Source organism: Bombina bombina, chromosome 4 (assembly GCF_027579735.1).
Source record: "Bombina bombina isolate aBomBom1 chromosome 4, aBomBom1.pri, whole genome shotgun sequence".
NCBI classification, from domain to species: domain Eukaryota; kingdom Metazoa; phylum Chordata; class Amphibia; order Anura; family Bombinatoridae; genus Bombina; species Bombina bombina.
Window position 1 is genome coordinate 121,961,038 of NC_069502.1, and position 144,179 is coordinate 122,105,216.

General features: G+C 37.7%; 1 protein-coding gene across 1 annotated transcript; it reads right to left on the reverse strand.

Moving 5' to 3' along the window:
• Window positions 1-22,106: 22,106 nt before the first annotated feature.
• Window positions 22,107-84,522, reverse strand: SPATS1 (spermatogenesis associated serine rich 1). The gene is made up of 7 exons (XM_053711155.1): window positions 84,435-84,522; window positions 82,418-82,559; window positions 80,727-80,851; window positions 54,880-55,044; window positions 33,746-33,863; window positions 26,568-26,630; window positions 22,107-22,325 (listed from the first exon to the last, which is right to left on the reverse strand). The coding sequence occupies exons 1-7, from the start codon at window positions 84,520-84,522 to the stop codon at window positions 22,184-22,186; spliced, it is 843 nt and encodes a 280-aa protein (XP_053567130.1). The 3' UTR covers window positions 22,107-22,183.
• Between the last annotated feature and the right edge of the window lie 59,657 nt (window positions 84,523-144,179).

A 144,179-nucleotide genomic window follows, 5' to 3' on the forward strand; every position in this document is an offset into this window, starting at 1 on the left:
AAAAGTCGCGGCTGAAAAGTGAGCGTTAGACCCTTTAATCACTGACTCCAAATACCAGCGGGCGGCCAAAACCAGCGTTAGGAGCCTCTAACGCTGGTTTTGACGGCTACCGCCGAACTCCAAATCTAGGCCATAGTTTGAAAGAAAAGTAAAACAGAAAAAAAAATGGAAGGCCACTTCTGGATTTATATTTACCTAACTATTGCATAGATTACGAGTTTTGCGTTATGAGTGGCTCGGTGCTAACTTGCAAGTTATTTCCACCTCTCACCTCCCTATAGCGCTGCTAATACAGGTTTTCATAAACCCGGCATTAGCAGGCAATATTGCAGCATTGAGCAAAACATAAACCCTGAGTCTAAACACCCCTAATCTGCTGCCCCTGACATCGCCACCACCTACATTACACTTATTAACCCCTAATCTGCCGTCCCCAATGTCGCCACCACCTACCTACACTTATTAACCCCTAATATGCCACCCCTAACATCGCCGCTACCTACATTACACTTATTAACCCCCGCCACTATACTAAAGTTATTAAACCCTAACCCTAAGTCTAACCTTAACCCTAACACCCACTAACTTGAACATAATTAAAATAAATCTAAATAAAAATTACAATTAATACCTAAATAATTCCTATTTAAAACTAAATACTTACCTATAAAATAAACCCTAAGCTAGCTACAATATAAATAATAGTTACATTGTATCTATCTTAGGTTTTATTTTTATTTCACAGGTAAGTTTGTATTTATTTTAACTAGGTAGACTAGTTAAATCGGAATTCAAGGGACGCCATCTTGGATGCCGTCTGGATGAAGACTTCTGACTGCCTAGAGGACGACTTCTTGCCGCTTGGATGAAGATTTCTCCCGGCTTTGTTGAGGATGGATGTCTGGTCTTCAAAAACTGTAAGTGGATCTTCGGGGATTAGTGTTTGGTTTTTTTCAGGGTTTATTGGGTGGGTTTTATTTTTAGCTTAGGGTTTGGGCTGAAAAAGAGCTAAATGCCCTTTTAAGGGCAATGCCCATCCAAATGCCCTTTTCAGGGCAATGGGGAGCTTAGGTTTTTAGAGGATTTTATTTGGGGGGTTTGGTTGTGTGGGTGATGGGTTTTACTGTTCGGGGGGTTGTTTGTATTTTTTTTACAGATAAAAGAGCTGATTTTGCCCCGCAAAAGGCCCTTTTAAGGGCTATTGGCAGTTTAGTTTAGGCTAGGGTTTTTTTATTTGGGGGGGGGCTTTTTTATTTTGATAGGGCTATTAGATTAGGTGTAATTAGTTTAAATATTTGATGATTTCTTTTTTATTTTGTGTAATTTAGTGTTTATTTTTTTTATAATTTAGTGAATTGTATTTAATTAATGTAATTTATTTAATTTTAGTGTAAGGTTAGGTTTTAGTGTAACTCAGGTTAGGTTTTATTTTACAGGTAACTTTGTATTTATTTTAAATAGGTAGTTAGTAATTAGTTAATAACTATTTACTAACTAGTCTACCTAGTTAAAATAAATACAAATTTACCTGTGAAATAAAAATAAAACCTATCGCCTAGATTTAGAGTTCTGCGTTAGCCGTCCAAACCAGCGTTAGGGGGTCCTAACGCTGGTTTTGGCCGCCCGCTGGTATTTAGAGTCAGTCAGGAAAGGGTCTAACGCTCACTTTCCAGCCGCGACTTTTCCATACCGCAGATCCCCTTACGTCAATTGCGTATCCTATCTTTTCAATGGGATCTTTCTAATGCTGCTATTTAGAGTCTTGGCTGAAGTGAGCGTTAGAACGCTAATGACAAGACTACAGCCGCAGAAAAAAGTCAGGAGTTAAGAGCTTTATGGGCTAACGCCGGTTCATAAAGCTCTTAACTACTGTGCTCTAAAGTACACTAACACCCATAAACTACCTATGTACCCCTAAACCGAGGTCCCCCACATTGCCGCCGCTCAAATAAAAAAATGTAACCCCTAATCTGCTGACCGCACACCGCCGCAACCTACATTATCCCTATGTACCCCTAATCTGCTGCCCCTAACACCGCCGACCCCTATATTATATTTATTAACCCCTAATCTGCCCCCTCAATGCCCCTCACCTACACTTATTAACCCCTAATCTGCCGACCGGACCTCGCCGCCACTATAATAAATGTATTAACCCCTAAACCGCCGCACTCCCGCCTCAAAAACCCTATAATAAATAGTATTAACCCCTAATCTGCCCTCCCTAACATCGCCGACACCTAACTTCAAGTATTAACCCCTATTCTGCCTACCGGACCTCGCTGCTACTATAATAAATGTATTAACCCCTAAAGCTAAGTCTAACCCTAACACCCCCCTACGTTAAATATAATTTTTATCTAACAAAATAAATTAACTCTTATTAAATAAATTAATCCTATTTAAAGCTAAATACTTACCTGTAAAATAAACCCTAAAATAGCTACAATATAACTAATAATTATATTGTAGCTATTTTAGGATTTATATTTATTTTACAGGCAACTTTGTATTTATTTTAACTAGGTACTAGTTAATAACTATTTAATAGCTACCTAGTTAAAATAATTACAAAATTACCTGTAAAATAAATCCTAACCTAAGTTACAATTAAACCTAACACTACACTATCAATAAATTAATTAAATAAACTACCTACAATTATCTACAATTAAATCAACTAAACTAAATAAAAAAACAAACAGTAAATTACAAAAACAAACACTAAATTACAAAAAATAACGCTGCTTTTTCACTCATAACGCAAAACTCGTAATCTAGCCGTAGCCGTGCAACTAAATAGACTGGTAGCAGGTAATTTTAAACCACAACTGGAGTATACATTATTCCTAATGAAACAAAAATAAATTAAGAGTTCATCAAGTGGTTTGACATTATGGATGTTAAAGTGAATGTAAAGTTACCTCCATCTCGATCTAGAATATCAATATTTGTTTAAAAACAATATGACTTTCATTCATCATTTTATATAATGTTTATCATAAATCAAGTTATCGCCATTATAAATCTATTCCTAAACCTACACAAATTCAAAACCATATTACTGTTTTTTCCCCTAATGATCATGTGGTTCTCTAATCCAATTGAAATTATGGCCGTTAGGCGGTCATCAATCCACGTCATCCGCCTCCTTGCTCAACTGCGCATTCGCTATTCGAATTTTCTTCAGATCGTGCATTTGAGAGGCTTGTAGAGCGGGTAGGACCGCTGAAGACATCACTACTTGAAGAAGATGGAAGTAGGGCGTAGGAGAAGTCGGGAGCCGAACGGTAGGGAACTTGAGATAAAGATTATTTGTAAAAATACACCCTGTTCCAAATTATTATGCAATTCTATTTCAGTGTCACAAAGATTAAATATTTTTTTTTCAGTTTAACTCATGGATGGCATTGTGTCTCAGGGCTCTTTTGATCACTGAAAACAATCTTGGACACCTGTGATAATTAGATTGCCAGGTGAGCCCAATTAAAGGAAAAACTACTAAAGGAGGGTGTTCCACATTATTAAGCAGAGCACCATTTTCAAGCAATATGGGGAAGAAAAAGGATCTCTCTGCTGCCGAAAAGAGTAAAATAGTTTAATGCCTTGGACGAGGTATGAAAACATTAGATATTTCATGAAAACTTAAGCATGATCATCGCACTATTAAGAGAATTGTGGCTGATTCAGAGTACAGACGGGTTCGTGCAGATAAAGACACATTGAGGAAGATTTCTGCCAGATCCATGCATCGGATCAAGAGAGCAGCTGCTAAAATACCATTACATAGCAGCAAACAGATATTTGAAGCTGCTGGTGCCTCTGGAGCCCCACAGACATCAAGGTGTAGAGTCCTCCAGAGTCTTGCAACTGTGCATAAACCTTCCATTCGGCCACCACTAACCAATGCTCACAAGCAGAAATGACTGCATTGGGCAGAAAAATACATGAAGACTAATTTTCAAACAGTCCTGTTCACTGATGAGTGCCATGCAACCCTGGATGGTCCAGATGGATGGAGTAGTGGATCGTTGGTGGGCGGCCACCCTGTTCCAACAAGGCTGCGACGTCAGCAAGGAGGTGGTGGAGTCATGTTTTGTGCCGGAATCATGGGAAGAGAGCTGGTCAGCCCCTTTAGGGTCCCCGAAGGTGTAAAGATGACTGACCACTTCCTTCCCTGGTACAGAAGGAAGAACTATGCTTTCCGTAATAAAATCATTTTCATGCATGACAATGCACCATCTCATGCTGCAAAGAATACCTCTGAATCAATGGCTGCTATGGGGATAAAAGGAGAGAAAGTCATGGTGTGGACTCCATCCTCCCCTGACCTCAATCCTATTGAGAAACTTTGGAGCATCCTCAAGCAAAAGACCTATGAGGGTGGGAGGCAGTTTACATCCAAACAGCAGCTCTGGGAGGCTATTCTGACATCTTGCAAACAAATTCAAACAGAAACTGTCCAAAAACTCACAAGTTCAATGGATACAAGACTTGTGAAGCTCCTATCAAATAAGGGTTCCTATGTTAAAATGTAACGTGATCTGTTAAAATGTTTAAAAAGTTAAAATGTTGTTCAAAGTTTGATTGAAATAGCTTTTGATTTCAGTAAATATGCTGCAAACACAACAAATGTCAATTTTCAGTTCTTTACAACCTATAAAGTGTTTTGAAACTTACTGTGCGTAATAATTTGAAACAGTGCATTGTAAGTTTTTTATTTTGAAAAAAAAAATATTGTTATCATTAGGAGGTTTTTTTAATAAAATTTGCATTGTACTCTTAATAGTTGATAACATGAGAATTATGCTGACTGTTGTTTACATCAATTATTTAGGTAAATGAGAAAGATATCATTGGCATAATAATTTGGAACAGGGTGTATATCTGTAATCGCAAAAAAAATCTTACCGACTACATTAAGGAGAGATTGATAAATGCTAGGTGGTCGTCATAACAGCATAACTTTACCTTCACTTTAATGACTAGGAAAAATGAGTTGTAGAGCAGGTGGGCTTGGTATTACCAAATTGGGCTGGAGCGTAAATGTGATTCAAGATGGATTTTGTTACTAAATATAATCTATGGATAATAAAAAAAAAAACTTATAATATATGATACAATAATTGTTTGTAAAAGTGTATACATTGCTTTATAAAAAAATATTGCATTGGTGATGTTCAGAAGATGAATAATAAGAAGAATATAAAGATTGGGTATTATAACTTGTAACCTGTATATCATGAAGACCAAATTAGTGCAGAGTATAATTAAAAGAAGGAACTCTGATAAAGCAAAAATGTTACATAAAATAGTATATTGAAGCAATGGATTAACACTCGTCCGTAACCCACTGTCCTGGCCACCGACGGGGGCATGCGGCGAGCTGAATATGAAAAATTACTACATATGTTAAATTGTATAAAGTTATTATAGTTGGTAAATTAGTCATCCAGAAATCTATTAATCTTTCCTAACTCGGCTTACAAATAATAATAACTTAAACAGTTAAAGGGACACTCAAGTCGAAATAAACTTTTATGATTCAGAAAGAGCATGCAGTTTTAAAACACTTTTCAATTTACTTCCATTTTACACAGTCTTTTTATATTCACTCTGGAGAACAAGATTCTGCTGAGCATGTGCACAAGCTCATAGGGTATACATATACTAGCCTTTGATTGGCTGATGTCTGTCACATGATACAGGGGGCCGAAAATGGAAGAAAATAATACATTTGTCAGAAAAAAAATCTACTGCTTTTATTATGCACTTGTTAATTATGCAGTTCTACTGCATTGAGTGTTGCTTTAAGCTATGGTTTATTTGACAACAGTTACATCTAAACTTGTGAATTATAATAGCAATAAGTAAAAAAAACATGGCAAAACAAGTAAAAACTTTTAAACAGAGAGGACAACATTAGTGAACTCTCTCGTATTACCCAAATCCAATCAGAATATCCGGATATGGACAGGTGTGAATTACTGAAGTCTCTGAAATCTTTGAGAGAGAACAGTAGAAGATCCATGCATGTTTCCATCAGGAAATAAGTATGACCATAAATAACTATTCTTTGGGAAAGTAGAGATATTTATTATATTTTCAAAAGAAGGCTGTTAAACTTACTTTACATCATCATTATAATAATATTTGTGTGGGAAGACAGATACTTTCTTGTTGTGGTAAACTTTAAGACTACATTACAAATGGAGCGGTAGTTTGGAATCGCATTCGAGTGTTAAAACCTGTAGAATTTTTTATTTTTTTTTGCACTAGGTGATTTGCGATTGTGTTACGAGTTGAAAGGTTGCGCTCTCACATTCGTAAAGTCGCGGTAACAAATAGACTTTGAGAAGTCGCAAATGCAAAATTGCATTCACCCTTAAGGGCCAAATTATCAAGTTCTGAATAGAGAAGTTATGAAGCAGCGGCCTAAAGAACGCTGCTCCATAACTTGTCGGCCTGCTCTGAGGCGGCAGACAGAAATCAACCCGATTGAATACGATCGGGTTGATTGACACCCCCGGCTAGCAGCAGATTGGCCGCAAATCTGCAGGGGACGGCATTTCACCAGCAGTTCACAAGAACTGTTGGTGCAATGATAAATGCGGCGGACATGATACACTACATCGTATCATGTCTGCTCGCACATTAATAAATAGGCCCCATAGACTTCAATGGAGCCGAAAAAGTTGAAAAAAACATGCACAAGTCACGCAAACAATAGCGCAACATAAGAATATAATATTGCATGTTTCATAATCCAATGTTCTGCACATAGCAGGATATGTTGTATTTATTCTAAAAGAGATATTTAAACATATATCTGATGGATTTTTGCACAAATATATATTTTTAACTCTATATATATATATATATATAAAACATATTCCTCTATATGCAGAACATTGGAATGTGAAATATTTATATTAAATGCACATTATACACTATATACACTTTATATATATTGCATTGAGCAATGATACTTTTTTATTGGATTAACTATACATTTATAAATTGACAAGCTTTTGGAAAAAAAATCTGTCCTTTCCTGAGTCTAAAGCAATACTGACCAATTCAATAGAATTTACAGATTATGGAGCCAATTTATCAGAGTTTGAGCGGACATGATACGCTGTAGTGGATCATGTCTGCCGCACATCGATAAATGCCGGCATTTATCATTGCACAAGCATTTCTCGTGAAATGCTTGTGCAATGCCGTCCCCTGCGCATTCGCAGCCAATCGGCCTCTAGCAGGGGGTGTCAATAAACCCGATCGTATCCAATCGGGCAGATTGCTGTCTGCCGCCTCAGAGGTGGCAGACAAGTTATGGAGCAGCAGTCTTAACTCCTCTTTGCGGCGAGCCGAGCAGAAAAGGTGCATATGAGGCATGATAAATTGGCCCTTATACAGTATCTCACTAGTACACCCCTCACATTTTTGTAAATATTTTATTATATCTTTTCATGTCACAACACTGAAGAAATAACACTTTGCTACAATGTAAAGTAGTGAGTGTACAGCCTGTATAACAAAACCGTTGGCAACAAAAGTGAGTACACCCCTAAGAGGAAATGTCCAAATTGGGCCCAAAGTGTCAATATTTTGTGTGGCCACCATTATTTTCCAGCACTGCCTTAACCCTCTTGGGCATGGAGTTCACCACCACTACACCACACTACAGGGAATTAAAAAAAAAAAAAGATGCGTCTTTGAGGGGGAAGGAGTGAGGAGAGTAAATGAGGGGGATCCTATGTGGGATCCATTGAAAGAAAGGGATCTGGGAGGGGGAGAGTATTAGGGGGGCAGCTACACTAAAGAAAAAAATGGGTATTTTATTTTTTTTTTTGTGCCTAATTTGCAGCAAACTGGGTATTGGCAGGCAGCTGCCAGTCCCTAAGATGGTGTCAAATAGGTAGAGGGGGAGGGTTAGAGAGCTGTTGGGGGGATCAGAGAGGTTGGGAGGTAAGGGCTGATACTACCCTGCAGAAAATAACTTTTATTATTTTCTGAATATCTTTCCTCTCTTATTTTTTTTTTTTATAGGGAAGTGGTTGAGTGCCATAAGGCTGCATCATCTGATTCACAAAGCAATATTCACAGAGCAGATGGTTCTCATACAAATAAATAGTTCTGGGGCTGAGAACTAAAGACATTTAACAATTTTCTTAATCTTTGTTAAATTAAATCAAATCCAAGTGATATCCTTGTAGTGATGTTTAATGGCTAATTAATTATTTTTTAGTAAATAATTTAATATGCTTTTATAAATGTAAAAATCATTATGATTAGAAATAGCATGTTACAAACTTATTGTCAGCACACTTATGAGTGTAGTGGGTGCTGTCCTGATAAACTCATTATTAAGCTGATACAAATTTGTATTTGGAAAATGCAGAAATTACGTATGCCCTCTGGCATGAGAGCACCATAAGAAAATACAATAAAGCAGCATATTGAGCACAAAAGATGGTAGGGTAAAGGGACGCCTGACGTACGTTTCGCCTGACAGCTTTGTCAAAGGCGAGGAACCACCACTGTAATTGAACATTTTAAGAGCTCTTTAACCAGTCACTGTGTTCTATTAGTTACACACCTCCTAATCAGCCAATCATAAGTTTAGCCAATAGGAAATATTAATCACATGACCATTTTGCAGATCAATAGTACCGTAATCTCAAAGAATACGCATCATTGCATTCATATAATATCAATTTTTTTATATATGTGAAAGTATTCAGTATATTTTGTCCCATGAGAATGAATAATAAAAACACAAACAGCAATAGAAAAACAATATTATTCCTTTGTTTATTCAAAAATGGACAGTTGTAGAAAGTGCTTATCATTTTAGAATATTTTTGTGAAAACATTGGGGCCCATTTATCAAGCTCCAGATGGAGCTTGAGGGCCCGCTCGCCAGAGAGCTGCAGGCTCGCCAGAAACAGCAGTTATGAAGCAGCGGTCTAAAGACCGCTACTCCATAACCTGTCCACCTGTTTTGAGCAGGCAGACAGAGATTGCCACAATTCAACCCAATCGAATATGATCGGGTTGATTGACACCTCCCTGCTGGCGGCCGATTGGCCGTGAATCTGCAGGGGGCGGCATTACACCAGCAGCTCTGCTGAATACGGAGAGCGCATTGCTCTCCGCATTCTGCGAGGTCTGTCGGACCTGATCCGCACTGTCGGATCAGGTCCGACAGACCGTTGTTAAATAGGCCTCATAGTATCCAAGCACATATGACTTTTGACTTGATATTCTAAATCAATTAATCACTCACTGATCAAGTAATAATCTCTAGGTATATTATCACTGTACAAAGATTTACCTGTGTTATTGTACAACAGCAAAAATTCTCTTTAGGATCTCCCCATATTTTCTTTCTCTAATATGATCATCACTACATATTTCCTACGTACGTGTTAAAAAAGGATATAATCAAAATATTCCTGAATTCAAGTTACAGAAATAAAAAGCCAGATCCAGATAAAGAGCATATGAGGATTGTCTTGCAAGCACCAGACCTTACATTGGACAAGTCGGTACTAGGCAATGTTAACCAGCAACCGAGTATAAAAGAAATGTATAAAAATTGTTTCTTTATGTTTATTACATATATGAAATAGTAGGTTGCTGAGCTTGCAGGGGAATATCTCCTTGTTTTATCATTTTCTATTTACACACATGCTTCTTTTTCTTATTTATGTCTTTATACCAAAGCCCAATACTTAGGACCTGATATCCAAAAACCGGCCGGAGTGTAATTTCTTCTGCTGACTATGTTTACATAACTTTTCTATAGCCAAAAGTATTGACATTTTCAGTGTAAATGAGGATACCACTAACATAAGGAGATATTCCAAATATGAAAATAAAGGTAAAGGAGCTAAATTGGTTGTAAGGGGAAAAAAATGATTTTTGTCTCTTTCTCTTTCTTATTCAAACTCATTGTGAGGACGATGGTGATAGAGGCAAGTAAGAATCCAATAGACACAGTTTCACAAAATATTGATTGCAAAGATGCAACTTATTTTTTAAACCTACAGAAAAATAATTGTTTTAGTCTAAAATATGACTCGTGTGGTTTATTTTTTTACACCTTACTTTTACTCATTTTTGTCAAGGGTAATTGCAAAACTGCTACCATTTAGTGCTTCATAAATGGGCCAGCTCCTAAGCATATGTAGATACAATACAAGACGGGGGAGGCAGAATTGTAATAAAACAGGAGTCTTGTTATAGTTATATAATATACAGAATAATTTCTGAATGTACAGTATATATAATATAAGGCTGCCTGTCGCAGGGTCAAAGCTCGGGACACAAGACAACTAACAAAGTAACTGTAATAGATAATACAATTATGTATAAGTAGCTTTAGTCTGCATTTGGAATTATGTTTCTGCTCTGAGAATTTTTTTAAATGACCCCCTCTGAAGAAGCGTTTTTGTGAAACGCACGTCAGGGGTCGTCTGAAGTAGCTCTTTCTCTCCAGTCCTTCTTTTAATGCTGCTTACCTAGCCTTTAAACCTGTGTCCCAGTAAGATAATTGGTTATTTCAGTTGAGCAGTTTAGCTAAAAATGATAAAAACTAACGGCTAGATTTAGAGTTTGGCGGCCAAAGGGGTGCGTTAGCTACGCATGCTTTTTTCCCCCCGCACCTTTTAAATACCGCTGGTATTTAGAGTTCACAGAATGGCTGGGTTTTCAGTGCGTTAGGCTCCAAAAAGGGAGCGTAGAGCATAATTTAACGCCACTGCAACTCTAGATACCAGCTGTGCTTACGGACGCGGCCAGCTTCAAAAACGTGCTTGTGCACGATTCCCCCATAGAAAACAATGGGGCTGTTTGAGCTGAAAAAAAACCTAACATCTGCAAAAAAGCCGTGTTCAGCTCCTAACGCAGCCCCATTGTTTCCTATGGGGAAACACTTCCTACGTCTGCACCTAACACTCTAACATGTACCCCGAGTCTAAACACTCCTAACCTTACACTTATTAACCCCTAATCTGCCACCCCCGCTATCGTTGACCCCTGCATATTATTTTTAACCCCTAATCTGCCGCTCCGTACACCCCCGCCACCTACATTATCCCTATGTACCCCTAATCTGCTGCCCTAACATCGCCGACCCCTATATTATATTTATTAACCCCTAATCTGCCGTCCCCAACGTTGCCTCCACCTAACTACACTTATTAACCCCTAATCTGCCGACTGGACCTGAGCGCTACTATAATAAATGTATTAACCCCTAATCCGCCTCACTCCCGCCTCAATAACCCTATAATAAATAGTATTAACCCCTAATCTGCCCTCCCTAACATTGCAGACACCTAAATTCAAGTATTAACCCCTAATCTGCCGACAGGAGCTCACCAATACTATAATAAATTTATTAACCCCAAAAGCTAAGTCTAACTTTAACCCTAACACCCCCCTAAATTAAATATAATTTAAATCTAACGAAATGAATTAACTCTTATTAAATAAATTATTCCTATTTAAAGCTAAATACTTACCTGTAAAATAAACCCTAATATAGCTACAATATAAATTATAATTATATTGTAGCTATTTTAGGATTTATATTTATTTTACAGGTAACTTTGTAATTATTTTAACCAGGTACAATAGCTATTAAATAGTTAATAACTATTTAATAGTTACCTAGTTAAAATAATTACAAAATTACCTGTAAAATAAATCCTAACCTAAGTTACAATTAAACCTAACACTACACTATCAATAAATTAATTAAATAAAATACCTACAATTATCTACAATTAAACCTAACACTACACTATCAATAAATTAATTAAATAAAATACCTACAATTATCTACAATTAAACCTAACACTACACTATCAATAAAAAAATTAAATACAATTCCTACAAATAAATACAATTAAATTAACTAACTAAAGTACAAAAAATAAAAAAGAACTAAGTTACAAAAAATAAAAAAATATTTACAAACATTAGAAAAAAATTACAACAATTTTAAACTAATTACACCTACTCTAAGCCCCCTAATAAAATAACAAAGACCCCCAAAATAAAAAAATGCCCTACCCTATTCTAAATTTAAAAAGTTCAAAGCTCTTTTACCTTACCAGCCCTGAACAGGGCCCTTTGCGGGGCATGCCCCAAAGAATTCAGCTCTTTTGCCTGTAAAAAAACCCACATACAATACCCCCCCCCAACATTACAACCCACCACCCACATACCCCTAATCTAACCCAAACCCCCCTTAAATAAACCTAACATTAAGCCCCTGAAGATCTTCCTACCTTATCTTCACCATGCCAGGTTCACCGATCCGTCCTCGGAAGTCTTGATCCAAGCCTCGGAAGTGTTGATCCAAGCCCAAGCGGGGGGCTGAAGCATGACATCCATCCTCGGGCTGAAGTCTGGATCCAAGCGGCGGCTGAAGAAATCCATCATCGGGCTGAAGTCGGAAGTCCATCATCGGGATGAAGTCTTCTATCAAGCAGCATCTTCAATCTTCTTTCTTCTGGAGCGGAGCGGGGCCATCTTCTTCCCAGCCGACGCGGATCCATCCTCTTCTAACGACGCCTACTAGCCGAATGACGGTTCCTTTAAATGACGTCATCCAAGATGGCGTCCGTCGAATTCCGATTGGCTGATAGGATTCTATCAGCCAATCGGAATTAAGGTAGGAAAATTCTGATTGGCTGATGGAATCAGCCAATCAGATTCAAGTTCAATCCGATTGGCTGATCCGATCAGCCAATCAGATTGAGCTTGCATTCTATTGGCTGTTCCGATCAGCCAATAGAATGCGAGCTCAATCTGATTGGCTGATTCCATCAGCCAATCAGAATTTTCCTACCTTAATTCCGATTGGCTGATAGAATCCTATCAGCCAATCGGAATTCGACGGATGCCATCTTGGATGACGTCATTTAAAGGAACCATCATTCAGCTAGTAGGCGTCTTTAGAAGAGGATGGATCCGCGTCGGCTGGGAAGAAGATGGCTCCGCTCCACTCCGGAAGAAAGAAGATTGAAGATGCTGCTTGATAGAAGACTTCATCCCGATGATGGACTTCCGACTTCAGCCCGATGATGAATTTCTTCAGCTGCCTCTTGGATCCAGACTTCAGCCCGAGGATGGACGTCACTCTTCAGCCCCCCGCTTGGGCTTGGATCAACACTTCCGAGGCTTGGATCAAGACTTCCGAGGACGGATCGGTGAACCTGGCATGGTGAAGATAAGGTAGGAAGATCTTCAGGGGCTTAGTGTTATGTTTATTTAACGGGGTTTGGGTTAGATTGGGGGTATGTGGGTGGTGGGTTGTAATGTTGGGGGGGGTATTGTATGTGTTTTTTTTACAGGCAAAAGAGCTGAATTCTTTGGGGCATGCCCCGCAAAGGGCCCTGTTCAGGGCTGGTAAGGTAAAAGAGCTTTGAACTTTTTTAATTTTGAATAGGGTAGGGCATTTTTTTATTTTGGGGGGCTTTGTTATTTTATTAGGGGGCTTAGAGTAGGTGTAATTAGTTTAAAATTGTTGTAATATTTTTCTAATGTTTGTAAATATTTTTTTATTTTTTGTAACTTAGTTCTTTTTTATTTTTTGTACTTTTGTTAGTTTATTTCATTGTATTTATTTGTAGATATTGTATTTAATTAATTTATTGATAGTGTAGTGTTAGGTTTAATTGTAGATAATTGTAGGTATTTTATTTAATTAATTTATTGATAGTGTAGTGTTAGGTTTAATTGTAACTTAGGTTAGGATTTATTTTACAGGTAATTTTGTAATTATTTTAACTATTTTAGCTATTAAATAGTTCTTAACTATTTAATAGCTATTGTACCTGGTTAAAATAAATACAAAGTTACCTGTAAAATAAATATAAATCCTAAAATAGCTATAATATAATTATAATTTATATTGTAGCTATATTAGGGTTTATTTTACAGGTAGGTATTTAGCTTTAAATAGAAATAATTTATTTAATAAGAGTTAATTTATTTTGTTAGATTTAAATTATATTTAATTTAGGGGGGTGTTAGTGTTAGGGTTAGATTTAGCTTTAGGGGTTAATTTATTTATTACAGTAGCGGCAAGATTCGGTCGGCAGATTAGGGGTTAATAATTGAAGTTAGGTGTCGGCGATGTTAGGGAGGGCAGATTAGGGGTTAATACTATTTATTATAGGGTTATTGAGGCGGGAGTGAGGCGGATTAGGGGTTAATAACTTTATTATAGTAGCGGTGCGGTCCGCTCGGCAGATTAGGGGTTAATAAGTGTAGGCAGGTGGTGGCGACGTTGAGGGGGGCAGATTAGGGGTTAATAAATATAATATAGGGGTCGGCGGTGTTAGGCGCAGCATATTAGGGGTACATAGCTATAATGTAGGTGGCAGCAGTGTACGGAGCGGCAGATTAGGGGTTAATAATAATATGCAGGGGTCAGCGATAGCGGGGGCGGCAGATTAGGGGTTAATAAATATAATATAGGGGTCGGCGGTGTTAGGGGCAGCAGATTAGGGGTTCATAGGGATAATGTAGGTGGCAGCGGTGTGCGGTCGGCAGATTAGGGGTTAAAAAATTTTAATAGAGTGGTGGCGATGTGGGGGGACCTCGGTTTAGGGGTACATAGGTAGTTTATGGGTGTTAGTGTACATTAGAGCACAGTAGTTAAGAGCTTTATAAACCGGCGTTAGCCCAGAAAGCTCTTAACTACTGTTTTTTTTCTGCGGCTGGAGTTTTGTCGTTAGATTTCTAACGCTCACTTCAGCCATGACTCTAAATACCGGCGTTAGAAAGATCCCATTGAAAAGATAGGCGGCTAGATTTAGAGTTTGGCGGCCAAAGGGGTGCGTTAGCTACGCGTGCTTTTTTTCTCCCACACCTTTTAAATACCGCTGGTATTTAGAGTTCACAGAATGGCTGGGTTTTCAGTGCGTTAGGCTCCAAAAAGGGAGCGTAGAGCATAATTTAACGCCACTGCAACTCTAGATACCAGCGGTGCTTACGGACGCGGCCAGCTTCAAAAACGTGCTCGTGCACGGTATCCCCATAGAAAACAATGGGGCAGTTTGAGCTGAAAAAAAAACTAACACCTGCAAAAAAGCAGCGTTCAGCTCTTAACGCAGCCCCATTGTTTTCTATGGGGAAACACTTCCTACGTCTGCACCTAACACTCTAACATGTACCCTGAGTCTAAACACCCCTAACCTTACACTTATTAACCCCTAATCTGCCGCCCCGCTATCGCTGACACCTGCATATTTTTTTAACCCCTAATCTACCGCTCCGTATACCGCCGCTACCTACATTATCCCTATGTACCCCTAATCTGCTGCCCCTAACACCGCCGACCCCTATATTATATTTATTAACCCCTAATCTGCCCCCCACAACGTCGCCGCCAGCTACCTACAATAATTAACCCCTAATCTGCCGATCGGAGCTCACCGCTACTATAATAAATGTATTAACCCCTAAAGCTAAGTCTAACCCTAACACTAACACCCCCCCTAAGTTAAATATAATTTTTATCTAACTAAATAAATTAACTCTTATTAAATAACTTATTCCTATTTAAAGCTAAATACTTACCTGTAAAATAAACCCTAATATAGCTACAATATAAATTATAATTATATTGTAGCTATTTTAGGATTAATATTTATTTTACAGGCAACTTTGTATTTATTTTAACCAGGTACAATAGCTATTAAATAGTTAATAACTATTTAATAGTTACCTAGTTAAAATAATTACAAAATTACCTGTAAAATAAATCCTAACCTAAGTTACAATTAAACCTAACACTACACTATCAATAAATTAATTAAATACAATACCTACAATTATCTACAATTAAACCTAACACTACACTATCAATAAATTAATTAAATACAATTCCTACAAATAAATACATTTAAATAAACTAACTAAAGTACAAAAAATAAAAAAGAACTAAATTACAAAAAATAAAAAAATATTTACAAACATTAGAAAAAATTACAACAATTTTAAACTAATTACACCTACTCTAAGCCCCCTAATAAAATAACAAAGACCCCCAAAATAAAAAAATGCCCTACCCAATTCTAAATTACAAAAGTTCAAAGCTCTTTTACCTTACCAGCCCTTAAAAGGGCCCTTTGCGGGGCATGCCCCAAAGAATTCAGCTCTTTTGCCTGAAAAAAAAAACATACAATACCCCCCCAACATTACAACCCACCACCCACATACCCCTAATCTAACCCAAACCCCCCTTAAATAAACCTAACACTAAGCCCCTGAAGATCTTCCTACCTTGTCTTCACCATGCCAGGTATCACCGATCGTTCCAGGCTCCGAAATCTTCATCCAAGCCCAAGCGGGGGCTGGCGATCCATAATCCGGGCGGCTGAAGAGGTCCAGAAGAGGCTCCAAAGTCTTCATCCTATCCGGGAAGAAGAGGCGATCCGGACCGGCAACCATCTTGATCCAATCGGCATCTTCTATTTTCATCCGATGACGACCGGCTCCATCTTGAAGACCTCCACCGTGGACCCATCTTCTTCTTCCGACGACTTCCCGACGAATGATGGTTCCTTTAAGGGACATCATCCAAGATGGCGTCCCTCGAATTCCGATTGGCTGATAGGATTCTATCAGCCAATCGGAATTAAGGTAGGAAAATTCTGATTGGCTGATGGAATCAGCCAATCAGAATCAAGTTCAATCCGATTGGCTGATTCAATCAGCCAATCAGATTGAGCTTGCATTCTATTGGCTGTTCCGATCAGCCAATAGAATGCGAGCTCAATCTGATTGGCTGATCGGATCAGCCAATCGGATTGAACTTGATTCTGATTGGCTGATTCCATCAGCCAATCAGAATTTTCCTACCTTAATTCCGATTGGCTGATAGAATCCTATCAGCCAATCGGAATTCGAGGGACGCCATCTTGGATGACGTCCCTTAAAGCCTCTTCTGGACCTCTTCAGCCGCCGTATTATGGATCGCCAGCCCCCGCTTGGACTTGGATGAAGATTTCGGAGCTTGGAACGATCGGTGATACCTGGCATGGTGAAGACAAGGTAGGAAGATCTTCAGGGGCTTAGTGTTAGGTTTATTTAAGGGGGGTTTGGGTTAGATTAGGGGTATGTGGGTGGTGGGTTGTAATGTTGGGGGGGGGTATTGTATGTTTTTTTTTACAGGCAAAAGAGCTGAATTCTTTGGGGCATGCCCCGCAAAGGGCCCTGTTCAGGGCTGGTAAGGTAAAAGAGTTTTGAACTTTTGTAATTTAGAATAGGGTAGGGCATTTTTTTTATTTTGGGGGTCTTTGTTATTTTATTAGGTGGCTTAGAGTAGGTGTAATTAGTTTAAAATTGTTTTAATTTTTTTCTAATGTTTGTAAATATTTTTTTATTTTTTGTAACTTAGTTCTTTTTTATTTTTTGTACTTTAGTTAGTTTATTTAATTGTATTTATTTGTAGGAATTGTATTTAATTTATTTATTGATAGTGTAGTGTTAGGTTTAATTGTAGATAATTGTAGGTAGTTTATTTAATTAATTTATTGATAGTGTAGTGTTAGGTTTAATTGTAACTTAGGTTAGGATTTATTTTACAGGTAATTTTGTAATTATTTTAACTAGGTAACTATTAAATAGTTATTAACTATTTAATAGCTATTGTACCTGGTTAAAATAATTACAAAGTTACCTGTAAAATAAATATAAATCCTAAAATAGCTACAATATAATTATAATTTATATTGTAGCTATATTAGGGTTTATTTTACAGGTAAGTATTTAGCTTTAAATATGAATAATTTATTTAATAATAGTTAATTTATTTCGTTAGATTTAAATTATATTTAACTTAGGGGGGCGTTAGGGTTAGGGTTAGACTTAGCTTTAGGGGTTAAAAAATTTATTAAAATAGCGGTGAGCTCCGGTCGGCAGATTAGGGGTTAATGTTTGAAGTTAGGTGTCGGCGATGTTAGGGAGGGCAGATTAGGGGTTAATACTATTTATTATAGGGTTATTGAGGCGGGAGTGAGGCGGATTAGGGGTTAATAACTTTATTATAATAGCAGCGCTGTTCGGTCGGCAGATTAGGGGTTAATAAGTGTATGCAGGTGGAGGCGACGTTGAGGGGGTAGATTAGGGGTTAATAAATATAATATAGGGGTAGGCGGTGTTAGGGGCAGCAGATTAGGGGTACATAAGTATAACGTACCTTGCGGCGGCATGCGGACGGCAGATTAGGGGTTAAAAAATTTTAATAGAGTGGCGGCGATGTGGGGGGACCTCGGTTTAGGGGTACATAGGTAGTTTATGGGTGTTAGTGTACTTTAGAGCACAGTAGTTAAGAGCTTTATAAACCGGCGTTAGCCCAGAAAGCTCTTAACTACTGACTTTTTTCTGCGGCTGGAGTTTTGTCGTTAGATTTCTAACGCTCACTTCAGACACGACTCTAAATACCAGCGTTAGAAAGATCCCATTGAAAAGATAGGATATGCAATTGACGTAAAGGGGATCTGCGGTATGGAAAAGTCGCGGCTGGAAAGTGAGCGTTAGACCCTTTAATGACTGGCTCCAAATACCAGAGGCCGGTAAAAAAACAGCGTTAGGACCCTCTAACGCTGGTTTTGACGGCTACTGCCCAACTCTAAATCTAGGCCAGGATACGCAATTGACGTAAGGGGATCTGCGGTATGGAAAAGTCGCGGCTGGAAAGTGAGCGTTAGACCCTTTAATGACTGGCTCCAAATACCAGAGGGCGGTAAAAAACAGCGTTAGGAGCCTCTAACGCTGGTTTTGACGGCTACCGCCCAACTCTAAATCTAGGCCTAAGATAATTTAACCTCAGCCCTCGGATTGTAAGGGCTTTTTCATAGTCAAATATAGTCACTGCTGGCTGTTATTATTTCATACCATAAGCACACAATGGGAGTTTCAGTGTTTTCCCTGGTTTAAGTGTTTTTAATGAGAGCCTAAGCCTTGTGTATGCATGAGATCAATTTTTTCTTATTATTTAAAAAATTAATTTCAATAAAGTTATTTGTAGTAATAATAATTAAAATATGATATACATATTTTTCTTTAAAAAAAAATTCTCAGACCAGAAACATAATTCCAAACGCAGACTAAAGCTACTTATACTTAATTGTATGATCTATTACAATTCCTAAGCATATGTCCCTGCTTTTCAAAAAAAAGATACCAGAAGAGCGAGGAGAGATTGATAACAGAAGTGAGTTGGAAAGTTGTTTGTAGTCACGTGCTCTGTCTGAATCATAAAGGGGATTTTGGGTTTTATATCACTTTAAGATCAATTGGAGCTTTTATTGTAGGTAAATTAAGATTTGTATAGGTTGAACTTGATAGACTTCTTTATTTTTTTGACCTCATCTATTATATACTTGGTTGTAGCATCATAGTTATCCACTTCCTTTTAATGCAGGTTAAGATGCATTAGGCTGTGGCAGTAAATGATCCACTTGTATTAAAACCATGTTTACACACTTTTATTCAAGTGAAGTTACAAATGCAATTTATAAATTATGGTTTTATTATTTAAGATATGTGTATGTTATTGATTTATATAAAAAAAAAAAACTTTTATAATTCCGTTTTGAAGCATGCAATATGTTCTGAGATAATTTGCACCTGAAATTCAGTTTTTGTTTTTTTTCCCCTTATAAATCGGTAGTTTTCTACTCATAATGCTTCACCTTGCACATAATAAAAAAACAACCAAGAGGAATATTGAATTTATGTTACCTTAACTCAAGAAAAGGAAAAAAGGAAATCGCAGTCCCTCGAGCAATATTAAGTTTGCTTGAAATAAAATTGACCATCAAACTGAATTAAAATCACTTATCTCTGATAACATTTTCCTGTATGGTAGAGAACACTACAAGTATTATTCCTACAAATAGACAAAATAAATATCATACATTATTATATTTTCATTTAGACTTTGATAAGAAGCACATATAACCTCAGGCATTTGCTTATAGAATATGAGACAGTAAAAACGATTATCTGGAGCATACGGTTTGCTTATGAAGAAAAAATCCCCTGTAGGTGAAGGATACTGTGAAATTGCGAGGAAATTTGTAAACATGTATCTATTTAAAGGGACAGTCTACACCAGAATTTTTATTGATTTAAAATATAGATAATCCCTTTATTACCCATTCCCTAGTTTTGCATAACCAACATGGTTATATTAATACACTTTTTACCTCTGTGATTACCTTGTATCTAAGCCTCTGCAGACTGCCCCCTTATTTCAGTTCTTTTGGCAGACTTGCATTTAGCCAATCAGGGCCCTCTCATTTGTAACTCCATGGGTGTGGGCGTGGTCACAATGTTATCTGTATGAAACACATGAACTAACACTCTCTAGTGGTGAAAAATTGTCAAAATGCCCTGAGCTAAGAGGCGGCCTTCAAGGGCTTAGAAATTAGCATATGAACCGCCTAGATTTAGCTTTCAACTAAGAATACCAAGAGAACAAAGCAAAATTGGTGATAAAAAATAATTGGAAAATTGTTTAAAATGACATGCCCTATCTAAATAATGAAAGTTTGTTTTGGACTAGACTGTCCCTTTAATAAAAATATTAAAAAGAACAGGGCCCAGTACTGATCCCTGGGGGACTCCACTGATTACCTTTACCCAATTTGAGTATGATCCGTTTCCTACTACTTGTAGCTCCCTGATTTTTATTTAGTTATTTGTACGAGCCTAAAATTTTCAGCTATTCCCAGTTCCTTAATTTTGTACATTAATCTCTCATGTGGCACTGTATTAAACACCTTTGCAAAATCCAAGTATATCACATCAACTTATTCCCCTTTATCTATATTTTTACTAACTTCCCTGTAGAATCTAATTAGATTAGTTTGACATGATCTATTTCTCATAAAACCATGCTGATTTGTAATCTTGTTTACACAAATATACTCATCAATATAATCCTTTATAATCCCTTCAAGTACCTTCCCCACTATTGATGTCAGACTAACTGGTCTATAGCTTCCTGAATCAGCCCTGTTTCCCTTTTTAAAGAGTGGCACCACATAAGTTTTACACCAGTCCTGAGGTACTATGCCTGAAGATAATGTGTCTTGAAAAATGAAGAGTAAAGTTTTACCTAGCAAACTGAAAAGTGACAAGATTGTGTCAAAATATGCAAAACATGTATTACCCTAATAGAAGAATACATACTTCATTCCCTGAGGGCAGCCCCTGTGAGTGTGGGCAAGGTTTTTACATCCATTCTGGTAAATTTTAGAAATTTAATACATTTTCACTAGAATTTATGTGTTAAAAAAAGATGTTTATTTATGATATTTTCAGCTCAACATGGCCCCTTCAACATACAACATCAAACAAGTGTAAATATAAATGAATAATATGTACTCTGTAAAAAATAGTGCATGTCTGTTGGGGCATAGCACTCAGTATTTCTCCTGTCACCATAGTAACTTCAAATACACAGTGTGTTTAACTAAAACCAAAACACAATCAATTATAAAAGATTTATCATCATTATATTAAGAGCTTAAACATTTTTCAAACTTTCGCTCTGTGATAACGATTAGTAGCAATTGTGCAGCAGAGGTTTATGGGAGCTGTAGTCTTGGTTATTGGTGTTGTAGCAGTGCTTTGTGCTGAGTTTTTGAGTAATATGTGTCTGCCAGGCTTCTCATAGCAGACATGCTGCTCATGTGTAAGAGTTGGAAGGTGGTTGCCTTGTGGTTAGTTTTACTGTCTGCTGCAGAATACACTAAAAAATTAACACTGGTGGCTTATGGGAGGGGTAGAGTGCATTAAAATGCTTAAATTGCGTAAAATTAAACTGTAAAAAAGTAGCTCAGAATGTAGTTTAAATAGACAATATTTAAAGATAAAACAATTCTCATATGTACCGTCCCTTTAATATTAATTTAATTATCCTTTTTAGTATAGACCTGTTAACCAAAAAATACCTTTCCTATGTTGTTTTTTACCTGCATAACTGTCTACTAGTACAAGAAACAGCGATTACACAGTAATATGACCTATTTCTATAAGATAAAAGAAAAAGCGAATAAAAAATGCATAATGATTTGTATTTATTTGTAAAAATGTAGCATTGTAGTCTTTTCAAATAACAGAAGTGTTTATCTTTTATTCCCTATTCTACATTTGTCCTCTGAGCGTTTTTTGGTACTTTGAAGAGATCAGGGGGAGGAGACGGTTTCCATCCACTTAGCTGTTTTACGTCTCTTTTCTCTTCTTCCAGTTGTTGTCTTTGTACCTTGATGCTATATGGGATTCTGAGGATATACAAACGTGTAAAGAGTTTCCAATCATTCTTTTATTTAGGTGTATAGGGAACTATTCTGCAATGGAAAATGTTTGACATCAAGCAAAAACAAATTAGCAAAAAGAAATTCATTTTCTTAAAGGAAGAATTAAACTACTTTCATTATTTATTTTGTTCCCTTTTTCCTTTAATATATCTCTGAAAATGGTAGGCTTTTAATTTCCACTGAGTGCTAAAACACTAAACTGTGCAAACGATGGATAAGGGAAAATCCTGTAACTTACTTTATGCTAGATTACGAGTGGAGCTCTATTAAGCGCTTTCACTCGAGCTTAAACTTTGCTAGACGGAAGCTTTTTGCGTGCATCCGGTAGCGTGCATATTAAAAGTTAAAGGTTTGTGCCTGAGCAAAACCCAACGCCTGCTTATCAAATATTGCAACTGTGTTAATGTATTCTCCTCATAAAAGTCAATGGAGAGCGCAGAAGAAATAAATCTAACACCTATCACTCAAAACACTAACCAAACAGGAAAAGTTAAAATTTCAATGTTCTTCACATACAATTTTTATTGTAAATATATATTTATATATATATATATATATATATATATATATATATATATATATATATATATATATATATATATATATATATATATATATATATATATATATATATATATATATATATATATATATATATATATATACCTGTATATCTATTTCTATAGATTTATAGTTATATATATAGAAATAGTATATATATAGAAATAAATATTTAATAACAAAAATTACATTATTTTCTATGTGAAGAACATAGGAATATAAATTATGAGTAACGAGCTTGAGGGTTTGCAATTTAGGTCTAATGAGGTGTCGGATTAGTGCACATGAAGAATTGCTAACTTCAATGTGTGCTATTGAAATATTAAATCTAATATTAAAAAATATTTATAATTATTATTAAAAATTATTATACATACTGTAAAAAATCTTAGCAATAGATATACTATATATATATTTCAGAAATAAGGGCCTGTATTCCTATCCTCAAATGCGAGTTAACATCCACCAGGGTGCTGTATCAGGGGTAAACACAGTCCTATGTAGAAAGACAGCACTCACTGGATTTACTGAATACAACTTAGATTTTAATGAAGCATATCAGATAAAAAGTCCCATGACGTTTCGGTTTCTGACTGGCACCTTTTCAAATGGATTAAGCCGTGAATCAAGCAGATGATATGTCCTGACATCGGGGACTCCATGACGACATCATGGAGCTTGTAAGTGAGTGCTGCACTTACTCTGTGTGTTGTATTAATTTGTTTTGTAATTTTTCCCTATGGTTCTTGCACCCAGACCTGTCTGGGGTTAACTGCCTGTGACTCGGGAGACAGCACAGCTTCCTGTGAGTGCCAGTGAGCACCCAGAGCTGAGCATGTTGCAGGGTCATGAGATGTATACCCGGTTCAGTCTGAGAGTGCAGTCCCCTTCCATGTTTTGTATATGTCTGGGGTGATTACATAAGCCTGTGCACCCTTCACTTGTTCCCAGTTTGTTGGATTGAGAGCTTGCATTGTGGGGCTGTTTTAGGGTCCCAGGTTTTTGGAAGGGACCTTGACGTGGTACCTGGGCTTGTCCCATTTCGCCAAATGCGGTAACTAACCCTTCCATTTTTGCTTTTAATCTTAGCTGAAAGCTTGTAAGTGAGTGCTGGACTGTCTCTGTGTGTTGTGTATGTATATATACATACACCCCTCACATTTTTGTAAATATTTTATTATATATTTTCATGTGAAAACATTGAAGAAATTACACTTTGCTACCATGTAAAGTAGTGAGTGTACAGCCTGTTTAACAGTGTAAATAACTCAACACACAGCCATTAATGTCTAAACCGTTGGCAACAAAAGTGAGTACACCCCTAAGTGAAAATGTCCAAATTGGACCCAAATTGTCAATATTTTGTGTGGCCACCATTATTTTCCAGCACTGCCTTAACTCTCTTGGGCATGGACTTCACCAGAGCTTCACAGGTTGCCACTGGAGTCCTCTTCCACTCCTTCATGACAACATCACAGAGCTGGTGGATGTTAGAGACATTGCACTCCCCCACCTTCCGTTTGAGGATGCCCAACAGATGCTCAATAGTGTTTAGGTCTGGAGACATGCTTGGCCAGTCCATCACCTTTACCATCAGCTTCTTTAGCAAGGTAGTGGTCGTCTTGGAGGTGTGTTTGAGGTCGTTATCATGTTGGAATACTGTCCTGCAAAGGGAGGGAATCATGCTCTGCTTCAGTATGTCACAGTACATGTTGGCATTCATGGTTCCCTCAATGAACTGTAGCTCCCCAGTGCCGGCAGCACTCATGCAGGCCCAGACCATGACACTCCCACCACCATGCTTGACTGTAGGCAAAACACACTTGTCTTTGTATTCCTCACCTGGTTGCCGCCACACACGCTTAACACCATCTGAAACAAATAAGTTTATCTTGGTCTCATCGGACCACAGGACATGATTCCAGTAATCCATGTCCTTAGTCTGCTTGTCTTTAGCAAACTGTTTGCAGGCTTTCTTGTGCATCATCTATAGAAGAAGCTTCCTTCTGGGACGACAGCCATGCAGACCAATTTGATGCAGTGTGTGGCGTATCGTCTGACCACTGACAGGCTGAACCCCCCACCCCTTCAACCTCTGCAATGCTGGCAGCACTCAAATGTCTATTTCCCAAAGACAACCTCTGGATATGACGCTGAGCACGTGCGCTCAACTTTTTTGGTCGACCAAGGTGAGGAACCTGTCCTGTGAAACCACTGTATGGTCTTGCCCACCATGCTGCAGCTTAGTTTCAGGGTCTCTGCAATCTTTTTATAGCCTAGGCCATCTTTATGTAGAGCAACAATTCTTTTTTTCAGATCCTCAGAGAGTTCTTTGCCATGAACTGCCATGTTGAACTTCTAGTGACCAGGTTGAAAGAGTGTGAGAGCGATAACACCATGCTCCCCATTCACACCTGAGACCTTGTAACACTAACGAGTCACATGACACCGGGGAGGGAAAATGGCTATTTGAGCCCAATTTTGACATTTCTACTTAGGGGTGTACTCACTTTTGTTGCAACAGTTTAGACATTAATGGCTGTGTGTGAACTGCTGGTGCAATGCCGCCCCCTGCAGATTCGCGGCCAATCTTATTTGATCAGGTTGATTTAAGTGTTAGAATTAAAGGGACAGTCTAAACCCAATACATCATTTTGATTAATTATTATTATTACATAACAGAGAAGCATCCTGCAACTGGTGCCACATGTATAACTTTATAAGAAGTACATTAAACATTTAGATACAATATTAGTTTGTTATGAGCTGAAATGTCTGCCATGCTCCGCTCACCTATTGTGTGTATATTTTTGTATGTTAAGTTTCTCCAATCACGATTGACTCCTGAATACGTTTTCCTATTTGCACATGCTGATTTTGCATATGCAATTTGAACTAGCTAACTGATAGAAGGAAAAAGCTAAATGGACAAGAAGCTGTGGGCGGAGCTTGGCGGCCATATTCAGCTGCTAACAAATGATGATTATTTAAAAGTTTCATGTAATTCTTAAAAGCTTATAGATGTGGAAGCAGTTGCAAGAAGCTTGTCTGGTATGTAACAATAAGTAATAAAGAATAAGTATTGGGTCTAGACTGTCCCTTTAACGATTTTAAATCCAGACAGTACTTCAATCCACTGTTTTTCAATGTACTGGAGCTCTCTTGTAGCTAATTTGGTTAGGTAGGAAATTATCATATGAGCCTACCTAGTTTTAGCTTTCAACAAAGAATACCAAAAGAACAAAGCCAATTTTATGATACAAGTAAATTGGAAAGTTGTTTAAAATTGCATGCAGTATATGAATCATGAAAGTTTAATTTTTACTAGACTGTCCCTTTAACAAGTGCATAATAAAAAGACAGTATAATAACACTTTAAATTTCAAATAAGCAGTAGATTGTGCCCCCTGTACAGCCATCAGCCAATCACAGACTAGTTTACGTATACACTTGTGAACATGCTCAGTAGGAGCTGGTGCCTCAGAAAGCGTGCATATAAAAAGAGTGTGCAAATTGTCATAATTGAAGTAAATATGAAAGTCCTTTAAAACTGCGTGATCTATTTCAATCATTAGAATTTAATTTTTGACTTTAGTGTCCCTTTAAGTTTAGGTATATGGAACAGTGCTCAAATTTAAAACTTACCTAGGACTTCTGGGTAGCTTCTGAAGAGGTATAAAAGTATCTGCATTTACTGTGTAAAGTTCCCTGTAAAATATAATATATAGGAGTTATTAAACAAAATGTAATAAATAATAAATATGCCTCAATTCAATTAGTTAAACAAAAGGTTTATGGAATCAGGTTACCAGCGCATAAATCTGCAATGTCAGCATTTTCATAATCACGCTGATGTGCCTCCCTCTATTCAACCCTTAGAAAATGGTATGGCTAATATAAGTTTAGTGCTGATACAGCTTAATAATATAAATGAATATAATGTGTGGAAGGTCAGGAGCTGATACAAGTTATATCAAAGCAGCAGTAATTGGATATTATTTCATCTACATAAAAAGAAATGTTTGTAAAAATAAATGAATGCAGAATGTGTTGGCTTCTTTTAAGAATTAAATAGAATTGATCTAGGCCTATTTTGGTATATTTGATGCCACTATTTGGCTGCTAGATACGATCATGTAAAAAAAAAAACTTTTTTGCAAACTTTGGTTTTCTCACTGAAATTATTTTCACACAGCTACTGCAGTCATATGACAAATGTTTATAAAAGCTTCTCTGGGCTCTTATTTGTTCAGAAATAGCAGACATGCTTGGCTTTGCCATTGCTTTTTAGCGATTAGATTGCTGCTAACTGCAGCTGCACTCTTTACCTGAAATTCTTTACAGTGAAGGGGTTAATCAGTTAGCTTTGTAAAGGTAATTTTTGATGCAGAGTAGAGATTACCCTCCTGACACGTCCCACTTCCTGATCCCTCCCAAACAGCTCTCTTCCCTCCCTCGCCCCCCACTGGTCACCACCATCTTAGGTACTGGCAGAAGGTCTGCCTGTATGCAGTTTAGGGATTTTTTTTTTCTTGCAGTGTAGTGATCCCTCCTGCACCCTCCCACCTCCCTGATTGCCCCAAACAGCTTTTTAGCCCTTCCCCCTCATTCTAGTTGTGGCTATCTTTGGTACTGGCAGTACCAAGTGTATATGTTTTTTTTATTTATCAATTTATGTTTAGTGGCGTCCTCTCCCTCCCCATGATCGTTACGGTACCCCCCTTCGAATTCCTCTTTTGCGGTAGTGTAGCTTCCCATCCCTCCCTCTCCCTTCAAAGAAATTTCAGTTGTGTAGGGCACCCTCCCACACACCTACCTCCAACCTTCCCTCCCACATCTCCTGCCAATACTTGCAGTGTCACTGTCTGTAACGATCTGGCATCTGCCTTCATATGGTAACGAAGCACTTGATAGCCGAGACTGCTGGGAATTCCTGCGCCTGCGACATAGATCTACGCTGTGTGGTACAATGGGATTTGTACCGTATGACATAGATCTACCTCATTTTGGTTTACGGGGTTAAAAGTACATGAACCCCAACATTTTTATTTTATGATAAGATAGAATATACAATATTAAACAACTTTCCCATTTACTTCTATTATCTAATTTGCTCCAGTCTTTTTCGTGAACTTTTTCACCTGTAGCTTTGGAATATTTACATTTGTTTCATGAAAATGAATGTAAATATTCTAAGAATATTCATCTTGTTTCAAACTAAACGAATAAAAAAAAAATATTTTGATAAAAATATAAATGACACAGTCCAATTGCAAACACACACAGATGTACTTAGTTAACATCATTAAACCCTCTATAAAAGGATTAATTTGCTGCTAGAGGCCAGGGTGATCGTTGGTCATGTTGTTAATGTTTCTGATGCGAAATGCGAGCCTGTTTCCCACAATGTAATAAGTAGCAGCCATTAGACCACTGCTTCTTACACTCTTCACCACCTCTGAGGTGGCCAAAATAAATCACCCCTCACTCCCTCGCTCACTTGCTCGCTCAGGGTAATTGACAGGTGATTGGTCAGGCAAAAGAAGGGGTGGGCTTTACACGCTCACTTGAGTGTGTATTGATACATACGTATGCTACAAAGGCGAGCGGACAACTTCTCAAGCTAAGAAGCTTGCACGCTCGACTTATAATACATTTTGGCCCTTCTCTGCTCTATATCTGTCCCTAGTTGGCTTTATCAGATAACAACTGCAAAAACAATGCATTAAATACTAACTTTATGAATGTGACTAGCCTGGTAGTCTGTGAACTAAAGTCTAGATTGGCAAATAGTGGGTGGATTTTTGATATCCGAAAATAAATGCAGTAAAAAGGATGTGAATTTGTTATAAAAATGTTAATACTCAACTGATATGTTATTCTATAGCAACACAACATAAATGTATTGTAATTACAAGGTATTTACTGTCATTTTAAAGGGTAAAACTAGCACAGATCAGCCATTTTAGATTGGTGTGGTTGTTTTGTTTGGTGTATCGGTTGGGGTTCAGGCTGCTGTTGAGGGGAAAAATGGAGTTTGAATTTTGTAGAAGTTATCCAGCACGGCTCAAAAAGAAAATTACAGGGGTCAAAAGTCTTTTAACCAAGCACTGCTGAAATATCTGTATGAAGGGAATACAAATCAATAGCCAATTGGAAGATGTCTACTTTCTCAAATGATAAAGCCTGTCCTGGCTCAATAACAAACAGCTAGATTATGAGTTTTGAGCGATATAGGGACATTAATGACCGCCACAAAAGCGGCAGTATTTCACCTCCCTATAGCGCTGCTATTACAGATTTTGTAAAACCCGGCTTGTGCGGGCGATATGGTGGCATTGAGCTCCATAACTCACCCAAATACATGCAGTGTTTTGACATGCTCGTGCATGATTTCCCCATAGACATCAATGGGGAGAGTCGGCTAAAAAAAAAACACCTGCGATCGCGGAAACAAAAGCTCCGTAACGCAGCCCCATTGATGTCTATGGGGAAAGAAAAAGTTATGTTTAAACCTAACACCCTAACATAAAAACCACATCTAAACAGCCCTTATCTGCCCCCCCTAACATCGCCGCCACCTACATAATATTATTAACCCCTTATCTGCTGTCCCTAACATCGCTGCCACCTACATAATGTCATTAACCCCTAATCTGCTGCCCCTAACATTGCTGCCACCTAAATACACTTATTAGCCCATAATCTGCCGCCCCCGATGTCAACGCCACTATACTAAAGTTATTAACCCCCAAACCTCTGGCCTCCCACATCACTAACACTACATAAATATATTAACCCCTAAACCTAACCCTAACGTAACCCTGAACCTAACCCTAACCCTAACACCCCCTAACTTAAATTTAATTAAAATAAAGCTAAATAAAACTTACAATTATTACCTAAATAACCTATTTAAAACTAAATACAAACTTACCTGTAAAATAAAACCTAAGCTAGCTACAACATAACTAATAGTTACATTGTAGCTAGCTTAGGTTTTACTTTTATTTCACAGGTAAATTTGTATTTATTTTAACTAGGTAGACTAGTTAGTAAATAGTTATTAACTATTTACTAACTACCTAGTTAAAATAAATACAAACTTACCTGCAAAAACCTGCCTTACACTAAAAACTAACATTACAATAAAATAAAAAAAATAAAAATGAATCAAATACAATTATCTAAATTACAAAAAAAAAATAAACTCTAACTTACACAAAATAAAAAACGAAATTATCAAAAATAAAAACGAATTACTCCTAATCTAGCCCTATCAAAATAAAAAAGCCCCCCCAAAATAAAAAAACCCTAGTCTACACTAAACTGCCAATATCCCTTAAAAGGGCCTTTTGCGGAGCATTGCCCCAAAGAAATCAGCTCTTTTACCTGTAAAAAAAAAATACTAACAACCCCTCAACAGTAAAACCCACCACCGACACAACCAAACCCCCCAAATAAAATTCTATCTAAATAAACCTAAGATAACCATTGCCCTGAAAAGGGCATTTGGATGGGCATTTAGCTCTTTTACGGTGCCCAAACCCTAATCTAAAAATAAAACCCACCCAATAAATCCTTAAAAAACCCTAACACTAACCTTGACGATCCACAGTTTTCAAAGACCGGACATCCATCCTCATCCAGGCAGCAGAAGTCTTCATCCAAGCGGGCAGAAGTCTTCATCCAGATGGCATCTTCTATCTTCATCCATCCGGCACGGAGCGGGTCCATCTTCAAGACATCCGGCGCGGAGCATCCTCTTCTTCCGATGGTCGCTGTAGAATGAAGTTTCCCTTTAAGTGACGTCATCCAAGATGGCGTCCCTTACATTCTGATTGGCTGATAGAATCCAATAAGATTGAGCTTGCATTCTATTGGCTGATTGGAATAGCCAATAGAATGCAAGCTCAATCCTATTGGCTGATTGGATCAGCCAATAGGATGAAAGCTCAATCCTATTGGCTGATTGCAACAGCCAATAGGATTTTTCCCCCTTTAATTCCTATTGACTGATAGAATTCTATCAGCCAATAGGAATGTAAGGGATGTCATTTTAGATGATGTCACTTAAAGGGAAACTTCATTCTACAGCGACCATAGGAAGAAGATGTCTTGAAGATGGACCCGCTCCGTGCCGGATGGATGAATATAGAAGATACCGTCTGAATGAAGACTTCTGCCCGCTTGGATGAAGACTTCTGCCGGCTTCAATGAGGACTTCTGCCCGCTTGGATGAAGACTTCTGCCGCCTGGATGAGGATGGATGTCCAGTCTTCGAAAACTATAAGTGGATCGTCGGGGGTTAGTGTTAGGTTTTTTTAAGGGTTTATTTTTAGCTTAGGGTTTGGGCACCGTAAAAGAGCTAAATGCCCTTTTAAGGGCAATGCCCATCCAAATGCCCTTTTCAGGGCAATGGTTAGCTTAGTTTTATTTAGATAGAATTTTATTTGGGGGGTTTAGTTGTGTGGGTGGTGGGTTTTACTGTTGGGGGGGTGTTTGTAATTTTTTTTTACAGGTAAAAGTGATAATTTCTTTGGGGCAATGCCCCGCAAAAGGCCCTTTTAAGGGCTATTGGCAGTTTAGTGTAGGCTAGGTTTTTTTTTATTTTGGGGGGCTTTTTTATTTTGATAGGGCTATTAGATTAGGAGTAATTCGTTTTTATTTTTGATAATTTCATTTTTTATTTTGTGTAATTTAGTGTTTATTTTTTGTAATTTAGATAATTGTATTTGATTAATTTATTTTTTTTATTTTATTGTAATGTTAGTTTTTAATGTAAGGCTGGTTAGGTTTTATTTTACAGGTAACTTTGTATTTATTTTAACTAGGTAGTTAGTAAATAGTTAATAACTATTTACTAACTAGTCTATCTAGTTAAAATAAATACAAACTTACCTGTGAAATAAAAATAAAACCTAAGCTAGCTACAATGTAACTATTAGTTATATTGTAGCTAGCGTAGGTTTTATTTTACAGGTAAGTTTGTATTTAGTTTTAAATAGGTTATTTATGTAATAATTGTAAATTTTATTTAGATTTATTTTACTTATATTTAAGTTAGGGGGTGATAGGGTAAGGGTTACGTTAGGGTTAGGTTTAGGGGTTAATACATTTATGTAGTGATGCAGGAGGTCGGTGGTTTAGGGGTTAATAGGTTTATTATAGTGACAACGATGGGGAGCGGCGGAATAGGGGTTAATACATTTTTTAAGTGGCGGCAATGTCCAGAGCAGCAGATTAGGGGTTAATCATTTTATTTTAGTGTTTGCGATGCGGGAGGGCCTCGGTTTAGGGTTTAATAGGTAGTTTATGGGTGTTAGTGTACTTTGTAACAGTTATGAGTTTTATGCTACAGCTTTGTAACGTAAAACTCATAACTACTGACTTTAGATGTCGGTACAAATCTTGTGGTTATAGAGTGTACCGCTCACATTTTGGCCTCCCAGGCAAACTCGTAATACCGGCGCTATGGGAGTCCCATTGAAAAAGGACTTTTTAAAAAGTGCGGTACTGACGTTGCGTGAAGGCCAGAAAGGTGTGCGGTACACCTATAACGGCAAGACTTGCAATAGCGGCGTTAGGGAAAAAGCATCGTTATGAAGCATAACAATGCATTTTCACTCATAACGCCAAACTCGTAATCTATCTGTATGTCACCAAAGAAAGTACTAAATAAATAAATACGAACATTATATTATTTCTACATGTACATGTATTATATAATTATTATATTTTTCTACTTGACCACTAAATGTCATATTTTTTAATGCACTTTTTTTATACTTTAGGACATAGGACACTTTCAGTCTGTAACATAAATTGAATGTGTAATTATAACATTGCAATATAACAGGTTTTTAATTGTTCTTTGATAGGCTGGTATGATTTTTAAAACCTAAAGAAAAGCCATGCAAAACATTTTGGGCCAGATTACAAGTGGCGCTGTATCGTTTGCGAGCGAGAGATATCAGGATTTCACATTAGTTTGCGCACAAGTTAAACTGCGCTCATATTACATGTTGAAAGTAAATGCGAATGCGTAAGCCCAATCAGGATTTACACTAGAATGATTATCACGACCTAAGAGCTCTGGTTAAAGGACCACTCAATGCAGTAGAATTGCAAAATTAATAAGTGCATAATACAAAGACAATGCAATAACACTTACTCTGAATTTTAAATAAGCAGTAGATTTTTTTCTGACAAATTTATTTTTTCTCCCATTTTAAGGCCCCCTGTATCATGTGACAAACATCAGCCAATCGCAGACTAGTATACATATACCATGTGAGTTTGTGCACATGCTCAGTAGGATCTTGTTCCCCAGAAAGTGTGAATATAAAAAGACTGAGCAAAATTTCATAATAGAAGCAAATTGGAAAGTGTCTTAAAACTGCTGCTCTTTCTGAATCATAAAAGTTTGTTTTGACTTGAGTGTCCCTTTAACTGTTTTGCAAAACAAAAAAAGTTTCACAAAACACATCAAAAATACATTACACAATACAGTTACACTCATAATAACACCATCTCATCCGACATGAGAGAGATGGATAGATAGATAGATAGATAGATAGATAGATAGATAGATAGATAGATAGATAGATAGATAGATAGATAGATAGATAGATAGATAGATAGATAGATAGATATAGATATACAGTATAGATATAGATAGATAGATAGATAGATAGATAGATAGATAGATAGATAGATAGATAGATAGATAGATAGATAGATAGATAGATAGATAGACGGACAGACAAACAATGTAATACAATGCTAATGTTAGTACAAGATGAGTATAGATTAAAACACACCGAAAATTAACTACTGGCCTTGTTGATCCAAATTTGTGAAAGTTGGGACTGTATTCAGGGGTAGAGAATGACTTGTCACCAGGCGCGGCCAAAGGAATTCCATTTCTAGAATCCTGGACTGTCAGACAGACAAACAGACAACTGGTAAGTCATGAGCTTTTACAATTCTGTATTTATTTAAAGACTCAAAGGTCGTTAATGCTATAATGGTAGTTTCTTACCTGTAACTCAAAAGTTGTTACTCAGTGTGGGTGTGGAACACAGCACAAAAACATTACCTCATGCTCTTGTATTAATTTGTCTAGTTTTAGTCTGTTTCATGTATCTGTATTTTTTACCATGAATCACTTTAATTTGGTGAACCTTTATAAATGCATAATAATAATAATAATAATAATAATTAGAAGCAAGCACTGGCATTATTGTATTACTAATGAATAGCTGTCCTGTGCACAACACAAGCTCTGTAGCTACATTAACAGCAGCTATTTATGGTGAGATTACACAGTTTATTCTAGAGTTCCTAGGTCTAGAATACAGCAGGCAAGATCTTGTATATAGTAGAGAAAACCATACTTTTGGGTTTCTATTGGGAATCCTATTACCATCTGAGTGACAATATTCCATTACATCACAATATGGAATTACCTTTAGATGTTACAAGTTTTGAATTTGTGTGAATCTAAGAAACAATCGAAACAAAATGTTTTACATTTCTGATTTAAATGTGATACTTGTGTCTATCAAGGAGATGTGATAAAAAGCTCCCTCTGCTGGATAATCAATCAGCTACAATTGCAAATACAAAAACAGTGTTAAAAAGTGTCACTAAAGTCCCTTTCGTGATTCAAATAACACATGAAATAAAATTAAAGGGCCAGTAAACCTAGGAAATAATGTTATATAATTCTGCACATAGTGCAGAATTATATAACATTAGCTTAGCTCCAGATTTCAAAAGGGAATAGATAAATAGATATAACGCAAAGTAAACAGAACACCGCTCTTGGCTCTACTGAGCGGGTCTGTTTTCTTCTGCTAAGTGCATCACGGGCACGCTGTCTATTCACAGCGCGCCCGATCGCGCTATTAAAATCAATGTAGCTCGCTCCCGCTCTGGTCTGGTAGCGGGAGCGAGCTACATTGATTTTAATACTGCGATCGGGCCGGCTGTGATTAGACACCGTGCCCAAATGCACTTCGGAGAAGAAAACAGACCCGCTCAGTAGAGCCAAGAGCGGTGTTCAGTTTTCTTTGCGTGATATCTTTTTAACTATTTACTTTTGAAATCTGGAGCTAAGCTAATGTTATATAATTCTGCACTATGTGCAGAATTATATAACATTATTTCCTAGGTTTACTGGCCCTTTAAAAAAACTAAATTTATGCTTACCTTATAAATTCATTTATTTCCAGGCATGGAGAGTTCACAACTTCATTCCAATTACTAGTGGGAATTCAACTCCTGGCCAGCAGGAGGAGTCAAAGAGCACCTGGGCAGAGCTGTTAAGTGTCACTTCCCTTACCCAAAATCCCCAGTCATTCGGACGATGGAAAAGCAAAAAGAAGATAACACAAGGGTATAAAGGTGCCTGAGGTTTGTACCAAAGAACTGCTGTCTTAAATTTAAATAAGGGAGGGTTGTGGACTCTCCATGCCCGGAAAGAAATAAATTTATCAGGTAAGCATACATTTTGTCTTCTTTTCTATGGCATGGAGAGTCCACAATTTTATTCTAATTACTAGTGGGAACCAATACCCAAACTAGTGGACACAGAATGAAAGGGAGGGATAGCAAGACAGGTAGACCTAAACAGAAGGCACCACCGCTTGAAGAACTTTTCTCCTAAAGGAAGCCTCAGCTGAGGCAAAAGTATCAAATTTGTATAATTTGGAAAAGGAATGCAATGAGGACCATGTGGCCGCCTTGCAAATTTGTTCCACAGAAGCTTCATTTTTAAAAACCCCTGAAGAAGGGACAGCCCTAGTGGAATGAGCCGTAATACTCTCAGGAGGCTGCTGTCCAGCTGTCTCATAAGCTATCTTGATAACACTTCTCAACCAGAAAGAAAGAATATTAGAAGGGGTTTTCTGACCCTTACTTTTATCAGAAAAAAACAACTAACAGGACAGTATAAAAGCAAATTAAATCATTTTAAAATGACATTTTGTTGATTATGATCAGCACATATTTATTTTTAAATTGTACAAATATGCCTCCTCTTCTTTTATCTTCTATATTGTTCAGTTTATTCTTTGAGATTTTGCAAAGTTTACTGATTAACCTTGGTCACATGGTCATCATCTGCACAATGCTTTAAGTGTGTATGACAACTGTGTGCCATTAACCCAGAGGGGCATTTTCAGAGCTGATCACGCAAAGCCCAGTAACAAGGTGGTATAGAAGAACAGCATTGTCTGGGGATTCCGTTCATGGCAGTGACATCACTTCACATGCGCGTGTCAACGTCACTAAGCCCCAGAAACCCAGAAGTAAAGGCACAAGAACGTAGCTGGATAGGGGAGGGAGCACACAACCCCTCAATATCAGCAACGCTTAAAAAAAACCCTACCACAACAGACCGTTTGAAAGGCAATCACCTGCTCTTTCAGACTGTGTGTGGGGTATAAAGTGTAAGCGCCATTTAGAAAAATTAAATAAATAAAAACAGGCGATTGTTTCTAGGCTTGAGATACATTGGGTAACTGTGACTTTTTTGGCTCTGTGAAGCATGTTTGCATAAGGAAGCCTGATAGCATGTAATTAAAGGACCAGTCAACACAGTAGATTTGCATAATCAACAAATGCAAGATAACAAGACAATGCAATAGCACTTAGTCTGAACTTCAAATGAGTAGTCGATTTTTTTTCTGACAATTTTAAAATTTATGTCTTTTTCCACTCCCCCTGTACCATGTGACAGCCATCAGCCATTCACAAATGCATACACGTACCATGTGACAGCCATCAGCCATTCACAAATGCATACACACTTACTCTTGCACATGCTCAGTAGGAGCTGTTGACTCAAAAAGTTTAAATATAAAAAGACTGCACATTTAGTTAATGGAAGTAAATTGGAAAGTTGTTTAAAATGGCATGTTCTATCTGAATAATGAAAGTTTAATTTTGATTGAGTGTCCCTTTAAGAAGCAGAATACTTTTTTCCTTTTCACCATCTCAGAGGTGCTAGATCAATCACTCCAGCACTCGCTCCAGTGCAAGAATATTATCCATTTGCAAGAACACTAGATGGCAGCACTATTTCCTGCCATGCAGTGCACCAGATGTCTACCTAGGTATCTCTTCAACACAGAATATCATGGCAACGTAGCAAATTTGATAATAGAAGTAAATTGGAAACTTTTTTTAAATGGCATGCTCTGTCTGAATTACACAATATTTTTTTTGGTGTTTAGTAACCCTTTAATGTATTTATTTTGTGCAACATTTTTTTAACCCCTATACTTTACACTAGGTCAGGCGTGCTAATCCATTGAGCTAACATTTTGTGATGCATGTGTCTATCAAGGAGATGTGATAAAATGAACTCTCTAAAAATGTGTGCACAGAAGCTCCCTCTGCTGGAAAATCAATCAGCTACCATTGCAAATACAATAACAGTGTTAAAAAGTGACACTAAAGTCCCTTTCCTGATTCAGATAACATATAACATAAAAAATAAAAAAGTCAATATACTTCCATTATCAATTTTTGCACACTTTTTGAAGCACCAGCTCCTACTGAGCATGTGTAAGAGTTCACAGTGTATATGTATATGAGTCTGTGATTCGTTGATGGCTGTCACATGATACAGGGGTCAGGGAAATGGAAAGGATTTTGAAATGTGTCAGAAAAAAATATACTATTGATTTGAAATTCAGAGTAATTGTTATCGCATTGTCTTCTTGTTGATTATGTGATTTACTGTAGTTAATCATCCCTTAATGTTCTATTTCAGTTTATCTGAAAGACAAAACAAATCTCATAACACTCCTGTATACTAAATAGAAATGACAAACTGTATCAATCATTCATTTCACTTTAGGGTAAATTGGAAAGATTTATATTATTCTTGTCAAGCGCCACCGTTTTCATTCAATGTTCAATTATCTTGAAATATGCATGCTTGTTAGCACAGTCACGATATTGCTTATCGCTACTCGCACTGCCTTTAGCGCACCACTTGTAAACTAGTCCATAATGGGCAAAATTCACCTTCCCTGCAGGTAGACAGTTTCGCAAGTAGTGAACATATCCATCTGCAATTGCCACTTACGATATTGCATCACAGGGTGAAATTTAACATGTGAGCTCGTATTACAAGTTGAAACTAAAGGCGATCGCTCGAACGCAATCATATTTGACGCTCAAATTTTTTATGCTACTTGAAAGTTTGCGTAAAGAATTTGGCCAGACTAAAACGTTGCACTAAACTAAAACGTTGCAAACTACTCTGCTACACAATTAACCCCAAAACCACCACAACCCCACATCACAAACTTCCCAGCTACACTATTAACCCCTAAACTGCCACACCTCCACATTGCAAACTATTCTGCTACACTATTAACCCCTAAACCACCACACCCCACATCAAAAATTACTCAGCTACACTATTAACCCCTAAACTGCCACAACCAGCATTGCAAAGTACCCCCTTACCTCCTAACAGCTAACACCCGTAACACCCCTAACCTTATACCCCCTAAGTTAGAATAATTTAAAAAAAACTACCATTAAAATAAAAAATCCTAACACTAAAAGTTACTGTAGCAATAGCTCGGAGAAGGACTTTTTGTAAGGCATTGTCCTAAAACAATTTATCTCTTTTTAAAATAAAAATACAACCCTGTTCATAAGTTATTTTGCTGTCAGATCATTTGCTTAAAGGGGCATGAAACACAATCCGCGAGATTACGAGTTTTGTGTTAGCCTTAAAAAGCAGCGTTGAGAGGTCCCAACGCTGCTTTTTTTCTAACGCTGGTATTACTAGTTTGGCAGGTAGAGGCTCACCGCTCACTTTTCTTCCGCGACTCGAGGCTACCGCAAATCCCCTTACGTCAATTGCGTATCCTATCATTTCTATGGGATTTGCCTAACGCTGGTATTACGAGTCTTGGAAGAAGTGAGCGGTAGACCCTCTCCTGGCAAGACTTCTACCGCATATAAAAGTCAGTCGTTAAGAGTTTTATGGGCTAACGCCGGAACATAAAACTCTTAACTAAAGTGCTGCAATGTACACTAAAACCCATAAACTACCTATTAACCCCTAAACCGAGGCCCCCCCCACATCGCAAACACTATAATAAATATTTTTAACCCCTAATCTGCTGACCGGACATCGCCGCCACCTACATTATACTTATGAACCCCTAATCTGCTGCCCCTAACATTTCTGACACCTACATTACATTTATTAACCCCTAATCTGCCGCCTACAACGTTGCCGCAACCTAACTACACTTATTAACCCCTAATATGCTGACCGGACATCGACACTACTTTAATAAATGTATTAACCCCTAAACCGCCACACTCCCACCTCGCAAACACTAGTTAATTTTTATTAACCCCTAATCTGCCTGCCATAACATCGCTGACACCTACTTAGATTTATTAACCCCTAATCTGCCACCCCCAATGTTGCCGCTACTATAATAAAGTTATTAACCCCTAAACCTAAGTCTAACCCTAACACCCCCTAATTTAAATATAATTTAAATACATCTAAATAAAATAACTACAATTAAATAAATTATTCCTATTTAAAACTAAATACTTACCTGTAAAATAAACCATAAGATAGCTACAATATAACTAATAATTACATTGTAGCTATCTTATGATTTATTTTTATTTTACAGGCAAGTTTGTATTTATTTTAACTAGGTAGAATAGTTACTAAATAGTTATTAACTATTTAATAGCTACCTAGCTAAAATAAGTACAAAATTACCTGTAAAATAAATCCTAACCTAAGTTACAATTACACCTAACACTACACTATCATTAAATAAATTACCTAAACTAATACAATTAACCCCTTAGTGACCAGAGCACTTTTCCATTTTCTGTCCGTTTGGGACCAAGGCTATTTTTACATTTTTGCGGTGTTTGTGTTTAGCTGTAATTTTCTTCTTACTCATTTACTGTACCCACACATATTATATACCGTTTTTCTCGCCATTAAATGGACTTTCTAAAGATACCATTATTTTCATCATATCTTATAATTTACTATAAAAAAAATGATAAAATATGAGGAAAAATGGAAAAAAACACACTTTTTCTAACTTTGACCCCCAAAATCTGTTACATATCTAAAACCACCAAAAAACACCCATGCTAAATAGTTTCTAAATTTTGTCCTGAGTTTAGAAATACCCAATGTTTACATGTTCTTTGCTTTTTTGCAAGTTATAGGGCCATAAATACAAGTAGCACTTTGCTATTTCCAAACCATTTTTTTCCAAAATTAGCGCTAGTTACATTAGAACACTGATATCTTTCAGGAATCCCTGAATATCCCTTGACATGTATATATTTTTTTTTAGTAGACATCCCAAAGTATTGATCTAGGCCAATTTTGGTATATTTCATACCACCATTTCACCGCCAAATGCGATCAAATACAAAAAATTGTTCACTTTTTCACAAATTTTTTCACAAACTTTAGGTTTCTCACTGAAATCATTTACAAACAGCTTGTGCAATTATGGCATAAATGGTTGTAAATTCTTCTCTGGGATCCCCTTTGTTCAGAAATAGCACACATATATGGCTTTGGCATTGCTTTTTGGTAATTAGAAGGCCGCTAAATGCCACTGCGCACCACAAGTGTATCATGCCCAGCAGTTAAGGGGTTAATTAGGGAGCTTTTAGGGAGCTTGTAGGGTTAATTTTAGCTTTAGTGTAGTGTAGTAGACAACCCCAAGTATTGATCTAGGCACATTTTGGTATATTTCATGCCACCATTTCACCGCCAAATGCGATCAAATTAAAAAAAACGTAAAATTTTTCACAATTTTAGGTTTCTCACTGAAATCATTTACAAACAGCTTGTGCAATTATGGCACAAATGGTTGTAAATGCTTGTCTGGGATCCCCTTTGTTCAGAAATAGCAGACATATATGACTTTGGCGTTGCTCTCTGGTAATTAGAAGGCCACTAAATCCTGTTGCGCCTCACACGTGTATTATGGCTAGCAGTGAAAGGGTTAATTAGGGAGTTTGTAGTGAGCTTGCAGGGTTAATTTTAGCTTTAGTGCAGAGATCAGCCTCCCATCTGACACATCCCACCCCCTGATCCCTCCCAAACAGCTCCCTTCCCTCCCCCACCCCACAATTGTCCCCGCCATCTTAAGTACTGGCAGAAAGTCTGCCAGTACTAAAATAAAAGGGTTTTTAAAAAAAAATGAATTTTTTTTTAGCATATTTACATATGCTACTGTGTAGGATCCCCCCCTTAGCCCCCAACCTCCCTGATCCCCCCCAAAACCGCTCTCTAACCCTCCCCTCTGCCTTATTGGGGGCCATCTTGGGTACTGGCAGCTGTCTGCCAGTACCCAGTTTACAATAAAAAGTGCTTTTTTTTGTGTTTTTTTGTTTTTTTCTGTAGTGTAGCTTCCCCCACAGACAAACCCCCACCACCTTGCTGATTGTTTAAATTTTATTTTTTGATATATTTTTTATTTCCCCATTTTCTGCAGTGTAGCGGTTCCCACCCGCTCCCTCCCCGTGCACGCGCCCGCCCCCACCCTCCCGTGCACGCGCGCGCGCCCGTGCGTGCCCCCAGCCACCCCCGCCCACGATCCCGCCCCCCTTCACATCCACATGGCCATCGATGGCCGCCACCCGCCTCCCGTTCCGGCTCCCACCCACCAACGCAGGTAGACACCGATCTCTGGTGCAGAGAGGGCCACAGAGTGGCTCTCTCTGCACCGGATGACTTAAAAAGGTTATTGCAGGATGCCTCCATATCGAGGCATCACTGCAATAACCGGAAAGCAGCTGGAAGCGAGCAGGATCGCTTCCAGCTGCTTTCCACACTGAGGACGTGCAGGGTACGTTCTCAGGCATTAACTGCCTTTTTTCTGAGGACGTACCCTGCACGTCCTCAGTCGTTAAGGGGTTAATTATAATTAAATACAATAAACTAAATTACGGGAAACCCCCCCCCCACACTAAATTACAGAAAATAAAAAAATTACAAGAAGTTTAAACTAATTACACCTAAAAAAAAAGCCCCCCAAAATAATAAAATTCCCTGCCCTACACTAAATTACAAATAGCCCTTAAAAGGGCCTTTTGCGGGGCATTGCCCCAAAGGAATCAGCTCTTTTACCTGTAAAAAAAAAGAAATACAATACCCCCCAACATTACAACTCACCACCCACACACCCCTACTCTAAAACACACCCGATCCCCCCTTAAATAAACCTAACACTACCCCATTGAAGATCACCCTACCTTGAGCCGTCTTCACCCAGCCGGGCACCACTGGTCATCCGATGGGGCAGAAGAGGATATACGGACCGGCAGAAGTCTTCATCCTATCCGGGCAGAAGAGTACATCCGGACCGGTAGACATCTACATCCAAGCGGCATCTTCTATCTTCATCCATCCGACGAGGAATGGCTCCATCTTTAAGACCTCTAGAGCGGAACATCTTTCTAGGCCGACGGACTAACGACGAATGAAGGTTCCTTTAAATGACGTCATCCAAGATGGTGTCCCTCGACTTCCGATTGGCTGATAGGATTCTATCAGCCAATCGGAATTAAGGTAGGAAAAATCTGATCGGTTGATTTAATCAGCCAATCGGATTGAAGTTCAATCCGATTGGCTGATTGGATCAGCCAATAGAATGCGAGGTCAATTCTATTGGCTGATTCAATCAGCCAATCGGATTGAACTTCAATCCAATTGGCTGATTGCATCAGCCAATTGGATATTTCCTACCTTAATTCCGATTGGCTGATCAGGCTATCAGCCAATCGGAATTAGAGAGACGCCATCTTGGATGACGTAATTTAAAGGAATATTTATTCGTCGGGTAGTCGTCGGCCTAGAAGGATGTTCCGTGCCGGAGGTCTTCAAGATGGAGCCGTTCCTCGTCGGATGGATGAAGATAGAAGATTCCGCTTGGATGAAGATGTCTACTGGTCTGGATGTCCTCTTCTGCCCGGATAGGATGAAGACTTCTGCCGGTCCGGATGTCCTCTTCTGCCCCATCGGATGACCAGTGGTGCCCGGCTAGGTGAAGACGGTTCAAGTTAGGGTGATCTTCAATGGGGTAGTGTTAGAGTAGGGGTGTGTGGGTGGTGGGTTGTAATGTTGGGGGGGTATTGTATTTCTTTTTTTTACAGGTAAAAGAGCTGATTACTTTGGGGCAATGCCCCGCTAAAAGCCCTTTTAAGGGCTAGTGAAAGAGCTGATTACTTTGGGGCAATGCCCCGCAAAAGGCCCTTTTAAGGGCTATTTGTAATTTAGTGTAGGGCAGGGAGTTTTATTATTTTGGGGGGCTTTTTTATTTTATTAGGGGGATTAGATTAGGTGTAATTAGTTTAAATTTCTTGTAATTTTTTTTATTTTCTGTAATTTTTTTTTTTTTTCGTAATTTAGTTTATTGTATTTAATTGTATTTAATTGTAGGTAGTTTAGGTAATTTATTTTATGATAGTGTAGTGTTAGGTGTAATTGTAACTTAGGTTAGGATTTATTTTACAGGTAATTTTGTACTTATTTTAGCTAGGTAGTTATTAAATAGTTAATAACTATTTAATAACTATTCTACCTAGTTAAAATAAATACAAATTATTTTACAGGTAAGTATTTAGTTTTAAATAGGAATAATTTATTTAATTGTAGTTATTTTATTTAGATGTATTTAAATTATTTTTAAATTAGGGGGGTGTTAGGGTTAGACTTAGGTTTAGGGGTTAATAACTTTATTATAGTAGCAGCGACGTTGGGGGTGGCAAATTAGGGTTTAATAAATGTAAGTAGGTGTCGGCGATGTTAGGGCAGGCAGATTAGAGGTTAATAAAAATTAACTAGTGTTTGTGAGGCGGGAGTGTGGCGGTTTAGGGGTTAATACATTTATTAAAATGACGGCGATGTCCGGCCGGCAGATTAGGGGTTAATAAGGGTAGTTAGGTTGCGGCGACGTTGGGGGGGCAGATTAGGGGTTAATAAATATAATGTAGGTGTCGGCGATGTTGGGGGCAGCAGATTAGGGGTTCATAAGTATAATGTAGGTGGCGGCGGTGTCCGGAGCAGCAGATTAGGGGTTAATAGTATAATGTAGGTGGCGACGATGTCGGGGGCGGTGGATTAGGGGTTAATAAGTGTAAGATTAGGGGTGTTTAGACTTGGGGTTTATGTTATGGTGTTAGGTGCAGAAATATTTTTTTTCCCCATAGGAAACAATGGGGCTGCGTTAGAAGCTGGACGCTGCTTTTTTGCAGGTGTTAGTTTTTTTTTTCAGCCAGCTCAGCCCCATTGTTTCCTATGGGGAAATTGTGCACAAGCACGTTCAGCCAGCTCACTGCTGACTTAAGAAACGCTGGTATTACAGTGAGATGTGGAGCTAAATTTGCTCAACGCTCACTTTTCTGAGGCTAATACAGCCATTCAGAAAACTTGTTATACCAGCATTGACTTAAGTGAGCGCTGGAAAAAAAAGGTTTGTTAGAACCGCAAGTCTTTACCGACAAAACTCGTAATCTAGCAGAAAGTAATTACAAGATTTTTGTGCTTTCTTACAATAACAAACTAGGTAAGTGCTATTTTTTTCTGAATGAGTTAACACTATGTTTGCTGCAAATGTTTTTCAATAGCCAAATTTCACCCTGCAATTGCCTTATTTGAGCCAATTAGGACCAGTTGCTGGAGTAGACACAGCTTTCCCCTGTCATGTTACCATAAATTCTATTTTTTGTGGTTTCGGATCTCTGCTAAGGCCAATTAGGGACAGGTATGCTGAAGCGTAAAGCTTGTGAAATCTACAGTGTGCATTTCCAGTTTGCAGGATTGGGAAAACCCTCAATATACTATAATATATATATACTTAAAGCGAAGCTAAACCCAAAATGTTTCTTTCATGATTCGGGTATAGAATACAATTTTAAACATCCGAATTTACTTCTATTATCTAATTTTGCTTCATTCTTTAGATATCCTATGTTGAAGAACTATCAATGCACATTGGTGAGCCAATTACACGAAGCATTTATGTGCAGCCACAAATCAGCAGCTACTGAACCTATCTAGATATGCTTTTCAGCTAAGAATATTAAGATAATGAAGCAAAGTAGATAATAGAAGTAAATTAGAAAGTTGTTTAAACTCTACCTCGAACTATATCCTAAAATACAAATGTAAAAGTAGGACAAGATACATGTCCATCATACCGAAAATAAGTTGGTTCATAGTTTATAGTTCATGGGAGGAGCGCACTGACAGGCTGTGCATATATAAGCCTAACAATTGAGAAGGACTAATACTCTTGAAAAAGTTTTGCTGGTGTGAAACGAGACGCGTAGAGACTTTTTGTCCATAGGAGGCCTCCGTACTTTCAGTATTGTACAATATTGTGCATGAAAGCAGACACAGAGGGATTGTTCTGTGGTATGTTTTTTACCTATTTTAATATTAACGTACTGACTCTCTCCTGAACGGATGGACCACCGTGCAATCACTGACTAAATAAGGGGGCAATAGAAGTGGACAGAGACTTTACCCACTCGCATTCTATCCCCGCAAGACTGTAACTTCAAAGTGGAACGGAGACTGAGACAGCTTTTTACTATATGTGCATATGTATCTTTTTTATCTTGTGAGTAGATACTCATTATAGGGGCCATTAAATGTATTTGTTTTAATACAGTTGAGTCGGGCTGTGCACCTGTTCCTTTCTATCTCCTATAAAATTGCATACTCTTTCTAAATCATGAAAGAAAAAATGTGGGTTTCATGTTCCTTTAAAGATCAAGAGGACATAAAAAATTATAGTGCAAAGTATTTTACTATGCATGATTAAATATTTTATATTAAAATCTCGAAGTGTTTCATGTCCCTTAAATTGCTGATAAATACTATGCAGTATGCATTTATATACATATATACGCATTTATATACATATATATAACAGTGAAGATCCAGATCAAGAGCACTCACTTCCTTATTTAACATCCACCGGGGTGCATATGCAAAAATGTATTCAGAATCAAGAGTCACGAAGACAATGCAGCACTCATCATTTTTTTCAGCATGTAAAATTCAGCTTTATTTAAAAAATGTTAAAATTCCATAGCTCAAATGTTTCGGTGTCTGTCTGACACCTTTCTCGATGGGTTAATATCCAACAAATTACGGCATAAGAAACATACTAACCACACCCCTATTTATACCCCATCATTAACAGTTCCTTTTTGCTGCAGCCAATCCGGATACCCGTACGCATCACGCGTAGTATGTTGAACTTCAGCAAAGCCACATGACTATGTACAACCAGCAGGTTGCAATAGCACTACAAAGATAATATGGGGATGCCCTATATAGTTTGTATTATAGTGTACATTCAGGCTAGAGTGCTCGTGCATATACAAAATTTACAGAGTTAAGGCAAAGAAATTTGAACGAAACGTATGCACATATATAGCACTTCTGTCTCCCCTTAAGTTAAATACATCATTGTGCAAGGGGTAGAAAACTTAGTCTATAATTAAAACATAGCTTTTATTGCTTAAATTAAAACAGATGTGTGAAGTTTAAAATATAAATAGGATTCTAAGATGCGTTATCAAGATGTTATTTCTGCATCACTGATACCTATAGCGGATTACCAAGTAGTGTATTGGATGGTGTATGTAAACTCATATACTCAGGGTGGAATGATAATCAACACTGGGCCAATCAAAGTTGAAATATCAGGATGTTGAGGGGTGCCAGTAACCACTAGGATTCTCTATACCGGATGTTTAATAACTATACACTGGCATAGATAGCTAATACCATTTAATAATAGTTAATAATATCAATCTGTAGGGTGTATAGATTCAAGTAGAAATAACTATCATTAAAGGATAAATATTGAATTCCTGAATTATGCCAGTAAGATAGGCCTGACCTAATAAAGGATTAAAAAGATAAATATGGTTGTTTAACAATATTAACAGTTGCTACAAAGTGAATTACGATAGGCAGATTGGTATTATTCACATAGGATAAGTATATAATGTTGAGAAAGTCTGCAGCAATTGGAGGCTGGTAAATATATGCATCAACCTTTTATTAATGCGCTATTGCCCTTGTGCACCTGTTGGTATATTATGTTATACAAAGTTTCCAATATAATTAGAAGCTGATGAATACATAAATTAGTCCTATATAGTTCTGACAATGTTAATAATACTATGGATGCCTGCAGGAAAATAATCACCGCGTAAGTGATAATTCTGGTTAGGTTTGTGTTACATTTGTAGTTGCAGTTATGGAACTAAGACCTCAGTCACTCGAATATCTATATTATCTATGTGTCATATACATTATTGTAAGATTATTGCACAATAAATTGCAACAAACAGGCGGAGTGTATATCACTGGTTGTTAGTATGCAACGCTATGCAAGCCCACACAGTATTAGGAGCTAATAAATGAGTGAATAAATCTCTTTGATCTAGTGGTTATTCCGGTTGTTTTATATTCAAATATTATGAATAGGGGTATAGTGTAACTTTTTATATATGTCTGCCCTAGAAAAGCTCCAAATTTGAAGGACATGTTGGTCCACAATGATCCAACAAGATGCTACCAGAAGACATCCTGGTTGGATGGAAGAAAATTAGGTTGCCATAAATGTTGTGACTGTATACGTTTATGCCTGTAATGTTGATAGACTATATACCTCCATTAAAAAGAGGAGGAGATAGACACAAGCGGCTGCTCCAAACTGAGACCCAATGGATTTATCGATTGGACACAGTAGCCCCAAAAGGACTCAATACAATGCTGGATCTCAGTTTATTTTTTTGAATTAACTGAGCTAGCTTAGTTGAATCTGGATTATGGCCTAAGGGCCATAACGCTTTGTTGCCCTGAGTCTGTGGCACTGACATGAGTCTATACCATACTCTGTGAGATTTGAAGTTGTCAGTAAGCTTTAGCACCTGTGTTTATATATAGCAGTGTGTTTTTAAGGGTGGGCTGTCTCTTTAACTTAAGGGATCAGCTGGTTTGCTGCAGGCGATCAGACAGAGCGGGTGCCATGTACACTGTAAGTAGAGAGTGGTGACATCATTGTCACGTGATTGAACACGATTAAATAGGTGCTTTGCTGAAGTTAAACATACTACGTGTGATGCGTACGGGTATCCGGATTGGCTGCAGCAAACAGGAACTGTTAATGATGGGGTATAAATAGGGGTGTGGTGGGTATGTTTGTTATGCCGTAATTTGTTGGATGTTAACCCATTGAGAAAGGTGCCAGACAGAAACCAAAATATTTGGGCTATGGAATTTTAACGTTTGTTAAATAAAGCTGAATTTTAAATGCTGAAAAAAACGGTGAGTGCTGCATTGTCTTTGTGACTTTTGATTTTATATATATATATATACTCACCTTCCACTTTAATAGGTACACCTTGCTAGTACCAGGTTGGACCCCTTTTGCCTTCAGAACTGCCTTAATTATTTGTGGCATAGATTTAACAAGGTGTTGGAAACATTCCTCAGAGATTTTAGTCCATATTGACATGATAGCATCAAGCAGTTGCTGCAGATTTGTCGGCTGCACATCCATGATGCGAATCTCCCATTCCACCACATCCCAAAGGTGCTCTATTGGATTGAGAAGATGGGTATACTGTAGTCATAAAGGGATGGACATGGTCAGAAACAATACTCAGGTAGGCCGTGGCATTTTAACAATGCTCAATTGATACTAAGGGGCCCAAAGTGTGCCAAGAAAATATCCCCCACACTATTACACCACCACCAGCCTGAACCATTGATACAAGGCAGGATGGATCCATGCTTTCATGTTGTTTACTCCAAATTCTGACCCTACCATCTGAATGTCGCAGCTGAAATCGAGACTCATCAGACCAGGCAACATTTTTCCAATCTTCTATTGTCCAATTTTGTTGAGCCTGTGCGAATTGTAGCCTCAGTTTCATGTTCTTAGCTGACAGAAGTGGTGCCCTGTGTGGTCTTCTGCTGCTATAGCCCATCTTCTTCAAGGTTCAATGTGTTGTGCACTCAGAGATGGTATTCTGCATACCTTGGTTGTAACGAGAGGTTATTTGAGTTTGAACTTTGAACTTCAACAAATCGTCTTCACCACGTCTAGATGCCTAAATGCATTGAGTTGCTGCCATGTGATTGGCTGATTAGCAATTTGTGTTACCAAGCAACTGAACAGGTGTACCTAATAAAGTGGCCAGTAATTGGCTGAACTTAAAGGGAAAGCTAACCCATTATCGTATTTCTCTCTCTGGGCACGATGATCTAAAGCTCTCACCTCAAGCGAGTTGATCTAAGAAATCTTGTCAGTACTGCGAGGTCCCTCAAAAAATACTCAAATTTGTCTTTGACAGCTGCTGTCTCACTATAAAATAACGTTTTTCAATGTCTATTTAATTAAGGCATTGTGTGCCCTCATTAATTTTCTTTATTATCACAAATTTGGGCACATACTCTCAAAATGTTTTGCCCTAGACTAACATGCAACTAAAAGTGTGTAGGATGCAGGAAGAAGGTTGACCTCTACACTCTACTAATGTCCTTTTAAATAACTGGGAACAAAAATATTCACAAAGGGACTATATAAACCAATTTTCATATGACTGCATGTAATAGACATTACTATAAAGAAGAATATGCACAGATACTGATATACAAATCCAGTATAAAACCTTTAAAAAACTTACTTAGAAGCTCCCAGTTTAGCTCTGTTGATGAGGTTAGGCTGGAACAACCAGTGGAAGGGGCTGGCAAAGCAAGAAGAGCAGTCACTCCCCCCTACCCTCCATCAGGGCCGGTCTGGGAATAAAAAGCAGCCCTGGAAAAATTGTAGACCAGCCCTATTTTACGTTGACTCAGTATAATGCATGCACCCCATTTTTATCAAAGGGGATTACTGGGATATTCCTTCCCCCTTTAATTTATATTAGAATTATATTATATTCGATTGCATTAATAAAAGTTCCAGATTGTGGTTATATATGCACCCTACAACCCAATTGCATCCAATAATCACCCCTTTAAAGACAGATTACACAAACAGGAATCTGTAGACATCAGTATACATCTAAAACTTTGGGGCTTGGTTAGGAGTCTGAAAATCAGCACAATCTTATTTAAAAATAAGCAAAACTATATATTTTTACAAAAACACTCTAAAATGGGATATATAAGTGGATCATATACAAAACATTTATGCAAAGAAAAATCTATTGTACAATGTCTCTCAAGGACCGCTTAATGCAGTAGAATTGCAAGATTAACAAGTGCATAATAAAAAGACAATGGGGTAGATTTATCAAATGTCGTGTGGACAAATGTATTTCATCTCCCATTTTCCGGCCCCCTGAATCATGTGGCAGACATCAGCCAATCACAGACTAGTATACGTATACACTGTGAGCTTGTACACATGCTCAGTAGGAGCTTGTTCCCCAGAAAGTGTGCATAAAAAGACTGCAAAATTTGATGATATAAGTAAATTGGAAAGTGTCTTAAAACTGCTGCTCTTTCTGAATCATAAAAGTTTATTTTGACTTAAGTGTCCCTTTAAGGAAAACTACCGCCTAGATTTAGAGTTTTGCGGCCAAAGGGGTGCATTAGCTACGCATGCTTTTTTTTCCCCGCACCTTTTAAATACCGCTGGTATTTAGAGTTCACAGAAGGGCTGCGTTAGGCTCCAAAAAAGGAGCGTATAGCATATTTACCGCAACTGCAACTCTCGATACCAGCGGTGCTTACGGACGCGGCCAGCTTCAAAAACGTGCTTGTGCACAATTCCCCCATAGGAAACAATGGGGCAGTTTGAGCTGAAAAAAAACCTAACACCTGCAAAAAAGCAGCGTTCAGCTCCTAACGCGGCCCCATTGTTTCCTATGGGGAAACACTTCCTACGTCTGCACCTAACACCCTAACATGAACCCCGAGTCTAAACACCCCTAACCTTACACTTATTAACCCCTATTCTGCCACCGCCGCTATCGCTGACCCCTGCATTTTATTATTAACCCCTAATCTGCCGCTCCGTACACCGCCGCAACCTACGTTATCCCTATGTACCCCTAATCTGCTGCCCCTAACACCGCCGACCCCTATATTTTATTTATTAACCCCTAATCTGCCCCCCCACAACGTCGCCACCAGCTACCTACAATAATTAACCCCTAATCTGCTGACCGCACAGCGCCTCTACTATAATAAAGTTATTAACCCCTAATCCGCCTCACTCCCGCCTCACTAACCCTATAAGAAATAGTATTAACCCCTAATCTGCCCTCCCTAACATCGCCGACACCTAACTTCAATTATTAACCCCTAATCTGCCGACCGGATCTCGCCGCTACTATAATAAATGGATTAACCCCTAAAGCTAAGTCTAACCCTAACACTAACACCCCCCTAAGTTAAATATAATTTAAATCTAACAAAATAAATTAACTCTTATTAAATAAATTATTCCTATTTAAAGCTAAATACTTACCTGTAAAATAAACCCTAATATAGCTACAATATAAATTATAATTATATTGTAGCTATTTTAGGATTAATATTTATTTTACAGGCAACTTTGTATTTATTTTAACCAGGTACAATAGCTATTAAATAGTTAATAACTATTTAATAGCTAAAATAGTTAAAATAATTACAAAATTACCTGTAAAATAAATCCTAACCTAAGTTACAATTAAACCTAACACTACACTATCAATAAATTAATTAAATACAATACCTACAAATAACTACAATTAAATAAACTAACTAAAGTACAAAAAATAAAAAAGAACTAAGTTACAAAAAATAAAAAAATATTTACAAACATTAGAAAAATATTACAACAATTTTAAACTAATTACACCTACTCTAAGCCCCCTAATAAAATAACAAAGACACCCAAAATAAAAAAATGCCCTACCCTATTCTAAATTAAAAAAGTTCAAAGCTCTTTTACCTTAACAGCCCTGAAAAGGGCCATTTGCGGGGCATGCCCCAAAGAAAACTGCTCTTTTGCCTATAAAAAAAAACATACAATACCCCCCCAACATTACAACCCACCACCCACATACCCCTAATCTAACCCAAACCCCCCTTAAATAAACCTAACACTAAGCCCCTGAAGATCTTCCTACCTTATCTTCACCATGCCAGGTTCACCGATCCGTCCTCCGAAGTCTTCATCCAAGCCTCTGAAGTCTTCATCCAAGACCAAGCGGGGGCTGGCGATCCATAATCCGGCTGAAGTCTTCTATCAAGCGGCGGCTGAAGAGGTCCAGAAGAGGCTCCAAAGTCTTCATCCTATCCGAGAAGAAGAGGAGATCCGGACCGGCAACCATCTTGATCCAAGCGGCATCTTCTATCTTCATCCGATGATGAACAGCTCCATCTTGAAGACCTCCAACGCGGATCCATCCTCTTCTTCCGACGTCCAAATGAAGAATGAAGGTTCCTTTAAGGGACGTCATCCAAGATGGCGTCCCTCGAATTCTGATTGGCTGATAGGATTCTATCAGCCAATCGGAATTAAGGTAGGAAAATTCTGATTGGCTGATGGAATCAGCCAATCAGATTCAAGTTCATTCCGATTGGCTGATTGTATCAGCCAATCAGATTGAGATCGCATTCTATTGGTTATTCCGATCAGCCAATAGAATGCGAGCTCAATCTGATTGGCTGATCCAATCAGCCAATCGGATTGAACTTGAATCTGATTGGCTGATTCCATCAGACAATCAGAATTTTCCTACCTTAATTCCGATTGGCTGATAGAATCCTATCAGCCAATCGGAATTCGAGGGACGCCATCTTGGATGACGTCCCTTAAAGGAACCTTCATTCTTCATTTGGACGTCGGAAGAAGAGGATGGATCCGCGTCGGAGGTCTTCAAGATGTAGCCGTTCGTCATCGGATGAAGATAGAAGATGCCGCTTGGATCAAGATGGTTGCCGGTCCGGATCTCCTCTTCTTCCCGGATAGGATGAAGACTTTGGAGCCTCTTCTGGACCTCTTCAGCCGCCGCTTGATAGAAGACTTCAGCCGGATTATGGATCGCCAGCCCCCGCTTGGGCTTGGATGAAGACTTCGGAGGACGGATCGGTGAACCTGGCATGGCATTGAACTTTTTTAATTTAGAATAGGGTAGGGCATTTTTTTATTTTGGGGGTCTTTGTTATTTTATTAGGGGGCTTAGAGTAGGTGTAATTAGTTTAAAATTGTTGTAATATTTTTCTAATGTTTGTAAATATTTTTTTATTTTTTTGTAACTTAGTTCTTTTTTATTTTTTGTACTTTAGTTAGTTTATTTAATTGTAGTTATTTGTAGGTATTGTATTTAATTAATTTATTGATAGTGTAGTGTTAGGTTTAATTGTAGATAATTGTAGGTATTGTATTTAATTAATTTATTGATAGTGTAGTGTTAGGTTTAATTGTAACTTAGGTTAGGATTTATTTTACAGGTAATTTTGTAATTATTTTAACTATTTTAGCTATTAAATAGTTCTTAACTATTTAATAGCTATTGTACCTGGTTAAAATAAATACAAAGTTGCCTGTAAAATAAATATTAATCCTAAAATAGCTACAATATAATTATTAGTTATCTTGTAGCTATATTAGGGTTTATTTTACAGGTAAGTATTTAGCTTTAAATAGGAATAATTTATTTAATAAGAGTTAATTTATTTCGTTAGATTTAAATTATATTTAACTTAGGGGGGTGTTAGTGTTACACTTAGCTTTAGGGGTTAATCCATTTATTAGAGTAGCGGCGAGATCCGGTCGGCAGATTAGGGGTTAATAATTGAAGTTAGGTGTCGGCGATGTTAGGGAGGGCAGATTAGGGGTTAATACTATTTCTTATAGGGTTAGTGAGGCGGGAGTCAGGCAGATTAGGGGTTAATAACTTTATTATAGTAGCGGCGCTGTGCGGTCAGCAGATTAGGGGTTAATTATTGTAGGTAGCTGGCGGCGACATTGTGGGGGGCAGATTAGGGGTTAATAAATATAATATAGGGGTCGGCGGTGTTAGGGGCAGCAGATTAGGGGTACATAGGGATAATGTAGGTTGCTGCGGTTTGCGGTCGGCAGATTAGGGGTTAAAAATTTTAATAGAGTGGCGGCGATGTGGGGGGGGCCTCGGTTTAGGGGTGCATAGGTAGTTTATGGGTGTTAGTGTACTTTAGACCACAGTAGTTAAGAGCTTTATAAACCGGCATTAGCCCAGAAAGCTCTTAACTACTGACTTTTTTCTGCGGCTGGAGTTTTGTCGTTAGATTTCTAACGCTCACTTCAGCCACGACTCTAAATACCAGCGTTAGAAAGATCCCATTGAAAAGATAGGATACGCAAATGGCGTAGAGGGATCTGCGGTATGGAAAAGTCGCGGCTGCAAAGTGAGCGTTAGACCCTTTCCTGACTGACTCTAAATACCGGCAGTAGCCCAAAACCAGCGTTAGGAGCCTCTAACGCTGGTTTTGACGGCTAACGCCAAACTCTAAATCTAGGCCTACATGTTTAAACAGAAAATCACCATTAAAGTATATGAAGAATTTTGTAGATAAAATAGTTAATAAGTTATTCTACAGCATTCTGATTCTCCTCTAATGTCTGAAACAAAAGTTTAAGAAAACATTGTTACTACTTTTTCATCAATAAAAGTTTTTCTTTAAAATAAGTGCAAAAGATAAAATAATATAATCTACATACTTTTAATAATTGATGATCCGCTGATTAATGAATTTTAGGTAATCAAAAGAAATCCAATCTCATCGTTAACAGAAATAGATCTATATATTTTATTACATTTTTGAATCAGCAAAATATGGATTATTGGACATAACAAATCATTCACGGTAAAATGGCTGTATGGCCTCCATTAATTAAATTACCTTTTTTCCTTCTTCCCAGACACGAGGGCAGTGTCTTTACATCTAATGATGTCCAGTTTCGTAAGTGCAAGCCATCAAAGACACATCGCTTCCCAGTGTGATATGTGAAGGGAAGGCCAAAATTTGGGTAAAAACTCCACTCAGAACCCTCACCTTGGCAAACTCCTATAAGACACAATGCCAGGGTTATCATTCAATGGAGACTAAGAGGTAATTGCTTTGGCATGAAGACATTATATATGTGTTTTCTTTATATTTTATATTTAAACCATGAATGATATAAAATACCTCATATTGGAAAAAGCTAATGAATTTTCCACTTTAAAGAGACATGATACTCATATACTAAAACCTTTGAAAGTGATGCAGTATAACTGTAAAAATCTGACTAGAAAATATCACATGAATTTCTCGTTGTAAACAAAAATATTTTGTCTCAAAATTTCTTAAGCTCACCAGAGTAAGTATTCTGTGATCCAGCTACTCTTCGTACTGTCATATGCATGGTAAAAAAAACAGCCAATCAGCTTCATCAGTGTACATTTTGCGTTACTGTGATTTTGTGATATTTGAGTATAATATTGTGAGATTTCGTAGTAAACCTCCTTAAACTGGCACATGCCAGATGCACACTGCCTAGCAACAGGGCCATCTTTAATATTGACTGGACCCTGGGCAAACATTTTCTTGGGGCACCACCCATGCAATTTTGCCCTCCACCCCAACATCCCAAAAAACAACTAAATCAATTTATTGTATAATTTTTTTTAAAATTATTAGCCCAGCAGTGGATAACCCACTGCTGGGCTAATCATTTAAAAAAACAAATTGCAATATGTGAAACTAGAACTAAGCAGTACTAATAAGTCAATAAATATATAAATTCCTCCACTGTGAATTAATTTAATATGCTTTTGAATGTGATTCTGGTGTGAGGTTAGCTGGTTAAAGAGATTTAGGGCAGCCAACAGGAGCAAAGCAAGGTAAAGACTGAGGAGGAAGCATGGCGGTGCAGACAAATATAAGTTTACTGGGCGCCATGTACTAAGGCGTCAAATTTTTCGCACAGACCGTATCGAATTAACCCGCCAGCATTCGCACCATGCGGATAGAACTTCGTTACATGAATGTACTAAAAACCAAGCCGTAAAATTTCACGTCTTTTGTGTCTCGAAGACAATCAGATTATTGATAACTTTGAAGCTTTGTTCGGCGCGAAAGAGCAAAGTTACGAAGCAGTTTGCAACCTAATTGGTTTAGTTCTTCACCCACGTGATCATCTAGGTGTCATAATCGTCAGACAAGCGGCAACGTCTGGTTGCTGACATGTATAAGAATGTGCATTTTCCCAGAAATCTTAGAATATTGTTTATTTACTTTTCGGTATTCACTTTGAGAAGATGGCTTGCTCCGGAGATTTAGCTACTTCTAAGAAGACTCGCAACCCTAATTTCTCTCATCAACAGAATGTTGTACTTGTTGATCTAGTACTCGAATATTATGACAATATTTATGGTGCTCATAAGAAGTTTATTTGGGGAAAAAATTAGGGACGCTGTGAGTGCTCAAGGACCAACTAAAAAAGATATCGACTCCTGCAAAAAAAGATTCAACGATATAAAGCATCAAACTAAAGCCAAAATTGCCAAAGAAAAGCAATATGCACGAGGTACTGGAGGCGGACAACCTTATGTCGCAGATTTGACTGACTTTGAAAGAAAAGTTTTACAGAGGCTTGGCACGGAGGTTATTGAGGGCATAACCGATGACTGTGATAGCGATATTCAAGGTAATTATAAATTAATCTCCAAATTAATATTTATATTGTTTAATTGTCTGCACCAAAAATGTGTCTCTTACGTTAATGTTTTATAAAATTGTATTCTGTAACAGAATCATGATTGAAAAATTTTTGGTTTACTGTCCCTTGATTTAGTAATTTGATTACTTCTCAAAACATTTTCAAGTTTCTAATATACTCCATAGTAGTTTTCGTATCGTAGTACAATAGTTTTCTATTGTATTCGCTACCTAAATGGTCGCGAAGCAAATCACGCAAAGTTACAGTGAAAGTTGGAGCGGGCGGATTAGTTGTAACATTCAGAATTTCCGATTAAAGTGAATTTACGTGCAATCGAACATGTAGTAAGTGGAAAAAGGCTTAGGAACGATCAGTTGCGTAAAATTACGATAGCTGATGAAAAATAGTGTTTTTTCTATTCGATCGTAGATTGGTAAATACGAGATGCAGATTGCGAGCGAATTTTGACGCGGAAATTCAGACGGTCACTTCGATGCTTAGTACATGGCGCCCACTGACTGAAACAGCAGAACTACTATGGGAAGCTGTAAAATCTGAGACAGAGAGAAAATAAAACTATAAAAATAAACCTTACCTTAATGTGTGAAGTATCAGCATGACAGTATACATCAGCCACAGCAGCACATTTCACTTCTTTGCTAGAAACAAGTTCCATCTCACCCTGCACTAGACAATGCTGCATGGGGGAGGGGCGTGTGTGCACTCACTTATTCTTACCACTGACACCTTTCTACAAAGCACTGTTCCCCAAACAAACTTCAGTTAGTTGATCTTAGGGCCACAGCAGAAAGAGCAGGGCTAAGGGGACCAGCAGACTGGATGCTGTCTGTCCAAGGCTGCATGGATACAGTGTGAGACGAGTCACACAGCCTCAAGACTAAAGAGAGCAGTGTGTGCAGCTGCACAGATGCTCAAATCCTCACGTGCCTGCCACTCCAGCTTTCTGCTGCATACGCCTACAGTCAGCCCTACACAGAAACAATCCCCACCACCAGAGCAGTTACCTGGTAACAGTGGTAACCCCAGCAGGACCTTTTCCGATGCAGTGGGATTGTCTGGATACTGAGTTAGGGCTTAGCATTCAGTGCTTCACAGTGCACATCTAAAACAGCACATGGCACTAGCTTGGCATGTCACATGACACCAGCACGGTCTGGCACAGTTTCTCACAAATAAATATAAGCAGAGAACTTTTGACTGTGACAGTATTAGTACTGACTGTGTGTGTCCCTCATGTCACATGACATCAGCAGTATAGCATGAACCAAAAAAAATATATATATTTTTTTTTTAGGACTCTTGGGCCCCTCAACAAAGACGGGGCCCTGGGCAGCTGCCCCTTTTGCCCTGTGTTTAAGACGGCCCTGCCTAGCAAGCCCTGAGACAATCATCTTGTATGGTTACTCAATATTGATTTACCAAGATTCCAAGAAATCTTTATGTGATATTTTCTAGACAGTTTTTCAAAGATATTCTGCATCACTTTCACGTGATTCAGCATTTGGGTGACATGTCTCTTTAAATGACAAAAAAAGAGAGAGAATAGTACCAAGATTTCAATTATGCAAGAGAGATATAGGAAGAACAGTAATTTTACATAGAAGTTATTATTATAAATTAATATTTTCACTATCTCTCAATTTTCACGTTTTGGTTAAATTCATCTATTTTCATAAAACTAAGAGCTACAAAAATTATTGTATATCCAAATAGCACATCTATGCAAGAATCCCAGCTTGCTTTTTTGCTTTTCCCCAGAAGTATTATGTATACAGTTCCCAATGCACCACAGACCTCTGGGTAATGTATGCAAATGAGATATACTGTACAATACCTAACCGCTAACCTCATTATGTTTTGTTGTTCATATTAGTGCTTACAGATCACTGTTTTTCTGAACTAATAAAACAAATTTAGGTATCAAAATAAATGTGAGAACTGGGTAATGTAAAGTAGGTAATATTTTGTTTAATTATATACTGTATATATATATATGAATATGCATAAATTGTTACATTTATGATATTTCTGCAAACAAAAATTATTTTCTAAAAAGTCTTGGTCTGCTGAAAAAAAAATCAAGGTATAAATTGTGTGGGTACCTTAAAGAAAAATATTGAAATTTATGTGTAAATGGAATGGCAGCTAAACAACGAAAAACAGCATTATCACAAAGTTGTGAAAATGGTTCAGCGGCAAAGGGGTTAATATAAAATACATTTGAAAGTCTTCTATTTGAAGTCTATACCTCCTTGAACACCTTTTTTCCCCTTCAAAATTAGCATGAGCCACTTCAGCCCACGAGAAGGCTGCTGACCACCTTTTTCCTTCCCATGCTGCTTTGATGGTGCACCAGGATGTTACGGTTTGTCTGCTAGCGCAGTAAGCAGACAGACAGATGAAGGAGCATTCTTACAATAGTTAACTTTTAATGGTTCTTTTTTTTTCTCCAGTTTGAAATAACTCTGCAAAGTGTAATTGATTTTAGACATTTGAAACATACAGTAGTTGATTTCTTCTGAGCTAATGGGTTTTATTTGAAAGTGCATTTTCTACATAAAAAAGAAGAGAAAAGAAAACACAAAATGGCATAAAATGAATCACTGAATATAAACAGTATGGTGTTTGCTGTTGAGTCATATTAGGACATTTGGGGACTGGAGTTGAAAAACTCTGATAAAGTATGTTACAAGGAAAATGCCAGGTAAAGTGTATATCCCTCAGAGAAACTGTTGCAGAGACATGTACCATATAGGGTCCCAGTGAAATAACACAAGAAAAACATGCCATGGTAAAATGTGCCAGGTAAAATGTACCCGTGTGCCCCAGTGAAATAAACCTGATAAGCTGCATGAGATGAAGTTAGGTGCAGAAATTCCAGAAAACAGAAAAATATACCTGATACCATTCTATCACATTCTGGGATAAGCACAATTGCCTCTTATTTTTTAAACTTAACCCCTTAGTGACCAGGCCACTTTTCAATTTGTTGACCATCTGGGACCAAGGCTATTTTTGCATTTCTGCGATTGTGTTTAACTGTTATTTTCCTCTTACTCATTTACTGTACCCACACATATTATATACCGTTTTTCTCGCCATTAAATGGACTTTCTAAAGATACCATTATTTTCATCATATCTTATAATTTACTATAAAAAAAAAATTATAAAATATTAGGAAAAAATGAAAAAAAACACACTTTTTCTAACTTTGAGCCCCAAAATCTCTAACACATCTACAACCACCATAAAATACCAATGCTAAACAGTTTCTAAATTTTGTCTTGAGTTTAGAAATACCCAATGTTTACATGTTCTTTGCTTTTTTTGCAAGTTATAGGGCAATAAGTACAAGTAGCACTTTGCTATTTCAAAACCATGTTTTTTCAAAATTGGCGATAGTTACATTGTAACACCAATATCTGTCAGGAATCCCTGAATAACCCTTCAAATGTATATATTTTTTAAAAGAAGACAACCTAAGGTATTAAACTTGGGGTATTTTGACTTTTTTCATGCAACCATTTTACCACCAATCTATGCCAAAGTTTGGGGGGGAAAAAAAATAATTAGATTTTTTGACAAATAGCAATTTAGGAATACATTTACTGATAAAATGGTAAGGGTTACTGCCGAATAACACCCTAATATGTCTTCAGTAGCATCTCCTGGGTACAGTGATACCACCCATGTATAGGTGTGTCGGGTTCTCTGTGGGCTAAAAGCCCTTATTTTTAGAGAGCGCATTCCAGTTTTTCAACTTGGAATTTTCACATCGGTCATAATGCACCCATGTCCTATTTGGGACATTTCTGAAGCTGGCCAATGGAATTTACCCCCATCAAACCATATATTTTTGAAAAGTAGACACCCTAGGGTATTTCAAATGCTGGTATTTTAACAGTTTCCATGCACTAATTCAACCACTAGTCTTTGTCAAACTTTTGGGTAGTCATTTGTTTGTGTTATTTTTCACACACATTGTACTTTAGGCATGGATTTTCAGTTCCTGTTATGTGTTACTGCCAAAAACCACCTCAATATGTGTTCAACAATATCTCCTGAGTACAGTGATACCACCTATGTATAGGTGTGTCGGGTTCTCTGGGGGCTAAATGGCCTTATTTTTAGGTAGCACATTCCAGTTTTTCAACTTGGAATTTTCACATTGGTCATCATGCACCCATGTCCTATTTGGGACATTTCTGAAGCTGGCCAATGGAGTTTACCCCCATCAAACCATATATTTTTGAAAAGTAGACACCCTATGGTATTTCAAATGCTGGTATTTTAACACTTTCCATGCACTAATTCAACCACTAGTCTTTGTCAAACCTTTGGGTAGTCATTTTTTTGTGTTATTTTTCACAAACATTGTACTTTAGGCATGTATTTTCAGTTCCTGTTATGTGTTACTTCCAAAAACCACCTCAATATGTGTTCAACAACATCTCCCAAGTACAGTGATACCACCTATGTATAGGTGTGTCGGGTTCTCTGGGGGCTAAATGGCCTTATTTTTAGGTAGCGCATTCCAGTTTTTCAACTTGGAATTTTCACATCGGTCATCATGCACCCATGTCCTATTTGGGACATTTCTGAAGCTGGCCAATGGAATTTACCCCCATCAAACCATATATTTTTGAAAAGTAGACACCCTAGGGTATTTCAAATGCTGGTATTTTAACACTTTCCATGCACTAATTCAACCACTAGTCTTTGTCAAACTTTTGGGTAGTCATTTTTTTGTGTTATTTTTCACACACATTGTACTTTAGGCATGGATTTTCAGTTCCTGTTATGTGTTACTGCCAAAAACCACCTCAATATGTGTTCAACAACATCTCCTGAGTACAGTGATACCACCTATGTATAGGTGTGTCGGGTTCTCTGGGGGCTAAATGGCCTTATTTTTAGGTAGCACATTCCAGTTTTTCAACTTGGAATTTTCACATTGGTCATCATGCACCCATGTCCTATTTGGGACATTTCTGAAGCTGGCCAATGGAGTTTACCCCCATCAAACCATATATTTTTGAAAAGTAGACACCCTAGGGTATTTCAAATGCTGGTATTTTAACACTTTCCATGCACTAATTCAACCACTAGTCTTTGTCAAACCTTTGGGTAGTCATTTTTTTGAGTTATTTTTCACAAACATTGTACTTTAGGCATGTATTTTCAGTTCCTGTTATGTGTTACTGCCAAAAACCACCTCAATATGTGTTCAACAACATCTCCCAAGTACAGTGATACCACCTATGTATAGGTGTGTCGGGTTCTCTGGGGGCTAAATGGCCTTATTTTTAGGTAGCGCATTCCAGTTTTTCAACTTGGAATTTTCACATCGGTCATCATGCACCCATGTCCTATTTGGGACATTTCTGAAGCTGGCCAATGGAATTTACCCCCATCAAACCATTTATTTTTGAAAAGTAGACACCCTAGGGTTTTTCAAATGCTGATATTTTAACACTTTCCATGCACTAATTCAACCACCAGTCTTTGTCAAACTTTTGGGTAGTCATTTTTTTGTGTTATTTTTCACACACATTGTACTTTAGGCATGGATTTTCAGTTCCTGTTATGTGTTACTGCCAAAAACCACCTCAATATGTGTTCAACAACATCTCCTGAGTACAGTGATACCACCTATGTATAGGTGTGTCGGGTTCTCTGGGGGCTAAATGGCCTTATTTTTAGGTAGCGCATTCCAGTTTTTCAACTTGGAATTTTCACATCGGTCATCATGCACCCATGTCCTATTTGGGACATTTCTGAAGCTGGCCAATGGAATTTACCCCCATCAAACCATATATTTTTGAAAAGTAGACACCCTAGGGTATTTCAAATGCTGGTATTTTAACACTTTCCATGCACTAATTCAACCACTAGTCTTTGTCAAACCTTTGGGTAGTCATTTTTTTGTGTTATTTTTCACACACATTGTACTTTAGGCATGGATTTTCAGTTCCTGTTATGTGTTACTGCCAAAAACCACCTCAATATGTGTTCAACAACATCTCCCAAGTACAGTGATACCACCTATGTATAGGTGTGTCGGGTTCTCTGGGGGCTAAATGGCCTTATTTTTAGGTAGCGCATTCCAGTTTTTCAACTTGGAATTTTCACATCGGTCATCATGCACCCATGTCCTATTTGGGACATTTCTGAAGCTGGCCAATGGAATTTACCCCCATCAAACCATATATTTTTGAAAAGTAGACACCCTAGGGTATTTCAAATGCTGGTATTTTAACACTTTCCATGCACTAATTCAACCACTAGTCTTTGTCAAACTTTTGTGCAGTCATTTTTTTGTGTTATTTTTCACACACGTACTTTAGGCATGGATTTTCAGTTCCTGTTATGTGTTACTGCCAAAAAAACACCTCAATATGTGTTCAACAACCTCTCCTGAGTACAGTGATACCACCCATGTATAGGTGTGTTGGGTTTTCTGGGGGCTAAAAGGCCTTATTTTTAGGAAGCCCATTCCATTTTTTCCACTTTTAATTTTCACATCCCATGCACCCATGTCCTATTTAAGACATTTCTGAAGCCGGCCAATGTAATTTACGTCAATCAAACCATATATTTTTGAAAAGTAGACTTCCTAGGGTATTTCAAATGCAGGTATTTTAACACTTTCCATGCACTAATTTAACCACTAGTCTTTGTCAAACTATTGGGCATTCATATTTTTGTGTTATTGTTCACATACATTGTACTTTATACATGGATTCACAGCTCCTGTTATGTGTTACTACCAAAGAAGACACCAATATGTGGTCACCAACATCTCCTGAGTTCAGTGATACCACCTATGCATAGGTTTGGTGGCTTGTTTGGGGGGTGCAATGCCAAATGTCTGACATGCGTTTGTGATTTTTTTTTCACATTTAACATATTTTCTTTGCCTATCGTCTTTTTGGGGGGTCTTTTAACATACCCCAATTTATTTGTTTTCCATGAATGTGCATATATTTGAAAAGTTGACACTCCAAGGTATTGTATATGGTGTGCTTTGATGCCTTTGAAGCAACCGTTTTAGCCCAAAAAATTGGAGAAAGTGTATGGTGGTTATTTTTCAATTTTCATTTTTACAGACACATTGCTTTTTGACTATGATTTAGGAGAGACTGTTGTAAGTTATTGCAAAAGAATACTTCAGGTTGTTTTCTGCAAGGCACCCTGAGTACACCTATGCCCCCCATGCATAGGTTTGACAGGATTTTGGGAAGGTTATGTTACAATTTTATGACTTGTGATTTTAGTTATTAACAAAGAGAGTATTTCTTCTGATAGGCCTATCTTTAGTTTGTGGCCTATCGCATACCCCACTTTTATTTATTGCCATGAAAGTGTATATTTTTTAAATGTTGACACCCCAAGGTATTGTATATGGTGTGCTTTGATGCCTTTGAAGCAACCGTTTTAGCCCAAAAAATTGGAGAAAGTGTATGGTGGTAATTTTTCAATTTTCATTTTTACAGACATATTGCTTTTTGACTATGATTTAGGAGAGACTGTTGTAAGTTATTACAAAAACATACTTCAGGTTGTTTTTTGCAAGGCACCCTGAGAACACCTATGTCCCCCATGCATAGGTTTGACAGGGGTTTTGGTTAAAAAAAAAATAACAGGCCCAATTTAAGAAAAAAATAGAGTAGTGAAATGTAAAAATCTGGCACAGTAAAAGTAAAAAAAACAAAAACCCATCTAACAGTAAACATAACCAAATAAAAAAAAAAAAATATATATATATATATATATATATATATATATATATATATATATATATATATATATATATATATAACACCAAATGTATTTATTTTTTTTAAAATTGACCATTGTATGGTACCGCTTGAAGCAGTCCCCAATGCAGAGTGCAGGCTGTCCAGGGCAATCAGGACAGTGATATATGGTGTCCCTTCTCTTCCCCCTCTTGGTACAGACTCTGCATTTTTTTGTGGTTTCTGCTTTGCGGCAGTAGGGGGGATTTTAAAAATAAAATGAGTAGCCCCAACTCTGCTCTCTCCCATCACCGCCCGGGGAGCAGGTGCATCATGGTACAAAATCCCAGTAATAATCTGGAGCTGAAACTGTAAAAAAAGTTTTTTTAACTCTGGGGTTTGCTTTTTTGAACAACAAAAAAGCGTTGTGGGTGGCAATCTGCATTAGATAAATTGCAACCTTTTGGTACCAGGCCCTTGTCTTCCGCATAATTAGGTAGGGCTGCAGCAGCTGATCAGCCAGATCAACCCCACCCATATGCCGGTTATAAGACTTGATGCACACTGGCTTCCTTATGATCTCAGCTCTGCCACGTACAGAAACCGCCACCGTCCTCTCTGTGTGGATGGTGGTAAGAAGGTATACATCCTTCTTGTCTCTGTACTTAAATGCCAACAGCTCCTCTTGGCGCAGAGCTGAGGTCTCCCCCCTTCGTAGCCGGGTGCGTACAAGTTGTCCTGGGAAACCTGCGCGGTTCTTTTTAATTGTACCGCAAGCTACTGTATCAAAGCAATACAGTAGATTGAACAAAAGGACACTTGTATAAAAATTGTCTAAGTACAAGTGATACCCTTTGTTCATTAGGGTTAATATCAGGTCCCAGACAATCTTGCCAGTGGTTCCCATATGTTCTGGGCAACCTGGAGGGTCAAGGTGGCTATCCTTTCCCTCATACACCCGGAAGGCCTGAGTATACCCAGTCTCGCTGTCACAGAGCTTATACACCTTTACCCCATATCTGGAGCGTTTGGAAGGAATATACTGCTTGAATCCCAGCCTTCCCTTATACTTCATTAGGGATTCATCAACGCATATATTCCTTCCAGGTGTATAAGCCTCTGCAAACCTGGCAGAAAAGTGGGTTATCAGGGGGCGGATTTTATACAGCCTGTCAAATTGGGGATGCTCCCTAGGGGGGCACAGGCTGTTGTCGCTGAAGTGCATGAAATGCAGAATCATTTCATACCTCTTCCTCGACATAGTCTGGGAGAAAATGGGGGTAGAGCAGATGGGGCTACTACTCCAGTAGGAGCGAATGGAGGGTTTCTTTATGATGCCCATCAGCATAGTCAATGCCCAGAATTTTTTGAATTCTGGCACATTGAGGGGGGCCCATTGCTGCTTTGCCAAATATGTTCCAGGCTTTGCAGCACGGAACTGATGGGCATATAAATTAGTTTGGGCGACAATGTTCCCCAATATATCATCGCCCAGAAACACTTCCAGAAACTGCTGGGGGCTAAAACCTGCCACATCTATATTTATGCCAGCATTTGCTTTGAAGGGTGGGATATCTGGCCTCTGGAGATGAGGCGTTACCCACTCTTCAGCAGCAATGGCAGCAACACGCCTCCTTCTGGCAGGGGGGCTAGCAGGGGGGCTGGCAGGGGGGTAGCAGGGGGGCTGGCAGGGGGGCTAGCAGCCACAGATATATCACTATCAGTTGAGACTGCATCTAGTGATGTATCTGAGCACATGGCAGGGTCAAAATTGGGGTCTGAGTCAGAAATAGAGGCATCTGACTCTGACGCAAGGATGGCATACGCCTCCTCAGCACTATATCTTTTCTGTGACATTTTTGTATCTGTCACAGAAAACAATTACTAAAAAAAATTAAATTAACTAAATTAATTAACTAAATTAACTAGCAAAAAAGTACAGCTATGCTACTGCCAGTGATTTATAGCGATCACTGGCAAGCTAGTGGTTAATGGCTCTGAAAATTAAATTAAATTAACTAAATGTTTCTGAAAAGAGCCTTTGGGTTTTTAAAAAATTACAACAACAAAATTAACCCCTAAAAAATGCACAGACAGCAAAAAAGTACAGCTATGCAACTGCCAGTGATTTATAGCGATCACTGGCAAGCTGGGGGTTAATGGCTCTGAAAATTAAATTAAATTAACTAAATTAATTAACTAAATTAACTAGCAAAAAAGTACAGCTATGCTACTGCCAGTGATTTATAGCGATCACTGGCAAGCTAGGGGTTAATGGCTCTGAAAATTAAATTAAATTAACTAAATGTTTCTGAAAAGAGCCTTTGGGTTTTTAAAAAATTACAACAACAAAATTAACCCCTAAAAAATGCACAGACAGCAAAAAAGTACAGCTATGCAACTGCCAGTGATTTATAGCAATCACTGGCAAGCTAGGGGTTAATGGCTCTGAAAATTAAATTAAATTAACTAAATGTTTCTGAAAAGAGCCTTTGGGTTTTTAAAAAATTACAACAACAAAATTAACCCCTAAAAAAATGCACAGACAGCAAAAAAGTACAGCTATGCAAATGCCAGTGATTTATAGCGATCACTGGCAAGCTAGGGGTTAATGGCTCTGAAAATTAAATTAAATTAACTAAATGTTTCTGAAAAGAGCCTTTGGGTTTTTAAAAAATTACAACAACAAAATTAACCCCTAAAAAAATGCACAGACAGCAAAATGCAGCAAAAAAAGTGCACCTATGCTACTGCCAGTGATATATAGTGATCACTGGCAAGCTAGGGGTTAATGGCTCTGAAAATTAAATTAAATTAACTAAATGTTTCTGAAAAGAGCCTTTGGGTTTTTAAAAAATTACAACAACAAAATTAACCCCTAAAAAAATTCACAGACATCAAAATGCAGCAAAAAAAAGTGCACCTATGCTACTGTCAGTGATATATAGTGATCACTGGCAAGCTATGGGTTAATGGCTCTGAAAAGAGCCTTTGGTTCTATATTTTTTAACAAATAAAAGAAATAAATCTCTCTCTCTGCTAAATACAGGTCTCTCTCTCTCTCCAACAAAATGGCAAGTGAGGAGAGGGAGGGAGATCCACACTGATCATAGTCAATATTTACAAATATTGACATGATCAGACAAATGGGGTATTTTATTATTATTTATTTTTTTAGGGTGGGAGGCTCAGATTGGGTGACCCTAGCTTGCCCCTATGATGATGCAGGCTAGGGACACCCCCAGAGGCCCCATGATGCACTGGGCATCGCCATCTTGGATGCCTAGTGAAGGGGGAGGGGGGGGGCTATTTAGGGCTTTTTTTATTTTAATCGTGTTTTTTTTTTCTTTTTTAATTTTATTTTACAAGTAACTAAGTGCCTCGACCCACCGAGGCACTTAGCACACAAGCAGAGCATCGGAAGTGTGTCCGATCGCTTCCGATGCTCTGAAACACTGCCGGGCTCCACGTGGAGCGAAACCGGAAGTGATCACTCGTGGGGGAGTGATCAATCCGGTCCCGGCACTCGGGAACAGTATTGCAGGATGCCTAGACCTCAAGGCAAGCCTGCAATACTGTTAGAGCAGCTGGAAGCGATTTCGATCGCTTCCAGTGCTCTGTTAAACCGACGACGTATGCCATACGTCCTCGGTCGTTAAGTGCTTTTTTTCTGAGGACGTATGGCATACGTCGTCGGTCGTTAAGGGGTTAAAGGGACACTGAACTCAAATTTTTTTCTTTTATGATTCAGATAGAGCATGCAATTTTAAGCAACTTTCTAATTTACTCCTATTATCAATTTTTCTTCGTTCTCTTGCTATATTTATTTGAAAAAGAAGGCATCTAAGCTTTTTTTTAAATCAGAACTCTGGAAAGCACTTTTTTAATGGTGGATGAATATATCCACCAATCAGCAAGGACAACCCAGGTTGTTCACCAAAAATGGTCCGGCATCTAAACTTACATTCTTGCATTTCAAATAAAGATACCAAGAGAATGAAGAAAATTTGATAATAGGAGTAAATTAGAAAGTTGCTTAAAATTTCATGCTCTATCTGAATCACGAAGGAAAAAAATTGGGTTCAGTGTCCCTTTAATAAAGGAGTTGATTTCAATGTTTTGTGCTTATTGGCTGGGTAACTGCTCCTGATATGCCTTTATCAATATGGGAGTGATCACAACCTAAATGATAACACCATTTCTGTATTTAAAAAGAGTGTATTAGATCCAAGCAGATGTCAGACATTTCACCCATAGGGGCCGATTTATTAAGTCCCAATGGCACTGTATTCACCTGTTTCGCTGGAAACAGGAGTTAAGAAGCAGCGGTCTTAAGACCGCTGCTCCTTAACTCATCTGCCACCTCTGAGGCAGCGGACAGCAATCCGCTCGATTGCATACGATCGGGTTGATTGACACCCCCTGCTAGCGGCCGATTGGCCACGAATGTGCAGGGGCCGTCATTGCACAAGCATTTCAAGTAAAATGCTTGTGCAATGATAAATGCAGACAGAGTATGCTGTCAGCATTTATCAATGTGCAGCGGACATGATCCACTACATTCGGATCATGTCCGTCCGCACATTGATAATTCGGCCCCATAGTATGCATGGACAACATCAACACTAGAAATCACAATCTGTATAGCCTTAAGTTACACATATAGATAAGTCACACATAAAGGTCAATGACCTGAGCAAGCTCAGACAAGAAAAATAAGATGGCACAGTCCATGACAACAACAGCGATAGAATTGTTTGACAACAACCGATATGCACCATATAATAAATAATAATAAAAATGTCATCATCATGAGTAAATGTAACATCATGAATAAAACATATCTACAAGGTATTGACAGTTACAAAAACAATTCAAATACCAATGTAGAAATGTCCCAGTGTCCAAAGTAAAACCAGAGACCAACCCTGGGCTGTCTCTGCCTAATGCGAAGCCAACCCTACCCCTGCCTGTAATTATTCTGCCCACTGGACAATGGAGATCAGTCTCCCTCACTCAGTCTAGGCCTCCCAGTTCCAGAGGGAAAATTGTGGAGGTATGAAAATGGATTTTCATGATGTAAAGATTGCTGAATTTCAAGTTTTCAAGATTTAAAAGATTTTGAATTTCAAAAGTGCAAAACTCCTGTAAAAAGTAATTCACAAAAAGCTAAATTAGTGTTTAACAGATAGTGCCAATAGAATAAGGACCCCTATTAGTACAATATGAGCACCTTCTCTGATTTTTTCTTAAAAACTCCTGTAAAAAGCTGCTGAAAAAGTTTTTTCTGATTGGATTTTTTATTGTTTCCTAAGGTGTTTTCAAGCCACAAATGTGTTTGAAAAGCTCCCCAAGACAAATGGGGTTTTCAGATGTGCCGAAACAAAGTTGTAGACTCTACAGTATGATATGTAAAGCACGTTGCAGGATAATTGTAATGGGGAGGAATGATGGTGTTTATTAGACATCTGAAAAAACAAGCAATGGAGTACATTCTATTCATGTAGAAATGCTTGTTTCTACAGATTCACCATAGTCTAAAGGGACGTTTGCCTTTGATAAGCTTTACTAAAGTTTTAATAAATATGAGGTGACCAGATTTCCCAGACCCAAATTCTGGACACATCTTACCTAAATCTGGGACACCTCATAAAATTTGAGGACATTGTAAAAAAAAAAAAAACACTATTGATTTATTACTAGCTGTGAGCATAAATGGAGGCCATAAGACATTTCAAAATTAGTGCTACTTATTTAGCATGAGATGGCCAAAAAATCATCAGTACTTAACACAAGAAATCACTGTTTCCTACACCTTTGAGAAAGTAGTGTTTTATCTTACCAAACATGTAGCACTCATTTTTGTCGAAAAAAGGTAAGCTCAGACGTCCTATATAAATAAAACTTGACTTTTATTGTCCATAAATAAAATCTAGAGATACACACACACAAAGAAGAAGAAGAAGGTGGGGAGCGTAGCCGTGCAGGAACATGGCTGCATTTTGAAAAAGCTCCGTAGCAGGACCTGTGTTTACAGCTCAAAACTGGTGACATAGGAGAATAAACACCTCTTTTAACAACAACTGATGCACTGCTAAACAATAACAAGCTAACATATGTGGAATAAAAGGATCACAGAAAAGTGGAACTACACAACAAAATTGTTATCGATTGATTCCTGTGAAGGGATTTATAACAAGAAAATAATATTCTGGCTCCAACCAACACCCAACTGACTCCTGATGGCTAACTGCAGAGTCTGAGAGACTGATACTATAGTAGATCATTATCACAGTTTGGGACCGTGACCACCGCCATAGTTGCAACCCACATGGAGTATACTTGAAACGCTCTGGTGCACTTGTGTAAAAAGAGAGGACTGGAGAAACCCATCTACCTTTTGAAGCAAAACGGGTTGAGAGGGTAAGCAACACATATTTTTGTCACTTAATCCACCCGGTAACCTGCTTGCAGCCATAAAAAACGGCTTAAACGACATACCTCGCTCTCTTTCACAATAAGTGCTGTCTCTTTACTTATACGGTCCACTGCTTAGACCGGTTAAAGCATTCAGTTGCTATTATGCTCTCTTATTATTTGCAAAAAAGAAAGCAGTCCATAACATTGATCTTGGTGCCTCTTACTTCAGCAAACAGAGTGGGACATATTAATTGACAGACACACGATTGAGCCAAGAAGGACGTATAACTATCACATACTTAATGATATAAAACCTTGTAAAAACAACCCCTCATCTAATCTATCTGGTTGAGACTAGAACACCTTTATATTTAAATATAATTGGAAATCTGGTCAGAATTATTATTATAGCCTAAGTTATTTATAACTACAGAAATTTAATAGCGGAAGATCAATGGCGTCTAAACAGAACATCAAAAGCGATAAAAATTTCCCATATACACCTGCTAATACCATGAGTTCCTTTTTTCATAAACATGACCCTGAGAATACGGATCAATCAATGGAACATGCAGTTACTGAAGTCCATCACCCAGACCCTCAATTTCAGACACCCTCCTCTCAGACTGACCAATTGATCCTGATCCAATCAACCATATCAATGTTACCATCCAAATCTGACCTAGCAGACCTGAAGTCATTTATTAAAAAGGAAACTTCATCCCTGAGAAAGGACATCACAGAAATGGGTACTAGGTTAGAATATTTGGAAGAGGGTCAGGATAAATTGAATAATATGATATCAGACTCTAATCACCAACTGACACGTCAGGAAACCCTCATACAATCTCTTCAATTGAAAGTAGTCGAAGATCTGGATAACAGGAGCAGGAGGAGTAATCTACAGATAAGAGGAGTACCAGAGGAAGCAACAATGGAATCATTGCCCTCTTATCTTCTACAATTGTTCGAATACATAATACCAACCCTTAAGCTCACAGAAACGTCTATGGAAAGAGCACATAGGACATTAAAACCTACGCTAAAAACCACCCAATCCTCCAAGAGACATTATCATCAAATTTGCAAACTACTTAGACAAGGAGGCAATATGGAAGCAAGTTAGGCTACAATGAGAGATCAACTTCCAAACATACAGCATCCAGATTTTCCAAGATATTTGTCCTGCGACAATTGAAAAGAGGAGAGAGATACGTTTTATTACACAAACTTTACAAGATAGAAGGGTAATATCGTTGGGGGTTCCTCTTCAGTCTTATAGTTCAAAAAGAAGGCAAGACACGTGTATATAAAGATCCAGATGACTTTGAATTCCTAAACATCACCTTTTCTCCACCAAACTTCACTATGCCAAAAGCATCCACCTCCAGAAATGAGGTTACGTTATACCATTATCAAGATAAAAAGACTATTCCTTATAACTCTAAATAGATGGATAAGTATAAATAACCCTGTTTGTAGACATGTTTTACAGCCTGCAATGCACTTGTATTACCGGGTTTGTTTCTTTTGTTTATCTCTTTTTTGACACCTACAAATGATAAGTAACTCAACAAAGCCACTTAATATGCTGGTAATTGCTGGTGACAACAAACTACATTGATGTTTATATATACAGGGGCTTACTGTACTAGACTATCAAAAGGGTATACTTATAATGTGTGGGGACCTTAACGTGGCACTAAACCCGGACATGGATTGCTCAGCACGCCATTCTTTGACCCCTTTATTAAAAATCGCAAAAATTAACTCACACCTTAAATGTATAGTGGCACAGGATGTTTGGCTATCCTTGCATCCTTATTATAGGGACTATTCATTTTATTCATACCCCCACGGGGTGTACACTAGAATTGATTATATATTTACAGATGTAGGTGGACTCTCATTTTTTAATTCTGCAAAAATTATGCCAATAACATGGTCTGACCATGCCTCAATCAAAAGTTCTCTAACCTGGCCATCAAAACCTATAAAAGATTTTATCTGGAAACTAGATGACCACTTGTTAACAGACAAACAGATCATTTTAAAAACATCAAATGCAATAACTGAATACTTCAAACTCAATACCAACCCTGATACATCCCCACAAATCTTGTGGGAGGCACACAAGAGCATAATAAGAGGTAACTGTTGGCACTAAAAGCTCACATTAATAAAAACAAAAGGGAATTCACCTCATCGACACTCCTTAAAATTGAGCAATTAGAAATAAGACAAAAACAATCCCTATCAAAGAAAGACATATTGACTGAACTAACTTGGGAACAACAAAAACTTGCATCCCACCTAGCTAAAGAACACAAAAGAAAATCCTTTTACACACAACAAAAATATTATGAAGCTCATAATAAATCTGGACGTCTGCTGGCTAGATATCTTAAGCAAAAAACACATAAGAAATATATATTACATATAAAATATGAAAAGGGTCATCCCCAAAAATCCACAGAGCAAATTGCACTTATTTTCAAAAACTATTTTCAGAAACTATATAACATTAAAAATTCAAACGTAAAGCAAACAGAAGATGCTAAGATGAGACCACAACTTATAGATACTTTTCTAAGAGATCTGAAATTGAAACGCATCTCCACAACCCAAAAAGATAGATTGGAATACCCCATCACAATAGAGGAACTAAAAAAGGCTGTAAAGGACCTTCCCTCTGGGAAACCTCCTGGACCGGATGGTTTTGGCCATTAATACTATACTATATTTCAAGACATTTTAACCCCACATATGTTCAAATATTTTCAATATATTGACACCTCCAAGACCTTCTCTCCTAGAGCATTGGAAGTCCATATAGTTCTCCTACCAAAACCAAATAAATCTCCTGACCACCCCTCAAATTATCGCCCCATTTCATTGTTAAACACAGATGTTAAATTATATGCGAGAATACTATCCCACAGAATTAAAAAAAATTTACCTGACATTGTTCATTTGGATCAGGTCGGTTTCATTCTTTGAAGGGAGGCTAAGGACAACACGGTCAGGGCCTTAGATTTGATACAATATGTACATAACAAGATTATACCATCTATTCTTCTGTCAACAGATGCCGAAAAGGCCTTTGACCGTGTTGCCTGGGACTTTTTAAAAGCCACCTTAATGCATTTGGGTTTAGGCCAACAAATAATTACTAGAATCTTCTCATTATACTCCCAACCCAACGCTCGAATCCTAATAAATGGGTCGTTATCTCCATCCTTCTCTATAGCCAATGGGACATGTCAGGGATGCCAATTGTCCCCTTTATTATTTGCTTGTTTTATAGAGACCCTTGGTGTTAAAATAAGACAAAACCCACAGATCACTGGAGTTAATATAGGCCCTCAGAAATATGTAATTTCTCTATTTGCGGATGACATGCTTTTCTCACTTACGAATCCTGGAAAATCGATTCCACATTAATTGTCAGAATTTGACCGGTTCCACAAATTATCTAACTTTTCTATTAATTTGTCTAAATCAGAAATATTAAATATAAATCTGAATGAAGCCTCTTTAGCAAATACTAAAAAAGTCACTCCATTCACATGGTGCACTCACTCTTTAAGCTATTTAGGAGTTAAACTCACCCCAAAGATTGAAAATATTTTCGAGTTTAATTACCTACCAATTAAACACACTATTATTAGAGACCTCTCGTCATGAAGATCAAAAAAACTGTCATGGCTAGGACGTATTGAAGTCATTAAGATGAATATATTTCCTAGAATACTGTATTTTCTTCAGACATTACCAATACTGCTACCTAGACCTTATCTACCCTCAATACAAAAAGCATTTAGCGATTTTATATCGCATAAAAAACCACCAAGGATACATCAACATATAATGCAGACACCCAAAATACAAGGAGGGCTATGCGTACCAAACCTTGCATTATATTAACAGGCTATTTTCCTACAAAGAATAGTCAATTGGAATATACATTTTAGTCACAAAAGCTGGGTACCATTTGAACACCTCATAGTAGGAATCTAGGAAGATTATGCTGGGGTAGCCCCACCACACTTGGGACATTAACATATAAAAACCCTTTGATCCAGGAGACATTCCAAGTGTGGAAGAAATCCATAAAAACGTACCACTTTATCTTCTATTCCATCCCCACTAACCTCCCTGATTGAAAATGGGGAATACACGATTAGACCTTTCTCGACTCAAAGCATGACAAATGAGACTAATAGAGATTTTACAATACATTCGTTGATCAAGAAGGAATCTTTACTCTCACAAAGCAAACTGATAGAAAAAGGTCACGACTGCTTTATAAATTGGTTCACTTACAGACAAACCAGGAACTTTATACTTAAACACGGAGGGCATAGGAACATGGTTAGACCACTGACTAGATTTGAATCCCTCTGCATCCAAACCTAACCTATTCAACATACATTGTCTACTATATATAAAATACAGGTATAAAACCCACCTGGGCATATACCCCCATACTTAGAAAATTGGGAAACCGACTTGGGAACTATTATTCTCCCTCAAACAAGTGTCTCTATGTTCCAAGCTACAATGAAATCTTCGGTTTCGTCCTCCATTTTGGAGATAAACTTTAAAATACTACATAGATGGTATCTCACACCCAAAAAGATTCATCGTTTATACCACACAAGGAAGAATCAATGTTGGCGCTGCGGCCATGTAGACAGTGGCGCAACACACATGTGGTGGTGGTGTGTAATCAGTAATTGCTGAGGTCGAAACAATATTAGAGATTCAGTTCCCATTAGACCCCCTGATATGGTTACTGAATAAACCGCCTAAGATTAAATATAAACCTCATCTTAAATTGTTTAACCCCTTAATGACAACTGACGTACCAGGTACGTCATGCAAAAACTAACTGTTAATGACAATAGACGTACCTGGTACGTCAGTTGTCTAACAGAGTGCTGGAAGTGATCACAATCGCTTCCAGCAGCTCTGAGGGTATTGCAGTGATGCCTCGATATGGAGGCATCCTGCAATACCCCTTTACAAGCCTCCGATGCAGAGAGAGCCACTCTGTGGCCCTCTTTGCACCGGTAGCGATGGTGCCGATGGTGCCGTTGTCCGGGTGGGAGGAGGGAGCGTGCACGTGCGCGTGCACGTGCGCGCATTAGCCACACTGACACCAATGAAGGAAGGAAGGGGAAAAAAAAGTTGTTGTTTTTTTTTTTACATATAAAAGGATCTGGCAGGGGGAGGGGGTGGGGGTATTGTGGGGGGGCTGCTACACTACAGAAATAATTAAAAATAAAAATAAAAGTTATAAATAAAATTAAGATACTTTGGTTTGTGGGGCCAAACTGGGTACTGGCAGACAGCTGCCAGTACCCAAGATGGCAGTAATTAGGTAGGGGAGAGGGTTAGAGAGCTGGAGGGGGGGGTCAGGGAGGTTGGTGCTAAGGCAGGGGTCCATCACAACTAAAATATTTTATTATTTTTATTTAAAAAAAAAAAAACTCTTTTATTTAGTACTGGCAGACTTTCTGCCAGTACTTAAGATGGCGGGAACAATTGTGGGGTGGGGGAGGGAAGAGAGCTGTTTGGGAGGGATCAGGGGTTGGGATGTGTCAGGTGGGAGGCTGATCTCTAAAATTAACCCTGCAAGCTTCCTACAAGCTACCTAATTTAACCCCTTCACTGCTGGGCATAATTCACGTGTGGTGCGCAGCAGCATTTAGCGGCCTTCTAATTACCAAAAAGCAAAGCCAAAGCCATATAAGTCTGCTATTTCTGAACAAAGGGGATCCCAGAGAAGCTTTTACAACATTTTCTGCCATAATAGCACAAGCTGTTTGTAAATAATTTCAGTGAGAAACCTAAAATTGTGAAAAATTTAAAGTTTTTTTTCTTTATTTGCTCGCATTTGGCGGTGAAATGGTGGCATAAAATATACCAAAATGGGCCTAGATCAATACTTGGGGTTGTCTACTACACTACACTAAAGCTAAAATTAACCCTACAAGCTCCTTAATTAACCCCTTCACTCCTGGGCATAAAACACGTGTGGTGCGCAGCGGCATTTAGCGGCCTTCTAATTACCAAAAAGCAACCACAAAGCCATATAAGTCTTATTTCTGAAAAAGGGGATCCCAGAGAAGCATTTACAACCATTTGTGCCATAATTGCAGAAGCTGTTTGTAAATAATTTCAGTGGGAAACCTAAAGTTTGTGACAAAATTTGTGAAAAAGTTAACTTTTTTTTTTTTTATCGCATTTGGCGGTGAAATGGTGGCATGAAATATACCAAAATGGGCCTAGATCAATACTTTGGGATGTCTTCTAAAACAAAATATATACATGTCAAGGGATATTCAGGTATTCTTGACAGATATCAGGGTTCCAAAGTAACTAGCGCTAATTTTGAAAAAAAGTGGTTTGGAAATAGCAAAATGCTACTTGTATTTATTGCCCCATAAATTGCAAAAAAAGCAAAGAACGTGTAAACTCAGGACAAAATTTATAAACTATTTAGCATGGGTGTTTTTTGGTGATTGTAGATGTATAACAGATTTTGGGGGTCAAAGTTAGAAAAAGTGTGTTTTTTTTCCATTTTTTCCTCATATTCTATCTTTTTTTTTTTTTTTAGTAAATTATAAGATATGATGAAAATAATGGTATCTTTAGAAAGTCCATTTAATGGCGAGAAAAACTGTATATAATATGTGTGGGTACAGTAAATGAGTAAGAGGAAAATTACAGCTAAACGCAAACGCTGCAGAAATGTAAAAATAGCCATTGTCATTAAGGGTAAGAAAATTGAAAAATGGTCCGGTCATTAAGGGGTTAATATTATGACTAACAGGGTAAAGGCCTTGATATCTAAAAATTGGAAACATAGAGACCCTCCATCTTTAAATATGTGGATTAGAAAGGTGTCTGATCGGGTAGAATTAGAAGAATACTACTATCTTAAACATAATAAAATGGAAATATATGCCGAGATTTCACATATTTGGAATTATTATGTTCAAACTAATACTAAAAGAACTTTCCAGCTTTAAAGGCGCATATCTGTTGTAGTGTGGGAATTACTATCTCAAATTCACAATTTAGATGTTTCAGGCAGGGTGTGGACGGGATGAGACACAGAGACTGGTTGTTATTATTTTATAATTATTATTTTGATTTAGTATTGGTTGATTTTTGCTTTTTTATTACTTTCTTTGTATTCTTTGTATTTTGTCCTCTTTCAAGAAACATGATTGCAAAGTGGAGCAAATTTGTATAACCTCCAATGTTTAACAAGCAACCCAAAGGACTTTACAAAATGGACAGTAAAATTGGGGATGAAATTATATAAAATGTAATGACAAACTTTGTGCTTAATGTTTGTAATCTATACAAAATTGACAACTTATGTTATACCTTATATAACGGAGTTGCGTCTCCATACATATGTAAAATTCTTAAATTATATATAATGAAGGTGGTTTGATAAACACGGCGAATTGCCGTAGTCATAGCCCTGTGCTCTACCACACCTGGTACATCATATGTAATGGGATCTTTCACCTGATTGGATAAAAGAATTTAAAAGAAAGATACACCTTCCAACTTTAAAGTGATAGTAACATCGAATGCTAAATGTAACGGCAAAGAAAACACCTTATTTTCATGATAATTAAATAACCTATACATACATGTATGGCGCAATTAAAATAGTTTGACCATAGTATATACATAGAAATAAAATATTGATCCAAAACACAGACTCTATATTTCTTATTGGCAATAATTTCAAAGGTAAATAATAAGGACATTTATCCTCATCAATATCTACAGACCAGAGTATATAAACCAAAGGGTTAAGGTACCACTATATATGACTATACATCTATACCCCTCTCCTTAGTATTAACATAGTTACCTAACGCTGCTACACAGATAAGGGTTGAACATCAATATCCTATGTGGCAAAATATACACACACAGACCCATGAGAAGTTCTAGGATACACAGGTATCCATACAATAAATTTGTCAAAGCAACTATATATCTCTGTTTCCCTGATTAGTAAATATGTATCAACTTATAACCATCTGTGTTATAGCAATATTGAATACTGAAGGGTCATGTCTAATAATGTCTCTAGGTATATATGGAAATAAAAAGTAATAGATGGGAGCACCAGTCACAGATGTCAAGTAGCTTTTATTGATGTAACAAGCGCTACATATGAAATGCTCCAAAAAGCCTCATAAAAGATAAAGATACGCATCAGCTGTTCTTTCCTTCCTCCCACTGGAAGATTCCAAGTATATGCTGTCTGTTTTGCTGTATTTGAATTGTTTTTATGAGGCTTTTTGGAGCATTTCATATGTAGCGCTTGTTACATCAATAAAAGCTACTTGACATCTGTGACCAGTGCTCCTATCTATTACTTTTTATTTTTGAATATCGGATCCATTTGAAGTGAGCACGGACACTAGAGGCACGGATACCAGAGACATAGTCCCGGAGTGTGCCCTTCTCCTCTATTCCATCATTGGTCTGCAAAGAGTGACGGAAGACGATCCTGGCCAATTACATTGCAGGGCTGCTCGTGTCTGAAAGAGGGTGTGATCACAAACACGGAAGGGTACATGCCGTTAAGTTGCGTTCCAATATTAAGACAGAGGGTTCTAACGGGACATAGCCGCCTCGTACACAGCAGGGAAGTACCATGGGCCCAAGGTAGGATTACCTTTATGTTACACTGCTACATTAGGGCTGGATTGTGAGGGCTGGCATCCCTTAACTGATCACGTAGATCACACCTTAGGACCGGACATGGTAAGACAGCTGGCAATTTGCCGTTCAGAATGCGCAATACATTGTACACCGGGATCACCCACTAGCATTCCTTAGTTAATATATATGTCTTTGTGCACTACGCACTGAATATTTAAATACGTATATATAGACATAACTGTTGGACATCATGTGTATATATGGACTTTGAACTTTGAACTCTAGGTATATATAGAAAACTTATTCCCAGTAATTTATCAGGTCGTAATAGGAATTCAAACCATATGGTGTTCTTGTCTTTAGTTTAAATATCCAGAACATTTCCCTCTTGTTCAGCATTTTTTGTCTGTTACCCGCTCTTTTTGGGTTATTGATTTGCTCTATGGCACACCATCTTAGTGAGTCCACTTTTTTAATTATGATGTCTTGATAAATAAATAGTGAAACACTCTGCAAGGAAAATTCTGGAGAATCCAGGCCATGAAAAAAGTGGTACATACCTCCCAAATTTAGGACTGTCCTGGAAAAATCGGGAGGTCTGGTCACCTTTTTAAAAACCCAAATTTATTTAAAAACACTGCAACTTTGATGATAATTTTGTTTAGAATATACATAATATGTCACAGTTCACTATTGGCTTTATTAAAATGTAACTATAATTATTTTTGTATTTTCATCATTGGTAGAACATGATGCCTTCTTTATTTAGAGGAAATCCACTCTTTTTTTTTTTTAAACAAATAACAAACAAGTTTATTAAAAGTGCAAAACTGTGCAGCAGTGTTAGAACATTGAATGTGGGGCATATGCATGTATGCTCAGCAGGTCTGCAGTAGCAGTGTTTTTCGGATCACGAGTAGTAATTTAACTATGTGTTTAACCCCTTTGTGTAGGTTAAACACATAGCTTTGCAGCATTGCTAGTGATAAAATTACATACTCTAACAAATTAATGCTTTTAAAACCTTTATTTTTCTGCAGACCTTTTGCAATGAAATGTTAAATCGCTATTATGGAGTATGCATATGTAAAAAAAATGTTTTATGTCCCGTTAAGTTTTAACTTTCAACAAAACTAATGTATTATTTTTACTTACTGGGGCATGAGCGGAGAAGTCGTATTCTATCAGGAAATTTGATATCTTTAATATGAGGAAATGGAGCATCAGAGTATTGAGGGGAAGGTAACCATCTTGCTGTGGGTTTCCAATCCAGATCACAACTGAAGAAAAAGCAAAAAAAAATGTTCTAATTTATTAAAAGTTAAACACATGGGTAAAGACCACAACACTGCAGTTTCCAAATGTCAAAATGCCAAACAACCCACCAATCCAATCCTGTTTTTCTGATGAAAGCCTGAATTGCTGATACTTAACAAATTTATAGACCATGTTTCACTTATCAGATTTTACAGCTAAAAGGACTCGATAAAACCCAGACAACCCTTTTCTACTTATTACCAAGTAGCCCAAATGTTTTTAAAAATAACACTGGTTTTCCACATGGGCAAAGCACCGCCATATTGGATGAAAAAATATCACCAGATACAAACACTTCCTACTTTTCAAAATACTAGGATTTCAAAAATAGTCTAGTATGGTAAAGCTGCTAATGTTTTCGAACAGAGAGAGGGAAAATGTTGATTGAGGAAAACTATCTGTCCTCAAAATATTGCAAAGTATGAAGTCAGTTGGTATCTATTAGAGACATATGAAAATATGTATTTATTAAACACTGAGATAAAAAATGTTTATGTACGAGAAGAAGCAATCAGACTACATGCATTTTACATTCCTCCCAACAATAGCATTGATAATGTAACCTGGGAGCAGACATATGAGGGTAGAGTTTAAAGGGAGAGTGAAGTCAAATTTAAACTTCCATGATTCAGATAGAACATACCATTTTAAATAACTTTCAAATTTACTTCTATTATCTAATTTGCTTTGTTTTGTTTTTTTAAACCTTTGTTGAAAAGCATACCTAGGTAGGTTCAGCAGCAGCACTGCACTACTGGGTGCTAGCTCGTGATTAGTGGCTGCACATACATGCTTCTTGTTATTGTCCCACCCAATGTGATCATCTAGCTCCCAAGTAGTGAAATTCCTGCTCCTTCAATAAAGGATACCAAGAAACCAAAGGAAATTTGATAATACAAGTAAACTGGAAAATTGTTTAAAATTGTATGCTCTATCTAAATCAATAAATAAAAATTTGGGGTTCCATGATCCTTTAAAGGGACAATCAACCCAAATGTTTTTCTTTCATGATTCAGATAGAGCATGCAATTTTAAGCAACTTTCTAATTTATTCATATTATCAATTTTTCTTTGTTCTCTTTCAATCTTTATTTTAAAAAGCAGGAATCTAAACTTAAGAGCCGGCCCATTTTTAGTTGAGCACCTGGGTAGTGCTTGCTGATTGGTGGCTATATGGCTAAATGTAGCCACCAATCAGCAAGCACTACCCAGGTGCTGAACCAAAAAATGGGCCAGCTCCTAAGCTTAAATGCCTGCTTTTTCAAATAAAGATAGCAAGAAAATTAAGAAAAATTGATAATAGGAGTATATTAGAAAGTTGCTTAAAATTGCATGCTTTATCTGAATCATGAAAGAAAACAATTGGGTTTAGTATCCCTTTAAGAAGTCTAGGGTGGCGCTAAGTGGGTTTTAATGATTCTGCACAGGGTTTGAGTATTTATAGGCAGGGTGTAAATAAGTCTCATTGATAATATCTACCCATGGTTACATAAAAGTGAATAAACGTACATTTGTTTATTTAAACTTACTTGGGATAGGCAGGCAAGGTGCTCTGGATGAGGGGTAAGCAGATTCCAGTCCCAGCCTCATCAGTAGGATTATAGTACCAGTCCTGTAATTGTCTTGAGGCACAGCCATGGTAGGACAGAGCGCTGTGATCATCAGTACTCACTGTAATAAAATAGTCTTCTGTTCAGTAAGTAAATAACAGTGTACTGTGACTCTGATAACATTAGTGTGATGCACAACACCATCTATAATAACACTACTAACCCTATTAATATTAAAGGGTCAGTAAATTCACAGTATCTAAAATCTTACGCAATGTTCCCCTTTACCATTACATTTGAACCGCATTATTTATTTTAAAGAAATATTCTTATTTAGATGTTTTATTTAATCTTACTTATTTCAGTTTAACCGTCAATGGCCGTTCGTTCTCCAACCCCTCGATGACATCTCTTATATGGATGGCATAGACCAAATCTGTTCTTCCCACATGCTAATTATGTAACGCCCAGATTCCCTCCCACTGAAGCTCGCTCACGCTTATGTCTCTACAAAGCGGCTTTGTATGAAATTACTATAGCGTATGCATCAGTATTGTAGCTCTATTTTATTTGAGCATTGATCCCTTCTCGTCAACGTCGGATGTTGAGCATGCGCATACCTGTGTAAAGAGGAAACCAGGAGTTAATGATGTAATTGTGCGTGCGTTCACTAATCTTCTACATAGCGCGACAGATATTCTTGAGAATCTTAAAAAAAATGCGGCGGGCCTGTAGGCGGACAGTGACAAGGGGATCGAATAAATAGTTAAACAAAGTTATTGAAAAAGTGATGAATTAAACTTTCAGAGTATACCGTCCCTTTAAACATAAAAATATTGTAGAGTATACTGTACCTTTAAATATAAAAATATTGCTGAGGTAACATATTTGTAGAGCTGTTAAACAACTGTGTTTTTTGTTATATTCCTATAGTATAACCAATACAAACACTCTTTCATAGGCATGACACACATTTTTAGAGCTTAAAGAACCAGTAAATACAGTAGATTTGCATAATCAACAAATGTATGATAACAAGACAATGCAAAAGCACTTAGTCTGAACTTCATATGAGTAGTAGATTTTTTTATCTGAAAAATGTAAAAGTTCTGTCTATTTCCACTCCTCCTGTATCATGTGACAGCCATCAGCCAATCACAAATGCATATACGTATATACTGTGAATTCTTGCACATGCTTAGTAGGAACTGGTGACTCAAAAAGTGTAAATATTAAAAGACTGCACATTTCGTTAATGCAAGCAAATTGGAAAGTTGTTTAAAATTGCATGCTTTATCTTAATTGTGAAAGTTTAATTATGACTTGAGTGTCCCTTTAAGTTAAGTATATAGCACACAGAATTAAAGGAACATTCTTTGGGCTAGATTCCATGTAATGTGCTATTGATAGCTATAAAGTTTCAGCAGTACTGGACCAGACATCACATTCAGAATCTGAGTTGTTTTTTGTTTGTGAGCTGCTATAACATTAGCAACAATAATATATAGGCCTATCTTTTGTGACAAACTATAATACAACTGGGCTAAAAGAAGCTACTCCCATGTGGTAACTGGGCCATAGAACAAGCCACTGAGCTATTGTTCGTTCCTTGCAGATTGCTCCTCTTTCTGTATGAAACCAAAATATTTCCATTAACAGCAACTCCTAAAACTAGTTGTTCAACTATGTTTAGGTGCAATGTATCTGCTTAAAACACACACAAAAAAGATGTGATCCATTGCATTGTAGCTTCCCAAGTCCCAGTTTATCACTCACCATGCTGCACCCTTTCCCCCAACCAATCTAGACCCAGGAATATGTTTGTGTTGAGAGAACATTAGGGTTGGTCACAGTCTATCTCTGGCCATTAAGGCCAATATTCATTTTTCACACAATCACAATAGGGTGTTTCTGGTTATTTCCTGCAATTGCATTTTTGACTCCCAGAAAAAAATCCATATTTTTAATTTGGATCCAAAAAGTTCTTGTCAATCACATCCATTTTCAAGAGACTTTTCAACACTTTTTTTCAAATTCAACAACTCAAGGCACATGATAAAGCCTTGAAATGGCCTTTTGGACATCCTTACAAGTATTCCAAGACTATTTGCAATCATTCTATTGTATTGCACACATGCAGGACACTCTGTAATGGCCACTGGAGGTGTGTTTGCATATATGATATTGATTCATTAAAGCTCTAATGTTCACTATTGTACAGTCAGTCTGTAGTGGTCAAGGCACACATTTACATAAGTATAGGTTAATTTACATATATATATTGTGACGGACCACCTGGTACCCAGAATGAGTACCTCCATCAGAACACTTCCCTTGTCCTGGACATCCCTTTATCCAGAGCAATAGCTCCTGGTATCTCCCTTTGACCGCAGTCTAAAGTTATAAAGCTGAACAGAACTGAGGCAACACTCAGGAGTCTGAACACAAAATGAACACTTTATTTAAAAGCAGCACACAGATTTATACACCCTGGCATTCCAGAGTCACAGAGCTTCAGCATACAGAGGGAATTGGTTAAACAGTAAATCAAACATATGAACAATACATCAAACCTCTAACAATTGTCTATTCACAGGTAAAACAGATTAACATATTAAGTTAATTAACTGGGTAAGAAAGTTTACTTAGACAATCTGATTTTGGGCAGTCTAGTTAACATAATCACACAGGAACACAATCAGTTTACCCAGACAGACTCCTGAGACACAATCAGATCTGAAACGTAAATAAAACACCTCTTATAAGAAATATAAAAACAGCTCTTATTAACTATTAAGTCTTTTATGCTCACTTGGTTTATAGAGTCACAATTGCTCCCACAAGGGGCACTCACACCCTGTACCCATCCTGTATTTATGGATACAGGGTGACATGGACACAAGACAGTTATGAAAGTACATGGGGTGTCCAGCATATAAAATTCCACATTTCCATGCAGTCTCTGGGTATCCTTAATCCCATGTACCCCCTACCCAAAGAGTGTTCCATGACAGTCCCTCAGATTTTGATGACTCACAATATATATATATATATATATATATATATATATATATATATATATATATATATATATATATATATATATATATATATATATATATATATATATATATATATATATATATATATATAGGTTAAGTGTTATCCTGTACAGCTAAGGGGATCTTCAGGAAAAGTAAGATCAGGACCTCAACAGCTAGACATGGCTTGGAGCAATTACTTTCTATTACCTTCTGTTAGTTTGCTTCTTAAGGCTGTGACACACTGCAAGCAGAGCGACGCACAGCGTGTAGATGCAGCTGTGCGCGCTCAGTGTGTCTTGCCTTTTCATCTCTGAGCACTTTGCTGTGTCAGGTCGCGTAGCTAAGCGCTTAGAGATGAAATATTTGAACTTCAGAAGCGATGCGACGCGGAGCGAAGCAGCTGCTTTGCCTCGCGCCGCATCGCTTGCAGTGTGTCACAGCCTTAAGTCATAACCGGACTATCGTGATTAGTACAGGCAGGCAATTGTAAGTTCAAAAGGAACCTATTGCAATATGTTTCCATCCTGATCACTGCTAAACCATCTGAATGCCAACTGTATATAGGCATGATGGTTATACTGGGCATGTTTGCTCAATGACTATTGTCCTTTAAAATATTTTAAAAATATTGAGTTTTTCAATACTTACATTTATTAATTGTAAAAGCACCATTTTCTGGTCTGGTGTGATCTACATCAGAAAACAAGAACAGGGCTACGGGTGTCTATAACAAGGACTTGTGACATCTTCTTATACTGTATTTTAACATTACTAAAACTGTAAAGCCTGAAACTGCTCTATTGAAATATTGTATCTGCAAAGAAGATGTTCTCAAGAGATTGCATCTTCATGACCAGATTTTTATAAGGAATGCGCTTTTGTGAGATTGTTCCCCAGAATACGATATAATTAAAATGATAACCTTCAGAATAACAATGATATCCGCGATATAGCAGATGATTGACTTTAGTGCCCGCCTTTTGAAGTAAGACAGCAAGGAGCACCAGACAAGTGTAAAAATAGCATGTGGTGAGCTTTTTAAAAGGACTGGAGCCCATACTTTTAAAGCATTTACATTTTTTAGGTGTACTGTTTCTTTAAGGATTGTGTGTTTTTGCAGTTTTGCAGTACTACATCTTTCTTCATTGATCCCTTATTTATGAACTTTTGTTCTATTTTTTTATTCTCTTTATATATAAAAATGACATTAAGTATGAATACTTAGCATTTTGTTCATTTAGCTTTTGTAGGGGGAAACATTCTGATTGGTAAACAGAAAGTTAATTGTAAGAATTATAACTGCAGCCTGTATCTGCCATATGCAAGATTATGATATATATATATATATATATATATATATATATATATATATATATATATATATATATATATATATATATATATATATATATATATATATATATATATATATATATATATATATATACTGTGTATATAGATATATATATAGATATATACACATATATATATATATATATATATATATATACAGTATCTCACAAAAGTCAGTACACCCCTTACATTTTTGCAAATATTTTATTATATCTTTTCATGTAACAACACTGAATAAATAACACTTTGCTACAATGTAAAGTAGTGAGTGTACAGCCTGTATAACAGTGTAAATTTGCTGTCCCCTCAAAATAACTCAATACACGGCCATTAATGTCTAAACCTTTGGCAAAAAAAGTGAGTACACCCCTAAGTGGAAATGTTCAAATTGGGCCCAAAGTGTCAATACTTTGTGTGGCCCCCATTATTTTCCAGCACTGCCTTAACCCTCTTTGACATGCAGGTTACCAGAGCTTCAAAGGTTGCCACTGGAGTCCTCTTCCACACCTCCATGATGACATCACGGAGATAGTGGATGTTGGAGACTTTGAGCTCCCCCACCTTCCGTTTGAGGATGCCCCACAGATGTTCAATAAGGTTTAGGCCTGGAGAGATGCTTGGCCAGTCCATCACCTTTACCCTGAGCTTCTTTAGCAAGGCAGTGGTTATCTTGGAGGTGTGTTTGGGGTCGTTATCATGTTGGAATACTGCCCTGCGGCCCAGACTCCACTTCAGTATGTCACAGTACATGTTGGCATTCAAGGTTCCCTCAATGAACTGTAGCTCCCCAGTGCCGGCAGCACTCATGCAGGCCCAGACCATGACACTCCCACCACCATGTTTGACTGTACAAAGACACACTTGTCTTTGTACTTCTCACCTGGTTGCCGCAACACATGCTTGACACCATCTGAATAAATAAATATATCTTGGTCTCATCGGACCACAGGAAATGGTTTCAGTAATCCATGTCCTTAGTCTGCTTGTCTTCAGCAAACTGTTTGCGGGCTTTCTTGTGCATCATCTTTAGAAGAGGATTCCTTCTGGGATGACAGCCATGCAGACCAATTTGATGCAGTGTGAGGTGTATGGTCTGAGTACTGACAGGCTGACCCACCACCACTTCAACCTCTGCAGCAATGCTGGCAGCACTCATACATCTATTTCCCAAAGACAACCTCTGGATGTGACGCTGAGCACGTGTACTCAACTTCTTTGGTCGACCATGGTGAGACCTGTTCTGAGTGGAACCTGTCCTGTGAAACCGCTGTATGGTCTTGCCCACCGTGCTGCAGCTCAGTTTCAGGATCTTGGCGATCTTTTTATAGCCTAGGCGATTTTTATGTAGAGCAACAATTCTTTTTTTCAGATCCTCAGAGAGTTCTTTGCCATAAGGTGCCATGTTGAACTTCCAGTGACCAGTAGGAGAGAGTGTGAGAGCGATAACACCAAATTTAACACATCTGCTCCCCATTCACACCTGAGACCTTGTAAACAGGGGTGTCCAAACTTTGCTCTCCAGAGGTTTTGGAACTACATTTCCCATGATGCTCAGCTAGATAAAATGCTGGCTGAGCATCATGGCTGAGCATCATGGGAAATGTAGTTCCAAAACCTCTGGAGAGCAAAGTTTGGACACCCCTGTATGTAACACTAACGAGTCACGTGACACTGAGAGGGAAAATGGCTAATTGGGCTCAATTTGGACATTTTCCCTTAGGGGTGTACTCACTTTTGTTGCCAATTTTTTAGACATTATTGGCTGTGTGTTGAGTTATTTTGAGGGGACAGCAAATTTACACTGTTGTACAGATTGTACACTCACTACTTTACATTGTAGCAAAGTGTAATTTCTTCAGTGTTCTCACACAAAAAGATATAATAAAATTTTTACAAAAATGTGAGGGGTGTACTCACTTTTGTGAGATACTGTATATGTATATATATATATATATATATATATATATATATATATATATATGTATATATATATATACTGTATATATATATATATATATATATATATATATATATATATATATATATATATATATATATATATATATATATATATATATATAAAATAGTATCTACAGGGAGTGCAGAATTATTAGGCAAGTTGTATTTTTGAGGATTAATTTTATTATTGAACAACAACCATGTTCTCAATGAACCCAAAAAACTCATTAATATCAAAGCTGAATAGTTTTGGAAGTAGTTTTTAGTTTGTTTTTAGTTATAGCTATTTTAGGGGGATATCTGTGTGTGCAGGTGACTATTACTGTGCATAATTATTAGGCAACTTAACAAAAAACAAATATATACCCATTTCAATTATTTATTTTTACCAGTGAAACCAATATAACATCTCAACATTTACAAATATACATTTCTGACATTCAAAAACAAAACAAAAACAAATCAGTGACCAATATAGCCACCTTTCTTTGCAAGGACACTCAAAAGCCTGCCATCCATGGATTCTGTCAGTGTTTTGATCTGTTCACCATCAACATTGCGTGCAGCAGCAACCACAGCCTCCCAGACACTGTTCAGAGAGGTGTACTGTTTTCCCTGATTCCCTCCTTGTAAATCTCACATTTGATGATGGACCACAGGTTCTCAATGGGGTTCAGATCAGGTGAACAAGGAGGCCATGTCATTAGATTTTCTTCTTTTATACCCTTTCTTGCCAGCCACGCTGTGGAGTACTTGGACGCGTGTGATGGAGCATTGTCCTGCATGAAAATCATGTTTTTCTTGAAGGATGCAGACTTCTTCCTGTACCACTGCTTGAAGAAGGTGTCTTCCAGAAACTGGCAGTAGGACTGGGAGTTGAGCTTGACTCCATCCTCAACCCGAAAAGGCCCCACAAGCTCATCTTTGTTGATACCAGCCCAAACCAGTACTCCACCTCCACCTTGCTGGCGTCTGAGTCGGACTGGAGCTCTCTGCCCTTTACCAATCCAGCTACGGGCCTATCCATCTGGCCCATCAAGACTCACTCTCATTTCATCAGTCCATAAAACCTTAGAAAAATCAGTCTTGAGATATTTCTTGGCCCAGTCTTGACGTTTCAGCTTGTGTGTCTTGTTCAGTGGTGGTCGTCTTTCAGCCTTTCTTACCTTGGCCATGTCTCTGAGTATTGCACACCTTGTGCTTTTGGGCACTCCAGTGATGTTGCAGCGCTGAAATATGGCCAAACTAGTGGCAAGTGGCATCTTGGCAGCTGCACGCTTGACTTTTCTCAGTTCATGGGCAGTTATTTTGCGCCTTGGTTTTTCCACACGCTTCTTGCGACCCTGTTGACTATTTTGAATGAAACGCTTGATTGTTCGATGATCACGCTTCAGAAGCTTTGCAATTTTAAGAGTGCTGCATCCCTCTGCAAGATATCTCACTATTTTTGACTTTTCTGAGCCTGTCAAGTCCTTCTTTTGACCCATTTTGCCAAAGGAAAGGAAGTTGCCTAATAATTATGCACACCTGATATAGGGTGTTGATGTCATTAGACCACACCCCTTCTCATTACAGAGATGCACATCACCTAATATGCTTAATTGGTAGTAGGCTTTCGAGCCTATACAGCTTGGAGTAAGACAACATGCATAAAGAGGATGATGTGGTCAAAATACTAATTTGCCTAATAATTCTGCACTCCCTGTATAAGTATCTATATTGTAGCATAAGAACGTGAAATTATGAGACATCCGTTCACAAAAGTTCCCTAAAAGATTTTGATGGCAGATATCAAAGGCCAATCAAATCTGATAATTCCTGGAAAGTGTAGGATAACCTTATGCTTATGATTGAAGTCCCCCACAGTGTTTGCCTTTAGCACCTCTTATGGAAATCTATTCCGTAAGTCAACCAACCTTACTGCAAATAACACTTGGACTTACTATCCTTCAACAGTAGCTAAAGGGACAGTCTGCTTCAGAATAGTTATTGTTTAAAAAGATAGAAAATCCCTTTATTACCCATTCCCTAGTTTTACATAACCAACACGATTATATTAATACACTTTTTACCTCTGTAATTACCTTGTATCTAAGCCTCTGCAGACTAGCAATGTCTAACTGTGAAAAACTGTCAAAATGCACTCAGATAAGAGGTAACCTTCAAGGGCTTAGAAAGTAGCATATGAGCCTGCCTAAATTTATCTTTCAACAAAGAATACCAAGAGAACAAAGCAAATTTGATGATAAAATGAAATTGGAAAGTTGTTATAATGTTGCATGCCCTAACGGAATCTTGTTTAATGTTGATTAGACTGTCCCTTTAATTGTCTCTTGTTATGGTGTTGCTCTTTTTTGTGGAAAAATGTACTTTCAGGTCGAAAAGAATCTTATGGCTAACAATTGCCACTTTTAAAAGTTTACTATGCCAAGTTTTTGTGTCAGTTCTATAAGACTTCCATACTGAATAGAAATAAGGCTTCTAAACAAGACATTAAAATGCAGGGAAACACAAATGTTAAAATGTAATAAAATAAGCAAACAGTAATTACAAACATCTAAGGTTTATAAATGTGAAGGGCAGAGGAAGACATATTTTACCTGTATACAAATGCTGAAATGCACCCCTTACAGTGCAATGGCAGCCGTATTAAAGCTAATGCTTCCAAACAGCTGAAGCGGCTACTCTTGATTTTTTTTAATAAAATGCTTTGGTTGACAATATTTTTAGCAAGGCTGCATGTTTTTGTTTTGTTTGCTTTTTTGTTTTTTTTGTGGTTCCAGGGAACTGAATCAGCAAATTAAAAATCTATGCAAAAGACATCATGTTAAAGGTTTTAATAAAACTGGAATGAACAATGAGCTCTGGAATATTTTAAATCAATTTAAAAAAAAAAAAAAAAACCCATAAAAACATGGTCAGTATTATGCTAATAATTGTCTTATAATAAAGAAAGAAAAAAGACCAGGTAAAAAATAGTAATGGATCAAAGAGTAAAAATTCAACATAGCCCTATAGCTGCATCATATAAATACCATATTACAAAATGTGCAAATGGGCGGTGCCGCATCATAAAATCATTACGTATGTCGTACAGCACGCATGTGCTAAATCCCTCACGCAGGTGGTTGCAGTAAAATTCATATTGGACATCGCTTAAAGGGATAGTAAACACCAAGAATGTTATCGTTTAAAAAGATAGATATTCCCGTTATTTACCATTCCCCAGTTTTGCTTAACCTACACAGTTATATTAATACACTTTTTACCTCTGTGATTACCTTGTATCTAAGCTTCTGCAGACTGCCCCCTTATCTCAGATCTTTTGACAGACTTGCAGTTCAGGCAATTATTGCTGACTTAAATAACTCCCCGTGCATAAGCACAATTTTATTTATATGAAACATAAACTAACGCCCTCTAGCAGTGAAAACCTGTCAAATGCATTCAGATAAGAGGCAGCCTTCAAGGGCTTAGAAATTAGCATATGAGCCTACATAGGTTTAGCTTTTAACTAAGAATAACAAGAGAGAGCAAATTTGATGAAAAAAGTAAATTAGAAAGTTGTTTAAAATTACATGTCCTATCTGAATCATGAAAGTTTAATTTAATTGCTAAGCCAAATGTGCACTAAGCAGATAATGAGCTACAACAGTGGTGCACATCCAGAGAAAGTCTTCGTGCAGTTCGGTGCTTTTCTATTAAAGGGACATGAAACCCATTTTTTTTTTCTTTGATTCAGATAGAGCATGCAATTGAAACTATTTCTATTATTTAATGTGTTTTGTTCTCTTTGTATCTTTTGTTGAGAAGTATACCTAGGTAGACTCAGAAGCTACTGATTGGTGGCTGTATGCCTCTTGTCATTGGCTTTCAGCTAGCTCCCAGTAGTGCATTACTGCTTCTTTAACAAAGGATAGCAAGAGAATGAAGCAAATTAGATAATATAAGTAAATTGGAAAGTTATTTAAAATGGTATGATCTGTCTGAATCGTGAAATACATTTTTGGGTTTCATGTCCCTTTAATAACAATGGTTTACTTCACATTTTAAAAAGAGCTTTATTTTAAAGTGGTAGTTTGGACTGCGCTCAAGTGCAACACTTAATTCACCACCTGTAATATAAGCGCAATGAGCGCTATAATAGGGTTCCCTGTGCTATACAATAAAAGTATAGGGCAAGCTAAAAAGGTTTTGGCCGCGTTAAGATGCTATGGTTAAAATATTTAACCAACCACTTGTCAGCTTGTGTGTTATTCTTTGCACAAGGTGATGCAAAATATCATCCAGCACTATCGACTGTGATCTACTTGTGATGTAACCCAGATTAACTATACATAGTACACACGCTTTGTAATATGCTTTTATTGTTTAGCTTGCTTGCTTTTCCTTTAAAACTGAAAATTGTGTTTTTATCATGGCCCCTAGAGAGACTCAAATGTACCCTGCAGGAGCCAGAACTTATTTATATCTGTCACTAACTGACCACAGCACATGAATTAAAAAAACAAAACATACCCAGTTTATTTTTTTCAATAATACAAAACAATACAAACTCTGCCAACAATATATATATATTACATGCATTATATATCTAGAGTTTAATGTCCCTTCAAATGTGTATAGAACAGTAATGTTTATAGAACACAGATACAGTATTTATATAAGATGTCTCTACAGCTACTAAATATTGTGTTAATGTGATCCTATCCTACCGTTCTCTAATGAATGTTGGTGCAGCTCTCTCATGGTATCTCCAGAAAGCATATTTCCAACACTAAATCCACATGGAATCGCTCCTGGGAAGGTTCTCGTACATTACTTGTGGTTATGGCATTGTTGCTATATGTTGTTGTAAACAGTCCGGACAATCAGCCTGACAACAATACTGCCTCTGTTAACAATAGAGCTTTCTCTCCTAGGAAACCAGACTGCTAAATGTCAGCTATAGAAGAAATACAGAACTGTAAAGCTAACAGCACCTCTAACTGCAAACTACCACTGTTCCCCTGCAAAGCTCTCAGCTAGACTCAAAGCGAACCTTGGCCCTAATTCTAGTCCATCAGAATTCCTATATAATGTCTCATGCTTTTCAAATGTAAAGCAGTTCCAGTACATTTTAAAACCCTATAAAGATTTACTTATCACAAGCTTTTAATATTTGTTGCACAATAATATCCCCTATAGCTTGCATTGGCACAGTTCCATAATGCTATTCATAGACGTTAATTTATTTACTAATGATACTGAAATTAAATAACTTTTGCTATTTATTGCATTCATAAGAAATACGATAAACAGGAGGTCACTTTAATGAGTCAACAAACAGATGAATATATGTGACAAACTTAATTGTTGATACATAGATGAGAAGGGCTTCTCGGCAGGTAGCAAAGGCTTCAAATTTACACTGTCAATAACAATCCAGCAATGCCCTTGTAAGATTTTTGGCCAATCCTGACCCCATAAAAAAATATCTCTAAAAAAAGATAAAATACATTTTTTGGTGCTGATGGTTTGTAGAAGCTGTACTACCTACTAATTTAACTTTATTTTAGTTTAAGCAACTTTCCAGATGCTCTTTTACTGCCCATAGGAAATAGTGGGTGAACAGATTGGAAAATAGTGGGTGAATGGATTTTTTTTAAATAAAATAATTCTCAAGAAACCTATGGACAAATATCTGACAAAATGAAAAGAAAGAAAAAATAGTCTGTGCACATGTCTAATTCTAATTAACCAGGAAATAATTTTCTAGAAGCTTTTTGCAGGATTTATAGATTTTTCAAATATTACAGCCTTGGGAAACTATTTTTTTCCTGTTTTTGCAGCATTTCTTGTCCGTTTGCACTTGTTTGTTTTTTTTGTTTTTGTTTTTTTTTTAACTTGAGTTTTTTGCCTTTAACCATATAGCTCAAATCCCACTCTGCTGCAGAAGGATTATACAATTTCAGCTTCAGATCAGCAATGTACTAATGGGGCTTAGCTGATCACATCTGGTGAGCTAATGACAAGAGGCATATGTGTGTAGCAACCAATCACAAGCTAACTCCCAGTAATACGTTGCTGCTCTGTAGCTGTGTCCCTTTCAACGAAAAAACTAATTAAATTCCAACATATCAGGCAAACTTTTGCTTCCTTGAAGACTTATAAAATCCCATAAGGAAATCCCCTTTAAATTTCTGTGAGGCCCTTGTTTCTTTTTTGTTAGTCTACCTATATTTTGCCATTATAACTTTTAAGAATTTAATATCAAACAGCTGAGGAACAGTGGGTGTGACTGTGTACTTTTGAACAAAAATATGGCAAGGAGAGACAGATCCCAAAACTGTACTAGCTCTGATAATTATACTTATTGTACTTGGATGATCCTCTGTTGTACAGCTGTTTCTCTGCAAGCCTTTGTATTCCATCTTAGCTTTCTGTTTAGTCTCCGGACTGATCAGTTCCAATTTCAGTTTGGGGTTGGGTGGGCTTTATGTGGAGTGACAGCTTCTGTAGGCAATGGATTCACAAGTTTGCACACCTGCATTAATTGCCATGCTGCAGATGTGTTTGTGGTATCAGTAGGTCTAATATTTAGTGTAATTTCCTATATAGGACACACTGAATGTTGAGACAGGGGGCTGGGCATGTACGGGAGGGAAATAAGTGGGTGGACTGAGAGGCCCCATAAATTTGTCTTGCTCAGGGCCCCCTAATGCGTAGAGGGCCCTGATGTTGTGCCTTCTACAAGCCTTCTTGACACCATAACGGAGCCTGTGATTTCTCCTTATATTTATCTCTATGCTCAGCTCTGATAATTACAACAGGACACATTCATGCTTGACACAAAGAAAGCCCACATAACCTATACGCAAAGCTGTAATATATTAGACGTTACCTCATGCGATAATACAACCGATATACAGATTGAAAATTCTTCAACCCTCAATAATTTAGATATTGTATATTTAGTCCAGTGGTATATATAGCATTTATACTGCTCTAGGCACTGGGAAAACTGCTGACCCTGTACCCCCCTCCCCCACACACAAATATTTTAGTTGGTATTTACCTCATATTTTTCTCGTAACTGGACGCCAGGAGGGATCAAGCACCCCACTAGACATGAAGGGATAATGGATTTATAATAAAATCAATAAAACATTGGTGAGCACATCAGAGTTGGAAGATACCATGTCATAGAATTGCCGTAGAATTGCTGTAGAATCTAATCTAATTCATATAATAGTTGAATTTGAAAACAGATTCAGATAGTAATGATATGTCAATTTGACAATGCATGTACCTGAATGCTGTCAACTCAGCACAAAAATATAACAAAAAAATCACCAATAACTCATCCTACATAGATCTTCCATAAAGAGTCAGCTATTATTACACTCACCACCTTCACCAATTTATTATGATAACCGCACAATGTGCATTTACTCAAAGAGAGCCTGGATCCTAATCCATGGGAACTACTGTATAATGTTTATCTAAAGCAGACATCCTCAAACTTGGACCCTCCAGAGGTTTTGGAACTACATTTCCCATGATGTTCAGCCAGCTGATATGCTGGCTAAGCATCATGGGAAATGTAGTTCCAAGACATCTGGAGGACCAAGTTTGAGGATATCTGATCTAAAGGGTTATTGCAGGGTTTTCTCATTCAAACACATTACAAATCTTTTGCAAACCCTAAGCTTTATTTAGCCTATTAGGCTGACCCAGTAGCAGACCCACTCAACAGTGGGCCCTGGTGCAACATTTTTTTGGGGCCCCTCAACTGTGACTCAGGAGTAAACAATAGTAATAAGAAACATGCTGCTCTTTATAATGATTTTGAGTTAGAGATTGGAAGGCCCTGAGAAAAATGAAAAATTTGAGGGGTGAAAAGTTTTTTCTGTTTTTTTCCCGAAGCCTTTTTTTTCCAGAATAATTTAAAAAATAGAATATGTTCTATTACAATGATAAATAATATGTTTATGACATGGTGTTCATATATTTAAACCTCCAATATTATTTCTAAAAACTATCGGCTAGATTTGGAGTTTGGCGTTAGCCGTGAAAACCAGCGTTAGAGGCTCCTAACGCTGGTTTTAGGCTAACTCCGGTATTTGGAGTCACTCAAAAAAGGGTCTAACGCTCACTTTTCAGCCGCGACTTTTCCATACCGCAGATCCCCTTACGTCAATTGCGTATCCTATCTTTTCAATGGGATCTTTCTAACTCCGGTATTTAGAGTCGTGTCTGAAGTGAGCGTTAGAAATCTAACAACAAAACTCCAGCCGCAGAAAAAAGTCAATAGTTAAGAGCTTTTTGGGCTAACGCCGGTTCATAAAGCTCTTAACTACTGTACTCTAAAGTACACTAACACCCATAAACTACCTATGTACCCCTAAACCGAGGCCCCCCCACATCGCCGCCACTCGATTAAATTTTTTAACCCCTAATCTGCCGACCGCCACCTACGTTATACTTATGTACCCCTAATCTGCTGCCCCTAACACCGCCGACCCCTGTATTATATTTATTAACCCCTAATCTGCCCCCCACAATGTCGCCGCTAGCTACCTACAATAATTAACCCCTAATCTGCCGACCGCAAAGCGCCGCCACCTACATTATAGCTATGTACCCCTAATCTGCTGCCCCTAACACCGCCGACCCCTATATTATATTTATTAACCCCTAATCTGCCCCCCTCAACGTCGCCTCCACCTGCCTACACTTTTTAACCCCTAATCTGTCGAGCGGACCGCACCGCTACTATAATAAAGTTATTAACCCCTAATCCGCCTCACTAACCTTATAATAAATACTATTAACCCCTAATCTGCCCTCCCTAACATCGCCGACACCTAACTTCAATTATTAACCCCTAATCTGCCGACCGGAGCTCACCGCTATTCTAATAAATGTATTAACCCCTAAAGCTAAGTCTAACCCTAACACTAACACCCCCCTAAATTAAATATAATTTTAATCTAACGAAATAAATTAACTCTTATTAAATAAATTATTCCTATTTAAAGCTAAATACTTACCTGTAAAATAAATCCTAATATAGCTACAATATAAATTATAATTACATTGTAGATATTTTAGGATTAATATTTATTTTACAGGCAACTTTGTAATTATTTTAACCAGGTACAATAGCTATTAAATAGTTAAGAACTATTTAATAGCTACCTAGTTAAAATAATTACAAAATTACCTGTAAAATAAATCCTAACCTAAGTTACAATTAAACCTAACACTATACTATCATTAAATTAATTAAATAAAATACCTATAATTACCTACAATTAAACCTAACACTACACTATCAATACATTAATTAAATACAATATCTACAAATAACTACAATGAAATAAACTAACTAAAGTACAAAAAATAAAAAAGAACTAAGTTACAAAAAATAAAAAAATATTTACAAACATAAGAAAAATATTACAACAATTTTAAACTAATTACACCTACTCTAAGCCCCCTAATAAAATAACAAAGACCCCCAAAATAAAAAATGCCCTACCCTATTCTAAATTACTAAAGTTCAAAGCTCTTTTACCTTACCAGCCCTGAACAGGGCCCTTTGCGGGGCATGCCCCAAGAAGTTCAGCTCTTTTGCCTGTAAAAAAAAACATACAATACCCCCCCCAACATTACAACCCACCATCCACATACCCCTAATCTAACCCAAACCCCCCTTAAATAAACCTAACACTAAGCCCCTGAAGATCATCCTACCTTGTCTTCACCTCACCAGGTATCACCGATCCGTCCTGGCTCCAAAATCTTCATCCAACCCAAGCAAGGGGCTGGCGATCCATCATCCGGTGGCTGAAGAGGTCTAGAAGAGGCTCCAAAGTCTTCATCCTATCCGGGAAGAAGATCGGAACAGCCAATAGAATGCAAGCTCAATCTGATTGGCTGATTGGATCAGCCAATCGGATTGAACTTGAATCTGATTGGCTGATTCCATCAGCCAATCAGAATATTCCTACCTTAATTCCGATTGGCTGATAGAATCCTATCAGCCAATCGGAATTCGAGGGACGCCATCTTGGATGACGTCCCTTAAAGGAACCGTCATTCTTCAGTTGGACGTCGCCGGAAGAAGATGGGTCCGCGGTGGAGGTCTTCCGGATGGAGCCGGTCGTCATCGGATGAAGATAGAAGATGCCGCTTGGATCAAGATGGTTGCCGGTCCGGATCGCCTCTTCTTCCCGGATAGGATGAAGACTTTGGAGCCTCTTCTGGACCTCTTCAGCCACCGGATGATGGATCGCCAGCCCCCCTTGGGTTGGATGAAGATTTTGGAGCCAGGACGGATCGGTGATACCTGGTGAGGTGAAGACAAGGTAGGATGATCTTCAGGGGCTTAGTGTTAGGTTTATTTAAGGGGGGTTTGGGTTAGATTAGGGGTATGTGGGTGGTGGGTTGTAATGTTGGGGGGGGTATTGTATGGTTTTTTTTACAGGCAAAAGAGCTGAACTTCTTGGGGCATGCCCCGCAAAGGGCCCTGTTCAGGGCTGGTAAAGTAAAAGAGCTTTGAACTTTAGTAATTTAGAATAGGGTAGGACATTTTTTTTGGGGGGGCCTTTGTTATTTTATTAGGGGGCTTAGAGTAGGTGTAATTAATTTAAAATTGTTGTAATATTTTTCTTATGTTTGTAAATATTTTTTTATTTTTTGTAATTTAGTTCTTTTTTATTTTTTGTACTTTAGTTAGTTTATTTCATTGTAGTTATTTGTAGGAATTGTATTTAATTTATTTATTGATAGTGTAGTGTTAGGTTTAATTGTAGGTAATTGTAGGTATTTTATTTAATTAATTTAATGATGTATAGTGTTAGGTTTAATTCTAACTTAGGTTAGGATTTATTTTACAGGTAATTTTGTAATTATTTTAACTAGGTAACTATTAAATAGTTCTTAACTATTTAATAGCTATTGTACCTGGTTAAAATAATTACAAAGTTGCCTGTAAAATAAATATTAATCCTAAAATAAGAGATAATTAATTTCGTTAGATGTAAATTATATTTAATTTAGGGGGGTGTTAGTGTTAGGGTTAGACTTAGCTTTAGGGGTTAATACATTTATTAGAATAGCGGTGAGCTCCAGTCGGCAGATTAGGGGTTAATAATTTAAGTTAGGTGTCGGCGATGTTAGGGAGGGCAGATTAGGGGTTAATACTATTTATTATAGGGTTAGTGAGGCGGATTATGGGTTAATAACTTTATTATAGTAGCGCTCAGGTCCGCTCGGCAGATTAGGGGTTAATAAGTGTAGGCAGGTGGAGGCGACGTTGTGGGGGGCAGATTAGGGGTTAATAAATATAATATAGGGGTCGGCGATGTTAGGGCAGCAGATTAGGGGTACATAGGGATAATGTAAGTAGCGGCGGTTTACGGAGCGGCAGATTAGGGGTTAATAATAATATGCAGGGGTCAGCGATAGCGGGGGCGGCAGATTAGGGGTTAATAAGTGTAAGCTTAGGGGTGTTTAGACTCGGGGTACATGTTAGAGTGTTAGGTGCAGACGTAGGAAGTGTTTCCGCATAGCAAACAATGGGGCTGCGTTAGGAGCTAAACGCGGCTTTTTTGCAGGTGTTAGGGTTTTTTTCAGCTCAAACAGCCCCATTGTTTCCTATGGGGGAATCGTGCACGAGCACGTTTTTGAGGCTGGCCGCTTGCGTAAGCAACTCTGGTATCGAGAGTTGAAGCTGCGTTAAATATGCTCTACGCTCCTTTTTTGGAGCCTAACGCAGCCTTTATGTGGACTCTCAATACCAGAGTTATTTTTATGGTGCGGCCAGAAAAAAGCCGGCGTTAGCTTTTCGGGTCGTTACCGACAAAACTCCAAATCTAGCCGTATATCAGATGAAGATGTTTATGATAGACTTATGAGACTTTATGTAAAATCTCAGATCATTGCAATTCCTGTACACTGAAGACAAGCAAATCCTGGAACACAGTTCAAATACTATGAAAATACTGAGAATGCAATATTTCCCTGCAGTGCTCCTAGAGATAGAAATATTTTTTTTCCTCTGGCTACCATGTCCCCCCCCCCCCCCCCCCCCCCCCAACTCACTTGGGTCTTTGTGCCACTGTAGTTTCTTCTCTGGGCTGACATAAATGCCCCACATATATAGCATCGGGACAATACAATATACTGCACCAATATTTAAAGGAACAATATTAAACTTTCATGATTTATACAGAACATACAATTTAAAAAACTTTCCAGTTAATTTCCATTATCAAAATATGCACAATCGTTTTATATTTGCACATTTTGAGGCACCAGCTTCTACTGAGCATGTGCAAGAGTTCACAGTATATATGTATATGTATTTTGTCATTGGGTGATGGCAGTCACATGATACAGGAGAATTTTTTTTAACTAACTTTGAACTTTGTCTGAAAAAATCTACTATTCATTTGAAATTCAAACTAAAGGCTCTTGCATTGTCTTTTTATTATGCACCCGTTGACTAAGCAAATATACTGTATTTAATGGTCCTTTTTTAGTTAAAACAAAACAAACAAATTAGCGATATATTCCATTGTTTATTTTGTTCCATTTTCATTTAATTTAGCTATACAAATTGAGGATTATCAAATTCTCAGAGCTGGAAATGCACCCTGCTGATGTATCAAGGCTAACCCTGCTACAAAATAATGCACTGTATGCTAACATAATGACTGTGGCTAACATTGTCCTTGATTCTACAGACTCAATCCCAGATTGGCTCCTCCAAATAAGGTAAGTGGAGGGTTTAGTTTAGCTAGTGAAAAACAATTGTAGTAAACAAAATGTTTTGGCTATGTTATTCTTGTCAGGGTGCCAGGAATCAGACTGATATGAGAAGTGCAAAAATAATGACACCTTTATTAATAGCAAAAAATACTCAAAAGTCCACAAGTCAAATAACAAGCCAGGAATCAAAACCAGAGCTGGTAGTCAGACGAGCCGAGTCAGGAGCCAAAGCGAATAGTCAGACGAGCCGGAATCAGGAACAAGGAAAACAGCAGAGTCAGTGACAAGCCAGGGATCAGGAACCAGGAAGGACGTCAGGCAGCCAGGTAATACACAGGAACTCTCACAAACAGGTCTGAGACAACGCAAAGGCAAATACTGAACAGAGGCCCTTTAAATAATAAGTGATGACATCACAATTCTGAGACTGCATCCTGTCTCACATGGATGATGCACACCAGTCTGGCCATAAAAGGAAGTGCAGGAATTGAGCAGCATCCCCCACAATGCACCATAGTCAGGAAGAGTTGTGAGCAAAATGGCTGCCAGCAGCACATGGCAAACACAACAGGGAAAAAACCCTGACAATTCTATAGCAAGAAACATCTACTCAAATTAAATATGATCATTGTGATTTATATATATTTACAATTGCTGCCCATCGCTGAGCTACTAACCCCCTTTGCTGCAATTAGGTTCTGTGCTATCTCTGACGGCATCAGAATGAGGCTCTCATTGGAGCTTATGGAAGCGCACACTCATGAGTGCAATGCTTCCATGCAATGCAAATGCTAGGCGTGTGCTGGTATTACTCGTACTCTGGCCCAAAACTAAGAATCCAGCTTTAACTTCCAAACCTTTGAAGAGACCCATTCATGTGGAGTAATTATTAGATCCTTTTGCTCCTACACACATGTGATAAAAAAGTGCATAAGATTGCCAAATGTTATACCCCAACATTCACTCAAGAAGTCTGGTCAGCACAGTGAGATACTTGAAAATATTTAAAAAGCAAAATTTAGTTGCAGAGCTGTTTATCTAGTTGTGCGGGGTTCTGGGTGTGAATGGGAGAACCTTCATTTCAATATAAAGCTCAAAGAAGCCCCCAAATATTTTGTGAGATTTCTCTCCATGCTGGAGAGGTTTTGATCACCGGGCTGTCAGTCTCCTTTTCTTTCTTCTCTGGTAATATTAAGAAAAGCCTAAAGGTTCCCTTGATCACACAAGCCTTTTGAAAATTGAGATGTCGTTGTATCATAATCTCACTTTTCAGGTGTGAAACTATGTGTCACTGTGAGAAAGAAAAATAATTGTATAAATAATTGTATATAGTTGCTGAAACACTACTAAAGTCCACTAGAGGGAGACAAAATATTACATTTGTTAACCTCCTAGTATGAGACGCACATTACTATAATTGCAACAGTTTTGCTACACTGCAGACACTGGCATCACTAAATTAAATAAATGTGTGTGTAAGCGCTACCAAGCATGCAAAATAGCTACATTGTTTATAAGTTTCATTTATAAAGTGGAAAGTGTGGACAAAAGGATAGATGCAGTAAAGCTTGCTATTAAATTGAGCAGTTATTATGTGGTTCACCAGTTCTGCAAGATCCTTTATAAAACTTATGAAAAGTTAAAGGGATAGGAAAGTCAAAATTAAACTTACAGGATTCAGATAGATTCAGATAGAGCATGTAATTTTGAGACTGTTTAAAATTCACTTCTATTTTCAAATGTGCTTTGTTCTCTTGGTATCCCTTGTTGAAAAAGAATACTCACAAATCCTACACTAGTGGGAGCTGGCTGCTGATTGGTGCCTGCACACATTTGTCTCTTGTGATTGGCTAACTGAAGACCAGATTACAAGTGGAGTGCAAAATATCGCTTTCGCGAGGGCAATATTTGCGCTCCACTTTATAATACCAACACACACAAATATGCATGCGCTACAATTACAAGTTAGGTGCAATGCAAACACCACCTTGCATTTGCATTACATGGAGACATTGCACTCACAAGAGCGTGCTTCCATAGACACGGCATGAGAACCTAGTTCAGCCAAGGGGGTAAGTAGCGCACCGATGGGCAGAACATTTAAATATATATCTATGTGTTTATATACATATATATGTATGTGTTTATATGTGATTGTGTACATACACATATTAACACTTAAAAATATACTGTATGTATATAAGCATATAGAAACAGTAAAGTAGAAATAACTGCAACATCCAAAATGTTTCAAAGTAAATTGTTTAAGCCTTTAAATATTGAAACAAAGTTCTGATTCCGGAGGGTACAGTATTCATTAACCAATATGAAACAAAAGTACTGATCCAATAGAGGTTCCCCCTACACACGCCCTGTGCATTTAATAGAAGACAGCAGGTAACAGCCCAGTAATGCAGTGTTTCACAGCTCTAGAGCATAGCAGGTTTATGTATATTTAAACTACACACAGGTATAAGGTAAACAATCAGGGGGAAACCGTGTTCCCAGGAGGCACTACCGCCTCAACTCACCACCCCACGGGTGCACCGATTGACCTCTTGTCTGGTGTGTATATTCAGCGTCCCTTAGACATCAAAACTCTAGAGCTGGCTTATCCAAACAGCTGTGGCGTCTTCGGCAGAGCGTCCCACTATGCGGGAGGGGGTGTGTTCCGATCCTCTGACATCATGTAGTTTCCGTAAACCAATTGGAGAAGAGATCTGTATTACTTGAAAAAAGGCCTCCGTGAACTTTGGAGCTTAGAGTCCTTAGACCGTTACTGCAGCCCAGTAAAGTGCTCAGCAAAAGGAAGAATTTTGCAGACAACGGTCAATATAGATAAAACTTCATCTTTATTGTAGAAAACATTAAAACACTCCAGGGGTCATCACAAGTACACAACACGAGTGTCCGCTAACATGTTTCGGCCCTCAGGCCGTAATCATAGCTAAAGGACTGTGCACCTGTGTTTCTTAAAAAGCAACAGGAACTCTTTGATTGGTTTAAAATTGAAGGCGTGTTGTGTAAAGGTTAACCCTTTGGGAACCAACTTTAATTTACATACATATATGAATGTGTATATTGCCCTTCTAAGAATTAAATCTAATCAATACTAGGTAACCGACGTTATTGCATAAATTACTATACTACTTGCTCATATACAATGTAGAGATTTAAGATGAACTTAGTAAATAAAACATTCAATATTACAATAATAATGTTGATGTTAACCCTTTAAGTTCATAGTAGAATAAAATAGAATAAATAATTCTATAGTTCCTATACGATATTTATCGACAGGTTAATCTCACTAGTATACACTTTAAAAAAATTCAAGAAGTATGTTTCTTAGTCGTCTATTGGTATAACCTAAAGAATTGGGAAGAATAATAATAATAATAATCTAAACTGTACTCAACTAGATTATTATCCTAGACTGTACTTGACTAATGTGACTAAGAAATGTGAACAAAGATTTATATCTAGAACATTCCATATAAAATCCAAAAAATTAATTAAGTGTTTAAATTTATCAGACAAAGAGGATAGAGATCAGAAAGCTGTTGGTATTGGATTTATTATAGGTAGACCTTTTATGGTGAACCTAATGTGGTGTAATACAGGGAACCAGGGGCTCTTAAAGATGTTTAAAGATGCTGTAATATGAACTGAAACATGGGCATTTACTGAACACATTATTAGGAGAGCATAGACAGACCACTGCAGAAGAGGGAAGGGATATTACTCCCAAAAATTGATCAAATCATATTCCGAATTTAGACCCTTCGGTACACGCGTTTGTAATTTAAAAATCCAGAACATTTCCCTCTTCTGCAGTAGTCTGTCTCTATTGCCCCCTCTAGGCGGACAAAACACTCTCTCAATGGCCTGCCACCTAAGTGTTTCCACACTTTTTTGGTGGTATTTCGCAAAGTGCTGCACCAAGGGGGTAGACGCAACACCTGCCTGGATTGTGGACAAGTGATTTCGGATACGTACTTTTAGCTCGGTGGTCGTGAGCCCAACGTATTGTAGGTGGCAACTAGTGCAACTCAGGGCATAAACTACATACGTGGAGGTACATTTGAGGCAAGACTGTATGGAATAAACCTCTCCAGTAACTTCAGATCTGACACTATCAGACTGTATTACATATTCACACACCCTACATTTATTTAGGCACTTGAAGGTGCCTTTATGGGTCAGCCAGGAACTTTGTCCCCTGTCAGTTTTAGGGAGAACAGAGGGAGACAGTAAGTTACCAAGTGTAGTTGTTTTTCTATAGGAACAGCGCAGACCTTGAGCGTGCTTCCATAGACACGGCATGAGAACCTAGTTCAGCCAAGGGGGTAAGTAGCGCACCGATGGGCAGAACATTTAAATATATATCTATGTGTTTATATACATATATATGTATGTGTTTATATGTGATTGTGTACATACACATATTAACACTTAAAAATATACTGTATGTATATAAGCATATACATATATATTTACAGGGAATATTCCCCATAGACCGTAACGTAAAGGCACTTTTCAGTACCGTTTTTTTTTTTCTAACACCCCACACCCACCAATCTTTAACCCCTAAAAACTGCTTTTTGCAGTTGTTTTTTTGTTATAAAAAAATGGAGGAGAGTGCCAACCATACAGATATTGTATTTTATTTTCTGGAGTGAGTACCCCACCAGCCTGAAAAGGGTTGTTTTGATGATAAGATTTGAAGGACTTGTTGTATCACTGGGATATTCAAACAAGAATAATGGATTTCTCTACTGCAACATCAGATGTCCCCAAAGAGGATCCTTTTGGGGACATTGAAGAATTTATCTACACAGAAGAAGATGCAGAACGAATAAGGTATGAAGCTGACCTGCAGGGGCTGAGAGGGGAGGTATCTGTCTATCTATCTAAATGCCACAAACAAAATTTTATTCCAAGGGGTTTTCATGTTAAGAATATCCAGTAGCGTATTTAGGTTTTGTGCTGCCCTAGGCACTCAAAATTCTGCTGCCCCCCCACCCAAGGTTTTAGGCTGTTTTTAGGCCACAATATTTTTTGGTCAGGGTATTGTGACTTTTTTTTAGGAAATTTTCACCAGGACTTGCATGTGTGTGTGTATGTATATATATATATATATATATATATATATATATATATATATATATATATATATATATATATATATATATATATATATATATATATATATATATATATATATATATATATATATAAATTGCACTTTAAAAATCTAGGTCAAAATAGACCAACCAGAAAAATTCTCCAATTCAGCTCATTATCCAAATCAGGTATCTTAGTTTAGATTTTGCAATTCTCCTGCAATTCACCCTTTAGTGCTTTAGTGTATATCTCTGAGAGTGTGAGCATGTGAGAGACACAGACAGGCCTATTCACTAAAAGGTGAATTGCAGGAGAATTTCAAAATCTTGGACAAAATAGCGTGGGGGGTGGAGTCACCTCCCGGCAGCTCTCTGTTTCACTGTGAACTTGTGAAGAAGGAAGAATGCAGACTCGGAGCGCACTGCGCAGGGGCTGTTTAGAGGTCATCCATTTAAACACCCCATCGGCTCATAGAGTGTGAAAGCGCACCCTCTGGCTGGCACCGGAGGGCAAGTGCCCCCTCTGACTCCCCCTTGCTATGCCACTTGTGTTTTGCTATTATTACCTGGGGCTATCCTGTCAAAAAAAAATTTAATTTTTTTTAAAGCCTGCTGCCTGGCCATATATTCAGTGCAGCGGCCAGGTTCCGGCCCCCAAAATCTGCCCCCTAGGCACCAGCCTTGTTGGCCTATGCATTATTATGACCCTGAGAATATCCCTAAATTAGGAAGAAATAGTAGTTTTGTAGTAGGCGGTGTGGTATTTTAAATGTGTTCACATGACCTAATTAATTTTGCTAGGGATTGAGGAAGTTAATAGAGTTATGAACATTATTAAAGGGACATTGTACACTAGATTTTTCTTTGCATAAATGTTTTGTAGATGATCTATTTATACAGCCCATCTGGGAGTGTTTTTGTAAAAAGGTATAGTTTTGCTTCTATTTAAATAACATTATGCAGATTTTAAGACTCCTGACCAAGCCCAAAAGTTGAAGATGTATACTGCTGTCTACAGATTCCTGGTTGTGTAATGAGTCTTTTCATATGCAGCAGAGGGGGAGGGGGGTAGTGTCTGCCTTTTTCTATATTCCCAGTCCTTGTCAGTGGGTGTCCAAGCCTAACCTCATCAACAGTGCTAAAAGGGGAGCTTCAAAGTAAGTTTTTAAACGGTTTTATACTGGATTTTTATATCAGTATCTTTGCATATTCTTCTTTATAGTAGTGTCTATTACATGCAGTTATATTAAAAAGGAACAATTACACATACTCTCTCAAGATACTACCAACGATTGGATTAATAAGTTATCCACAGAGGTAAATAAATATCATCAAGATCTTAGTTCTTTCAAGAATAATAAATTCAACACAGTTACCACGAGAGACGAGTATACAGATGGGTTTGTGGCACTGGTTTTTAAACCTGTTTTTAGGCCTCCCTAACAGGCTGGATTTTGAGGATATCTGAACTAGAGCACAGGTGAAATAATCAGCTGATTAGTAAACATGGTTATTTTATCTGCTGTAACCCAAGGCAATCCTGAAAATCTGGCCTGTTAGTGAGGCTGAGGACAGGTTTGAAAACCAGTTATTTTTGTTAAAGGTGGTATCCCCACATTTAGATGTAGGAGCCCAGAATTGTCAATTTTAAAACAATATACAGCAGTGGAGGGGATTCATCGGAGGGTGAAACAAGCTCTATGTTGATAAATGTTGTAAATATTGATTTACAGCTAAGTGGAGTCACCACTAGGTGCAGACACATCAGGAGGGAGAGAAATAAACAAAAAGACATTAAGAAACAGGAGAACTTAAAAGGACAATCTACACCTTAGACATTTTAAAATCTTACCTTAGATTAAGCTGCAAATAGCATCCTGCATACTTTCTATATCATGCAGCCGGAATGGTAAAAAAGTTATTTTAAAATTAATATTGTTGCTGGCTACTTTGAAATGGCTGCCAAGCTCCACCCACCGATGACATCATGATCTGGGCTGCACCCAGGCACTCTGCTAAATAGCATTGACAGTCTGTTGAATCCAACTAGTGAGCCTTTTGTGATTGGAAGCAATATGCAGCCCAGATTATGATATCATTGGTGGGTGGAGCTTAGCAGCCATTTCAAAATTGCCAGAAACAATATTCATTTCAAAATAACTGTTTTAGCATTCCTGCTGCATGATATGGAAAAGGTGCAGGAGACTATTTGCATCTTAATCTAATCTAAGACTTTAAGATAACTAAGGTGTAGACTGTCCCTTTAAATATTGTTTACAATTTAAGTTCTAGACTGAATTCAAAATAAAGGCTCTTAATAAAGGTCTTTTTTTAGGCCTACCACTAAACCTGATTTGTTCAACCTGAACATCGATTTCCATAGGTTTCAGAGACAAATAAATTGAGAGAAAAAAATCAACACAAATTTGATAATAGAAGTAAATTGGAAACTTTTTTTTAAATGGTATGCTCTGTCTGAATCAAAAAAGAAAATGTTTGGGTTTCATCACTTTAAAGGATTTTGATTTATTACAAACATCCACTATATTGGTCACTATGGATGAAAGTAAACTCTATAATGGACCACCAATCTTTTTACATTTAATGGAAGTATGTTTAGAAAATAACTATTTCTGTTTTGAGAATGGATATAACCTACAAATGGTTGGCACAGCAATGGGGTGTAATATGGCCCTATCTTATGCCAATTTATATATGGCAATGTATGAGAAAACCGTATATTTATCGTGAATCATATAGTGAATGGATTAAATTATTTCGCCATTATAGCAATGATGTATTTTTGGTCTGTGGAGGTATTATTGGATTGGCTCAACAGTTTAAATGATTTGCAATCCACCATCTGATTCAAGATTGAATTTGATATGGACGCTGTCCACTTTTTGGACCTTAAGATTTATAAGACAGATCAGATGATCGACTAGCAGTAGATACTACTCTATTCCAAAAGCTAACAAATAAAAACTCTTTGTTACACAACTAGCATTCATCCTCATTTTCAAAAGAAGGGTATCTGCTCCTCTCAGTACCTGAGGGTTGTACACAACACCGAGAGGTCCCACAGGTAATCTCAATTGGAGATGATGCAGGTGAAGTTAACCCAGAGAGGCTATCCTAAATGGTTATCTACTTCAGGGAGAGGTTAGACAACCATAAATCAGCCATTAAACAAGCCTATAAGAATAGAACATTGGAGCAGCCAGCTGCCCGACATTTTGTTCAAATGGGACATAAAGTTTATGCATTGAGATGTATGCTGATAGATCATATACCTGTTCCTAGAAGAGGCAATGACAGAGCCAAGGCTCTCCTTAGACTCAAATCTAAGTGTATTTATTTCCTTGATATGGTGATCCCTAAGGGATTGAACTCTATGACTGCTCCATAACCTGTCCGCCTGCTCTGAGACAGCGGACAGAAATCAACCCGATCGAATATGATCGGGTTGATTGACACCCCCTGCTAGCGGACATGATGCGGCGGACATGATATGCTACATCGTATCATGTCCGCTCGCACTATAATAAATTGACCCCTATAAGTGAACTGATGATGTAACCTCTAAAAACACTATATTCAATGAGTGATGAAGTGCATCATATAATTCATTTATAGTGAATAGGTATTAAAAATCCATTATAGAAGTCACATAGGTTTTTTTGTATTTATTTATGATAGGCTATTTGTCCATATGGTGTTATATGTTTTGCACTAGAATCTCGGCTTTTTGTGCTGATCGGGTTGAATTGGTATTGTGAGTTGAAAGTAAACTGTTTTCACTTGCGTGCTAACCCGACAAATGCAAAAAGCTGAAGTTAGAATATTGCGTGTGCTGTCACGTATTCCCCCATAGAAGTCAATAGAGCAAAAAAAGTGGGAAAATAGTGCGATAACCTGATCGCATATTCTCAAGTGCGCTAACCCGACATGAAAGTATGAATATTTCACATTCCAATGTTCTTCACATACAGGAATATCTTCTATTTATTCAGAAAAAAATATTTCTTTATATTTCTGATGATTGTTTTGGTACAATTTATATCTATACATATATATATGTATAGATATATATATATATATATATATACAGATATATATAGGAATATCTATTAAAAAATACTTAGAACATATTGTGCTATATGCAGAACATTGGTATGTGAAATATTTACAGTAAATACACAGTATAGCACTTTATTAAATATGAATATTGCATAAATGTGTTTTCATCTTCTTAAAGGGACAGTCAACTCCAAAATTGTTATTGTTTAAAAAGATAGATAGTCCCTTTGTTACCTATTCCCCAGTTTTGCACAGCCATCTTGGTTATATTAATATACTTTTTACCTCTGTAAATACCTGTAGCTTTTGTTAGAAGCATTTTTGTAAAATTTCAGCAGTGCTTAAAACAGCAAATAAAAAACGCATATTTTTGAAGAAAAAATTGAAGCATTTTTGCCCGTCATATATTTTAAAATAATTTGTAAAACTGTCACCAAGGTGAAAACAAATATAATCTAGTTGACAGATATATCAGTCCGTGTAAAGCCTACAGGCCATCAATTTAATCAAAATATAACACACATTTACAGAACATCACCAATATAATAAAGAAACATCAATCTCTATGAAGCATTATGAGCAAACAGAAAACACACCCACCTATCAAAAAGGCATGATGAGCTGACTGTTTAAAATGGCTCAAAGATAATATTACAAACTCAGGAAAGAGAGGTCTGTAAAAACTACCATAAATAAAATTACAGAAAAAAGTGTTTTATAAAGATTTTTATAAGGTTCGTTGAATTACACTTTAATGTATAAATTATATAGTCAGGGCCTTTAAATAAAATAATTGGAATAAGCCAAAAAAAAAAATAAAGGGCAATATTCCTTTTCCAGAGTTTAATCCTGTCTAATGCAATGTCTAATTGACAACAGAACGCTCAAATTAAAGTGAAGGTAAACTTTGATGAATAAAAGCCCGGTTTTTAAAAATACTATTAAAAACTGGGGCACTTTCATTCATCAAAGTTTAGAAAACAGCCGTTTTGTTTAAAAACGTACCTTTCTTCTTTTCATAGCCGGAGTAGCTTCCCCCACTCGGAGATCCTCTCTTCACACGTCAGCAATTACTAATACGGCTTCCTCCAATCACGGCATGGCCTCAGTCAATGACTCCCCTGGGGGGAACAGAACGAACAGAACGCTCAAATTAAAGTGAAGGTAAACTTTGATGAATGAAAGCCGTTTTTTAAAAATACTATTAAAAACAGGGGCACTTTCATTCATCAAAGTTTAGAAAATAGCCGTTTTGTTTAAAAACTTACCTTTCTTCTTTCCACAGCCGGAGTAGCTTCCCCCACCCGGAGATCCTCTCTTCACATGTCAGCAATGACTAATCCGGCTTCCTCCAATCATGGCATGGCCTCAGGCAATGACTTCCCTGGGGGGAAAGCCGCGGTTGGAGGAAGCCGGATTAGTCATTGATGATGTGTGAAGACAGGATCTCCAGGTAAGGGAAGCTGCTCCGGCTATGAAAAGAAGAAAGGTAATTTTTTAAAACCGGGCTTTCATTCATCAAAGTTTACCTTCACTTTAAGATGAAAACAATATCAAGCTTCTAAAGGTCCTTCCTGGATAACTTTTGAGAAATTAACAGTATAAAACAAGTAGCCTCTTCTTGAAATGACATAATTTGTTTTTGATAAATTATTAATAATTTAATTTATTGTTTAAACCTTTTTCAGATTTTAATAACTGTAAAGCATGTGAGTGAGTGGTTTGCACACCTGTGGACTGGAAGAACTAATTTGGATATTTATTTTTCTAGATTAAATAAAACTCTTAAAGGACCAGTCAACAAAGTAGATTTGAATAATCAACAAATGCAGGATAACAAGACAATGCAATAGCACTTATTCTTAACTTCAAATTAATAGTAGATTTTTTTCTGACAATTGTAAAAGTTATGTCTATTTCCACTCCCCCTGTACCATGTGACAGCCATCAGCCAATCACAAATGCATACATGTACCATGTGACAGCCATCAGCCAATCACAAATGCATATACACTTATTTTGTGAATTTTTGCACATGCTCAGTAGGAGCTGATGACTCAATGGAAGTAAATTGGAAAGTTGTTTAAAATTGCTGCTCTATCTGAATAACGAAAGTTTAATTTTAACTTGAGTGTCCCTTTAAGGAAATAAATTGTTGCAACATTGGATACTTAGAATTATGGGAATCCAGAATGATCTATCCCCGCCTCTTCTCACAAGTTCAAAATGACCAGCAGCATCTATCTCATAACTGTTCACTTCATGGTGCGTGTAACTTGTCAAAGGCAAATGTATTTGTAGTATATTTGTGTCTCAAAATACCTGGTTGAGAATCAAAGGGGTAAATATCAGATTAAATTAATAGTAAACACCTTGTAATTACAAGACATTTCTGTTGTCTTGCAAAAGAGTAACACATCAGCCAAGTCTAAAACATATTTACATCCTGTTTGTTTTTCAATTGCTTAACTCCACACCCTTTTTAGTATTTGGAGGAGACAATCTGGGCTTGAGACTGCAGACAACAAGGCTAGTAATGGCTGTGTTAGTATAAAATGCATTGTTTTGCAGTTGTTATCAGTTAAATTCAATTAGAAAAAAATATTTAGCAGGGTTAGATTTGAGACATGAGCAGGGTGCATTTTATGTTCCAAGAACCCATAATTTTCAGACAAATTACATGAAAAGTGAGCAAAATAAATAATGAAAGTATGTTACAAAGTTGTTTTATTGCGCATAAGCAAATATTTGTCTGGCTCTCAGGTGCTGTCTGAGCCGCGCAATGCTTATTGCTAGTTGGGTGCCTGGGTGCGGCCGGTGCTACACTGCTGTGAAGGTTAGAGCCTGTAGGTGCTGTGAGATGAGGATCTGCTGCTGTTAGAGCCAGGGGCCACATTGAGTAATGTCAATTTATGACGTACGGCTCTCTGTATGCTCTGATGTCTGTACTAGGCATTCTTCATTTGCCTCTGCGCTGTTCTCAGCACTTTTTATATCCTTTTATCTGGAAGCATTCTTGGCCTTATTCCTGACACCAAGCCTGGATTAGATATGTTAAAAGTTCATCTCAGACTCCCATTCAGTGCTTGGTCATCAGGTCATTTATTCATTACCTTATAATGGGCTAGATTACAAGTGGAGTGCTAATTAGTGATTTCGCTGTAGTGGTAACTGCGCTAGCAGTGAACCTTTTGCACTCGTCGGGATGCGCTGGTATTACGAGTTGAAATTAAAAGTTATCACTTCAGCACTAACCCGACGAGTGCTAAAAAGCCGAACTTACATAATCGCACGTGCGATAACCTATTGCTCTATAGAAGTCAATGGAGAAAAAAATGTGGGAAAAATAACTAATACCATACTCACAGGCTAACCTGAATTACCATAAGACCCCTAAACCACCACATAGCCCACCACATTACTTAAAAAAACTAACATTACAAAAAAAAAAATACCAAAAAAAAAAAAAAAAATATGCCTATTCTAAAACCCCAAAATAAAAAAACACCCCCCAAAAAACCTATTCTAAAACTAAACTACAAATAGCGCTTAAAAGAGCCATTTGTAGGGCATTGCCCTAAAGTGATCAAGCTCTTTTTGTGAAAATAAATACTTACACCTTCTAAAACTAACCGCCCGACACCCACAAAAAAACTATTCTAAAAAGTGCCCTGAAAAGCGCATTTGGCTGGGCATTGCCCTTAAAGGGACCCTAAACACCATCTTTTTTTCTGTGATTAACTTTTTTTTTTTAAACGTTTTTGTATTGTTTTAAACGTTGTTGTTTACTTTGTTTATTTACCTAGCCTCTGCTCAATTATTTTTCAGTCTCAATATTACCCCTAAACCACCGCCTACTGAATGCGGTGCTAGCCGCCATGTTGTAACGCGCGTTGTCTATATAGACTGGATGCGCACTCCCTTGCAAATCCTTTTTGTTTTCAAAAACCGGAAGTCTGCTTATTGCTGTGAGCGTGCACACATATAGACATTGCGCTCACAGCATAACTAAAAAACTACTGCTGCCATAAAGTTTGCAGCTATTACCTTCACTGCTAAAGCATATCTTTTCAACCGGCCTCAGGGATCCCCCAACACGCTGCTACTACTTTAAAATAAAGAGAAATAGTTCTTAATTATATTGCACAAATGCATTTCGGCCGTTACACCTCTGCCTTTCTCAATGTGACTGAAAAGTTTTTTTTGACAAGCCGAATGCCAGAGACTCGCCTCCTTTTAAACTCATCTTTGCCGATATTGACCCACTGAAGTGTCATTTTCTGTGCACGCCACTAAATCAGCCGGTGATAGCTATTATTCTCCACTGACGTTTAATTCAACATGAGTATTGAGTGATTGGACCACGTAACGGTCCTTTGTAGCCAATCAAACTTACTCGGTAAAACATGCCTTCATACTGACTTTTTGTTATTATTTGCAGTTTTGAATCCATACTGCTTCTAAGGGGTTACGTATATTATGTATAACATTGATCGGCTAGTGAGTAATGAAGGTTTATTACGAGTATGACACAATAACTGTAATTTTTTTCTTTCCTATGTCTTTCAGAGTTTGTTTAGATCAGACCCTTGAAAATAGGGTCCGATCTAAACAAACTCTGAAAGACATAGGAAAGAAATTACAGTTATTGTGTCATACTCGTAATAAACCTTCATTACTCACTAGCCGATCAATGTTATACATAATATACGTAACCCCTTAGAAGCAGTATGGATTCAAAACTGCAAATAATAACAAAAAGTCAGTATGAAGGCATGTTTTACCGAGTAAGTTTGATTGGCTACAAAGGACCGTTACGTGGTCCAATCACTCAATACTCATGTTGAATTAAACGTCAGTGGAGAATAATAGCTATCACCGGCTGATTTAGTGGCGTGCACAGAAAATGACACTTCAGTGGGTCAATATCGGCAAAGATGAGTTTAAAAGGAGGCGAGTCTCTGGCATTCGGCTTGTCAAAAAAAACTTTTCAGTCACATTGAGAAAGGCAGAGGTGTAACGGCCGAAACGCATTTGTGCAATATAATTAAGAACTATTTCTCTTTATTTTAAAGTAGTAGCAGCGTGTTGGGGGATCCCTGAGGCCGGTTGAAAAGATATGCTTTAGCAGTGAAGGTAATAGCTGCAAACTTTATGGCAGCAGTAGTTTTTTAGTTATGCTGTGAGTGCAATGTCTATATGTGTGCACGCTCACAGCAATAAGCAGACTTCCGGTTTTGGCAACATCACTTTCACCCATATCTGCACAGAGCGGTCAGAAAGTCACATAAATGTAAAAAAAAAAAAAAAAATAGAGCACCTATAATAAAAAAAAAAGGGATTTGCATTTTAAAAACTGAAAAAAACATTATGAATAAAAAAACACAAAACCCTAATGACAAGTGTTTAAGGTCCCTTTAAAGGGACATTTAACTCTTTTGCTGCCCAGAGTAAAAAAAAAAAATCCATAATCTTAAAAAAAAAACATCCAAAAGCAAAAAACAAACAAACACTAAACCCCAAGATGATATTCACCAAAGACACTACTGAAAGTTTCAGAAGCAGATGGCATTTTATGAAGTAACTATTCATGTTTTTATTTATACTGCTGCAGTGATTGCTGGCAGACCCAGAAATGCCCCAGTAAATCTGGATTTATTTGTATGTTCTGTGAATTCCAGTCCCAGCAAATTAAGACCCTGATATCTTAAGCCCATGCTAAGCAAAACCTCATTATACACATGATGAAATTAATGTTCCAAATTGAGATGCCTTACTTCCTCACCTCTTACTTCCTACCCTCCCCTACCTGGTATTATAATAACACCTCAAGGTTTCCCCTTGCCTGACACTTCACTACATGCTGCTAAACTTTAATGAAACAGAAGACCACAGATTAGAAAACTACAGAACAAAATATTGTATTCAATAAGACTAAATCTATAGTGACCCCTGTGGTGGGAGTACTGCACTGCACATAATATTAGTAAACTAAATATAGACTTAAAGGAAAAGTAAACCCAATTTATTTTTCTTTTATGATTCAGATAGAGCATGCAATTTTCAGCAACTTTCAAATTTACTCATATTATCAAATGTCCTTATTTCTCTTGCTATTTGAATAAGCAGGAATCTAAGCTAAGGAGATGGCCTATTTTTGTTTCAGCACCGTGAATAGCGCTTGCTGATTGGTGGCTACATTTAGCCACCAATCAGCAAGCGCAACCCAGGTGCTGAACCTAAAATGGGCAGGCTTCTAAGCTTACATTCTTGCTTTTAAAATAAATATAACAAGAGAATGGAGAAAAATATGCCAACATTTTCATGAATAACTTTGAAAAGCTATTTGTATATGAGATCACTCTTTTTAAGAAATATGGGGCCACTTGGTGGTGTTTCATTGATGATGTGTTTGGCATATGGTGTTGCAACATTGGATCCCTAACTGATTTTGTCGATGACCTTGGTAGATCTGTTAATAGTATAAAATTAATTTTAATCTCAAGTAAACATTCAATTCAATTCCTTGACACTTGCATTTATAAAGAGGGTGGTGGATTGAAGGCTGACATCTATATGACACCTGCAGACAAAAACAATACATTGATTTTTGATAGCTTCCATCCCCCATCTACTTTTAAGGCAATACCTAAGAGCCAATTTTTAAGGGTGAGTTGAATTGTTAAAGATTCTGAATTGAAGAAGGTACGGTTAGAAAAAATGGCGAACAAATTTGTACAAAGAGGAAACCCAGTTGAGTCTATCCGGGAAGAAAAACATAATATGGAAACCATGCGCAATAAGAGTCAGCGAATTGAGAGGAAGAATAAAGATAAAGGTGAGAGATTAGTCTTTTACAATACAAGGAGTGGTCGGATTAATAGAGTATTGAAGAAATATTGGCACATTCTGCAAACGTGTCACCCAGAAATAAAAGCTTTTCTGCTTTTCTGAATTCCCAATGCCGGCCTATAAAAGGGGCCCTAATGTCAAAGACAAATTGGTCAAAGCAAAAATATACAACAGGGCATTATGGGCAAGCCACGTACAGGATGTTTTCCATGCCTTTCATGCATCAATTGTAACTCTATGATCAAAGGGGATAAGATCTTCCACCCCTATACAGGCAAGAAATATAAGATCAGAGATTATCTTACCTGTAGATCTAGATTTATAATTTATGTAATAACATGCTCATGTTCCCTGCTGTATATTGGCCAATCGACAAGGGAAGCCTGTGAAAAGATTTCAGTAGACATGTGCAATTCGTTTCGGATCGATTCGGAAAATTCGGCAAATTCGGAGATTCGGATCGATTCGAATTTCCGAATTAAAATACTGCGGAATTTACTGAATAAATCCGAATTAGTTTGGATTTATTCGGTAAATTCGGATGGCCATGGATTACACTAGTATTGTACAGTATATTAGGTTATATCACTCTGCTATGGGTTACACCTAATATACAGTACATAATACTAGTCTAATACACAGCACACATACCGAAATTCCGAAATTTCAAAACCGAACCGAATCGAACCAAATCCAGCCAAATTTTTTCGAATCCGAAACTAATCCGAAACTAATCCATTCGAAGTATTCCAAATCGATCCGAAACGAAATTCGAAAAACTCTGAATCGATCCGAACCAATTTTTTTTTCCAATCATGCACATATCTAGATTTCAGAGCACAAATCAAACATTAGGTGTAAAGATCTTGATGCCCCAGTATCTTCCCATTTCCTAAAAGCAGGCCATACCATAAGCCAACTTCAATTTCAAATAATTGAACAGGTACAAATGCCAAGGAGAGGTGGTGATAGGGAGGCCATTTTAAATAATAGGGAGACTTTTTGGATTAATGAACTGGGGATGATGACCCCTAGGGGTCTAAATAGGGAATGTAATTGGACAACTTTTTGGTAAAATGGTGAAATGTTACTATGTCCATATATAGATTTGGTTACAATGTTATAAAATTAACCAAATTAAGATTTACAATTTAAAATGAATTTAAGGAATGAATCTCATCTAGCTACAAAATAAACCTAAAAGGGACGTTATACACTCATTTTTTCTTTGCATAAATGTTTTGTAGAGATGATCTATTTATATAGCCCAAAAAAGTTTTTTTTTTTTTTTAAAATGTAGAGTTTTGCCTATTTTTAAATAACATTGCTCTGATTTTCAGACTCCTAACCAAGCCCCAAAGTTTAAGGAGAATACCATCAGATACCTACTCCAGCTTGCTCCTGTTTGTGTAAAGGGTTTTTTCATATGCAAAAGAAGGGGGAAGGGGGAGTGTCTAATTTCCCACTTGCAGTGGGCTTTCCAACTACCTTTTCAGCAGAGCTAAACTGAGATCTTCTAAGTAAGTTTAAAAACTGTTTTATACTGGATTTGTATATCACTGTCTGTGCATCTTATTCTTTATAGTAGTGTCTAGTTATATGAAAATGAGCGTATACTGTCCCTTTAAGCAAGAGTGGGTTAACTAATACAGCTATTTAAAGATTAGTTATGCTTGTATTCTATAGAATAACCCATTTCTGACATAAAAATACATAAAAATTAATTAAATAATTGTAATAATCTATGCAAATAAAAAAAAATGTAAATGTTATTTTAATATATATATATATATATATATATATATATATATATATATATATATATATATATATATATATATTATCATATTTTTTATCTTTTGTTATATTGTTTGTTAATATATATTGTGTGTGTATAGATTTTTGTACATGCAATTTGTCAACCACTAGAGGGGGTAATTGGGCAATTTAATACAATGATAAGAGAGAAGTTATTCAAATAATGTTGAATGAAGTTATATACTAATGCAACCACTAGGTGGCAATGTACACTTGTAAATTACAATTGTTTGGCGCCAAAATGGCTATTTAAACACCATTGGATAGTCACTTTGTTAGGCATGAGTAAGGGCTAAGTCATAGCCCGAAACGTTGTTGGATATTTGTGGACCCTGTGTGATAAATAAAGGTATTTTAAATTTATCAAATTTTAGCATTTTGCATTTTAGCCAGTCAGTGATGACTCATAAATAACCCCACGGGGGTGAGCACAATGTTATCTATATTCACACAAGAACTAGCGCTGTCTAGCTGTGAAAAACTGTCAAAATGTACTAAGATAAGAGGTGGCCTTCAAGGGCTTAGAAATTAGCATATGAGCCTACCTAGGTCTATCTTTTAACAAAGAATACCACAAGAGCAATAAAGATAAAAGTAAAATGGAACGTTGTGTAAAACTGCATGCCCTATCTGAATCATGAAAGTTTTATTTTGACTAGACTGTCAATTTAATTGAACAAGGAACAGAGTTAAAATTCAGGGACATGATGTCAAAAAACGGGACTGTCCCGGGAAAAACATCACAGTTGGCAACTATGCTAGTGACCAGGTGGCTTATAAACAAATGAACACTTTTTCTGCAGCAAAACAAAAATAAAAGATGCGAATAACAGCATTTGTCACATGGAAACGCCATTAAATTGTAACATAGTACAACAAACTTATGCATCTGGAACTACAAAAACAAAATATTGCCAAGATTTAAAGTCTGTTTTTTATGTAAGTGCGTCTGTATTTTTTCCTGGTTACTATTTTTTTTCTTACCAATCCCCTAGCTATATCCGACACAGACAAAACAAACCGCAAACCTTTCTATTTGTTCACTGGAAAAATTATTCTTGAGCATTTTAGTGTTCTCCTACAGTAACAGGCTGCAGCTAAAGGAAAAGCTACAGGAAAATGTTTACAATATATTTATGCAGAACTAAAAAAAAAAATGTGCAGACACTTCAGAAAATGTAATGTAACATCTTTTGGTAACCCCAGTGGGTTTAAAATTAAAAAAAAACTAGAACATTTTACTACTGAAAAGGTTTTCTTTTAAATAGTTTAAATTTACATTTTATATTAGATTATGTTATAATTGGTTAACAGTGTAAAATCATTATTTAGGACAGTAATGCCTAAATATTTTATACTAGTCCTAAAGCCCGTTCACACGGGCCACTTATTGCAGTACAGCGGTCCCACCCCTTGCGCTCTCTCCCTCCCCCTCTCTTTTACTCTCTCTCCCCCCTCTCTTTTGCTCTCTCTCCCGCCCCCCCACTTTTGCGCTCTCTCTCGCTCCACCTCTCTTTTGCGCTCTCTACCCCCTCTCTTTGGCTCTCTCTACTCCCCCCTCTCTTTAGCTCTCCCTCCCCTCTCTTATGCTCTTTCCCCTTTCTTTTTGCTCCCTCTCTCCCCCTCTCTTTTGCTTTCTCTCCCCCCTCTCTTTTGCTCTCTCCCTCCCTCTCTTTTGCGCTCTCTCTCCCCCTCTCTTTTGCTCTCTCTCCCCCCTCTCTTTTGCTCTCTCTCCCCCCTCTCTTTTGTGCTCGCTGTCTCCCCTCTCACTTTTGCGCTCTCTCCCACCTCTCTTTTGTGCTCTCTCTCTCCCCTTCTCTTTTGCGCTCTCTCTCCCCTTCTCTTTTGCGCTCTCTCTTTCCCCTTCTCTTTTGCGCTCTCTCTCTCCCCCTCTCTTTTGCGCTCTCTCTCTCTCCCCCTCACTTTTGCGCTCTCTCCCCCTCACTTTTGCTCTCTCTCTCTCCCCCTCTCTTTTGCGCTCTCTGTCCCCCCCTCTCTTTTGCACTCTCTCTCCCTCTCTTTTGCGTTCTCTCTCCCTCTCTTTTGCGCTCTCTCTCCCTCTCTTTTGCACTCTCTCCCCTCTCTTTTGCGCTCTCTCCCCCTCTCTTTTGCACTCTCTCACTCACCCTCTCTTTTGCGCTCTCTCTCTCCCCCTCTCTTTTGAGCTCTATCTCCACCCCTCTCTTTTGTGCTCTCTCTGCCCCCTCTCTTTTGCACTCTCTCCCACCTCTCTTTTGCTCTCTCTCTCCATCCCTCTCTTTTGCTCTCTCGCCCCCTCTCTTTTGCTCTCTCACCCCCTCTCTTTTGCTCTCTCTCTTTCCCCCTCTTATTTTCTCTCTCCCCCTCTCTTTTGCTCTCTCTCTTTTCCCTCTATTTTGCTCATTCCCATCTCTTTTGCTCTTTCCCCTCTCTTGCTCTTTCAAATCTATTTTGTTCTCTCCTCCTCTCTTTCTATCTCTCTCCCCTTCTCTTTCTATCTCTCTCCCCTCTATCCATCTCTTGCGCGCGCGACCGTGCCTGGCCACGCCCCCCCCGTCACGACGCTCACGTCCACTTTTGCCTGCACCGGCTGTTTAGGTAGGGACTCTAAGGCCAGGTGTGTTTGTCCTTGCGCACAGTCTCTTCTGCGCATGACAGCTTCGGACAAACACACTTGGCCTTTTATTTTATAGGAAGGAGGGCCAGTTACTAATGGCTGGACTACATCAACTCGTGCATATGGTAAACACACTGTCTCAAAATACATTATAATCACATTTAAAGTTAAAAATTGCATTATTATTATTATACTTAAAATGCCAACATAGGAAAATAATGTCACAATACACATGAAAAGTATCATATCATATAGAACCCAGAGGCTGAGGTAGAACTGAGAGAGCCAACTTAAGATTCTGGATAATGTCTGTTCTTGACTTCATCAATAGAACAACTGATAAAAAACAGTTAAGTACATCAATTGAAGAAAATGGTTCTACTGGAACTAATAACGCCCAGGGACTGAATGGATTCTGATAGAATAACAGCAGTCTATCAAGACAGGAACAATAGCTGGGCAGGTTCTGTAGTCAAATGCAGGCCGGAAACGCAGTACAATCTACTGTATACAGTTTAAGAGTATTAAGCAAATCCCGTTATCCAACTATAGGCCAATTGTCAGAAATACAGTTCAACTCAAATAGCACAAGAGAGCAAATATGGTGCAACCTTAGGTATCATATTCTTATTTAGGCTAGAGGTCAGGAACACAGTCTAATGCACAGGTCTGGTGCTACAATAGAGGCAGATAAGGCATCTGCCTAAGGGCACCCTTACCGGGCAGCACAACTTTGGTGCATTTTTTTTAATGTGTATATTAAATTTTTTGCTGCCTAATTTGGGCTTCATAGAAGGGGCTATATGTAATGGTATAATGGCTAGAATGGGAGGAGACTCCACTGAAATATAGGTAGGCAGAGAATGCGGGTCAGCCAGAACAGCTGCAAACATTAGGCTGAAATATCTCATTGCACAGCCCCTTCACTCTCTTCAAAACTTTAGCAACCTTTATAAAAGTTTTGATATACTGCAAGATATCAGTGCACTATCATCTCCTACACAATGTCATATTAGTGCAGTACCAATATGTCTACCCTACATACATACCTATACTGTAAAGATTTTAGATGGCCATAATCATTATTCTGCACAACATGTCCTATATCGGTGTATAAATACATGGCATAATTATACGTTGCAGTGTGTTCCTTTCCAATGTATAAATGTGCGGCATTATTATGCAGCTTACCATCAGTGTAAATACACGCATCATAATTATACAGGGCAGCCTATTCTGTTTTTGTAGTGTATGCATCCTCAATAAGTTATTTTGGGGGAGGAGTGTCAAAATGTGTCTCCGCCTGTTTTGCCAAAAGCCTCGGTATCGGCCTTGCCAATTAAGACCGCACAAGAGAACAAAGCAAGTACCTGAATCCTGGTTCAGGCTAGAAGTCAGTAACACAGTTCAAATCAGGACACACCCGAAGTAAGGGAAATCAGCGATCAACCCAAGTCAGTAACAGAAAAGCAAACTGAGGCACACCCAAAAGCAAGAATACTAATACTCAGCTTTAGAAAATGTGGTACCAGTACACATGCTTTTTATTTTATTTTATTGTAAGTGCTTATGCAGCCCACACAAAAAAAACAACTTTGATGGTTAGATGTGGCCGATGGACTGTAGATGCTGCCCTTCTCTAAGACAAAGGCATTAATGCTGAAAACGTAAATACTTTGGAAAGTTGTTTAAATTTTCATGCTCTATCCGAATCTTGAAAGTTTAATTTTGACTTTACTGTCCCTTTAAACACTTTATTAAATATGAATATTGCATAAATATAATTTTACATGTTTTCAGCTACTTGACTGCAAAGGGCCTCAATGCACTTATATATATACAGGGAGTGCAGAATTATTAGGCAAGTTGTATTTTTGAGGATTAATTTTATTATTGAACAACAACCATGTTCTCAATGAACCCAAAAAACGCATTAATATCAAAGCTGAATAGTTTTGAAAGTAGTTTTTAGTTTGTTTTTAGTTATAGCTATTTTAGGGGGATACCTGTGTGTGCAGCTGACTATTACTGTGCATAATTATTAGGCAACTTAACAAAAAACAAATATATACCCATTTCAATTATTTATTTTTACCAGTGAAACCAATATAACATCTCAACATTCACAAATATACATTTCTGACATTCAAAAACAAAACAAAAACAAATCAGTGACCAATATAGCCACCTTTCTTTGCAAGGACACTCAAAAGCCTGCCATCCATGGATTCTGTCAGTGTTTTTTTATCTGTTCACCATCAACATTGTGTGCAGCAGCAACCACAGCCTCCCAGACACTGTTCAGAGAGGTGTACTGTTTTCCCTCCTTGTAAATCTCACATTTGATGATGGACCCCAGGTTCTCAATAGGGTTCAGATCAGGTGAGCAAGGAGGTCATGTCATTAGATTTTCTTCTTTTATACCCTTTCTTGCCAGCCACGCTGTGGAGTACTTGGACGCGTGTGATGGAGCATTGTCCTGCATGAAAATCATGTTTTTCTTGAAGGATGCAGACTTCTTCCTGTACCACTGCTTGAAGAAGGTGTCTTTTTTTTGTAATTTTTTTCTTTCCTATGTCTTTCAGAGTTTGTTTAGATCAGACCCTTGAAAATAGGGTCCGATCTAAACAAACTCTGAAAGACATAGGAAAGAAATTACAGTTATTGTGTCATACTCGTAATAAACCTTCATTACTCACTAGCCGATCAATGTTATACATAATATACGTAACCCCTTAGAAGCAGTATGGATTCAAAACTGCAAATAATAACAAAAAGTCAGTATGAAGGCATGTTTTACCGAGTAAGTTTGATTGGCTACAAAGGACCGTTACGTGGTCCAATCACTCAATACTCATGTTGAATTAAACGTCAGTGGAGAATAATAGCTATCACCGGCTGATTTAGTGGCGTGCACAGAAAATGACACTTCAGTGGGTCAATATCGGCAAAGATGAGTTTAAAAGGAGGCGAGTCTCTGGCATTCGGCTTGTCAAAAAAAACTTTTCAGTCACATTGAGAAAGGCAGAGGTGTAACGGCCGAAACGCATTTGTGCAATATAATTAAGAACTATTTCTCTTTATTTTAAAGTAGTAGCAGCGTGTTGGGGGATCCCTGAGGCCGGTTGAAAAGATATGCTTTAGCAGTGAAGGTAATAGCTGCAAACTTTATGGCAGCAGTAGTTTTTTAGTTATGCTGTGAGTGCAATGTCTATATGTGTGCACGCTCACAGCAATAAGCAGACTTCCGGTTTTGGCAACATCACTTTCACCCATATCTGCACAGAGCGGTCAGAAAGTCACATAAATGTAAAAAAAAAAAAAAAAATAGAGCACCTATAATAAAAAAAAAAGGGATTTGCATTTTAAAAACTGAAAAAAACATTATGAATAAAAAAACACAAAACCCTAATGACAAGTGTTTAAGGTCCCTTTAAAGGGACATTTAACTCTTTTGCTGCCCAGAGTAAAAAAAAAAAATCCATAATCTTAAAAAAAAAACATCCAAAAGCAAAAAACAAACAAACACTAAACCCCAAGATGATATTCACCAAAGACACTACTGAAAGTTTCAGAAGCAGATGGCATTTTATGAAGTAACTATTCATGTTTTTATTTATACTGCTGCAGTGATTGCTGGCAGACCCAGAAATGCCCCAGTAAATCTGGATTTATTTGTATGTTCTGTGAATTCCAGTCCCAGCAAATTAAGACCCTGATATCTTAAGCCCATGCTAAGCAAAACCTCATTATACACATGATGAAATTAATGTTCCAAATTGAGATGCCTTACTTCCTCACCTCTTACTTCCTACCCTCCCCTACCTGGTATTATAATAACACCTCAAGGTTTCCCCTTGCCTGACACTTCACTACATGCTGCTAAACTTTAATGAAACAGAAGACCACAGATTAGAAAACTACAGAACAAAATATTGTATTCAATAAGACTAAATCTATAGTGACCCCTGTGGTGGGAGTACTGCACTGCACATAATATTAGTAAACTAAATATAGACTTAAAGGAAAAGTAAACCCAATTTATTTTTCTTTTATGATTCAGATAGAGCATGCAATTTTCAGCAACTTTCAAATTTACTCATATTATCAAATGTCCTTATTTCTCTTGCTATTTGAATAAGCAGGAATCTAAGCTAAGGAGATGGCCTATTTTTGTTTCAGCACCGTGAATAGCGCTTGCTGATTGGTGGCTACATTTAGCCACCAATCAGCAAGCGCAACCCAGGTGCTGAACCTAAAATGGGCAGGCTTCTAAGCTTACATTCTTGCTTTTAAAATAAATATAACAAGAGAATGGAGAAAAATATGCCAACATTTTCATGAATAACTTTGAAAAGCTATTTGTATATGAGATCACTCTTTTTAAGAAATATGGGGCCACTTGGTGGTGTTTCATTGATGATGTGTTTGGCATATGGTGTTGCAACATTGGATCCCTAACTGATTTTGTCGATGACCTTGGTAGATCTGTTAATAGTATAAAATTAATTTTAATCTCAAGTAAACATTCAATTCAATTCCTTGACACTTGCATTTATAAAGAGGGTGGTGGATTGAAGGCTGACATCTATATGACACCTGCAGACAAAAACAATACATTGATTTTTGATAGCTTCCATCCCCCATCTACTTTTAAGGCAATACCTAAGAGCCAATTTTTAAGGGTGAGTTGAATTGTTAAAGATTCTGAATTGAAGAAGGTACGGTTAGAAAAAATGGCGAACAAATTTGTACAAAGAGGAAACCCAGTTGAGTCTATCCGGGAAGAAAAACATAATATGGAAACCATGCGCAATAAGAGTCAGCGAATTGAGAGGAAGAATAAAGATAAAGGTGAGAGATTAGTCTTTTACAATACAAGGAGTGGTCGGATTAATAGAGTATTGAAGAAATATTGGCACATTCTGCAAACGTGTCACCCAGAAATAAAAGCTTTTCTGCTTTTCTGAATTCCCAATGCCGGCCTATAAAAGGGGCCCTAATGTCAAAGACAAATTGGTCAAAGCAAAAATATACAACAGGGCATTATGGGCAAGCCACGTACAGGATGTTTTCCATGCCTTTCATGCATCAATTGTAACTCTATGATCAAAGGGGATAAGATCTTCCACCCCTATACAGGCAAGAAATATAAGATCAGAGATTATCTTACCTGTAGATCTAGATTTATAATTTATGTAATAACATGCTCATGTTCCCTGCTGTATATTGGCCAATCGACAAGGGAAGCCTGTGAAAAGATTTCAGTAGACATGTGCAATTCGTTTCGGATCGATTCGGAAAATTCGGCAAATTCGGAGATTCGGATCGATTCGAATTTCCGAATTAAAATACTGCGGAATTTACTGAATAAATCCGAATTAGTTTGGATTTATTCGGTAAATTCGGATGGCCATGGATTACACTAGTATTGTACAGTATATTAGGTTATATCACTCTGCTATGGGTTACACCTAATATACAGTACATAATACTAGTCTAATACACAGCACACATACCGAAATTCCGAAATTTCAAAACCGAACCGAATCGAACCAAATCCAGCCAAATTTTTTCGAATCCGAAACTAATCCGAAACTAATCCATTCGAAGTATTCCAAATCGATCCGAAACGAAATTCGAAAAACTCTGAATCGATCCGAACCAAATTTTTTTTCCAATCATGCACATATCTAGATTTCAGAGCACAAATCAAACATTAGGTGTAAAGATCTTGATGCCCCAGTATCTTCCCATTTCCTAAAAGCAGGCCATACCATAAGCCAACTTCAATTTCAAATAATTGAACAGGTACAAATGCCAAGGAGAGGTGGTGATAGGGAGGCCATTTTAAATAATAGGGAGACTTTTTGGATTAATGAACTGGGGATGATGACCCCTAGGGGTCTAAATAGGGAATGTAATTGGACAACTTTTTGGTAAAATGGTGAAATGTTACTATGTCCATATATAGATTTGGTTACAATGTTATAAAATTAACCAAATTAAGATTTACAATTTAAAATGAATTTAAGGAATGAATCTCATCTAGCTACAAAATAAACCTAAAAGGGACGTTATACACTCATTTTTTCTTTGCATAAATGTTTTGTAGAGATGATCTATTTATATAGCCCAAAAAAGTTTTTTTTTTTTTTTAAAATGTAGAGTTTTGCCTATTTTTAAATAACATTGCTCTGATTTTCAGACTCCTAACCAAGCCCCAAAGTTTAAGGAGAATACCATCAGATACCTACTCCAGCTTGCTCCTGTTTGTGTAAAGGGTTTTTTCATATGCAAAAGAAGGGGGAAGGGGGAGTGTCTAATTTCCCACTTGCAGTGGGCTTTCCAACTACCTTTTCAGCAGAGCTAAACTGAGATCTTCTAAGTAAGTTTAAAAACTGTTTTATACTGGATTTGTATATCACTGTCTGTGCATCTTATTCTTTATAGTAGTGTCTAGTTATATGAAAATGAGCGTATACTGTCCCTTTAAGCAAGAGTGGGTTAACTAATACAGCTATTTAAAGATTAGTTATGCTTGTATTCTATAGAATAACCCATTTCTGACATAAAAATACATAAAAATTAATTAAATAATTGTAATAATCTATGCAAATAAAAAAAAATGTAAATGTTATTTTAATATATATATATATATATATATATATATATATATATATATATATATATATATTATCATATTTTTTATCTTTTGTTATATTGTTTGTTAATATATATTGTGTGTGTATAGATTTTTGTACATGCAATTTGTCAACCACTAGAGGGGGTAATTGGGCAATTTAATACAATGATAAGAGAGAAGTTATTCAAATAATGTTGAATGAAGTTATATACTAATGCAACCACTAGGTGGCAATGTACACTTGTAAATTACAATTGTTTGGCGCCAAAATGGCTATTTAAACACCATTGGATAGTCACTTTGTTAGGCATGAGTAAGGGCTAAGTCATAGCCCGAAACGTTGTTGGATATTTGTGGACCCTGTGTGATAAATAAAGGTATTTTAAATTTATCAAATTTTAGCATTTTGCATTTTAGCCAGTCAGTGATGACTCATAAATAACCCCACGGGGGTGAGCACAATGTTATCTATATTCACACAAGAACTAGCGCTGTCTAGCTGTGAAAAACTGTCAAAATGTACTAAGATAAGAGGTGGCCTTCAAGGGCTTAGAAATTAGCATATGAGCCTACCTAGGTCTATCTTTTAACAAAGAATACCACAAGAGCAATAAAGATAAAAGTAAAATGGAACGTTGTGTAAAACTGCATGCCCTATCTGAATCATGAAAGTTTTATTTTGACTAGACTGTCAATTTAATTGAACAAGGAACAGAGTTAAAATTCAGGGACATGATGTCAAAAAACGGGACTGTCCCGGGAAAAACATCACAGTTGGCAACTATGCTAGTGACCAGGTGGCTTATAAACAAATGAACACTTTTTCTGCAGCAAAACAAAAATAAAAGATGCGAATAACAGCATTTGTCACATGGAAACGCCATTAAATTGTAACATAGTACAACAAACTTATGCATCTGGAACTACAAAAACAAAATATTGCCAAGATTTAAAGTCTGTTTTTTATGTAAGTGCGTCTGTATTTTTTCCTGGTTACTATTTTTTTTCTTACCAATCCCCTAGCTATATCCGACACAGACAAAACAAACCGCAAACCTTTCTATTTGTTCACTGGAAAAATTATTCTTGAGCATTTTAGTGTTCTCCTACAGTAACAGGCTGCAGCTAAAGGAAAAGCTACAGGAAAATGTTTACAATATATTTATGCAGAACTAAAAAAAAAAATGTGCAGACACTTCAGAAAATGTAATGTAACATCTTTTGGTAACCCCAGTGGGTTTAAAATTAAAAAAAAACTAGAACATTTTACTACTGAAAAGGTTTTCTTTTAAATAGTTTAAATTTACATTTTATATTAGATTATGTTATAATTGGTTAACAGTGTAAAATCATTATTTAGGACAGTAATGCCTAAATATTTTATACTAGTCCTAAAGCCCGTTCACACGGGCCACTTATTGCAGTACAGCGGTCCCACCCCTTGCGCTCTCTCCCTCCCCCTCTCTTTTACTCTCTCTCCCCCCCTCTCTTTTGCTCTCTCTCCCGCCCCCCCACTTTTGCGCTCTCTCTCGCTCCACCTCTCTTTTGCGCTCTCTACCCCCTCTCTTTGGCTCTCTCTACTCCCCCCTCTCTTTAGCTCTCCCTCCCCTCTCTTATGCTCTTTCCCCTTTCTTTTTGCTCCCTCTCTCCCCCTCTCTTTTGCTTTCTCTCCCCCCTCTCTTTTGCTCTCTCCCTCCCTCTCTTTTGCGCTCTCTCTCCCCCTCTCTTTTGCTCTCTCTCCCCCCCTCTCTTTTGCTCTCTCTCCCCCCTCTCTTTTGTGCTCGCTGTCTCCCCTCTCACTTTTGCGCTCTCTCCCACCTCTCTTTTGTGCTCTCTCTCTCCCCTTCTCTTTTGCGCTCTCTCTCCCCTTCTCTTTTGCGCTCTCTCTTTCCCCTTCTCTTTTGCGCTCTCTCTCTCCCCCTCTCTTTTGCGCTCTCTCTCTCTCCCCCTCACTTTTGCGCTCTCTCCCCCTCACTTTTGCTCTCTCTCTCTCCCCCTCTCTTTTGCGCTCTCTCTCCCCCCCCTCTCTTTTGCACTCTCTCTCCCTCTCTTTTGCGTTCTCTCTCCCTCTCTTTTGCGCTCTCTCTCCCTCTCTTTTGCACTCTCTCCCCTCTCTTTTGCGCTCTCTCCCCCTCTCTTTTGCACTCTCTCACTCACCCTCTCTTTTGCGCTCTCTCTCTCCCCCCTCTCTTTTGAGCTCTATCTCCACCCCTCTCTTTTGTGCTCTCTCTGCCCCCTCTCTTTTGCACTCTCTCCCACCTCTCTTTTGCTCTCTCTCTCCATCCCTCTCTTTTGCTCTCTCGCCCCCTCTCTTTTGCTCTCTCACCCCCTCTCTTTTGCTCTCTCTCTTTCCCCCTCTTATTTTCTCTCTCCCCCTCTCTTTTGCTCTCTCTCTTTTCCCTCTATTTTGCTCATTCCCATCTCTTTTGCTCTTTCCCCTCTCTTGCTCTTTCAAATCTATTTTGTTCTCTCCTCCTCTCTTTCTATCTCTCTCCCCTTCTCTTTCTATCTCTCTCCCCTCTATCCATCTCTTGCGCGCGCGACCGTGCCTGGCCACGCCCCCCCCGTCACGACGCTCACGTCCACTTTTGCCTGCACCGGCTGTTTAGGTAGGGACTCTAAGGCCAGGTGTGTTTGTCCTTGCGCACAGTCTCTTCTGCGCATGACAGCTTCGGACAAACACACTTGGCCTTTTATTTTATAGGAAGGAGGGCCAGTTACTAATGGCTGGACTACATCAACTCGTGCATATGGTAAACACACTGTCTCAAAATACATTATAATCACATTTAAAGTTAAAAATTGCATTATTATTATTATACTTAAAATGCCAACATAGGAAAATAATGTCACAATACACATGAAAAGTATCATATCATATAGAACCCAGAGGCTGAGGTAGAACTGAGAGAGCCAACTTAAGATTCTGGATAATGTCTGTTCTTGACTTCATCAATAGAACAACTGATAAAAAACAGTTAAGTACATCAATTGAAGAAAATGGTTCTACTGGAACTAATAACGCCCAGGGACTGAATGGATTCTGATAGAATAACAGCAGTCTATCAAGACAGGAACAATAGCTGGGCAGGTTCTGTAGTCAAATGCAGGCCGGAAACGCAGTACAATCTACTGTATACAGTTTAAGAGTATTAAGCAAATCCCGTTATCCAACTATAGGCCAATTGTCAGAAATACAGTTCAACTCAAATAGCACAAGAGAGCAAATATGGTGCAACCTTAGGTATCATATTCTTATTTAGGCTAGAGGTCAGGAACACAGTCTAATGCACAGGTCTGGTGCTACAATAGAGGCAGATAAGGCATCTGCCTAAGGGCACCCTTACCGGGCAGCACAACTTTGGTGCATTTTTTTTAATGTGTATATTAAATTTTTTGCTGCCTAATTTGGGCTTCATAGAAGGGGCTATATGTAATGGTATAATGGCTAGAATGGGAGGAGACTCCACTGAAATATAGGTAGGCAGAGAATGCGGGTCAGCCAGAACAGCTGCAAACATTAGGCTGAAATATCTCATTGCACAGCCCCTTCACTCTCTTCAAAACTTTAGCAACCTTTATAAAAGTTTTGATATACTGCAAGATATCAGTGCACTATCATCTCCTACACAATGTCATATTAGTGCAGTACCAATATGTCTACCCTACATACATACCTATACTGTAAAGATTTTAGATGGCCATAATCATTATTCTGCACAACATGTCCTATATCGGTGTATAAATACATGGCATAATTATACGTTGCAGTGTGTTCCTTTCCAATGTATAAATGTGCGGCATTATTATGCAGCTTACCATCAGTGTAAATACACGCATCATAATTATACAGGGCAGCCTATTCTGTTTTTGTAGTGTATGCATCCTCAATAAGTTATTTTGGGGGAGGAGTGTCAAAATGTGTCTCCGCCTGTTTTGCCAAAAGCCTCGGTATCGGCCTTGCCAATTAAGACCGCACAAGAGAACAAAGCAAGTACCTGAATCCTGGTTCAGGCTAGAAGTCAGTAACACAGTTCAAATCAGGACACACCCGAAGTAAGGGAAATCAGCGATCAACCCAAGTCAGTAACAGAAAAGCAAACTGAGGCACACCCAAAAGCAAGAATACTAATACTCAGCTTTAGAAAATGTGGTACCAGTACACATGCTTTTTATTTTATTTTATTGTAAGTGCTTATGCAGCCCACACAAAAAAAACAACTTTGATGGTTAGATGTGGCCGATGGACTGTAGATGCTGCCCTTCTCTAAGACAAAGGCATTAATGCTGAAAACGTAAATACTTTGGAAAGTTGTTTAAATTTTCATGCTCTATCCGAATCTTGAAAGTTTAATTTTGACTTTACTGTCCCTTTAAACACTTTATTAAATATGAATATTGCATAAATATAATTTTACATGTTTTCAGCTACTTGACTGCAAAGGGCCTCAATGCACTTATATATATACAGGGAGTGCAGAATTATTAGGCAAGTTGTATTTTTGAGGATTAATTTTATTATTGAACAACAACCATGTTCTCAATGAACCCAAAAAAACGCATTAATATCAAAGCTGAATAGTTTTGAAAGTAGTTTTTAGTTTGTTTTTAGTTATAGCTATTTTAGGGGGATATCTGTGTGTGCAGGTGACTATTACTGTGCATAATTATTAGGCAACTTAACAAAAAACAAATATATACCCATTTCAATTATTTATTTTTACCAGTGAAACCAATATAACATCTCAACATTCACAAATATACATTTCTGACATTCAAAAACAAAACAAAAACAAATCAGTGACCAATATAGCCACCTTTCTTTGCAAGGACACTCAAAAGCCTGCCATCCATGGATTCTGTCAGTGTTTTTTTATCTGTTCACCATCAACATTGTGTGCAGCAGCAACCACAGCCTCCCAGACACTGTTCAGAGAGGTGTACTGTTTTCCCTCCTTGTAAATCTCACATTTGATGATGGACCCCAGGTTCTCAATAGGGTTCAGATCAGGTGAACAAGGAGGTCATGTCATTAGATTTTCTTCTTTTATACCCTTTCTTGCCAGCCACGCTGTGGAGTACTTGGACGCGTGTGATGGAGCATTGTCCTGCATGAAAATCATGTTTTTCTTGAAGGATGCAGACTTCTTCCTGTACCACTGCTTGAAGAAGGTGTCTTCCAGAAACTGGCAGTAGGACTGGGAGTTGAGCTTGACTCCATCCTCAACCCGAAAAGGCCCCACAAGCTCATCTTTGATGATACCAGCCCAAACCAGTACTCCACCTCCACCTTGCTGGCGTCTGAGTCGGACTGGAGCTCTCTGCCCTTTACCAATCCAGCCACGGGCCCATCCATCTGGCCCATCAAGACTCACTCTCATTTCATCAGTCCATAAAACCTTAGAAAAATCAGTCTTGAGATATTTCTTGGCCCAGTCTTGACGTTTCAGCTTGTGTGTCTTGTTCAGTGGTGGTCGTCTTTCAGCCTTTCTTACCTTGGCCATGTCTCTGAGTATTGCATACCTTGTGCTTTTGGGCACTCCAGTGATGTTGCAGCTCTGAAATATGGCCAAACTGGTGGCAAGTGGCATCTTGGCAGCTGCACGCTTGACTTTTCTCAGTTCATGGGCAGTTATTTTGCGCCTTGGTTTTTCCACACGCTTCTTGCGACCCTGTTGACTATTTTGAATGAAACTCTTGATTGTTCGATGATCACGCTTCAGAAGCTTTGCAATTTTAAGAGTGCTGCATCCCTCTGCAAGATATCTCACTATTTTTGACTTTTCTGAGCCTGTCAAGTCCTTCTTTTGACCCATTTTGCCAAAGGAAAGGAAGTTGCCTAATAATTATGCACACCTGATATAGGGTGTTGATGTCATTAGACCACACCCCTTCTCATTACAGAGATGCACATCACCTAATATGCTTAATTGGTAGTAGGCTTTCGAGCCTATACAGCTTGGAGTAAGACAACATGCATAAAGAGGATGATGTGGTCAAAATACTCATTTGCCTAATAATTCTGCACTCCCTGTACTGTATGTCTATGTAATGTATACATATATATTTATGTGTTTAAATGTGTATATATGTCTGTTCTTTCAGCTACCCTGTATTCATCTTGGAGTGCACCCAGGGCACCACGGGCCTTATTGGGCCTTACAGCTTTACCAGGAATGCTTCTACCATTTCTCCTATTTCTATATAAATACATTTGTACACACATGTATTTTTGATGTTTTTTGTGCAACTTTTTTGACTCGCGTAACAGTTAATCAGAGCTCTAAATTTGCACTATTCTTATGTGCGTTAAATTAAATTGACCTGAAGTGGACGTGTTTACTTTCAATTTGTAATACCCCCACTACTTCTGATGTGCAAAGAGCCGCAATAAATTCCTTATTGCTCGCACGCAACAGTTAGCACGCCATTCGTAATCTAGCTCTAAATTTGTGAAAACAATCTGCTATGTAAAAATATTGTGGCAAACTTATAAGTCTGCCAAAAAGTTAAGTTACCCCTCTGGTACCACAGACCCAGCAAAATGAAGGACTCCTACTGTGCATAAGGACTCCTGTTGCGCACAGAAGACCAAAAGCGTAAGGAAGATCAGAGGGTCAGAGAACGCACCAAAACCTTTTTATGCGGAAGAAAAGCCATACTGCACTCTATTTCTCTGTAGGATCTTCTTAGCGCTTCCAGTGTAATCTCTGAGAATGAGGAGCGCTAAGAAAGCCAGCCCCCATTAAATGCAGAAAGATTTAAAGGAGCCCTCCCTCTTTAAATGACTCCATAAATAAATCACCAACAATAGCAATAAAACCAATTCACAAACCCCAAAATACCAATACAAGAGTCCAGCAAGGAGATTCATATTGAACAGCTCGTACTCTCCAAAGTCCCTCTCTTTTAAGTTTTACTTTATGAGGGAAATTATTTCTCTATAAGGTTTAAATAAAACCCTGAGCACGTCTATCTTCGTCTACTCCTTGAGGAGGCAAAGAAATACTGGGAGGGTCAGGGAAGTGGAGGGATATTAAGGTTCTTGGTGTAGGGTGTCTTTGCCTCTTCCTGGTGGCCGGGTGATAAATCCCCAACAGTAAAGGATTGTGGGCTCTCACCACCTTAAGAAAGAAAAAAGAAGAGTAATATCTTTGGACATTCACTACTTTGTTGAGTAAATAGAGATCGGATGAAAAAAAGGGTGATTTACAGGTATAGACTGAAGATTTTTTTTTTTTGTTTTTTTAAAAAGGGGAAAATTAATAATGAGAAAAAGAGAAATAAAGAGTAGAGTAAAATGTATTTGGAATGGGTTGAAAAGAAGAAATAACAAGGGAAAGGAAAAATTTGTAATGATTTATAAGGAAAATAAAAATCAACCTTGAATAGAAAATATTGAAAGAAAAAAATCATACTAACCAAACTGAAGCAAACCTTAAAGGGACAGTAGAGTCCAAATTAAACTTTCGTGACTCATAAGGCATGCAATTTTAAACTACTTTCTAATTTATTTTTATCCTCAAATTTGTTATATTCTCTAGGTACTCTTAATTGAAAGCTAATCCTAGGTAGGCTCATACGCTAATTTCTAAGCCCTTAAAGGCCGCCTCTTATCTGAATGCATTTGGCCAGTTTTTCACAGCAAGAGGGTGTTAGTTTGTGTGTGCCATATAGATAACATTGCGCTCACACCCGTGGAGTTATTTAAGAATCAGCACTAATTGCCTGAAATGCAAGTCTGTCAAAGCAACTGAGATAAGGGGGCAGTCTGCCGAGGCTTAGATAAAAGGTAATCATAGAGGTAAAAATTATATTAATATAATTGTTTTTGTTATGCAAAACTGGGGAATGGGTAATTAAGGGATTATCTATCTTTTTAAACAGTAACATTTTTGGTATTTACTGTCCCTTTTAATAGCAATATCTAAAATTGGCAAGTTAGAGACTGTATTATTCTGTCATTTAGAGAACATTGAAGCAATGTTTTTCAATTACTGTTTTAGAAACAGTGTTTTAAAATGTGTCCTAATTTGTTCGGAATGTAGATGTTCTTATTAAGGGGGATATGTATCAAAGCGTCAACTATTTTGCATTCACGGGTGTCAATACTCTAGCCTAACATCGCCAAACATCGTGGCCGCGGATCTGAATACGATCTCCATATTTATAAATAAAGCCGTCAAAAACACGTGCACCAAGTACGGGGCGATGAGCATCGGACTGTTGTTAACTAACAGTCTTCGATGACGCTGCTATTCGTGTTTTTCCCAACTTTATTTATACCATTTAACTAAACGCCGCCACTATACTAAAATGTTTAACCCCTATCCCGTCGCTCCCCACCACCGCCGCAACCTAAATAAACTTATTAACCCCTATCTAGCCACTCCCCGACACCGCCGCAACCTAAAAAAACTTATTAACCCCTATCCAGCCGCTCCCCGACACCGCCGCAACCTAAATAAACTTAATAACCCCTAAACCTCTGGCCTACCACATCAGCACCACTAACTAAACCTATTAACCCCTAAACCATCAGCCCCCCCAGATTGCAAAAAACTAAATTAAGCTATTAACCTCTAAACCTAACAACCCCTTAACGTTATTAAAATTACAACATCCCTATCTTAATATAAATTAAAACTTACCTGTAGAATTAAAAGAAACTAATGTTAAACTATTAATTAACCTACCCTAACTATTATACTAAAATTACATTAAACTACCAATTAAATAAAATAAATTGCATATTAAAAAACCTTACCCTACTAAAATTATTTAAATCTACAAATAAACATTATTACATAGTCCTTAAGTACAAAAAAACAAACACTAAATTACTAAATATATCAAACCAAATGATCAAAAATAAAAAAATGACACCTAATCTAATAGCCCTATTAAAATAAAAAAGTCCCCCCCAAAATAAAAAAAACCCTAGCCTACAATAAACTACCAATGGCCCTTAAAGGGGCCTTTTGTGGGGCATTGCCCCAAAGATATCAGCTCTTTTACCTGTAAAAAAAAAATACAAACACCCCCCCAACAGTAAAGCCCACCACCCAACCAACCCCCCAAATAAAAATCCTAACTCTAAAAAAAACCTAAGCTACCTATTTGTATGGGCATTGCCCTGAAAAGGGCATTTAGCTCTTTTACATTGCTCAGACCCTAATCTAAAAATAAAACCCTTAAAAAAACACTAACCCCCGACGATCCACTTACAGTTCATGAAGTCCCGCTTGAAGGATCCAGCCAGTGAAGTCCTCATCCAGGCGGCAAGAAGTCTTCATCCAGACGGCATCTTCTATCTTCATCCATCCGGCGAATTCCTCATCCAGGCGGCAAGAAGTCTTAATCCAGACGGCATCTTTTATCTTCATCCATCCAGCACGGAGCAGGTCCATCCTGAAGACATCCGGCGCGGAGCATCCTCTTCATACGGTCGCCGCCTTACACTGGAACTTCAATGCAAGTGACGCCATCAAAGATGGCGTCCCTTGCATTCCTATTGGCTGAAAGATTTCAATCAGCCAATAGGAATTAGAGCTGCTAAAATCCTATTGGCTGTTCAAATCAGCCAATAGGATTTGAGCAGCTCACATTCTATTGGCTGTTCCAATCAGCCAATAGGATTTGAGTAGGGCTGCAACTAACGATTATTTCCATAATCGGACGATTATTTTTTTGATTAATCGACTAATCGTATAAAAAAATAAAAAAATAATTTTTTCCTATATTTAAAATAATATCCATATACTGAGTGTTATAAATATAAAGTTCAGACTAAAACTTTACATTAACACAACTGTTGGTCTAATTTTTGAAGCAGCAGAACAAATTTTTATAATTAAGCAAAACAAAACCACAAACTGTTTGAAAAGAGGTAGAACTAGTAAGAGATAAACTACCACTGTTTATAACATTCTGTTGTTCACTCTTTCAGAAACTTTGCATTGAAATGTCAACGTGTTCACATGCTCCTGGCTGAGGCTGGCTCTCTTTTTTGCAAGCTATTTTGCCTGCAGCAGAGAAGAGGCGCTCAGATGGTGTTGTGGTGCATGAGATGCATAAGTAGGGTTTTGCCAATTTCACCAAGGTGGGCTATTTATCTTTGTTAGCTCTCCATCAATGCAAGGGGCCTCTTAACAAAGTAAGCCTGGTCTTCTGACATAAAAATATCTTGAATATATATATGCAATGGTAAACAACCAGCTATAAGGTTAGGGGGAAAAATATCTAGTCCACTCTTAAAATAACAGATATATACTTACAGAGGTTGAATTTGGTACATATTCCAATTAATTAAAAATATTAAAACACAAACAAAAGCAAAAGCAAAAGGGCTAAAGACTATATATCAGTAACAGGACACAGCCTTACACATTAATCTATAGAGTACATATGATATAATCAGCAATAGCAAGCAATCCGCTAAATATTGAGCAAACAGGTAATGGTGACATAAATTCATATAACAAATGCCATCAATCTAGGGGTGTAAATAACAAGCTCATCACTATATCATGCAAAGCACAGTCCCAAATCACCTGATTTAATATAAACAATACCAATTATGATTCCTATTTTATTTCTGGGTTGCACATAAGACAGGAGTTGTAGTAAACTTAAAAAGAAACTTACACTGTCCTGAAAAAGTGAAAAGTCTGTAGACATCCTTTAGGCTAAGGGCATAACCATAAAACACAATACAATGTGCAGGAGCTCATCGGAGTGAAGCAGCTGGTGTTGTGCACAGACCAACTAATTGCAAACCAACTAATCGATTATGAGATTCGTTGACAACTATTTTCATAATCAATTATTATCGATTATGCCGATTAGTTGTTGCAGCTCTAGATTTGAGCTCTCATTCTATTGGCTGTTCCAATCAGCCAACTGTAAGTGGATCGTCGGGGGGTTAGTGTTAGGTTTTTTTTAAGGGTTTTTTGGGTGGGTTTTATTTTTAGATTAGGGTCTGGACAATGTAAAAGAGCTAAATGCCCTTTTAAGGGCAATGTCCATACAAATGCCCTAAGGGCAATGCCCATACAAATGCCCTTTTCATGGCAATGGGTAGCTTAGGTTTTTTTTAGAGTTTGGGTTTTTATTTGGGGGGTTGGTTGGGTGGTCGGTTTTACTGTTGGGGGGGTGTTTGTATTTTTTTTTACAGGTAAAAGAGCTGATATCTTTGGGGGCAATGCCCCACAAAAGGCTCTTTTAGGGGCCATTGGTAGTTTATTGTAGGTTAGGGTTTTTTTATTTTGGGAGGGCTTTTTTATTTTGATAGGGCTATTAGATTAGGTGTAATTTTTTTTTTGATAATTTGGTTTGTTATTTTTAGTAATTTAGTGTTTGTTTGTTTTTGTAACTTAGTGTTTGTTTGTTTGTTTTTGTACTTTTAGGACTTTGTAATAATGTTTAATTGTAGATTTAAATAATTTTAGTAGGGTTAGGTTTTTTAATATGTAATTTATTTTATTTAATTGGTAGTTTAATGTAATTGTAGTATAATAGTTAGGGTAGGTTAATTAATAGTTTAATTTTCTTTTAATTCTAAAGGTAAGTTTTAATTTATTTGAAGATAGGGATGTAGTAATATCAATTTAAAGTTAAGTGGTTGTTAGGTTTAGGGGTTAATAGCTTAATTTAGTGTTTTGCGATGTGAGGGGCTGACGGTTTAGGGGTTAATAGGTTTAGTTAGTGATGGTGATGTGGAAGGCCAGAGGTTAGGGGTTAATAAGTTTATTTAGGTTGCGGCGGGGTCGGAGAGTGGCGGAATAGGGGTTAATAACATGTAGGTGGCAGCAATGTCGGGGGCGGCAGATTACGGGTGTTTAGACTCGGGGTTTATGTTAGGGTGTTAGGTATAAACATGACTTTTTTTCTACTATAGAAATCAATGGGGTATGCTTCATTCTCTTGCAGCATCGAACATAAGCTTTCGGTGCTTTTATGCTCCCATTGATTTCTATAGCATCCGCGGCCTCAAGGGTGGCGGATTAAAAACCAGGTACGATGCGTCCGAATAGTCGCGAGCGTACCTGTTAAAAGTTTGATAAATGGGAAAAAGTGTCAAATAGAGCAAAAGGTGTATTCGGAACACCTGTAATGGCGTAAGCATCGATCTGCATCGGATTGAGACCGGCGGATTGTATGTTACCTCACAAATTTCAACATTTGCCGGTCTTGAGGCTTTAATAACTAGGTCGGATCAATCTCGCAACAATTACGATGCGGAATTCCGGCGTATTTGCGGTTGACACTTTGATAGATAGGCCTCTAAGGCATGTCCCAGTCTACCTATAAAGTTGTACAAGTTGTCCTTGTCAACCAGTGAGTCTGATCCTAGTAGTGAATTGCATTTCCTGTAAGTTTTAATATCTTACAAATATTTTTAGGCAAGATATAATGGCTGTTCTTTAACATTCATTATAGATATTATTTCTTTAATATAATTCTCTGTAAGTATGATTTCCTTTCTGTGAGTCAGTAGCACTTGAAAGAATAGTTTACCATTGTAAATGCTTATAAGTGCATTAGGTGGGTGAGCATTTTGGGATGTAACTTTGAAGATGTGACATTTGAGATGACACATGGCATATAATAATAGCAGATAAATGGCAGTAAATTATTTGATCAAACAACTGACTGTATTTGGCTGCGGGTTGAATAAATTATATACTATTGGTTTCTTAAGCCATGCTTTGGTGATTGATAATCTTGAGGTGAGCTGAGTTGTATATATATAGAATTATCACTTTCTTTAAAATTGGTTTAAAGTGATGGTAAAATCAAATAGTCTGACTATTATCAATCAATGCAACTATAAAAATAAGTAGTTGTTAAATTAATCAAAAATGTCAATACAACCTTGTATCTATGTAAACAAAAGCAAACTGCTCCAATTGTGTACGCTTCAGCAGCCTTGCCAGTCAGTGTTTGTTTTTTTAATGAAGTTTTCTCTGCTATCAAATCACATTCCTGGCATTCTGGCATGCTTGTAAGAAAAGAAAAAAAAAGTTCTTTAGCGAATGCGTTCGCATGAGACCGCTCTACAACGGCGCTGTGCATAAAGCAGGAAAAACAAGTAGGTGGAGCGAACAGATGCTGCAATAAAATAGTAAGAATCAAGGAATATAAAATGTTATTGTTTTTTTCTGAAATAAAGTTAGCGACTTGACTGTTTATCAGATATATTTTCAAATCAAGCTTACCAGACTACAGTGAAAGAGAAAATTATTTGATCACCTGCTGATTTTGTACGTTTGCCCACTGACAAAGAAATGATCAGTCTATAATTTTAATGGTAGCTTTATTTGAACAGTGAGAGACAGAATAACAACAACAAAAATCCAGAAAAACTCATTTAAAAAAGTTATAAATTGATTTGCATTTTAATGAGTGAAATAAGTAATCCTCTATCAATCAGCAAGATTTCTGGCACCCAGATGTCTTTTATACAGGTAGCGAGCTGAGATAAGGCGCACTCTCTTAAAGGGAGTGCTCCTAATCTTAGTTTGTTACCTGTATAAAATCAGATTCCGAACTCTCCACCATGGCCAAGACCAAAGAGCTGCCCAAGGATGTCAGGGACAAGATTGTAGACCTACACAAGGGTGGAATGGGCTACAAGACCATCGCCAAGCAGCTTGGGGAGAAGGTGACAACAGTTGGTGCGATTATTCGCAAATGGAAGAAACACAAAACTGTCAATCTCCCTCGGTCTGGGGCTCCATGCAAGATCTCACCTTGTGGAGTTTCAACTATCATAAGAACGGTGAGGAATCATCCCAGAACTACATGGGAGGATCTTGTCAATGATATCAAGGCAGCTGGGACCGCAGTCACCAATAAAACAATTGGTAACACACTACGCTGTGAAGGACTGAAATCCTGCAGCACCCACAAGGTCCTCTGCTCAAGAAAGCACATGTACAGGCCTGACTGAAGTATGCCATTAAACATCTGAATGATTCAGAGGAGAACTGGGTGAAAGTGTTGTTGTCAGATGAGACCAAAATCAAGTTCTTTGGCATCAACTCAAGTCACCGTGTTTGGAGGAGGAGGAATGCTGCCTATGACCCCAAGAACACCATCCCCACTATCAAACATGGAGGTGGAAACATTATGCTTTGGGGGTGTTTTTCTGCTAAGAGGACAGGACTACTTCAATGCATCAAAGGGACGATGGACGGGGCCATGCATCATCAAATCTTGTGTGAGAACCTCCTTCCCTCAGCCAGGTCATTGAAAATGGGTCGTGGATGGGTATTCCAGCATGACAATGACCCAAAACACACAGCCAAGGCAACAAAGGAGTGGCTCTAGAAGAAGCACATTAAGGTCCTGGAGTTGGCTAGACAGTCTCCAGACCTTAATCCCATAGAAAATCTGTGGGGAGAGCTGAAGGTTCAAGTTGCCAAACGTCAGCCTTTGAAACCTTAATGACTTGGAGAGGATCTGCAAAGAGGAGTGGGACAAAATCCCTCCTGATATGTGTGCAAACCTGGTGGTCAACTACAAGAAACTTCTGACCTCTGTGTTTGCCAACAAGGGTTTTGCCACCAAGTACTAAGTCATGTTTTGCAAAGGGGTCAAATATTTATTTCACTCATTAAAATGCAAATCGATTTATAACTTTTTTTAAATGCATTTTTCTGGATTTTTTGTTGTTATTCTGTCTCTCACTGTTCAAATAAACCTAACATTAAAATTATAGGCTGATCATTTTTTTGTCAGTGGCAAAAGTACAAAATCAGCAGGGGATCAAATAATTTTTTCCCTCACTGTATATAAATTTACCATCACTTTCATTTTTAAATTGGTAAAATGTTTCCATTATATGTGATTCTATCATATAGTTACTATTTTTTATTATTATTATTATTATTATTATTATTGGTTATTTGTAGAGCACCAACAGATTCTGCAGCGCTATAAACAAAGGGGAAATACAAGGAAACATTTCTAGGGATCAGAGGGAGTAGAGGGCCCTGCCAAGAGTCGCACTGTTGTAGTCAGCTCTAAAGAAGGTGATCTACAAAAAGCATGGCTCTTAGGCTTACATGCTAAGGGGGTTCAAGAAATGGAGGAGAGGAAAGGGTATAAAGAAAGGTTAGTGTAGGTTGTATGCATCCCTGAACAGTAGAGTCTTTAGGTTGTGCTTGAAGTTTTCAAAACTAGGGGAGAGTCTTGTGGAGCGAGGCAGAGAGTTCCATAAGATGGGAGCCAGGCTGGAAAAGTCCTGTAAGTGGGAGTGTGAGGAGGTAAGAAGAGAGGAGGAGAGTAGGAGGTCATAAGCAGAGTGAAGGGGGCAGGAGGGAGAGTATCTGGAGACAAGGTCTGAGATATTAGGGGGAGCAGTGCAGTTGAGGGCTTTGTATGTCAGAGTGAGAATTTTGTGTTTAATCCTGGAGGCAAGAGGAAGCCAGTGAAGGGATTGGCAGAGAGGTGCAGCAGATGAAGAGTGACGTGTAAGGAAGATAAGCCTGGCAGAGGC

Bases quoted from the DNA above. Each gene is read 5' to 3' on its own strand.
- SPATS1 (XM_053711155.1), bottom strand. From the start codon at position 84,522: ATGTCCAAAAGGCCATTTCAAGGCTTTATCATGTGCCTTGAGTTGTTG. The intron at 80,852-82,417 runs GTAAGTTTAAAT...CTTTTTCTTCAG, and splicing joins ACCTTGCCTGCCTATCCCAA to TTGTGATCTGGATTGGAAAC. The intron at 33,864-54,879 runs GTAATTTAATTA...TCTGTCTGACAG, and splicing joins TCTGGGAAGAAGGAAAAAAG to TCCAGGATTCTAGAAATGGA.